This window comes from Miscanthus floridulus, chromosome 2 (genome assembly GCF_019320115.1).
Source record: "Miscanthus floridulus cultivar M001 chromosome 2, ASM1932011v1, whole genome shotgun sequence".
Lineage (NCBI taxonomy): Eukaryota > Viridiplantae > Streptophyta > Magnoliopsida > Poales > Poaceae > Miscanthus > Miscanthus floridulus.
The window spans coordinates 179,334,845-179,477,950 of NC_089581.1; the positions used below are offsets into that span (position 1 = coordinate 179,334,845).

The window sequence follows — 143,106 nt, forward strand, 5'->3', positions numbered from 1 at the left end:
TAGGCGCTGAGGTCGTGGCTGTTGCTCCACGCCAGGCGCTCATCGATGCTGCCGACGCTGGACACTGCTGACTCCGGACGCTGTTGACGCTGGACGCCGCATGCCTTCTCCAACGCCAAGTCCATTGAGGTGTGTTGCTTGTGCTCCTAACCTGATCACCAAAATGTTTCCTCCAGCGTCACCTTGGTAGGATGCAAGTATTATGCCCACTAACTTCGATCCCTTTCAAAGATTATCATGCGTACATGTGCACTCCCATGACCTTTACTGGATCTATGCCTGCAGTTCTGTTTGCTTTGCACTCAAAGTTTCCCAATCAACAAAATTTGCTTACATCCTGATGTTGAAATTGAAGTTACCTTACCATGTGACAGTAGCCAGAAGCAGCATCCAAATAGGATAGGAATGATTTCCTTATTCTAATATTTAATTGGTTGTCAGTTGTCACTATCATGCATACTCAAAAAGTTATGGGACACAACTACAAAAGTGGTCTGAAATTGCAAAATGTCTTACGAAGGCGGTTTTTCTTACCTGATTACCATTTTCTACAAGATGGTGTTTGTGTATCTTGGTGCTCTTGAGAATATTGCAAATTGACCTATACTTTTCAGGATATGGCCGCACATTCTGCCTATGACTTTAGAGGCGGCAGAGCTGAACACCTAGCTCTCGCTAAGTACAGGAAAGTTATATATATGGACAGGGAGGGTATTAAACTCATAGCTAACTAATGAGGAGCTTCGGAACACAGGACGTTGTGCGTTCACCCTAGAAGAGATTGGGTTGTTTCTGGTAGCCCTTGGCTTTGACAGCAGAACTCAACTCTGTCTTGCTCTCACAAGGTTTGACTCTTCTGTGCACTAACTTAATCTTGCTAGGTAAATCAGAAAGTTTTAACATGCCTCACATATTCAGGTATGTGGTGGAGAAGCCAGGATCTCTAGCTTGCGCAAAATATTTCCATTAATGGAGGACGAAAGGAGCCTTGCATCCAAAGAGGAACTTGCTAATGTTGAAGGGAAGGCTTCAGTTCTAGCAGCTCTTGACTATTATATCAGCATGCATAGCAATATTTCATCGTTGCATCTCCTGGAAAAATACATAATGCTTTGGTAAGTTCCCATATCCTTTGTATTTTTAGTTTATTCTTTTAATTTACAGTCATTGCTAGAACAATTTTTTTATCTCAGTTTGCCCATCGGACCTGTGGGAACCTCAAGACCATAAGGCCAAACATGGCATTACTTGGCTACATGTTTGTGAACAAGAGCATGGAGTGGCCAGTGCCAAGCAGGATCTATCACCTATTCAGGTAACTTGCTTGCTCACCTCCTTTTTTATGAACACCTCATGTTTGATAATATACCAATGTGTGTCCTGTGCTTGTGTTTTAGGCAAAGGTAGACATTAGGTTGCTTTGGAAAAAATAGTTCAATTAGTTTATCAAGAATGATAGCACTGCAACTAGATAGACCCGTTGGAACGGGTAGAACATAGTGGTATAGTACTAGACTTAGCCTCAAATGCATAAAAGCTATGTCTATTTGTTTGTCGGGCTCATGGACAAGATCCCCACCTTCGTCGTCAACCTGTTCGCTGGCAAGGATCACGTAAACAACAACACCTCTTTCTATATCCTGTTTGTTTGTTTTTTCATCAATGTGGGATAATAAGGGGCTACAGAAGACATATGCATAAGAAATGGTACAATCTGTTTATTTGAGTTTAAGGGCAAACCATGCTGCAGAATCCCCTTCATGTGAAATACAATTATGGCATTCAACTACTTCATTAGTCGAAATGCACACAAAAGGAATCTCTGACTGAAATTGAACAAGTATTTGCAGTGCATATGAATTGAAGGAGATAGACACATAAGTACATGCATGATGCAGGGTTGTAGATGTTGAGCTGAGCCAGAGTGCCAGCTTCTGGTGGTGATTCAGAGGCCGCAAGTCCACAATCCACATGTTGTAGTGCTCAGCTTGGTTAGCAGGGTCGAGGCCGAGAAGCCTATGAGGCTGTGAGGTCGAAGGAGCTAGAGGTGAACCTGACGAGGTTCTTGTAAGGGCCGATGTCTCTGACACTGGCGTCCTGGCCGTAGTGTTCCTGCTACCCCCTCTCCTCCTTGGCCGCTACCACTTGGTTAGGCCGGTGTCGATCCTGTAGCTGAAGCTCCCGGCCCCTTCGCCAGGTTGCCATACTTCTCCAGCTCAGTCACCCATCCACGATGACCTAGGTAGCCTGATGAAGATGCAGACGAAATTTCATTATCCTTTGACAGCTTGTTGGGCGGCAAGACCCTATGGTTGTCCCTCTTTGTAGCGATGACTGTGGGGCTCTTGGTAATGGGCTGGAGGATCATGATCTTGAAACACTGTTTATCAGTTTGAATTATGTGTTTTGGTATTTGATTATTTGTGATGCCATGAGAATAAACTGAATATCAAGAGGGGTACATGATGTCTGGCATCCCAGCAAACAACAGGGGGAGGAACAGCATTGGATGCCTGTTGTGGCTTTTGTCTAGGATAGTTCTGCAACAGATGAGGGGCACTATCCTCCCTGGGCACAAGTGGGAAATCATGGTATGCTAGCTAATGATGCTGTTCAAAATGACATTGGAGATGTAACGAGTCTAGATTTTTTGGTAACCTTTGCATTCTTATATGAGAATGTTGTTTGTAGGTTGATCTGTTCTTCTATATAGACCTAGAGGAAGCAAAGGTGTAGGAGGAGGAAGCTGTCGTGGCCCCTGAGTTTGCTGTAATCACTTATTATACCGTACTATGACTTCTTAGTTTTTCGGATTGTATACATGCTCAAAGATATTGTATAAAAGTTGAACTATGAAAAAAAACATTGGTTGTTTTCATATGCGTCTCCAAAATAAATCCGTTGCGTTAGCACGGGCATTATACTCGTATATATATATATAGAGAGAGAGAGCGCGCGCATATGTACCAAATCAGCAAGTCAGGGAGGCCGATGGACGGGGGCTTGAGCTTGACGCGGAGCATGGATTGCTTGCATCGCAGAAGAGACGACGATTCGTCTGAAGGCAAGTCCACTATCCTCGGTTGAATCGTCGTCCCAAATCTGGGGACGGACAATGGGCTCCGGTGGGAGGGTCGGCGTTCCTCGGCTCCCCCTACCATGGCCTGCGAGGGGGACGCCGACGCATGGCTTGCGAGGGGGACGCCGATGCATGGACGGCGATGGGGACGCCATGGCCGAGCTCCGCAAATGACGGAGGCAGAGCACGATGTGCTGAGGAAGGATCGTACAAGCACGACGCAAGGATGTGAAATGGCTGATTAAAGAAAGTTTTATTTGTTTCATCAATTTTTGAATTTTGAAAAAGCACTATACTATTCGCTTATTTTAAAGTATACCATTATAATTCTTTGTTTCCACAAAAATATCATAAAATACGTATGAAGATAATTTAGACCCAACCGTAGACGTATAGTACGATGACGTGTATACTCACATGAACTTAAATGCCCTCGGCTTCCTATCCAAGGTAGCCCCTCTCCCTCTCACTGACACGTGGGCCCTACCTGTCATCTCCTTCGTCCTCCTTTTCTTTTCTTCCATAGCTGAGCAGCAGCCACCGCCGTCGAGCAGCCCTGGCCACGCAGGCGCACGAACGAGCTGGCGAGATGCCACAGCCGCGGCCATGCGGGCTTGCGGACGAGCGGGCGAGCCTCTGCCGCGACCACGAGCGTCACGTGTGAGCAACCGCTGTCGCTGCAGTTGCCGGCGATAGGAGCGCCGCGGTGTCCGCGCCCACGCCCTTCAAGTCCGCGCTCGCGTCGGCCTAAGGCTGAGGGATAGGTGCGCTGTTGCCGTCTGGGTTGGCCTGCGACTTAAGGATGTGGAGCTGGAGCACGCCGCCGCCGGAGAAGAGCTCGCAGGCGGTGAGCAGCTCGTCGCCGCCCGCCAATCCCGTCGCCCACAACCCTGTGAGCGCGAACACCCACTGCTAGACTCTCGCGCAGACGCCCGCCGTAGGACTCGGGCTTGTGCCTTCGACCATGCCGACGGTGGTTGCTCGCCTACGGCGCGCGTGGTAGCGGCGGCGACTCGCCCGAGCGCATGCATGGACACGGCGGTGGTAGCTCGCCAACTCGCCCGCGTGACCAGGGCTGCTCGACGGCGGTGGCTGTACGACGGCTGCTCGCCCACGGCGCGCGTGGTCACGGCGGCGGCTAGCCAGCTCGCCTGCGAGCCTGCTTGGCCGCGGCCGCGTCAACTCGCCAGCTCGTCCGTGCGCATGCGTGCCCAGAGCTGCTCGATGGCAGTGGCTGCTGCTCAGCAAGGGAGGAGAAGAGGGAAGAGGAGGAAGAAGAAGATGATAAGTAGGGCTCACGCGTCAGTGATAGGGAGAGAGACGGCTGTGGATAAGGAGCCGAGGGCATTTAAAGTCCACACGAGAATACACGTCGTGGTATACGTGTGCAACTGGACCAAGTCCTCTTCATACATATTGTGTGGTATTTTTTTTTGGAGAGATATGCTCCGGTATTCCCCCCTTTAAAAGTTGCACGGATCTCAAAGCAAACCAATTGTAGTTATTTTCTTAATTATTTTCTGTTTGGGTCACGCTTGGACCCAGCCCATCCAATCCAGACCTGAGTTCAGCCCATCCAATCCAGACCTGAGTTCAGCCCACCTATATTCCGTTCTGCCCCTTTCGTGCTGGTCCGTCGTTTATTCCTCGACGAAGGAGACGGCGCGGCCACGGCGACCATTCCGGGGCAACGGCGATCGACCGGCAGACCGAGCAATGGCGGCATGCCAGCACCTCCACTCCTCTCCTCCCCTGATCGCGTTTCGTCGTCTGCTGGCAGCTGGCAATGAAGTCCGGCACCGTCGACGTCCTGTACCGTTCTCGACGGACGGCGCGTGAGGACGACGACGACGACGACTACTCCATGCATGATTAAAGCTATTCGGCAGGTGCCATAGCAAACTGATGGGTGCGTACATGCAACACTGATCATCCGTGTACCCGCCATCATCCTCAAGCGCCGCCCATCGAGAACGGCACCCCCGTCGTCCGTCGAGGACGTGGATGGAGGCGGACCTCCTCACGCCAAATCGAACGGCGCCGCCAGACTTCCTTGCCTGCTACCAGCACACGGTGAAACGAGATCCTTGGAGGAGGGGAGTGGAGGTACCGGCATGCCGCTGTTCGCTTAGTCCGCCCGTTGCCGCTGCTCCAAAATGGTCGCTGCAGCGGTGTATCTCCTTCGTCGAACAGAACAGGATAGTCAGTACATGACTTCACTTTTGGAGGTGGGCTGGACTGGACGGGTTGGGTCAGAGCGTGACCTAGAGACAAAAAAAAAAAAATAGTTTAATTGTTTTGTTTGGAGATGCGTGTATCTTTTATAAGGAGTAGCGGAGGAGAAGCCTTCTGCGGAAAACAAAGAACTGTAATAATATGTTTTAAAATATATGAATAATAATGATATTTTTTTCGAAGTTCGAAAATTATAATGGTACGACGCCGGCGACGGAAACGAGGGCGGCCCCCGCTGATACCGACGGCACCGAGGCGGGCGCAGGAGCCGAGCGGAGCACCTGCAGAACGGCGGCGGCACTTCTGAGAAAGGCGACGGACCCGAGGGCGGCGTCCACTGAGCCCGACGGCACCGCCGAGGAGGCGGGCGAAGGAGCTGAGAGCAGTACCGTGCGACTGCTGGCGGCAGCGCCTAGAAAACGCCGCGGCAGCCTAATAAGCAGGTCGCACTGCCGGGGGCTCCACACTGAGCGGACGAACAGGGCAACGACAGCTGTCCATTTTATTGGCGTTTGAGAGAGTATATATCTATTCGCAGTCCGCGACGAGCAGATGCAGCTCAACGCCACCTCCGCGCGCGAAGCTCCTCACGAACCCGTATCGTTGCCATGGCATCCGCCGCGCCTGCAAGGTGAGCACTGAGCAGAACCAAGCGGCAGAACGCCAGAACGGGATCCAGTCTCTGTCGGCTGTTGCCGTTCAGATTCCTGATCTAATTTCCCCCGTATAGAAATGATTCTCTCTTGAACTTTCTATGAAAGGAGATTCTTTATTGAGTTTTTTCATGGAACAATGATTCCTCCCCGTGCAGCTCCGTGGAGGAAGTGCTGCCGTCTCCCCTGACCTCCGCCTCCGAGCCCCCTCCCATCTTCGATGGCACCACCAGGTAGATTTTAGACCTATCAATTGTAAATTTCACCTTTACAGATCAGGCGCTAGAAGTTAACCCCTCTTTTTTTGAGTCTCGTGAAGGTTGTACATTGAATATAATTGCCCGTTCGCGCAGCGCACTTGGATTGCCAGGAACTACAAGGTGGCACCATCACCATCACCACTGTTTGATTTGTTGAAGCGGTTCTCTTTTGTGGTGTCTTCCTGGAAAGGAAAACTGAAACCTTTTCTGTTCCTCGTCATTTGTCCAGGGTTTGCAGGACAAGATTAAGATAGTCGCCATCAATCTTACTGACAGGCCAGCATGGTACAAGGAGAAGGTTTATCCAGGAAACAAGGTGTGTTTGGTTAATCTGCTACCCCCTTAGGACCTTTCATGTTCAAATTTTCCCAGGTCCATGGAGACTTCGTTTTACATTTTCCTTTCATGTATGATTGACCCTTTTTTTCCCGGCAGGTGCCTTCTCTGGAGCACAACAACCAGGTGAAAGGAGAGAGCTTGGATTTGGTTAAGTACATTGACAGCAACTTCGAAGGCCCATCGTTGCTCCCTGAGGCAAGAATACATCAGATAGCCATCAATGTAGCGCTTGCAAAAAAAAATGGTGTTTTTTCAGGCTTGTTAACGTCTGGACTCTGAATTCTTCACAGGATCCTGCAAAGCAGCAGTTTGCTGAGGAGCTGCTAGCATATAGTGATGCATTTAACAAAGCATTATTCTCATTTATAGTCTCCAAGGAAGATGTGTCTGAGGAAGCTGGTAACATAACTAATTCACATGTTTGATTTGTTTGATTTGAAAAGGCTTTTTCTAATATGCTAATTGTCTCATGTCTTTACATCAGTTGCTCCTTTGGATAAAATAGAAGACGCCCTGGGGAAATTCAAGGACGGACCATTCTTCCTTGGTCAGTTCAGTCTGGTATGTCACTGAACACTAGGAATCATTATCCCTGCAGCATGGTTCAAAATCAAATCTCTATGAGAAAGAGTTCATATTGTGAATGTGGGCTTCGGTTGGCATGTGGTTTTGTCGTGATGTGTATTTTCATTACAGGTGGACACTGCATATGTGCCATTCATCGAGAGGTTTCAGATACTCTTTCCCAACACAAACAACTACGATATCACAAAGGGCAGACCCAACCTTCAGAAGTTCATCGAGGTAATTCAGACTGATGGACATTGAATAGGCTAAAGCTTTATGTATTCACTCACATGGTTTGAAATGATCATTTTATCCTAATGACCAGGCTGCATGGTCCGTCCAATGCAAACCAGTTTTCGTGATAATGCTTTCTTGAGGAGAAACTTTAACTCATGGATTGGTATATTTCAGGAAGTGAACAAGATCGATGCATATACACAGACTAAACAGGACGCACAGTTTATACTTGAGCTTACAAAGAAGCAGCTTGGGGTATGATATTTCTTAATTTTTCCTGCCTTGATTGATCTATTTGTTCAGCTAATTTCAAAACATTTGACCATCATTTTAACCTCCAGATTGCTTAAAGCTTGTGACCAAGGATTAAACTCTTGCCAGAAGTACCAGCATAGTAGATCGAGAATCGTTTAGTTGTTTGTGCGCTTGAATATTACATAAATGGTTTTCAATATACTGGTTGTGCTTCTGAAAATAAACTAGTTAGCTGTAATAATGTATTGATATCACTGTATATGAGGGGGTGGGGGGGAGAGAGAATGATCGCATCAGTGTGTTCTGTCAAATGTTGCCAAAAAATTCGACAAATACTGATCCATTGCACTCAGCAACATTTGACAGTATTTGTCTCATACCAATATTCTCCTTGTGCTGTTAGTCAGTAAGGAATCACCAAGTGAATAGAAAGAAAAATATATGTAACAATGTCCACAATGGATCATTAGCAGGCTTGGGCCCTGTTTGCATTTGTTTCTCAGGTTTTCATACAGAAAAGGCTGAAGTTGTGCCACGCAACACGAATATGCAATTCAATAGCTTCTCCGATGAACCACTACATTCCATTCGCTAAATGAAAGTACACAGGTAGTTGAATGAGAGAGAGCGAGAGAGAGAGAGAGCGAGCGAGCTTGTGGCCAATCTGCACTCCACCCTTGGCAATACCATCACGTAACATTACTGTTGGGCACTTAATTGACGATCAAAAAGATTCTAGATGACAAGAAGACTCAAGATGATAGGGAAAGAATAATGAAATCCAAGGAAAAGTGTTACTCAATTATGCAAGTGTTAAGGTACTAACAAAATGATTGAGGTTCTGCTAAGGATCAGCCGCCAGAAATTTTTAAACTTTCTGGTCAATTTTCTCATTGTGCTATGCACATATTTCACTATGAGAAGAAAAGAGGCACGGTATTACAACATTGATGGACAGGTCAACTTAATCCAAACTCCAACAACAGCACAATGAAACCAAAGTATAGTACGAGGTGCAAAATATAACTTATGACAATGATACGAATAATAATCTAAGGCCCCGTTTGGATCCTTGGAATTAAAATCCATTCTAATAATCACAATTTAGGTACACATCAATTAAGTTAACTAGATGATACCCCGCGCATTGCTGCGGTAACTTTATAACGATGTATAGTCAATCCATGAAAGTAAATATATACGGTGTTTTTATTTTAACCTTTGATGAAAAGTCAAATGAATAGTTCGTCTAGTTGTAGATATATTGGTAAATAAATATTGCTTTATAATGCTCTATTATAGCTGAGTCGTGGCATAAACTATAGTAATAACTAATAACTAATAACTACATGATCGAAAAAGAAGTAAAGAATGACGTATGAGTAAGAACAGCAACAGATATTGAACAGTTGGACTAATGAAACATTAATGGTAAATTGGTTACTAATTTTGACTTTAATTTCTTTTCAAGATGCTTCTTCACAAAAGATGGTCTTCTTTGATTTAGCTAAACAGTGAGAACATGATAGTCAATTGGTAGTTCTTTGGCGACGTCTTCACACCAAGACCTTAGTTGAGAGAGTGAGACAATTTTTTTCTTTTGTAGAATCCTTGAGCCTCGTGATTATATTCATGTACTGATGTACATATAACTGCGAAAGTCCTTGTGAGAACCAATAGAGAAATGACGAGCACCATATCAACATTTCTGCGGCGCTCTGAATGGAAAGAAATATCAATGTTGTTTGGGAAAATACACTGTTAAAAAGTATAAAAAGACTAAAATGAGGAAAGAAAATGCATTAATGTCCAGAGAAAAGTAAGTAAAAGTAGGATTAGTGGAGAACCAGCTGATGTGTTCTTGATGGTTGACGATGAGCAGAAAACTACAGTGTGGACTGTGGAGTAAAGGGAAAGTTGTGTACGTACATAGAGTTTTAATGCAGAGATCCAAGGTAATGGTGACTTTGATTTTGATGAAGAATTTAACTAAAATCGATAACACCACCTTGCAGTAGTAAGACTTTATGTGAACTAAACTTTTTTCTTTGCATGGAAAGAGAATATATGTTCGCAAACATAAACTTGGCATTTGATCATTACTTTCTGCAAATCTGCAAATTTGTCCATTTTTCCGTGAATTAAGTCCCTGATCAGGTTCTGTCACGCACTGCATTCTCCAAAATGCTAGGTTAAAAAATTTAACAAACGAAGAGGAATTGCCAGTCTCACAGAGAGGAGGCACTGCCTGTCCGTAGTGGGAAATTGGTGTTGCCCTGAACAAATGAGAAATCTATGGCACCAAAATAGATAAGTAGGAACTGGTTAGAACCATGGATGGTTTCATATTTCATCAGACTGAACCATCGGTAAAGAAAAAAGTAGATCTCCTTGCCCTTATTGATCAATAGAATTTGTACGTACTGTTCTTTTGGTTAATCTGTAGCTAATATATTTGAAGAAATTTGCTGTTGCTCCAATGTAAAAAAATTCAGACATAGGATGGTGAATCGAGCAGCAAGAGTAACAAAAGAAAAGATGCATACACTCATCCAACGTGAGATGCGAATTTGTGTACCTGTGTGAGCCGGAAGAGCCTAATGAAGCACAAACTCCGCGGAGATTCCCTTGTTGGCAAACCGTCGAGACCTTTGGAGCTATAGCACAATCGTGAAATCATGAAATCTGACAACTAATGAAGCACAAACTCTGCAGAGATTCCCTTGTTGGCAAATCGTCGAGCGCCTTTAGAGCTATTGCGCAATCGCGAAATCATGAAACCTGACAATTGCAAATATGAACCTTAGGGATAGGAGAAAGTAGGAGACGCTAAAAATTAGAACGGACACTTGGCCACTTGCCTGAATGGAGGGTGATGGCAGAGATGAGAACGTGAGGATTTTAACGCGAAGGCAGTGGCGGCGGATGAAGCAGTTTCTTCCGCAATTTGCGATTGGATCGGATAAATGCTGGCATCATGCGATTGGATCGGATGAATGCTGCAGTCCGTTGCAGGAGCATTTGTGGGTCAGGTAAGTGTAAGTGGAAGGAATGGTGGGGAGGAGATCAGACGGAAGCAGGAAAGGAGAAGAGGGAGAGGCAGGCGAGTTGGCCGATGGTGTTCGCGAGAGTTTCTGCACCGCCGGGAAGGAGAAAAGGCCGACCCCATGGTGTTGTGTTGGCGTGGACCAATGGTGACGTGGCTTCATAAGAACGCAGCAAATGGGAATCTTCTATTTAGGTACAGAAGATACAGTCATATGTGAAATGTATTTATATGCTGTTGTTGGCCACACGGGGATACTTTATCATGAGAACCTATAAAATCAATTTCTATCTTTCATTCTTTAAATTTAAGACAAGCTTTGGAATGTCAAATTCTAAATCAAATAGTGAGTCCAAACAGACCCTAAGCGTTCTGCATTCATCCATATAGACATTCATGCAATCATGTCCTAATTTTTTTACAATTTTGTCATTTTTTTGAAAAAAATTTACATTTGCCCCCTAGGAGACTTAAACTCATCTTTTAGACCCTAGGGGTCGGCGCCAGGACTCATGGCGCCGAGATAACATGTCTCGGCGCCATAGATCTTAGCGCCGAGGTGCCTGGCCGAGCATAGCAAGCCGTCCTAGGTGGTGTTTACGTGGCCGGTACCTCGGCGCCACAGATCTTGGCGCCGAGCTCGGCGTCATATATTCTGACGTCGAGCATTGATTCAAAACCCGCGGCCGCAGCTCTCTCTCTCTCTCTCGCTCTATCTCTGCCCCTGTCTCTGCCTCTGTCCACGCCACCGTCTATGCCCTGTCCGCGCCGCCGTCGACCGCGCCTCCTGCGCCGGCAGCAGGCCACCGTCGGTCGTCCGGTCCCTGTGCCCCCTCCCTTTCCCGGCTCCTGTGCCCCCGCGCAACCGCCCGCAGCAGACCGCCGCCGTGCCCCCGTCGCCGTGCGAAGCCCGACCGCCCTCGTCGCCCCTTCCCTCCTCCTCATCTCTGTCTGACGGTGAGGGCGGCCCGCCACCTCTCGTCGAAGCTCCCGCCGGCCGGCTGGGCTCCGGGCCCTGCGCCCCCTGCCCCTTAGGGTCCCCCTGCCCCTTCGGGCCGTGCGCGAGCAGCCCATCCAGGTAATTCTTTTAGTTAACTTAAATTAGTTAATGTACTTTAGATAATTTAGTTAGTAATTTTTTTTAGAATATTTAGCAAATTTAGTTACCAAATTTAATTACATAGGTTGAAAGTTAGATGCTTATTTATTTAGTTATATTATATACTTAGGAATATATGTATGTAGCTTATTTAGTTAGATTAGATTGTTAGAGACATAATTAGGGAGTTAGTTACCTATTGATTTAGTTAGCTAGTTAGTAAGTGTAGTTACCAAATCTCTTATTTTGTTATAGAGATAGTTAGACAGTTAGATACTTATTTGTTTAGGTCGATAATTAGGTAATTTAGTTAGCAAATATAATTAGATATTATGGTTAGTTATTTTATAATAATATACCCGTAATAACTTGGTTGATGTGCATACCAACTAGATGGACAACGTAGTCACCCTGTATCATGGAGAAAGTGTGGAGGAAGATGAGTTTGGTAATGTTAGTTTTGTTGGAATGCAAAGGGTGCCAGTGATATTCGATGATCAGCCATTGTTTTACGAGTTATTTGGTAGGGCTCGTGATGAGCTTAAATGCAATTCAAATGAAGATGCCATCTTAGTTGAGGGAGTACTTTACCATGGCAGGTCAAGGACAATTTTGAGGCGGTTGGTCCTAATTGCATCAGAGGCTCAATGGGACAAATATATCAAAACTGTCATGAAGAATGAGTTTCAATGTTTGGATTTGGTTGTGCGGAAGTTGTCCAATGATCCCACCCCTCATGGGTATTCACCCCCTAATGTTCATTCACCCCCTCATGGGTTGTCGCCAGCACCAGAGAATCCGGCACCCTATGAGCCTCTGTTATCCAACCGTGAGGTGGATGTGGAAGATGCGGTTGTGGTGCCCGATGCTCAATCCACCCCCAATGAGGTTGATGTATGTCCTAGTGTCCATACAGAATGTGGGACTGATGATATTATAGGTGCCCCTCAGGAGATCCCTTTGACAAAGAATCATACTAGTAAGTGATTTAGTAACACTTTGGCTTTCCTTATTCTTTGTTCATTCCATTCCTTTGTCTCAGTGATATCCTTGTGCTTTAAATGCAGGAGACAATAGTGATAATGATGGTTGTGCTCCTGTTCCTCCATCAACCAACGTGGACCCAGGGTTTATGGCCTCTAACAATGTAGATATTGATATTGCAGATGATGAGGAGCCTTATGGCACAGCAAGGGCCGTTGATTCTGATGATGACTAGCCAGTTGCAACTTTGAGCGAACAAGAAATGGAGCTCATCAGACGCTTGTGTCCTAATCATGATTCATCGGTTCATGAATTCAACGACCTTAGTCATTCTCAACATGCTTATAGAGAAGGAAGAGATGACAAGCTGCTAGAGGCTCCTGAGGCCGATGGCAGCATGGAAATTCAGTTGGGCATGGTCTTCAAGGACTTGCCCACCTTAAGAAGGTGGCTACAGGAATATTCTGTGAGACGTAAGTAGGGATGAAAACGGTACGGATATTTTCCGACCGTATTTGAAACCGAATTCGTTTAGAGGGGTTGAGATATGTCCGTATCCAAGTCCGAATATCCAACATCCGATACCGTATCCGTATCCGAATACTCAAATCGCATATTTATGATGTCGATATCCAATCGTATCATATCCGACATAGTTGACACTATCCGTATTTGAATCCAAATCCGGACAAAAATATAAAAACTAATGTAATATCGGTGATATCTGTCCGTATTTGATCCGTTTTCATCCCTAGACGTAAGAGACCATTCAAGGTGAGGCACTCCCATGTAGAGCACCATTACATGGTGGTGTGCGAGATGGCAGATTACAATTGGAGGGTCTGTGCTCGCAAACAGAAGGCCACAGAGAAATTCAAGATCACCAAAATTGTAGGTCCATACACTTGTGCCTAGACAGATCTAAAACAGAAGCATAGACAATTGACCTCTACCCTCATTGTCAGAAAGTTATACACAACTTTGAAGGGTCAGCCCAACTTGAAGGTCAGGACAATTATGGAGATGTGTAAGGAGATATTTAAGTATTAAAGGGACCGTGATGCCTAAGAGGGGGGTGAATTAGGCAACTTAAAAAAATCTAACACTAAACTATGGCCTCTTTTTCTAACCTTAGCAAAACATATGCAATAGATAAACTATCTAGATGTGCAACTATAGTTTTGCTAGTGTGTTGCTACCTCTACCGCAAATGTAGTAAAGTAATCAATGTAAATGCGAAAGCTAAAGAGTAAGGTTGAGATATGCAAGCTCCCATCGACGACTTCGGTATTTTTACCGAGGTATCGAGAAGCGTGCAAGCTTCCCCCTAGTCCTCGTTGGAGCCCCTCGCAAGGAATCCCTCGCAAGGGACAAGCTCCCGGTCGGGTAACTCCGTGGATAGCCTCGGGCCTTCCCCATGCGCAAGTGGGTCTCCGATGTGCCTCTCAGCAAGCCTCTCCCGGATGCTCCACGCCGTCTTCACTATCAAGCTTTCGGTTGAAACACCGCGGGTCTTGTTTCCTCTGGTACACGGTGGCGGATACACCACAAACACGGTTGGTGTGATCTCGTAAGACTTCAAGCCCCTCTGATGTACAACAATGGTGCTCGCAAGCACCGAGTGGTAAGAGATATGCAAACCTCACTAAACACTAGGCCTAAACCTAGAGCAAGCGCATAAGCGGTAGTCTAATCAACCTAAGCACTTCGCAAAGCACCTACGCTAATCACCTGATGAATCACTAAGCACTATGCAAGTAGAGATCATTAAAATAGTGTATCAACACCCTTGGTATGTTTCCTCAGCTCCACACCACTCAAATGTCCGGTTGGGGGTTGTATTTATAAGCCCCACTGAGAAAGTAGCTGTTGGGGTCGAATTCCCGCAAAACTGCTACTAACCGGACGCTGAATCATCCTGACCGGACACGTTCGGTCGTCCCGACCGTTGAGCCGGCAATATACTGATTGGACGCTGGCCAGCGTCTGGTCATAGATTTGCCACTCTAAAACCTTATTGTACTCGATAGGACGCTGCTTCCCTACGTCCGGTCGGTTTCACCGCCCACGTCCGGTTGTCCTGACTACAGAGCCACCGGTCCAGCGTCTGGTTGTCCCGACTGTCGAGCCACCGGTCCAGCGTCCGGTCGTCCCGACTGCTGAGCCACCAGCGTCCGGTCGCCTCTACAAGCTCGTTTCTTTGCGATCTTGCATACGGCTTGGTTCCAATCTTCATGCTTGGACTTTGCTTGATCTCTTGGGTCTTCTCTTGTACTCCTAAGGTCTTGCTTGAGGTGTTGATCATCGGATCATCACGTCGCCTTCGTCCAAGTTATATCTTGCACCCTATTGAACTATAAAACAAACACTTGCAAATTCATTAGTCCAATTTGGTTGTGTTGGTCATCAAACACCAAAATCCAAACTAAATGGGCCAAGGGTCCATTTTCCTTACAATCTCCCCCTTTTTGGTGATTGATGCCAACACGACCAAAGCAAGCAAATAATAAGAATTTGGAAGTTAAAAACTACCTACTTGCTAGGATGCAATGCAAAGGGCAAGGTTATATGATACTAATTGACAGATACTAATTAAAACTTTACTTAAAAACTTGTCTTGCCCTTGCAAAAGTCCCCATGTGACATTATGGATTAAAGCCTAGCTTTCAAAAAAAAATCTCCCATTACTTAGACTAACCCATAATTCACTTTCTAATTCACTTTCCTCTCTTTCTTGGACCATTACTACTTGTAACTAAATGCTTGTCTTTGGTCCTTCAAATTCTCCCTCTTTGGCATCAAACACCCAAAAGGAATATGTTAGTAGCACAAGGGAGGGTCAAACTTTATGAACCAAATGAAGGATTTGAATAGCATGGAATAGGTCACAAAACTTGACTATCACATTATATAGACTAAGCTCCCCCTAAATTTATGCATACATATGATAAAAAGCAAAGCATATGCATAATTAGCAATTTATTGTACAAGAGAGTTTAATCTATATAATGCATAGAGAAAGCATATAAATATGAAATGAAATCAACATGATGATGCCAATTGAAGAATGATGCTTAACTTCGGGGACTCCAATTTTCTTACAATGAGACTACTACACTTGTGATAAGTTTGAAAAATTGATACCATTTGAAAAAGTGTTAGCCTCAAAGCATCCAAGTTGTAGAATTACCCCCCCTAAATATGTGCACACAAATGTGGAACACTTTGTAGGAATCATGCACATTGATTTTAGAATCAAAATACCACTTGAAAGATGACTTCTCATGAATGTGAGAAACATTTTAAAAAATGATATTCGGGAGAGATTATCTACAATTTAGACTTTGGCACATATTAGATAAACAAAAGTAGGACAAGCTATGTGCCGTACTCCTAAACAATTTTAAACCATGTAGGTTTGCTCCAAGGGTTGATAATGAAACCAAGCAAGCCTACCATATGATATACCTATTGAATGCATGATAAAAGATTTAAGCATGTAAATGCAAACATATGCATGAAAGATAACTAGATGCTTTAAGAGTATATCAATCGAAAAACAATACCAATTAAAATGAATACTAATTGAAAGTAATTACATCTAGTTACCTAATATGGGAAGGGGAATTTTGGTCCATTATATTCACTAACCTACTTGGCAATGACTTTGTCCATCATGATGCACCCCATGAAATACACCCATACTTTGCCAAGTCTCCAAATTCTTCGAAGTCCGACGGACTTCTCACTTCCCTTTCAGAATCCAAACCTTCTTGGTGCTCTTCATGTTGGAAATGATTTCCTTTGGCACCCAAAAGTGTTTGACCCTATTGTTGGCTTGCTTGTTCACCTTGATGGCCACCACCTTGTCATTTTTCTTCTTCTTCAAGAGATAAGGTGTGGAGGCCTTCTTGTCCACCTTGTTGGTGTAGGTGTTGGAGAGCTTGCTTGTTTGCTTTTTCTCCTTCTTCTTTGCTCCTCCCCCATTCTTCACCTTGCACTCATAGGACTTGTGACCTTCCTTGTGGCACACATAACAAACCACGATTTGTCCTTCATCAAGCTTCTTCACTCCCTTGACGGTGTTATCTTGATAAAGTTGGGTTTGCTTTGCCTTGCCTTTCACTTGAGTCAAGTCCTTGGTGAGGCGAGCTACTTCTTGCTTGAGTTGCTCATTCTCCTTTGCAACCTCTTGTGTGCATGTATCTACAACAACTTTCTCAATACAAACTTGGTTGCACAAAAGTGAGTCTAAACATAAATCATTACAAGAGTAGATGCATCCTTTTTAGGCATGTTAAAGATAGAACTTTTCTTTTTAGATGCCTTGGTGGGGGTTGTGCTAACGGCTTTAAGATTAGCAACTTTATTAGTTAGCTCATCACAATGTTTGCACATGGTTTTCATTTTAGCAAGCAAACTATTATATGCTTCTTGTGAGCTAGCTAACTTTTCTTTTAATTTTTCATTTTTCTTTAAGAGTTGCTCATCATTGATTGTGCATGCATTTGTTGTTGCACTAGTCTCAAGTTTCTCAATTTTAGTAGATAGTTCAACATTAAGATTAGCAAAATTCTTATATTGTTCAAGCAAGGTTTTGTATGTTTTTTGTGAACTATCTAGCTTTTTTTAAACTTTTGAGCTTCTTTTATTGACTAGTGTAAGCTTTAGCATAATTAAGATTATCTTGCGCAAGTTCATGATAAGAAGGCATATTATCATCACTATCACTCTCACTAGAGGAAGAGCTTTCATTACCTCGTGCCATAAGGCACACACGAGAAGAGCTTGATGATGAGTGCTTGTGGCCTCGCCTCTTGTGATGGGTTCTTCTTCACTTGAAGAATTATCCCATGATCTTATTGATGTGAGGGCTTGGTTCTTATATGCCTTCTTCTTTGTCTTGGGTGTGGGCTTATTTGGACAAACTTCCACAAAGTGCCCCAACTCGCCGTATCCATAGCATCCTCTCTTTCTTTGCTCATTTCTTTGATTGGTGAAAATGAAATCTTGAATTTGGATGGGCACACCCTTGACATTGAGCCTTTGGATCATCTTCTCCACCTTGTTGATCACTTTGATTGATTCTTCATCAAGATCAGAGGTGGAGGAGGAAGATTGATCATCACTTGAATCTTCATCATCATCATCATCATCGTCCTCATCTTCTTTTTTATCTTCACTTGAGGAACTTGAGCTTGAGCTTGTCTCAACTTGCTTGCCCTTCATCTTCTTTTTCTTGCTACAAGCGAGAGCTTTGCCTTTGCTTGATGAAGAAGCTTCTTCTTGACCCATCTTATGTGACATTTCAAATGCCACTAACTTGCCAATAGCTATGCCTGGGGTCATGTTGCTCAAGTCCTCCATGTTGTGAAGGATGGTGATAATGCTTGCATATTTCTTTTATGGTAGCACGGAGATGATCTTCCTCACGATGTCCGCATCATCTAGCTTTAATAATCCTATAGAATGGAGCTTATTGATAATTAGATTCAAACGAGAATACATATCATGAACAAGCTTATCATCATTCATAGTAAAGGAATCATAGTTTTGCTTTGCTAGACAATGTTTTTGCTCACGGACATTGCTTGTGCCGTCATAGAGCTCTTGGAGTTTTAACCAAATTTTATGAGCTGTATTTAAAGTGAATACTTGGTTAAAAACATCCATACTAAGTGATTCAAACAAGCAATTTTTAGCTCTAGCATTGAAGTGCATTTCTTTTTCATCACTCTTTGTGGGTTTTTCGAGATTCTTGATGGGTTTCATCCCATCACGAGTGACTCTCCATACACCCAAATTAACTGCCTCAAGGTGGCAAGCCATTCTAGCTTTATAGTACGGGAAGTTAGTGCCGTCAAAATGCGGAGGCCTGGCAGTATCCATCCCAACCACTCTAAATAGCATCAGCTCAACGGCGGTTAAGCCAAAAGTCCTAAATTGAGCCAACCTGGCTCTGATACCAATTGAAGGGACCATGACGCCTAAGAGGGGGGTGAATTAGACAACTTAAAAAATCTAACACTAAACTATGGCCTCTTTTTCTAACCCTAGCAAAACCTATGCAATAGATAAACTATCTAGATGTGTAACTATGGTTTTGCTAATGTGTTGATATCTATATCATAAACGTAGTAAAGTAATCAATGTAAATACGGAAGCTAAAGAGCAAGGTAGAGATATGCAAACTCCCGTCAATGACTCTGGTATTTTTACTAAGGTATCGAGAAGCGCACAAGCTTCCCCCTAGTCCTCATTGGAGCCCCTCGTAAGGAATCCCTCACAAGGGCTAAGCTCCCGGTTGGGTAACTCTATGGATAGCCTCGGGCCTTCCCCATGCGCAAGTGGGTCTCCGACGTGCCTCTCGGCAAGCCTCTCCCGGATGCTCCCCGCTGTCTTTACTATCAAGCTTCCGGCCGAAACGCTGTGGGCCTTGTTCCCTTCGGTACACGGTGGCGGCCACACCACAAATATGGTTGGTGTGATCTCGTAAGACTTCAAGCCCCTCTGATGTACAACAATGGTGCTCGCAAGCACTGAGTGGAAAGAGGTATGCAAACCTCACTAAACACTAGGCCTAAACCTAGAGCAAGCGCATAAGTGGTGGTCTAATCAACTTAAGCACTTCGCAAAGCACCTACGCTAATCACCTGATGAATCACTAAGCACTATGTAAGTGGAGATCACTAAAATGGTGTATCAACACTCTTGGTATGTTTCCTCAGCTCCACACCACTCAAATGGCCGGTTGAGGGTTGTATTTATAAGCCCCACTGAGAAAGTAGCTGTTGGGGTCGAATTCCCGCGAAACTGCTACTGATCAAACGCTGAATCGTCCTGACCGGACATGTCCGGTCGTCCCGACCATTGAGCTGGCAATATACTAATCGGACGCTGGCCAGCATCCGGTCACCTACCACCAGACGTGTCCGGTCGCAGATTTGCCGCTCTAGAACCTTACTGTACTCGATCAGACGCTGCTTCTCTATGTTCGGTCGGTTTTGCCGCCCACGTCCGGTCGTCCCGACTACAGAGCCACCGGTCCAGTGTCCGGTTGTCCCAACTGCCGAGCCACCGGTCCAGCGTTTGATCGTCCTAACTACCAAGCCACCGGTCCAGCGTCCGGTCGTCCCGACTACCGAGCCACCAGCATCTGGTCCAGCGTCCGGTTGCCTCTACGAGCTCATTTCTTCGTGATCTTGCATACGACTTGGTTCCAATTTTCATGCTTGGACTCTGCTTGATCTCTTGGGTCTTCTCTTGTGCTCCTAAGGTCTTGCTTGAGGTGTTGATCATCAGATCATCACGTCGCCTTCATCTAAGTTACGTCTTGCACCCTATTGAACTACAAAACAAACACTTACAAATTCATTAGTCCAATTTGGTTGTGTTGGTCATCAAACACCAAATTTCAAAGTAAATGGGCCAATGGTCCATTTTCCTTACAAGTATGACATAAAGTATGGGAAAGCATGGAGGGCAAAGCAATGGGCCTAGAAGATGATATATGGGGACTAGGAGGAGGGGTACGAGCAGTTGCTTGCAATGTTCAATGCAATGAAAGCAGCAAATCCAGTCATGCATTACGAGTATATCCCAAAGCCGAATGTATGGAAGGACAGGAGGCAAATATTCTTTCATGCATTCTGGTGCTTTCCCAGTGCGTCGAGGCCTTCAGGCACTGTCGTCTAGTGTTATCCATTGATGGTACTTTTCTGCTTGGCAAGTTCATGGGCACACTTTTGGTAGCCATTTCCTGTGACGTAGACAATGCATTGGTTCCTTTGGCTTTCGCTTTGGTGGAGAGGGAGAACAAAGATAGCTAGGGATGGTTCTTGTGGCTTGTTAGGATCCATGTCGTTGGCCCTTATAGGGAGGTAGGTGCCATATCTGATAGACACCAAGGCATACTCAGTGTCGTATAGGAGCAGATTCCGGGGTATGCACCTTTACACCACCTTGGTGCACTCGACACCTTGCCGAGAATTTACTTCGGAAGGATGGTACGAAGGACAACTTTCCTCTATTTGAGGAGGTTGCTCGCATGCTTGAGGTGCCGTTCTTCGAGGAGAAGTTGGAGCAGCTAAAAACGACAACAAACGCAGAAGGTAGGCAGTGGCTGAGAGGATTGATGAGAGAACCTAAGAAATGGACAAGAGCCTACAACGATGGTGGATGGAGGTACGAGTTTCAGACTAGCAACATGGCGGAGTCATTTAATAGTGTACTCGAGGATTATATAATGATGTCTCTGCTTGTAACCGTGGATGCTCCTGAAACAAGGGAAATTTTTGTGAATTTTTTCCGTGAATCATTAATTATACTATACTGCTACAAAGGCATAAATGTAGTACACAGATTAAATGTAAATTCATTAGAACGTGTATAGTCCAATCGTATCGTACATACACTTTGACAGATGAATATAGGCTTTTCAGTAATAGTGAACTGAATCTAGGCTTTTCAGACAATAGTACACCTATAGGTATGAAGGCATGCAAGGAAGCACAACTTCACTCCATCTCCACCATCCATCTTATCACTGTTTGATCCAAGGGATGAGACGAAGAGGACACACGGATCGTGGACATGGAACATTGAGAGGCCTCCATTCCTCCTCTCAACCTATAAATAACCCCTCACTCCCTCTCATTCAAATACACAACAAGGAGGAAGAGCACTCCTCAACATTATCTTTTGTTGCAGTACCAATGTCTAGGAGGGTCATTCCAGAGGGAGAGAAAAGGGGAAAGGGAACTATCATTAGGTGAGAGGGTCCTCTTGGTCCCAATTTCTTTGAGGAAGCTCTTTATGAGAGGTTCCCAATTGAGAGCAAAAGTGATTTCACCAAAGAGGCACCACTGAGAGGATACGATGAACGAAAAGAAGAGTGGCCAAAATACATGCATGGTGAGGACTGTCTAGTGCAGATGTTCACCGAGGGAATAGATGGGGGCCGATGTTTCTTCAAATGCCCACGAGCATGGGTAATTGCTATTACTATTTGTTTCTTCAATATGTTCCTCTTCTATACAACTTACATGTCATACTTATTGCAGTCTTCCTTATCTGAAGAAAACTATGGGTTCACTAGGTGGGTCGATCCTCGACCTATTTATCCGCATGCGGAGTACATCTACTACCTGCAGGACCGTATCTTTGATCTAGAAAGAGAAGTTAGCAGTGGTTACAAGGACGACGAACGGAAAGACGACAACAATGGTGCCAGTTCACAGGAGGCACTCTACATGATCCATATTGCGTCTGCCCTAATCATAGGAACAAGGGTTCTTCGCCGTCACCCCCGCCGTGATCACCACCAACAATAGGAGGATACTTTGGAGAAGGTGCAACATAATTTGCTATGTGGCCACACTACTAGGACAAATCAATCTTTTTAATAGGCGACATCCATGTTTTTTTTTTGCTTTAATCATCTAAGGCATGTTAGGGTTAGTCGAAGGAAATATGTACCCTTGTTTGGCACATGTTCTCACATGCAATTTTATGTGCTTGTTGTTTGTTTCAATTACCTAAGGCATGTTAGGTTTAGTCCATGACCTCTGTACCCTAGTTTGATACATGTTATCACATGCCATTTCATGTGTTGTATGTGTTGAATTAGGTAATCCACTACTTCGTTATGTTTTATTTGCACTACGTGAGCTCGTTTCACTACCTATGCAATATTAAACTCAATATTATGACAACAAATAATGAAACCAATGACACTATGAAAGGTCTAATAATAGAGCATATTAATCAACATAACAACATTTGAAGTACATGACGACAAACTAAAAGTGCATTACATGACAACACAATCCAAAGTCCAAGATTAGACAACATTGTTCGTGAATATACTATAGAAATAGCAAGTTATGAAGACTACTAAGTGCAACGAGGCCACTTTCCCTTTCCTCTGGGTATCGGGATTCTCCTCCATCGCTGCTTTCGCTCGCTGCGCACGCTCAAGCTTTCTCTCCCTCTCCTCCCTGTACGAAGTAACACGCCTCCTTTCCTCATCTTCCTTGTGCTCCTTTTCTAGAGCATTCTCTCCGTGTCTCTTCTTCATCATCTCCTTGTCCCCTGCCTCCCACCATAACAGTTCTGCATCCACTTCTTGTCTTCCGACTTGATCTCAGTGTCGATCCACTGCTCAAAATCACAGAGTGGTGGAGGGGTCTGCAACAAATGCAATTGTTATAAAACAAATAAATCATGCAAGACTTCATTTGACACAAAATAAATATTAAACAACATCAATTTCTCACCATCTTATTAATGCGGCGCTGATGAAGTGTATGCTCAAACGCAAAATTAGCACACATCCAATACCTCTGCCTATACGTGTCCTCTTCATCGGACTTGGCTAACTTGCAAGGATCGCCGTAAAAGCACATGGGCACTGGAACACCACTAGGCAGAGGCAACGGGTCGAAGGCATTTCTGATCATTCGGCCATAACTACAATTGAACATAAATACAAAAAATAAAACATAATACAAAAAATAAAAACATAATATAACACGATGATAAGGGATTACCTTGGCTTACTAGCTTTATCACGCCTTGGCATCCTACCGTCACATAATACAAAAAATAAAAAAATCACTTCAAACATTAGGTACTAACGTATCTAGGGTTGCAAAATAGACGTAATATATACCAAATCAATGCGTAAAATTTGATAAGGGGAGAGAGGATACCTTGCTCGCGAAGATGTATGGATCAAATCCAAGTATCCAAGGTCAAATCCGTCGATTCAAGAGATTGTGCGGGGTAGGGAGAGGAAGAAACCGAGAGGGGATGAAGAAATGAGAGCACCGTCAGCAAGGAAAACTTGGTTTCGGATTTTGAATCAATGCTCGGCGCCAGAATACATGACGTCGAGCTCGGCGCCAAGATCTGTGGCGCCGAGGTGCCGGCCATGTAAACGCCACCTAGGACGGCTTGCTGTGCTCGGCCAGGCACCTCGGCGTCAAGATCTGTGGCATCGAGACATGTTACCTCGGCGCCATGAGTCCTGGTGCCGATCCCCAGGGTCCAAAGATGAGTTTAAATCTCCCAGAGGGTCAAACATAAATTTTCTTTAAAAAAGATCCAAATTGTAAAAAAAATTAGGCAATCATGTTCAACTGGGCCTTACTCAAGCTTCCTAGTGTAGGGAAGCCCTCAAATCCTCTTCTACCGTGGTCAGGATGCAACCGTTCACAATGAAGAACTACTAGAAATTAATGCTAGGTATGCTCAAAGGCGGGCCCATTTTGCTAGAAATCAATAATCTCCTAGTGGGAACTTTTTTTTCACACCTATAGTAGGAACTATTGAAGAACTGTTGGGTGTTTGAATAATAACCTCCAACTTCCGACGCATGTATTGCTCATATTGTGACACGGCGCATGAAAGACGTGGCTTCAGCCATTACCACTCAGGCACTCACTCATTTTTTTGGCTACTCGTCACTGCTGACGCTCGAACTGAATTAATTTTTCTTCGGCATCGCTTTCAGCTCAGACTGCTGCCATCTTGCATGCTCTCATTTAACAGCGCCAGAATTTCATTTGCTAAAGGAATCCTTTTTCCTGTGCGTATCACTGCTGGAGGCAATTGTAGCATCACCGGCTAACAGGTTTTTTACAGTTATGGCATAGTCGGGCATGAGACAGAGTACCATATCATCGCTAATTTTTCTCTGTGAGTGTAGCTTTGAGCCTTTGATATGGAAGCTCTTCCTGCTACCTTGACATCTGCTTCGGAGCAGCCACCTCTCTATGATGGCACAACCAGGTCGATCATTTGCTTTGCTCTCTGAAGTTGGGTTTGGATATGACCAAATATAATAGACCACAGACTGCATATGCAATTAAGCACTGTTCAGTGTTATTGCTATTTTCTCGGGCCAAAAAAAAATCATACTATTTTAATGCGTCTCTGACTGTACTCTACCAACTGGGCATTTGCGTATCTGAAACTCTAACAGCAGATTGTATATGTCGTACGTTTGCCCGTATGCGCAACGGGCATGGATCACAAGGAATTACAAGGTATTCAACTCGACCTAGTTTGAATCCCTCAGTACATGCTTTTAAATTTTCATTATTGCTTTGTCCGGAACCAGGGTTTGCAGGAGAAGATCAAGCTAGTCCCCTTTTACATGACAGATAAGCCTGGATGGTATAAGGAGGTTTACCCCAAGAACCAGGTGTGGCTAGTTTTGCACGGTAAAAAAAAAAATCGAGATCATATCCTACCACTTGATGAGTTTGCGATTCTTGCGGACAGGTGCCTTCCTTAGAGCACAACAACAATATCATGGGAGAGAGCTTGGATCTGATAAAGTATATAGATAGCAACTTCGACGGACCCAAACTTGTCACCAACGTGAGTTCATCATAAGTTCATAACTGTACTTCACCGCATGATGGCCCTTCTTAGGTTGCTAATCCAATTGGTCGTCTCAGGATCCTGAAAAGCAAAGGTTTGCAGAAGAACTGCTGGGATATTCAGATGCTTTCAATAGGGCATTGCTCGACGCACTTAGATCTAAGGGGCCCATGACCGCTGAAGCTGGCAAGAACTGAAAATTTTCATTTATTTTTATTAGAGCTATGATTGTGCACATACTGATTCTTGACTCTTGATTGTCAGTTGCTGCTCTGGACAAAATAAATAGCTCCCTGTTAAAATTCGATGATGGCCCTTTCTTCCTTGGCCAACTTAGTCTGGTAAATTTGCATAAATGTTCTTAATGCCTTATGCTAGTTACTCCCTCCCTTATCTAAAAAAATATATATATGGTGCTCAGGCGAGCTAAGTAGTTTACTTTGAACCAGTTAGCTTGTCATAAACGTTGTACATTTAACAACGTAGGGGGCTCTAGTAATTCACAAGTACTAATGTTGTTTAATCTTGGGATAGGTGGACATTGCATATGCACCGTTCATCGAAGGGTTTCAGATATTTTTTGCTGGCATAAAGAGTTGTGACATCACCGAAGGGAGAGTTCATATACATAAATTCATCGAGGTAGTTTTCACTGCATGTTCATGTCTTTAATCTAATGATTTATATCATGACGCCAGAACAATGTATGATAGGAAATGAACAAGATTGAAGCGTACATGCAGACTAAGCAGGACCCTCAAGTGCTGCTTGCTCTCACAAAGAAGAAGTTTGAGGTAGGTAATTCCTGCCATGTATTAATACTTCTTATGTCGCTGAAAGAGTAATGGTGCCTTGCCTACAGATTTAAGGATACATGAAGCACTTAATCTGCTTGATCTGAGCTCTACAAATGGCTATTCATTAGATAAAATGAAGGAGAGCCCGTCACACAAGGTTTTAGCAGGTTGGAATTAAGAAGGCTATGTATCTCTTTTGACAGACTTCGCACAGGAATAATCAGGATGAGATCAACAGCTTGACTGTTGAATCCTGTTGTTTTGTTCTCCAGCATGAAAAGCTGCAAATACTTCGCTATTTTATTTAGATGTGTTACCTCCACCAAAATGTAGTGCTACAACATCTTTGAACATTCCACTCGACCCGCGGGGGTGTATGACGCCCCTCTAGGCATTCTTGCTTAAGATAGAAGGTAACCATCTCAAACATATGTTGAGGAGTTCTCTAGACGTAACTAGCCATCAGCTCTTGTGATCCCTCTTCCTGATTGCGCTTGAACTAGCGCAACCAAAATGTAGTGCTACAACATCTTTGAACATTCCACTCGACCCGCGGGGGTGTAATGGTGTATGATGCCCCCCTGGGCATTCTTGCTTAAGATAGAAGGTAACCATCTCAAACATATGTTGAGGAGTTCTCTAGACGTAACTAGCCATCAGCTCTTGTGATCCCTCTTCCTGATTGCGCTTGAACTAGCGCAAGCTACCAAATTTTTGGCATTTTCGACGATTCAGCCTGAGTAACTGAGTAGAAGAAAGAACCATCTTCAGTCGTCTGCTATGTATGCACCGACTGCATGGTGTATTCTGCTACGAGCTTTGAGAACAGAGACGACTTATCCTCCAGCAATTTCGTCGGCCTGTCGTGCTCAACGGCCACGCCCGCAAAATAACAGCACCAGCGTCATCACAACAGAAGCGCCAAAGGCATCACATTCAGTAGTAACTGCTGTTTGTGGCACTAACCGTTGTCAAGAAGCAGCACCATGTCGCTGTCAAGAACTGAAGTGATCCTGTGCGCTATCGTGATGACTGTCGTCTCTGAAAACTGCTGCCTCAGTGTTTTCTGGATCAAGTTGTCAGTTGCAGTATCCACTGAAGCAGTGGCTTCGTCCAGAACAAGGATCTTACTCCGTTTCAGAATTACCCTACCAAGACACACAAGCTGACGCTGGCCCACACTCCAGTTCTCACCATTCTCTATCACTGCAATCCAAGTCAAGAACATTTCACAAGAATATTCAGTACCATGTGCCTCCATTCTTTCATTTTGGCAAAACTAGTATAAAAGGCGTATCCAGTGCAAAGAGCTCTCGCTCTGTGCGGGGTTTGGGGAAGGGTGTTATTGGCAAGCCTTACCATCGCCTGTGCAATGCGAGGTGACCGCGACTCGAACCCGGTACTACAAAAAAAGATACAAAGGTGAGGGGAAAAAAAGTAGTAGTAACTCTGAACTGCATGACTAGTATAAGGATACCAGACCTGGTGAGTCAAGCTTCAGCTCCTTCTTCCTAACTTCGTCCCCTAACTGACAACAATCCAAAGCCTGAAATCAGGAGTAACAGATTGATATTTTCAACTATTTTATTTCCTTTTGAGAGAAAAAATGGGAATGACATAGCAACTTAGGTAAACCGATGCATGTGAAAGGTGAAACTACCTCCCAGATTTGATCATCAGAGTACTCCCCAAGAGGATCGAGGTTACTTCTAACAGTTCCTTCGAACATTGTTGGCTCTTGCGGAATGATGCTCAGTCTGGATCTCAGATCATGCAGTCCAATTGTGCAAATGTCGACGTCATCTATTAGTATCTGACCAATAGTAGGGTCCACAATACGGAAAAGGGCTTGAATGAGGGTTGATTTGCCACTTCCTGTTCTTCCAACAATACCGGTCTTCATGCCCCCCGGAAAAGTGACTGTAAGACCCTTCAGAACAAATGGCAATTGCGGTACATATTTCACCTGCATCAAACTAAAAAAAATAAGAAGGCCTTCCTCCTGACATTATTCTTTTGCTCTCCTCTTGTGCACATATGTCCATCTGACTTCTTCAGATTTATTGATCAAAGCATAATCTGGATCCCGGAAAGACAAATAGGCACTGGTTTGAACAAAGCACACAATTTAACTATTCCTTTGCATCGCACTAATTATTCAGGACACTATTCTAGTACAGGAAAAAAAAAGAATACAACACAACGGCAAAAGGATGAGGGATTTACATGGAGATTATGGAGCTGAATTTCTCCATTAGATGGCCAGTTATGAGCCAACTTATCTTGTGACATAACAAGTGGGGGTTCTGCAGGAATGCTAATGTACTGTAGAATTCTCTCTACTGATATTATCTTGTTCTCCAAAGTGCACATACCCCTGACAACCCATGCTTGAAGCATGTTCAGATTAAGCCCATATGTGATAGCAAGACCAGCAATACCTGAAGGTTCGTCATGATGTTAGTTACGTATCCATATCAAATCCTATCTAATTTACTGTCATCCATCCAGCAGAACTATAAATATTGTTCAGAATTAACATGATATATACCTGGATCAATGAGACCGGTTGGTAGATTGATCAAAAATATCAAAGAGAAGGCAAAAATAAGAGATGACAACACATCCAGACGAAAGCAAAGCCACTGCATTGCTCCAGTGTTGTAGAATCTCGGTCGAGAGTAGGCATCTGTTAGATGGCTATTAGTTGACACGAACTGATTTTCCTTGCCGAAACTTCTAATGGTAGTTGACCCCGTTATTGATTCTGCAAAATGTTGTATGGTAGGAGCTTTGCAAACTCCTACTAGCCTTTGCAGCTCCCTAGCTGTGTCAATGTAGTATCGCTGCAACAAGGCAAGTAAAATGAGATATGGGTGATCCTGCAGTTTAACATGGAGGATGATAGGATTGGTAAAAAGTACCTGATACAAGACACAGGTAGCAAATACAGGGATGAAAACAACGAAGACCTGGGACTGGGTTTGGCTCCGCATCCTGCATCGTCCTACACAGACTTTGCTGCCGGGGCGTCGCGGCAAGCTCAGTCCACGGTTCGCCGGGCCGTACCAGATCGTCGAACGCATCGGAGAGGTAGCCTACCGATTGTTGCTGCCAGCTGGAGCCAGGATTCACGATGTATTCCATGTCGGGGTGTTGAAGCCATTCCGCGGTCCTCCTCCATCTACAACGCCGGCACTGCCTCCACTTCACCAGGGACGTCGACTGCTCCAGCCAGAGCAGGTCTTGCGTGCACAGCTGCGTCGCGGGGTCTGGCATGTGCTCATCAAGTGGGCAGGTCTTACGCAAGCTGAAGCAACATGGGAACCGCTCGAGGATTTCCGCGCCGAATTCCCCACCTTTCAGCTTGAGGACAAGCTGTTCGCCGAGGGGGGGAGTGATGTTATGTGCGGCAAAGTATATAGACGCCGTAGTGGCTAGACTCAACCGTGTGCTGAGCTGGGGGGGATCACCAAGAGGCGCACAGGGTTGGGTTAGTTGGGATTCATAGTCATTAGGGGTTGGTTAGTTGAGATTAAAGAGTCCTAAAAGATAGGGATAGTTGGTTAGGTTGAGTCCTATATGTATCAAACTCTATAGATCAATAAAGAGCAGCCTAGGGTTGAGTTTATCTCACCTTGGTTCCTGGGCGTTACTGTTCACGGTCCACCTCTTGCCGCAAGTCTTCAGCCAGGCGCCGAGCACGGCGCCGCCAGTTCATTGTCGAGGCTTCAAGCCGAGGCCCCGCACCTTCCACTCCTACAGTCTTCGGTCCCTAAGCCACAACAACACCTGCCATGCAACTTGGGACATCACCAAAATAATTCCAATAAGTTCAATGATGGAAAATGCAACAGAGCCCATCTGGTCAGCAATGTTAGTGTCCACTTCACTTTGATCAGTTGAAGCCTGCAAATTTTGAATACATGAATTAGCAAAGTACAAGTAAATGAATTGAACTAACAACATTTGATCCGACGAAGATGACTTGCCCTATTCAAGATGCGCCCGCTCGGAGTGGAATCGAAGAAAGACATAGCAGCTCTGAATATGGACAAATGCATCTTGTTGAATAACAACGTCGCTGTTTTGTATGCAGCTGTTGCAAGGAACAGTGATCTTACAAGGATGCACAGTGAGCTTCCAAGAGCCAGGGTGACATAGACATAGATCAGTGTCGACATGCTCACCGGAGGCTCAAGATCCTTTGACACGGGAGCAGCCCAAGCCATCCAATAATTACTCGCAATTTGAAGTATTTGGAAAAGTATCTGTGCTAGCAACACAAGCGGTACAAGAGCTCCCTTATAAGCTAGTGTGAGGTACTTCCAATAGACCCAGAACCCCACCCTACCTTTCTCCCTTTCTTCTTCCTGCACCAGCTGCCCACTCTGAGCATTCTGCTCATCATTGTTGGCTTTATCTTTCTTCTCAACTGATGACAGTGATCTGGACAGCTTCGGCTTTGCTTTGCCACTTGAAGGAGAGGGCACATTGCCTCCATTCATGGAATCAATCGCATCCAATGTTGTCAGAGCATCCTTGTGAGCACCAACTAGCTCCATGAACTCTTTCCCTGGATCTAGTATTTCGTCGTATTTTCCTGCTTGTGCTATTCTCCCATCTTTCATGACCTACATCACGAGTTTTATAAGAAGAGTCATACAAACTTATGGTAACAATAATACAATAAAACTTTACCAAGAATTTCTCACAAGAATGAGATCAGCAGTAGGTAGGAATTCAATCTGATGAGTGACATAAACCACTGTTTTTGAAGCCAAATCCCCAAGCAAGCATTCCTGCAAAATAAATTTTGTAAGCGATGAAGCTTATAGTTAGAATAAATCAATAAATCATGTACCTTAAAAAGGTGGGATCCTGTATGGGCATCAACTGCACTGAATGGATCATCGAACAAATAGATGTCGGAATCCTGATACAGAGCGCGGGCTATCTGAATCCTTTGCTTCTGCCCGCCACTAAGGTTGATGCCTCGCTCGCCAATGACTGTCTGATCACCAAATGGCAAGATCTCCAAGTCTTTCTTCAGCGAGCAAGACTCAAGTACTCTGTCATACTTCTCTGCGTCCATCTCTTTGCCAAACAGTATATTCTCCTGAATTTTGCCGCTCTGTATCCATGCTGACTGACTGACATATGCTGTTGTTCCACAAGTCTGGACCTCTCCTGATAACTTCGGAATCTCACCAAGAATGCAAGATAGCAGGCTCGATTTGCCGGAGCCAACTGTCCCACAAACAGCAACACGCATGCCTGGCCTAGCTTGGAAGCTCAGGTCCTTCAGTGTTGGGACTTCAGGTGAGGCTTCCCAGGAGAAGCACCCATTGTTGACATTGATTGCAAAGTCAGAGCTACCACTTGGAAGCCTCTGCACAGCATCGCTAGGCAGCTCGTCAAGGCATAGGAATGATGCTATCCTGTCAAGAGACACCTTGGTCTGAATCACCATTGAGATAGAATCAGGAAGGACATATATCGGTTCCTGCAGCACGCCGAACGTGGTCAATGCTGACAGCACCTTCCCTGACTCCAACGGGATCCCCATGAGAATGCAAGCTCCAAAGGTGACCACAGCAACGAAGGTCGGGGTGCCCCAGAAGACGAAGGTCACCGTGGCCGATGTGTAGAGGTATTTCTTTAGCCAATTCGTCTCTGTCTTCCTCAGCTCAATGATCTTGGACAAGAATTTCATCTCCCACCCCTGCAGCTTCAGAATCCTCATGTTGCGAAGGATCTCGGTCGTCGCCTTCATCCTGACGTCCTTGCTGTCCATGAGCTTGTCCTCGAACTTCTCCTGCATTTTTCCGGGAGGAACGTTGGCGAGCATGATGACCACGGTGGCACCGAGCGCGGCAAGCGAGGCGAGCCCGAGCGTGGAGTAGAGGATGAACATTGCCATGCCTACTTGTAACGGCACCAGCCAGAGGTCGTGCATGTACCATGCGAAGATGCCGACGCGGTCGGCGTTGACGCTGATGATGTTAATCATCTCTCCGCTTGTGCGGCTCCGCCTCGACTGGCTGGAAAGTGCGAGGCTCTTCTGGTACACGACGGCGACGAGCGCCGACCGCGCGCGTATCCCCGCTTGCTGCAAGCGGAAGAACCAGTGCCGCTGCGACAGGCACTCGAACGCCTTGGCCACGATGAAGGCGAGGACAAGGAGCGGCCCCTTGCTCGCGTACCTCTCGTCGCCGTTGAGGTACTGCACCACGGAGTCTATGAGGTACGGGCCGACGTAGGTGGCGACGTTGTAGACCAGCGCGTAGAACGCGGTCACCGCGACGTGCCACCAGACGGTGCGCAGCAGGGCCTTGGTGAGCTTGAATGCCGTGACGACCTTCCGGCTGGAGCTGGAGCTGTCGCCGTCGCGGCTGAGCGCCTCAAGGTTGGCCTTGAACGACGGGAGCAGGCCAGCAACGCTGTCGCCGGGCTCGAAGCCCGGACACGTCCTCCAGGACGAGGGTCTTCCTGTGGCCCACGCTGAGCAGAGGGGCCATCCACGAGAAGGTGAGCACGCTAAGAAAGCCGGCGCCAGTGAGCAAGGATGCGCCGGCGGCGCCGGCGATGCTGCTGTTCTCATCGGCCGCCTCGTGCGCGCCGTTCAGCAGAGGCTCCTCGGAAGCATGGCCTTGGCCCCGTCCCGCCCTCCTTGGCTCCTTCCGAGGAACCCAGCTGAGAGTAGAACCACTGCTGCGACAACAGAGACGCCGTCGAGCGCCCACGACCGACCGGGCACGAGGAACCCGTCGAGACTCGTCGCCGTGTGAGCGCCGACGGTGGCGAGGGACAGCAGCATGTAGAGCGCCCACCAAAGCCTGAGCTGCGCAGGGAACCGCTCCTGCTGCCGCCGCCGCCCGAAATCGAACTGCAGGTACGCGGCGAGCAGCAACCACGGCACCGCGCGCGCGGCCGCGTCCACCTGTTCCGCGACCGCGTCGCGTGACCACCCGGCTCCACCGTCCGCGTACCAGGAGTACGCGGCGACGAGGACCTCGAACGCTGCCAGGGTCCACGTGGTGCAGGCAGTGACCCCGTAGCCGTAGCACCGGAACCGGCCAACGCCGCCGCGGCTGGCATCTCCCTCCACCTCCTCGTCCTTGGTTCGGGCCGTTCGGCCGGCGGAGAGGCGGCAAAGGAGCAAGCGCCCCGCGACGGCGAGCGCGAGGGTGAGGTGGGCCGCGGCGCTCACGCCGTGGAGGAAGAGCGGTTGCAGGAAGAAAATGAGGGATCCCTCCCCCGCCGGCGTTGGCGCCATCGCTGCCGCGGCGGTCGAGGGCATGGACGTCAGTGGACGGGTGTTCCAGTGAGGCGCATGCGCGGGGTGAGTGAGGAGATCAAAGGGGTCGGTCGTCGTGACGGCTACAAAGCCGTTGGCGCCGTGGCGTCAGACGTCGTGGCGGCGACGCGGCCATAGGGATCAAAGGGGTCACGGGTGCTCGGCTCCTTGACGCAGGAGCTACCATACCAAAGCTTACCGCACGCCATGCTGAAATGCTTTGCTGAGTGGCTTCGCTTGGCACCATGCATCCATCATTTTCTCCGCTGACGATTAATCCATTTGCGATCGTTTGATTATTCGGCCACAGTGCTAGAGTGACTCCCATTTCCACCTATCCGACAACGACTGAGGATTAGGGACGGAACAAAAAAAAAAAAAAAAAAAAAAAATTGGCACGCTAAGGAAATATTTCGTCGATGACCTTTAAGTCCGCTTCGACTTTTCCCATGAATGCAACAAAAAGGATTAAATAAATGTCCCGCTTTAGGACTAATCATTACATATCTGCACGGTGCACATATCTTCGAATCTTGGACTCGTACACTTCAGAAACATTCTACCAAAATAACAAAAAGTTTTGCCTATCCACGGCTCCCCGACTATCCGCAGCTTCCATTGCCACCATAATTTTTTATTTATTAGTGCACTTTTTAATCTCTTTTGGTCTTCGCTACTCCACACTGATAGTTTCTGCAGCTGATAAACCGGCTTTAGCTGATTTGTTGTGAAAGAAAAACACTATAACATAGCTAATAAGTTCAAGCGAACAAGGCTGAACACAGTAGCAATCCAGCACGCGAACCCTAGCGTTTGTACTGTTAATTATTTTATTCTAAAGGGTACAGTGTACAATTTCCAGAGGAGACATGAAATATTTGCCATACAGTACAATTGAAACCACAAACTAATAGGAAATTAAAACATAAAGCAGGCTACCAGTTGAATGTAACCTACAGAACCACACAATGCGGCAACATTTGTGGATAGACTTCAGATAAAGGTTTTGTTTGACAGAGTTGGCGCAAATATCACGAGATTTGATTGGCTACTCAGTTACTGAAGGACACGCATGCTAACTTGATTGTTCAGACAGAAACCCCTGTTTTTGGTAATGAAGGCATTCATCGCATCAGTCTTTGTGCGGAATTTAACCAGCACCATTCTTATGGGCTCTGGGACACCAGCTCTGTTGCAGCAGTATGTATGGAATTAGACAACTACGACTAGGACTAGCAAACAAGAGTGGGCGTCTAAAGTCCTTACCTTATAAAGCTTTCAAATGGAGGTTCAAAGTTCGTGCCACACAAAAAACGCTCTATGTCCTCTGGGAGAGCATTTCGTGGGACTCCTTGCAATAGTACCTGGAAAGACCAATACAACAAACAACAGAATCAAAACTATATTTGTTCCAGACAAATATATTTGTTCTACTAGAATAAGAGATTGGAGATTTGGGAGGATTGTAGTCCTTGGTATATGCACAATCAATAAGCACTAAGTAGAAGAGAGATAACACTATATTTGTTCTACTTAATCTTCTTGCAAGCATAAACAAAAATTGATTACATACATATACTTAACACAAAACTATCACTTACAGTTTTCCCATCAAAGGGCTTTTTGAGATCCCATACTTCACGACTTATCTGTTTAGAGCAGACAATATATCACTGTTTGGCACTGGACCAACTGAAAAGCTGATAAAAGAAAAAGTCCCGCCTTACCTCATCAATCCTGTACACCCGATTCTGACTTGTTTGCCTATTTGCGGTGGTAAACATTGACTTTGAAGAAAACCTCAACAAACTAATCAAGTAAAGCATTAAAACAAGTTTCAGGTTGATAATCACATCCAGAAGTGGGCAGAAATAAATAATAATACAGATTTTTTAATACCAATATCATGTCAACAGCTATTAAAATATTAATGAAAGCATGACATACGTTTACCATAAATACAGTGTTTGATAGTAGTAAACCAAGTACTTGTGTTTGCACAATCTTCCTTAGCATCATACAGAATAATAACATCAATGAAGAAATAACTATTGTCCCTCGTACAGAACTCATCATGTGCTCAAGGAAAAATATCTTGCACAGATACACAACCTAACTAAATAGGTCATCAGACAGATCAACAAAGGCTAGTGAGGGACAAATTGGACTACTAAGAAAGGGCAATGCTTCATGAACACTATTGAAAATAGGCATGCATCAACCAGACACAAGGTTCATATCTAAGCTACAGTTCTAAAAGGCCAAGGCGTCACTTGTCTTGTGATTGGGTCATGAAGGAATGGAGACGGTTAGGAGCCCAAGTTCAAGTAAACAAAAATAAAAAAAGGTTATATATAAAAAGCATGCAGAGTATGCAGAGCATACAGAGTACGTCCCTTGTTGTAATCAATCTTCACACAAGGCTATGTATACAGAGCATGCAGAGGGAAAAAAAAAGGTTATATATACAGAGCATGTAGAGGAATCATACGCGGCCAATGGATCATATCTGTTGTTGTAATCAATCTTCACATCGTCCAATGACAATCCACATCTGTCAAGGTGATGGATAATGTCAGTTTTCAACATGTTCTTCTCAAGACGATTGCCTCCACCAATGACGCTGTAGAACCTTCCATAAGCCAATCCTGTAGCAGTAGGAAAAAAATTATTGTAATATACTTGATCTATGAGGTGAATAGGTACCTTATCAGCCGAAACAGTTATTACAAGCTATGAGTATCAGCAGAACAAAAGGCTAAGAGGCCACAACAAAATCCTCTTGATCTCAACAATCAAGATACAAGAACACAAGAGTGAGAAGACCCAATTTAAATGTTACAACATATGTCACAAGCTCGGCAACCTACCCAGTTCACACTTCTTTAATTTAAGCATGACCATTGACCAGTGTTCCAAAAAAACAGTATTAAACGTGTGCCTACACACAATTAAGCGCTAATCAGAGCCTCCTGCATCGATTAGGCCCTGCACGGCCAAATAAGCATTGGTTGCACCTAGGTGCTTTGCATACGCAGCGAGCGAACGGGCGGAAAAAAGAGCCTGTGCGGGCACAAGCAAGAGCGCAAAACAGATGGCAGGAGCACGGAACAGAGGGCTGGCGCAGACAGGTAGATAAAGACCTGGTGGGTAGGTTATGGGAGAAACAAAAAGCACCATCGCTCCTTGTCTCATTGCCGGCTGCAGAGTCCTCATCACCACCCCTTGTTCATCCTCGTGTTGCCACCGGCGTAACTTCGTCCCAGCCTCCTCCTCCCTCATCCTGCTAGCTTCCAGCTTCCCATCGGCGGTGTATGGATGCGCATATGAGGTGGGGAGCCTCAGGGAGTGCATCATTAGCTGTTCATGCATGCCCTCATGTGGTAAGTGGTGGATGGAGTGTGACTTTGCAGTGCGGCAGTGCGCGACCTGCAGCACTCAGCTGTCCCTGTGAGATACGTTTCTATTATTTTTTCTAGACTAGAACCTGCTTCTGTTTGAAAAAAAACTCGGTACTTCTGTGTCGGTTGACATAATTTTCTTCTGAAACTATGTTCTCAAATGCTCTGAACCTGATAAATGTCCCTTGTTTGTGCTGCCTTGTGATTTATTAGCCTTGAAAATATCTCTATTAAATACTCTGTTTGGCCTTCATCTGTGCTGGTACCTCCAGATCTTGCTCCCAGCAGCAAAAACAAATTATATATAAAAAAAGCACAAACGCTTAATCATGCTTAATCTATGTGTCGGGGACCTAATACCAGGGTACCCCCGGGGGTGGAACCGATAACCACCAAATGTAAAAAACTCCTGGACGCATAAGGGCGCCATGTCATCCCTTGTTCGAGTGACAGGAGTCCGGTTCCGCCTCGCCCGACACCTTTGGACGGGCTCGGTCTCACCCGAGGGCCGAGGGATAAACTTCGTCTCGCCCGACGCCTTGAGGACGGGCTCGGTCTCGCCCGAGGGCTGAGGGATGAGTTCCGTCTCGCCCGATCCCAGAGGGGTGGGGTCAGCCTCACCCGACGCCTTTGTGGGATAACACTGCCTCGCCCCAAAGGCTCAAGGCTAACCTCCATCTCGCCCGACGCCTATAGGGCGGGCTCGGTCTCGCCCGAAGGCTAAGGGATAGATTCCGCCTCGCCCGATCCCGGAGGGATAGGGTTAGCCTCGCCCAAGAGATAGGGATTGGCCTCCGTCTCATCCGACGGCCCAGAACGAGCCTCGCCCTGATCGATATCTATCCTTGATAACGATGGGTACAGGACGAGACAAGACGTTCGGGTCAACCATGGCTCCAACGACCATACCCTGCGCCCTGACAGGAAAAGAACTGCCAGGGAACGACAGGACTAATGCTTTAGACCTTTCCGGGCGCCGCAGAGCCCAAAAGGTATTACAGGTGCGTGCACCTCACTCTGTAGAGTTGTAGGCGCCGCCTTCAGCTCTGGGACACGGAACCCAACGAAGATATACGACAACCGCTACGCTCCAAGAACGGATTTGCTATCTCCACGAACGACGGATACTCCGTCACCGCGCTGTGGACCCAAGGGAGCAGGGGGCCCCCTTCCCGACCCCTCAGGTCCTCCAGGTCAGAGAGCCTTGGCCACGGCGCTACACCGGACCCCGACCCCGTATTCTCCCAACAAGAATCATGGCCAGAAGGCGTGTGGAGCAAGGCTGGGGGAGGCTCCTAAGTCAAAACCACTGTATTAGAACCCATACCCTGGGGGCAGCATGCTGTGACTAATCGGACATCCTACAGAGATATCGACAATATCGTGAGCACTTATCTTCCTGCGCACTCATCAGAATGGGGGACCTGACCAGGTAGACATGAGCCACAAGGCTAAGTAGAGTCCGCTTTCTGGAGCCCTCACCCTTGTAAAGCCAGCCCCTTCATCTATAAAAGGGGAGGCACATCCTCCATCAAAGGGACGGGGGGGAAAAAATAGGACCGAACAATAGAACGCACTCACACACATTCAAGCAGCTACGAAGCTCTTGACCACCTTTCAATCCTTCGATCAGAGACTTGGGACCAGTCCCTCTCTCGGCAGTTTGTATCCCTTACTACAGATCGTTTACGGTGCTAATAACACAAGCAGCAACAAACTGGACGTAGGGACGTTCCGCCCGAACCAGTATAATTCCTGTGTCCTTTAGCGCACCATCCGAACCTAACGCGCATTACTATAAATTTACTTGCCGGTGCTTGTACGAAACACCGACAGTTGGCGCGCCAGGTAGGGGCTTTGCGCGTTCCAAATCAGGTCTCGGATGGCCACCCACGCAATCACCTGGGCCCCGGGCGCACACGTGCGTTTCGGCGACCTGGATTTCATCATCACGCTAGGAGGAGAGCTGGCGCTGACTCATTCAGCCGCCCCCTCTCCCCCTTCCATCAACCTCAGCCGTCTCAGGCTTGAGGGCCCACCAGACAACTCCCGAGGAGTCCTGTCACCCAAGGGGGCTTCCCACGACGCCACCATGTATCCGGAAAGGTCCGTATGGAGCGCCCCGACAGCGTTTCCATTCGGTCTCCGCAACGCTGCGGCGACCGCCGGCCGCCCTTGGGCGCTACGTGTGGTTCAATCACCCACGGACATCGAGTTCGTGGGGGTGATTGAGCGCGATACGGAGACCCTCTACGAGCTCCTCAACGAGAGGCCTGTATCGCTCTCCAGCTCAGATTCCAGTAGGGGGAGCCACCATCCTTCCCGAGAGTGCTACATGACGCAGACCCCCGAGGGTCACGTCGAAAGCGCCTCCAAGGAAGAGGCCACCCCTACAAACAATCCTGACGGCAGATCCGGGGAAGAGGGGACAGCCCCATCTCACCTGAGGATGGAGCAGCTAAGGGCTCGTCAGCAAGAGATCGATGAGGCCGGGCAAGGGCTCGCACGGGAATACGCGGACATCAATCGCGAGATTGAACGCCGCAAAGACGGGGGGCGCGCGCGCGCCACAGCCCGCACCGTACATCAAAGGATCCTCACCGACGATGGGGCCTTTCCTCACTTTGCCCGAGCCAGCCAGAACATCGCCGCAGCGACCGCTTTGCTGCATGGCCTTCCGGAGGCCGCGACGTCCGAGGATCGACACGCTTATCGGGAGATTCGCACGTTGCTCGAGCGTGCAGCAGCGCAGCAAGCGGAAAGTTCGTTGTCTCGACGACGCGAACCCGACACCAGCAAGCACGCGCCCTCAGTGCGTCCCACCAAGGACGCATCCGTACACCAAACACCGCCAGCCGGCGGGCAGCCCTCCGTCGTCCCTGTACATCAACGCCTCGGCCGTGGCCGCGACGTACGCAGCATCATCGACGCCCGGAGACGTGCCCACGGCGACGAGGGAGAAGCAGCGCGCCGCGGCTATCATCCCCGACGTGGAGGGCGCTACGACAGCAACGAAGACCGAAGCCCGAGCCCCGTTCTGCCCGGCCCTCAGGCCTTTGGCCGGCACATCCTCAACGCCGCGTTCCCCCTAAGGTATCGACCGCCTACGAACATTCCTAAATATTCTGGCGAAACAAATCCCGGGCTTTGGCTCGAAGACTATCGGCTTGCATGTCAGGCCGGTGGTGCGAGTGATGATAATTTTATTATTCGCAATCTCCCGCTATTCTTGGCCGACTCGGCACGAGCATGGCTGGAGCACCTACCGTCCAATGCTATTCAGAGTTGGGCGGATCTAACTGAGATCTTCGTGGGTAATTTCCAGGGCACGTACAAACGCCCTGGAAACCCATGGGACCTCAAGAACTGCCGTCAGAAGGCCGATGAAACCCTCCGCGGGTACATCCGGCGCTTCTCCCGACAGTGCAACGAGCTCCCAAACGTCGCCGACGCCGACGTGATAGGAGCCTTTCTGTCCGGAACGACCTGCGAGTCCCTGGTCCACAAGCTAGGACACAGGGGCCCACGAACTACCAAGGAACTTCTGGACATCGCCACCAGTCACGCCTCTGGAGAGGAGGCGGTCGGAGCCATCTTTGATCGCTCCGACGGAAAGACAAGGCGGGACGAGGGCGCCAGCGAAGGCGCCTCCAACCGTCCCGCCAAAGGGAAAAGTAAGAAGCAACGGCGCGACAACTCGCTCGTGGCCGCAACCGACCGCAAAGGTGGCCGGAAGCCCGCGGAGGGCACTCCGAACCACTTCGAGAAAATGCTCGAGGGGCCATGCCCAAACCACGCCTTCCCGGCCAAGCACCTATACAAGGAATGCGGCCTTATGCGCAAATACTTGGCCGGGGGCCTGAACAAGGAGGAGCAGGGGAAGGAGCCTGTTCCCACCATTGACGACACGGAGGAGAAGGACGACGCCTTTCCAACACCGACCGGTGCCCTCATGATCTTCGGAGGATCAGCGGCCTACGACTCCAGGCGCCGCCAGAAGGTCGCACGTCGAGAGGTCTATACCGCTGGACCGGCTATGCCAGCTTATCTCCGGTGGTCGGAATCCGCCATAACCTTCGACCGGTCCGACCATCCAGATGCCATCCCACACCCGGGGAGGTATCCGCTTGTCGTCGACCCAATCGTCGGTCCAAAGCGGCTCACCAAGGTACTGATGGATGGGGGCAGCGGCCTCAACATCATGTACGCCAAGACGCTCGACGAGATGGGCGTCGACCGAACGAACCTCCGTCCCGTCCGAGCACCTTTCCATGGCGTCGTGCCTGGAAGGCAAGCCGTGCCACTGGGGCAGATTGACCTGCCCGTCACCTTTGGAGATCGATCCAATTACCGAACTGAGACCCTCACCTTCGATGTAGTGGGATTCCCGGGGACTTTCCACGCCATTCTGGGGCGACCATGTTACGCGAAGTTCATGGCCGTACCCAATTACACATACCTGAAGCTGAAGATGCCAGGTCCCCGTGGGATCATCACCATCGGCACCTCCTTCCAGCGCGCTTACGAGTGCGAGGTCGAATGCTGCGGACACGCATCCGCGGTCATCGCGTCCGAAGAGCTCGCCACCCTCAGGGAGGAGGTCATTGAAGGGACACCCGACGCAAAGAAGTCGTCCGGATCGTTCGAATCAGCAGAGGGTTCCAGGGACATCCTCTTGGATCCCAGTAACTCCGAGGGCAAAAAAGTCCGAATCGGGACCGCGCTCTCCTCCGCATAGGAAAGCGCGCTCGTCGACTTCCTCCGCGCCAACAAGGACATCTTTGCGTGGAAACCCTCGGATATGCCGGGCATCCCGAGGGAGGTCGCCGAGCATACCCTCCAGATCCTCCCGGGCTCCAAGCCGGTGAAACAACGCCTGCGCCGCTTCGACGAGGAGAAACGCAGGGCCATCGGCGAGGAGATAGCCAAACTACTGACCGCGGGATTCATTAAGGAAGTATACCACCCAGAGTGGTTAGCAAATCCTGTTCTTGTCCGAAAAAAGAGTGGGAAATGGAGAATGTGTGTTGATTATACTGGTCTCAACAAAGCGTGTCCAAAGGATCCATTTCCTTTGCCCCGAATAGACCAAATAGTCGATTCCACCTCGGGGTGCGAAACCCTCTGTTTCCTTGACGCATACTCAGGCTACCATCAGATCGCGATGAAAGAGTCCGACCAGCTCGCGACATCTTTTATCACGCCCTTCGGATCATTTTGCTACGTTTCAATGCCGTTTGGTTTGAAGAACGCTGGGGCGACGTACCAGCGCTGTATGCTTAGTTGCTTCGGAGACCTCATCGGGCGAACCGTTGAGGCCTATGTCGACGACATCGTAGTCAAATCCAAGCGGGCTGACCACCTTGTCGCCGACCTTGAACGCACCTTTGCGAAACTCCGGGCGAACGGCATCAAGCTCAATCCCGAAAAATGTGTTTTCGGAGTCCCGAGGGGCATGCTGCTCGGCTTCATCGTCTCCGAGCGTGGCATCGAAGCCAACCCAGAGAAGATATCGGCCATCACGAGGATGGGCCCGATCCAAAACATAAAGGGGGTTCAGCGGATCACAGGGTGCCTTGCCGCCCTCAGCCGATTCATTTCACGCCTCGGCGAACGAGGACTCCCCCTTTATCGACTTCTGAAGAAAACTGACCACTTCGAGTGGACAGCCGAGGCTCAGGAGGCACTTGACATGGTTAAACAATTTTTAACTAAGCCGCCGGTCCTAGTTCCTCCACGCGATGGAGAATCTCTCCTACTATATATATCAGCCACCACCCAGGTGGTTAGCTCCGCCTTAATAGTAGAGCGAGAGGAGGAAGGGCACACCTTCAAGGTGCAGCGCCCTGTATATTTCATCAGCGAAGTGCTATCCGACTCCAAAACCCGCTACTTCCCAGATCCAGAAACTCCTCTACACCGTCCTCATCACCAAAAGGAAGCTACGCCACTACTTCGAGTCACACCCCGTGACAGTAGTGACGTCGTTCCCCCTCGGCGAGATCGTTCGTAGCCATGACGCTACGGGAAGAACCGCAAAGTGGGCGCTCGAGCTGATGGATCAGGGCATTTCTTATGTCTCCCGAACGGCGATCAAATCTCAGGCACTGGCTGACTTCATCGCGGAGTGGACCGAGGTCCAGATGCCACCTGCAGCCGTCGATCAAGAGTACTGGATAATGTACTTCGACGGATCGCTGATGAAGAAGGGCGCCGGAGCAGGACTAGTCTTAGTATCCCCCCTCGGGGTCCACATGAGGTACATGGTCCGGCTTCATTTTCCCTCATCAAACAACACTGCAGAATACGAAGCGCTCATCAACGGCCTACGAATCGCCATCGAGCTGGGCATCCGACGCCTTGACGTCAGGGGCGACTCTCAGCTGGTCGTCAACCAGGTCATGAAAGAGTCGGGCTGCCACGATACCAAGATGGAGGCATACTGTCAAGAGGTCCGACGTCTGGAGGACAAGTTCGACGGCCTCGAACTCAATCATATCCCCAGGCGCCTCAACGAAGCGGCCGACACACTCGCAAAAGCGGCATCCAGCCGAGAGCCGGTTCCAACAGGCGTCTTTGCCAGTGATCAACACAAACCCTCGGTACGCTACGCGGGGTCGGAACAGGCCGACGATGGCCCTTCTAATCCGACCCCTAAGGCCGATCCGCCAACTGTTCCTCCCGACCCCGAGGTCATGGAGATTGAAGAAGACCCAGCAATGGAGTCCGATCCTCCCAATGACTGGAGAACGCTTTACATCGACTATCTCCTCCACGATGTACTACCAACCAACGAGACAGAAGCCCGACGGCTCGCGCGACGCGCCAAATCCTTCGTTCTTGTAGAGGGCGAACTCTACAAACGAAGTCACATCGGAATTCTTCAGCTTTGCATTCCTGGCGAACAGGGAAAACTCCTACTGAGCGACATCCACGGTGGGGCATGCGGACACCATGCCGCACCAAGAACCTTGGTTGGGAAGGCATTCCGACAGGGTTTCTATTGGCCCACCGCAGTAGCCGATGCCGAGCAAATTGTACGCACCTGCGAAGGGTGCCAATACTACGCTCGGCAAACACACCTCCCGGCCCAGGCTCTCCAGATGATCCCCATCACGTGGCCCTTCGCGGTCTGGGGGCTTGACCTGGTCGGGCCTCTTAAAAAAGCGCCCGGAGGCTTTACCCACTTGCTTGTCACCATAGACAAGTTCACAAAATGGATTGAAGCTCGGCCAGTATCCACAATCAAATCCGAGCAAGCTGTGCTGTTCTTTCTCGACATCATCCATCGCTTTGGAGTACCGAACTCCATCATCACAGACAACGGCACGCAGTTCACCGGTAGGAAATTTGTTCGTTTCTGTGACGAACAACACATCCGAATCGATTGGGCAGCCGTCGCGCACCCCCGGACGAACGGACAGGTCGAGCGCGCAAACGGCATGCTCCTTCAAGGCCTCAAACCCAGAATTTTCAACCGGTTGAACAAATTCGGCGCGCGTTGGCTCGCTGAGCTCCCGGCTGTGCTCTGGAGCCTAAGGACGACTCCTAGCCGGGCCACCGGCTACACACCCTTTTTCATGATCTACGGCTCCGAGGCCGTTCTCCCGACGGACCTCGACTATGGAGCGCCAAGAATCAGAGCATATGACGCTAAGGGAGCCGGGGCATCTCACCAAGACGCCATGGACCAGCTGGACGAGGCCCGCGACATCGCCCTCCTCCATTCAGCCAAGTACCAGCAAGCGTTGCGGCGGTACCACTGCCGACGGGTGCGGGGTCGAGCCTTCAACGTCGGAGACCTCGTCCTCCGTCTTGTACAGAGCAACAAGGATCGTCACAAACTCTCCCCGCCCTGGGAAGGGCCCTACATCGTCGCGGAAATACTTCGCCCAGGCGCCTACCGGTTGAAAACCATCAAAGGGGAGGTCTTCGCCAACGCCTGGAACATTGAGCAGCTACGTCGTTTCTATCCTTAAAATAAGCTTACACTTTTCTTTATCAGTTTTTGTCTTAATAGAACCCCGATCCATAGTGATTTCCGACCCCTACAAATCGTGAGGGGACAGATCTCACTCAGGGGCTGGCATGTGATCGTAACATATGTTATGTGTAATACAAGTATCGCGCTTGCAAAAAATCCCTGTGTTATACTTACAAACATTCTATAAATTTTCCATTCGCCTCGTAAATGAGTCTCGAGGGCTAAGATCTTGGGAGCTAATTCTGAATACAACTGGTAGGACTGCGAGACACCCACGCCCCAGCGGCTGCAACCTCTTTGCTCACCAGTTCAATCAGAATTAGTTTGCCCACGTTCCTAGCCTCCTATGACTTAGACCATGAGAAGAGTTGGAAAGCGCTAAAATGACTTGCCACAAGCAAAGGATGTAATTTTGTTCATTTTTTGCACGAATTCACCACTTACAAAGCGATGTCATTACAAAAAAGGAACAATATACCCTGAAGATTGCTTACTCGGGGGCTTCCCCACAACGTTATTTCATTACAGTCTCGGCTCAGCTCTACCACAAGTGCTACTACGATCGCCGTACCACGCTCTCCATCGGCGACGTCGAGGGCATGTACACGGGCCAGTTCGTCCACTGCGGCCGCCGTGCCACGCTCTCCATCGGCGACGTCGAGGGCATGTACACGGGCCAGCTCATCTACTGCGGGCGCCGTACCACGCTCTCCATCGGCGACATCTTCGCTGGACCCTCGAAGGCGCCACCATCTATGACGCCTCCGCCGGAGCGTCCGGGGACTACGCCATCGTCGTCAGCCGCAACCCCGGCAGCAACGCCACCGTCATGGCGTCTGGGGACTACGCCATCATCCCCAGCCATAACCCTGACAACGGCGTAGGGGCAGGAAACGCCTCCAGCCAAGGGAGGAGCGCAGCGAACGACGGCGCAGTCAACGACGCACGACACCCACCGACGCCTTTTCTCCTTCAGCAGCAGCGACTCCTCACCAAGGGCCGCGCGTACCATCTCATCTACGTTGGATAACCTCCGGCTCGACATCACGCACCAGATTCACGAGCAAGGTTGTAAGTTCTCTATCTCTCTCGGGCATTACTCTTCCTCACTCAGGAACCACCGCGACGCACGGATGCGTTTGGCGGAAAGGAAGAAGGAGAGATAGCGGCTCGGAGGCAGAAGGAGAGGTGGGATGAGAACTCCTCTCCCCCTCCCTATTTAAAGAGGAGGCGCAGTAACTAAGGAAAGGCGAAAGGGACGCGCCAGAGGTGACGGGACGAACCCCGGTCTACGAAGCGTCCCTCTTTGGTCAAACTGAACACTGCCTGGGACCACGGACGACTCGATGACGGGACCCTTCAGACCTCCTGGGTCGACCGTTCGGCCCAGAAGACACGACGAACGAACGACCAAAGAAAGATAAGCCTCTCAGCTTTCACATTTTGTGCGTTAAAATTTGTTCGCAAGATTCCGACCCCGTCAAAAAGCAGGGGCGCGAACATCACTCGGGGGCTGTCGAGGATGACTACCAATCCAGACATCCTCTTCACCCGACCCCTCCGTACGCTTGAAACTAAGGGCACGATATATAAGCACAGAGCTTTGAGTAAAACTGGACGAACTAGCAAACTCTACGCCTCGGGAGCTACGATGTTTCTGTTCACCAGAAAGATTACGCTCAAACGCCTCTCGCGTCTCTAGTTTCGACGTCCGCCTTTCCCAAAGAAGGGATCGGAGGGATCCGCCTACAGCTGTCAGGTTGCCCAAGTTAATCGAACAGCTCGGATCGTCACCGAGACACAAAAACAAAGAATAGCAATTCTTACGCAGGTTTTTCCAACCTCGTCACAAACGTCAGGGCTCGAACCCATCTGGAAGGAGCTTTTCCGCCACTCATACCACCAAGGTAACGTTACCGCTTTTATTTTCAATTAAATCTTGCATTCGAAACATTTCATATGCAAAAAATTGCATCCCAATGATTCGTGTCGCATCACAAAACGGCTGTCGCCTTATCCGATATAGGCAACCACAGGCTGAGGTTCGAAGGTCGGCCCGCGAAGGGCTCGAGGCCGCCTCACGCCGAACAGGGCCAGGGAGAGATAACCAAGACGAGCCCCAGCGGCTTTGCCCGATCCCGCTCAGAAGCGAACCGGGACGTCTCGACCTTCTCTCGTTCGATTCTAACCTCGAGCCAAACCCACAGAATCTCCATCGAGGAGAGGCCATTGGGCCCCCTGAGCTTATCGAACGACTCAGGCATCTGCCGGGAGGCGGGTTAAGAAGTTGTGGAGTGCCACCAGAGGGCTCTGCCGATCCCATCAGCAAATGATGGACCCGGATTCCACACGAACGTACCCGTTAGCGAGCTCGTTGAGCACGGTACTCAAGCCGTCGAGGCAAGTGTCGTTCACTCAGCCCCTCCGATTGCGAAAACCGAGGACGGGGTAACACGCAAATAACGGCCGACCCCCATCAGACCCTAACAAGGCTCGAGGGCTCGGGCCAAACAATGCAGGAGCAAAGGCCCCACCTTGCCGAGCCCATAGAGTCCCCAGTTGGGATTTCTGTTGGAAGGCAGGGCAGGGATTATTGCGAGGACATCCATTGTCACCAAAACCACGATTCCGGTCTCCAGTAACACCCGACCCCAGGCAGGTGCGGGGGTCGGACCTTACTCGGGGGCTGTTAAGGTACGGCTACCTCCTCAATCTCCTCACATTATAATCAGCGGCATAATTCAGGGGAACATATTGGTAAGACCGTAAAAAAATCAAATCGCAAAAAATCAAACAAAACGAAATTAAGACGCAAAAGCACGAAAGGCGTCCAGACTGAAAAATACCGACACTTGTCCACATATTACATATAAGCTATTCTCAAAATTGTTCGATTAATTACTCCCGCGAAGGGAGAACCATTTCTTTCAGACTGTCTGCCAGGTTCTTCGCAAGAGGAGCGACCATCTTCTCCATTTCCTCCAGCTCTTCATCCTCGTAGGTGGACGGAAAGCCTTCGCTCATCACCCTCAGGTTTATTTCCTTCTCATAATGGGCGTGGGCGACGGTGAAGGCCTGAGTAATCCCGGCGTGAAAGGCACTCTCCTCAAGTTGGCCCACCCGAGCCGTGATACCTCCGACACGAGCCGCGAGCGGGCTAGTCTCCACAGGCTCCGTCACATTCAGGGCGTTAAGGACCACCCCGACCGCAGCTTGTAGAAGATCATGCTCATCGCTCTCCGCCTGAAGGGCCCTGCGCGTATAGGCAGCCTCTTTCTCCAGCTTGACGGCGACGTTCTCGGCACTCAACTTTCCTTTCACCGCGTCATCAAGCTCCGCCCGGAGAGAGCGGACCACCCCGACGTCCTCGTCCACCTTCTGCTGGAGGGCTGTGGCCCTACTCTCGGCCTTCTGCCGGAGGTCCCGCTCCATCTCCAGCTCCTTCAGGATTTCGCTGGCCTTCTCATTAGCCACGGCATTCCTCTGCAGCAGCTCGTCTCGTTCTTTTTGGAGTTTGGCAATCTCCTCTCCATCTAGCTTGGACCTCGCCGACAGGTCCTCGAACATCCCGTGCGCCTCCTCCGCATCCTGACGCGCCTGGGCCTCCCGCTCCTGGACGATGGCAAGCTGGGCGGCCATGTTTGCTCGCAGCCGGGCCTCCTCGGAGAGGCGATCCCGCTCCGCCTTTTGCTCGCGGAGGAATTGAGATTTTTTCCGGCTACGAGCAACAAGAATCTTAAGAAGAAGACTGATATCAGAAACACGAGAACCCACAAACACACGAAGAAAGAAAAAAGAAAGTCCAGAGAATACCTGAGAGGTAGGGATAATGATCTCACGAAGGGCTCCTCTGGCCTGGTCCAGGGCGTTCAGCATGGTCGAAATCCCGATGTCAAGACCCTCTCGCTCCATACTCTCGGAATGATCATCGAGCGAGAAAAGAGCCGACGTCGGGTCCTGAGCAGCCATCCACTGGAGCGGCGGCTCCCCCCGCGCAGGGGAGCGGCTTCCTCCCGACAAAGGGGCCGGTGGCGGCTCCCTCCTGACCCTGTGCGGCACCACCGCAGCACTCAAGGACCCTCCGGCTGGACCCTCCTCCGTCTGGACCGCTTCGGGCGCCACGGGCGGATCCACATGGGCACCTGGCGGCGCGGGTTGCACCACGCCCTCGGGTGCCACCACGACCGCGCCTGGCTGATCTTGGCTCGGCGCAGTCACGATCACCGGCGGCACACGATCCTCGGGCGGCTCTTCCACGCCCGCCACGGAAGAAGCCGCTCGCTCAGTAGCCTCCGCGGGCGTGGGAGCCACCATGGACGCCGTCGGTTCGGCCAACGCGGCCCCAACGTCGGCACCACCCCTGCCCGAAACAGGGGTAACTCCAGGCGACGCCGTCTGTCCCGCTTGAAGGGCGAGACTCTTCTTGGGCGCCAACCCCAGGGGGTGACCCGTCCGCAAGAACCTACACAAAGGTAATAACCGTTAAGTCAAAATAAAAATGAAAAAGAGAAGAAAACAGAGGAGTCAAGAGCTTACGTTGACGTCCTCGGCCGGCGGAAGCGTTTTGGGGACGGATCCCCAGACCCCTGCCCTGACTCGTCCGGGCGGGACCGTTTCATGCCTGCCCCCTGCTCCGGGGCAGGGGGGTTCGTCTCGTCGGGCGCGGCACCGGAGTCACTCCCCCCCATCGTCTTGTCGGGCGCGGCTCCGGAGCCGTCCCCCTCCCTCGTCTCGCGGGGCGCAGCACCGGAGCTGCTCCCCTCCATCACATCACGAGGCGTGGCACCAAAGCCGGGCGCGGCTCCAATACCACCCCCCTCCACGATCGCCTCAGGGTCGGCGACAGCAAGCCCGGTGTCCCCCATCCACCGATCCTCGGCCGGCGCGCCGTGCAAAGCGGCGGACTCGCCGGCCTCCACTGACCTCATTGATTCACTTCCCTCTGCGTGAAAAGCGAAGGGCCCCTGCACGGGTGGGTGGCCACTTGTCAGCGTTTCCTCGTCCGCCAGGACGCCCCAATCCACGTCGACGGCTACCTCGTCGTCGTCGTCGTCATCATCATCATCGTCGTCATCCTCGCTGCTCACGTCCTCTCCCCGGTCCCGTGCCTCCTGCTTCAGCCGTTTCGCCTTCTTCATCTCCTCCTTCGCTTTCTTGTCCCGCTCGGCCGCGAGTCGATTCGCCGCCGCCACAGCCCTGTCCTTCGGCAGTGGAGCCGGACTATCCTTGAAGACTAGCCCCCTCGGCTAGCCCCAACATCACAAAAGCAAGTATTAAAGAAGGGAGATTCAGGAGAAAGAAAGGAGTGCAGGAGAAGAGGGCTTACGAATTCAAAAAACCCAGGCTCCGGCCGCATTGGGGGATGCCCGGGCACCGGATACACGACGTCAAGGACCATGCCGGCAGAATCCTTCGTCGGCTCCGTCGCCTCCTTGACACGCTGCGCCACTTCCGAATAAGGGAGCGCCTCGTCAACGAGCACCGTCCCCTCGAACGATATCCCTGGCATCATCCGATGCAGGGGAAGCACACGCGCCATCAGTGGCGCCACCCTCCTCGCGTGGTAGGCACCGATAATCCCCGACCCCTTTACACCCCGACCCTTCAGGGCATGGAGGGCGGAGAGAAGGTCGGAGATGTGCTTCTTGTCTTTAGCCTGGACGCCCCAGCCCCATGACGCCGGAGCATCCACAATAAGACGTCCGGTGTACTTCGGTAGGGGGGCACTCGCATCATCCCTAACATAAAACCACTGCGAATGCCATCCCTTGTTGGATGTGGCCAGACGCATGTACGGGTAACCCTTCGACCGGGTATGGCGCAGGTGAATGCTGGCACACCCCATCGGCGCATCTACCTCTTTCCCCCCAATCTTCCTCTTCGACAGACTAACGCTAAAGAAATATCGCCACAGATCAAAATGGGGATCGATCCCCAGGAAACCCTCGCACAGGGCAACAAACGCTGCCATATGCTGTATCCCATTGGGAGTTAGATGCTGCAGCTCTACCTCATAATAATCTAATAGCCCCCGAAGAAATCTATGCGCGGGTACCCCGAATCCCCGCTCATGGAAGAGGGCAAAGGAGACGACATACCCTTCGGGCGGCACCGGCTCACCCTCGTCGCCAGGAAGCAACCACTCCTGGACGGCGGATTGTGGGCGGAGAAGGCCACGGCGGACGAGGCCCTCCAAACGCCGGGAAGTGATGCTTGATCTGCCCCACAACTCCATTGAAGCAGTAGGGGGGAAGGGCAGGCGCGAGCTTAACGGCGGCTGGAACACGAACGCAGGCCGGTTGACGGTGGCGATGCGGGCGTGAGAGGTTAGGAAGATTGGCGGCGGATGTCTCAGAACGCAAAGGAAGGGGAGCGAAATACGGAACCCTGGGGGCGAACCCTGCGGTTTTATAGGTGGCGACGGACACGAGAAGGGCAACCGGCCGCCTCGATCTCCGGGCCTGCCACGCGCGCCACCGCGTCACATCGCGGGACACGCGCCCGCAGTCCCTATCCTCTCACCCCAAAAATCTCGGCGGACGGTTCGCCTTCCCCAAACAAATCCGGACTCTCTACCCACCGGGGAAGCGCAGGCCACAAAGGCCTGTTCTTTTCTCTTTGGCCCACCTAGGGCCCAGAAACTCGCCGGCCGGCCCAACTAAGAAGGAATCCGCGAACGATCCGCCATCAAGGGCAGAAGCGCCAGTTGGGACAGCTCCGAATCAGTCTCTAGCGAACGGGACGCCACGACCCACTCAGAAAAACACCCAGTTAATGTAAAATTAAGTCCTTCAGCCTTACCCACGAAGGGGCCGGTACAAACCCCCGGGCGACTCAACTCAAGTCACCCGGGGGCTCGGGGGCTACACCCATCGGGTGCGCTCGCACGCACCCTCCGGCAAATTAGCTTCAACTAAATCAAAAAACACCCTCCAGGCGGTTCTACCCGAATCACCTAGAGTCTCGGGGGCTACTGTCGGGGACCTAATACCAGGGTACCCCCGGGGGTGGAACCGATAACCACCAAATGTAAAAAACTCCTGGACGCATAAGGGCGCCATGTCATCCCTTGTTCGAGTGACAGGAGTCCGGTTCCGCCTCGCCCGACACCTTTGGACGGGCTCGGTCTCACCCGAGGGCCGAGGGATAAACTCCGTCTCGCCCGACGCCTTGAGGACGGGCTCGGTCTCGCCCGAGGGCTGAGGGATGAGTTCCGTCTCGCCCGATCCCAGAGGGGTGGGGTCAGCCTCACCCGACGCCTTTGTGGGATAACACTGCCTCGCCCCAAAGGCTCAAGGCTAACCTCCATCTCGCCCGACGCCTATAGGGCGGGCTCGGTCTCGCCCGAAGGCTAAGGGATAGATTCCGCCTCGCCCGATCCCGGAGGGATAGGGTTAGCCTCGCCCAAGAGATAGGGATTGGCCTCCGTCTCATCCGACGGCCCAGAACGAGCCTCGCCCTGATCGATATCTATCCTTGATAACGATGGGTACAGGACGAGACAAGACGTTCGGGTCAACCATGGCTCCAACGACCATACCATGCGCCCTGACAGGAAAAGAACTGCCAGGGAACGACAGGACTAATGCTTTAGACCTTTCCGGGCGCCGCAGAGCCCAAAAGGTATTACAGGTGCGTGCACCTCACTCTGTAGAGTTGTAGGCGCCGCCTTCAGCTCTGGGACACGGAACCCAACGAAGATATACGACAACCGCTACGCTCCAAGAACGGATTTGCTATCTCCACGAACGACGGATACTCCGTCACCGCGCTGTGGACCCAAGGGAGCAGGGGGCCCCCTTCCCGACCCCTCAGGTCCTCCAGGTCAGAGAGCCTTGGCCACGGCGCTACACCGGACCCCGACCCCGTATTCTCCCAACAAGAATCATGGCCAGAAGGCGTGTGGAGCAAGGCTGGGGGAGGCTCCTAAGTCAAAACCACTGTATTAGAACCCATACCCTGGGGGCAGCATGCTGTGACTAATCGGACATCCTACAGAGATATCGACAATATCGTGAGCACTTATCTTCCTGCGCACTCATCAGAATGGGGGACCTGACCAGGTAGACATGAGCCACAAGGCTAAGTAGAGTCCGCTTTCTGGAGCCCTCACCCTTGTAAAGCCAGCCCCTTCATCTATAAAAGGGGAGGCACATCCTCCATCAAAGGGACGGGGGGGAAAAAATAGGACCGAACAATAGAACGCACTCACACACATTCAAGCAGCTACGAAGCTCTTGACCACCTTTCAATCCTTCGATCAGAGACTTGGGACCAGTCCCTCTCTCGGCAGTTTGTATCCCTTACTACAGATCGTTTACGGTGCTAATAACACAAGCAGCAACAAACTGGACGTAGGGACGTTCCGCCCGAACCAGTATAATTCCTGTGTCCTTTAGCGCACCATCCGAACCTAACGCGCATTACTATAAATTTACTTGCCGGTGCTTGTACGAAACACCGACACTATGTTTAGGCGCTCTAGGCCCTAGGTCACCAGTGGCCTAGTGCGGAACCTTGAGCATGACAATACTCCACAGATATGAAATCAACAGTAATACCTATGAACATTTTCCTTTTCCCTGTACACGCATCCCCAATAAGGAAATGACGTCTTCTAAAATTGATTTTTTTTCTTTTCAGCTTACATGTGATGAAACTTCCAAAGAGGCAATAACAATGACTGACCTTATACTGGTAGCAGTATTGCTTCACAGTGTTCAACAGACAAACTAGAGCAGTATCTCATGCTTCCAAACCTATAATTCACCCTACCAAACGTGGTACTATGTCATGACCTTAGAGATCAAATCCCTCCATCAAATTCACGGATAGCACACCCAACCTACATTTTTTTTTATCAAATTTAGGTATAGCACATCCAACCTACATTTTATTGCGGGCTACTCTATCCCTTTAAGCCTTTAAGTTCCTTACTCGGTATTCTTAAACGGGAAGATAACATCAAAGTATTAAACCCTAAACCCACCCAGAACCAAGCAAATTGACAAACTACAGAAGAATCACGAATAGGTACAGGTAAAGGAAAAGGTAGAAGCACGAGAATGACCGAGTTACCTTCGCGGGATGCCTTGAGGAAAGAGTCGTCCTGCGACTCTGCGGCCGTGGCGGCGGCTTCGCCGGACGCATCCGCGGAGAAGTGCCGAGCGGACACCGGCGGGGTCACGACCAAGAGAGAGGAGGAGGGATCCCTCGATGCGGTGACGCCGCGGCGGAGGGCGGCGGCCGCGAGCCTCGACATATCTCCGGCGGCGCGGCGGAAGAGGGAGGAATCAGGAATGGCGTTGGCTTCGGGACTCGGGGAGCACGAACGGGTCGCAGATGGGTCCCTTCTCTGATTTGTGCAATCATATGGGCTAGCTACTTGTTGGGCCTTATATAAATGGGCTTTGAGGATCATCAGAGCTAATGGGCTTTATGAGTTGGAAGGCGTACGTCGACGAAATCTGCTCCGCAGTCTATCGAAGGGTCTACCATAACAGTAGATGAATCGGTGGAGGTGTACGTAATACGAACCAGATAGTAACAGAGACACAAGACACAAGATTTATACAGGTTAGCCATCAGCTTAAGGTAATACCATATATCTGTGCTCTGTTATTTTATATTAATTGTGTATCAGATTCGATATATCATCTATAAAACTTCTGGTGAGATAAGGTTATCAACAAAATATCTTATTTAAGTATTATAATATTTTTTATACTTTTGCGATGCACATGGATCAGTGCCATACGTCGCATCTTATGAGTTGCACCTTTAGTGGTACCGCCCACGTCTTAACCGGGGGCCATACCCCACAGCGTAGTTCTAGAATGACGGCGTATTCGTAGCGCATCGTTTTCCCCACGAAGTCACGAACTCGCGTAGGCGAAGAGAGAAGAATCAGTTCCATCTCTCCGTCTCTTGTTTGGGAATTGGGAGGGCGACGAGGAAGAGGAGGCGCGTGCCGGCGCCCGACCGTCGACTAGCCCGCTACGACGCGGCACCAGGATAGGTGATCCTGAGCTACGAATCCGCACCCCACGGCCAACCCGCTGCGTGCGCCGCGGCCTTAGCATGAGGTGGCCGCTGGCGATCTCGACTCGCCGCCGCCCCCTCCTTTTCGTCCTTCTCGTCGCCCTCTACACGATTCCTGGTGAGATCTGGCTCGTATCTGTTTGTTTCGGGTGAAGGAATTTAGTTTGAATGTTTTACCGTCATGGAGGGTTGACCAAATTATTTCACCGTGTTTTTTTCGATTGAGAGTGATTAGATGGGAACTAGTCATTTTCCAGACATATTATTATCTTTTTCCTAATGTATGTATTTGTGGCCACTGACCAGCGAAAGAATTAGCCGCTGGGTAAGGTCTGAGGTGCAATTATCATAGGGGAAGGACTGAAGGAGATTTAATGATTTTATAGACTCGTAAAATAGAAACTACATGTAGCAATAAGTGAATTTTGGCCTGCTAGGTGCCTCGATGATTTATTACGATAGGATCATCAGTGTGAAGATTGAAGGGGGCAAATGCGAGCAAAAGCTTAGTGCTCATTATGAAACATTTCAAAGATGGAATAGACAATGGGAAAGGCCACCGATTTTACTTCTTATGGAACAGTTTGGGGGATTCTTTTGGTTGGTGTTGGATCTATCAATCTAGAACAATCCATATTGTGGCCCATTTTTGGGTTCAGCTTCACCCTGAAGGACATAGTTCGCTTGGGGTTCAGAAGTTAGGAAATATACTGTGTTGTTATGTGCACAATTTGTGTTCGTTATGTAACCCAAGAACAATCTTGCTTACACGTCCTGTATTTCTGGAGATTGATTGTTTTAAATTTTTAGAACTCAGGTCCCATGTTGTTGACAATGTCAAGTGTCAACAAAGATTTATCTCTTCCATGTTATGTATTTCAAAAATTTTAATGACTTCTCTATCTTCACTTCATCAGGAAACAAAGATTGGTATTTTTGCATTGAAGTAACACAATTTTAATACCTTTAGTGCCCTACAGACACCAAACTAAGCTAAATGATTCTCATCTGTCTGCATTTTAAGTAGTTTTTTAGCTACTAGATGGTCTAGTTTCATATTGCTTACCATTAGTTTTGCTTGATTGAAGTTGATTGTTTTAGCAAATTTGTGTAACAGAAACTAAGCCAACTGGTTGTAACTTATTTTATCTTCTATTGGTGTATTTTCATCAAAGATGTCAGTGTTTTATTCTAGTTGATATTTTGAATTCTTCTGAGCTATAATTGCTATAATGGAATAGATCAATAGATGTGAGAGATCACATTTCACTAGCTACAGTGCAATAGATATACCATGATGAGGCCACGGTGCTCGTTATCAATGCCTTAGTAAGCAAGTGATTAGTTAAAACATAAGGCATAAAGTATAACAATTGAGACCTGTCACATTGCATCCTAGATCAGTAATTAGATTACTGCGGTGCATGAATTTGTCTATTATTGCACTACTTGAAAAAGGGGAAAGTAGAAACGCGATCAGAAAATACAATTTTGGTTGATAATGAGAAGTTGGCAAGATTTTGTTTAAACCGGCCTGGTCTTTCACTGGCTGCGTGAAAGCAATGACACCATATTTTTATTTTGACCGTTTTTGTGTTCTCATTGGTGATACTTATACTGTTGTACAGGGTTGTAAACTTAACATATTTGTTATGCGATGGTTTAAAAATGATCCCTCATTTCTAATACCAGTTATCTTACCACACCGTTCAACAGCAGTCCTCCCTGGGCCCACTAACTCCAGCTGATTTTTGCATATGTGATGTGCAGTCCTCTGCAGACTTTCGTTTTCAGGTGCGTGCCCGTAGGGATAAACAAGCTAAGATTGAAAGAACAAAGTGGTGAAAACTGAAAGGGGAGACGTCAGAGGTATTCAGGAAAATGGTTATCAAAAAGGGCTCTTGGAAGGAAGAAGAGGACATAAACAACATGTGGGAGAAGATGGCAACCAATATTCGGAAGGTGGCCTCAGAGGTGTGTGGAGTAACCAAAGGAAGTGGAGGCGAGGCTAAAGATACTTGGTGGTGGAACGAGGAAGTCCAAAGGGCTATTAAGGAGAAGAAAGAGTGCTATAGACGCTTGTACCATGACAAGAGTGTGGACAACATAGAGAAGTACAAGGTGGCAAAGAAGACTGCAAAGCGAGCTGTAAGTGTGGCAAAGGGTAGAGCGTACGAGGATCTTTACCAACGTTTGAGTACGAAGGAAGGAGAGAAGGACATTTATATGATGGCTAGGGTTCGTGAGAGAAAGACAAGGGACTTCAACCAAGTTAAATGCATTAAGGATGAAAGGGAGCATCTCTTGGTGAAGGAGGATGAGATCAGACATCGATGGCAAGAGTATTTTGACAAATTGTTCAATGGTGAGAATACGGACACAACCTTTCAGTTGGATGACTCTTTTGATGATACCAATATGCGCTTTGTGCGGAGAATCCAAGAATCTGAGGTCAAAGAGACGTTGAAAAGAATGAAAGGAGGTAAGGCGATAGGAACGGATGGTATCCCAATCGAGGTATGGAGATGCCTCGTGAACATAGCTATAGTATGGCTAACCAAGCTGTTCAACCATATTTTTCGATCGAACAAGATGCCTGATGAGTGGAGGAGAAGTATATTGGTACCGATCTACAAGAATAAAGGAGATATTCAAAGTTGTACTAATTACCGGGGAATTAAGTTGATGAGTCATACTATGAAGCTATGGGAGAGAGTTATCGAGCATCGCTTGAGAGCAATAACGCGGGTCTCTATGAATCAATTTGGTTTCATGCCCGGAAGGTCAACCATGGAAGCCATTTTCTTAATAAGACAAGTTATGGAGCGGTATAAAGAGAAGAAGAAGGATCTACACATGATTTTTATTGGCTTGGAGAAGGCTTATGATAAAATACCAACGAATGTTATGTGGTGGGCTTTGGACAAACATAAAGTCCCAACGAAGTATGTCGGGCTCATTAAGGACATGTACAACAATGTTGTGACTAGAGTTCGAACAAGTGATGGAGACACGGATGACTTTTCGATTAGGATAGGACTACATCAAGGGTCAGCTTTAAGCCCTTATTTGTTTGCCTTAGTGATGGATGAGGTCACAAGGGACATACAAGGGGACATCCCTTGGTGTATGCTTTTCGCGGACGATGTAGTGCTAGTTAATGAAAGCCGAACAGGAGTGAATCAGAAACTGGAGTTATGGCGGGAGACTTTGGAGTCCAAAGGTTTTAGACTCAGTAGAACTAAAACTGAGTATATGAGATGTGACTTTGGCACTACTATTCGGGAGGAGGAAGATATTAGTTTGGAAGGTCAAGTAGTGCCTAGGAAGGATACCTTTCGATATTTAGGATCAATGCTACAGAGAGACGGGGATATTGATGAAGATGTTAGCCATAGAATCAAAGCAGGGTGGATGAAGTGGCGGTAAGCATCTGGTGTCCTATGTGACAAAAGGGTACCACAGAAGCTAAAAGACGAGTTTTATAGGACGGCGATTAGACCTGCTATGTTGTATGGTGCAGAATGTTGGCCTACGAAAAGACGACATGTTCAACAAATAAGTGTCGCGGAAATGCGTATGTTGCGTTGGATTTGCGGCCATACAAGAAGGGATCGAGTTCGGAACGATGATATACGTGATAGATTAGGGGTAGCACCAATTGAAGAAAAGCTTGTCCAACACCGGATGAGATGGTTTGGACATGTCTAACGGAGACCTCTAGAGGCACCGGTGCGTAGTGGAATCCTAAGTCAGGATAGTAATGTGAAGAGAGGCAGAGAAAGACCGAAGTTGACTTGGGTAGAGGCAATAAAAGGAGACTTGAAAGGATGTGATATACCCAAAGACTTAGTCTTAGATAGGAGTGCTTGAAAGATAGCTATTCACGTGCCTGAACCTTGATTGCTTCTGCTGGGTTTCAACTCTAGCCTATCCCAACTTGTTTTGGACTTAAAGGCTTTATTGTTGTTGTTGTTGTTGATGTGCAGTCCTCTCTGACTTGCCCCTTTTCTGATCTCTCTCTGTATCGCCCACTTATTTTCCCCTCATGGTGGAAATCCACAAATCAATCTGTATGCCAGAAGGTCTGAAATTCTGTTTCCCATCAGATCTGTTTGCTTGATTAGTTTAAGCTTGTGCTTCGATAGTTTATTTGTTTACTTGAGAGCACACCAGCTGCAGCTGCTGTTTTCTCAATGCAAACACAGGACAGCGATGTAGCTTGCTGTCGCCCGCGCCTACCTTGTGTTCCCAGAGCTTGCCATGTGTGACTTGCTGGCGACGGCTGATGGATTTGGAAGGCACATATTGCAAATGTGGCACATTGCGACGCGACAGGGATAGACTGGTAGTGTGATTTTGGTACGGCAGTGCCACTGGGGTGCGGATTAGCATTGGAGGTGTGGCAGTGCGATTTCGTGGGTAGTTAGCCGGATTGGAAAGTGCAGGCAGCGTGAATAGTTGCGCTGGTGGGGACTGAGTGCAGCAGGCAGCAAAGGAATGGGGAATGCGAAGCTGATGGTGAGAGAGGAGAGAATAATAGGAAGGCTGAGGTCAGCTGCTAGAAGCCACACCCACATCAGATCCTAGTCCATTGCCATTTGTGCAAAGACAGCTAATATCAAGGGAAAGGTCTTTTGTCGTCTGGTTTTGAGAGGCAGGGACCAAAGATAAACGTGCTATAGATGATGGACCATTTTTAAACCGATCAAAGAGTTGCGGGGACTAAAATTGGACCATTTCCTTTGTTTATTTCCTTCACTAATTATTTGTGCATCACTGATGAGCTTCATTGTATAGGAACATTTTCATCGAGGCAAGTCACACTCGATACTGTTGAGATATTTACTACTCATGAATGGTTTGGCCAGCCAACAGTGGTTTTCCGGTGCAATGGAGAGAACAAAACAGATTTGCCAGATGTGAAGGAGGCGCACACGCTATATACCTTTAAGGGTGAAGAATCATGGCAGGCAAGTCAAACTGTTGGTGTAGTACTTAAAATTGTTCATCAGTTTGTCACTACTTTGTTTTGTTAGCATCATACATTGAATTGTGCAATTTTGGCAGCCCTTGACAGAGCTTCCAGAAAAGAAATGCAAGCGATGTGGTTTGTATGAGGAGGACACATTTAAACCTGATGATGTCTTTGATGAATGGGAGATGTGTTCGAGTGATTTCAAGGATGGAAAATACACCCGGTTTAAGGAAGGCCAGTTCAATGCAACATTCCTATGTCCAAACTGCACTGCCTCAACTGGTACTGCTGATATCCAATACCTATTCCTTTCTGTTTGTTTAGACATTTTTCCTATGAGCTAGCTGGATTTACCGTTGCTTTTTGATAGTCTAAGGTAATTCTTTGCAGCTTGTTTTAATTTGGTTACGAGTAGTCTAGATTCATGGATAACTCCTCTGCAGCATCTTTGATGATGAAATTTCCCTGTTAAATCAATAGTACTTAATAATGCCAAAGAAATGGCTTGTGTCTTTGTTCTACATTGCCTTTGCTCAAGATGTTTCTTTCGTGCCAGGACATGGAAACAGTGAACCTAGCGAAGATTTGGAAACTAAGAAGACATCTGTTGCTGCTATCATAATAGTTAGTGTTCTTGCTTCAGTCCTTGTCATCATTGCCTTGGTCGGGGGCTACAAGTACTGGCAGAAGAAGAAGAGGGAGCGAGACCAGGCACGATTCCTCAAGCTCTTTGAAGAGGGAGATGACCTTGAAGATGAACTGGGCCTTAGCAATGAACTCTGAAATAGTGCGTACAGTCTTACTTCGGATGTTTTCAGATGTAGTTTCCACGATGATGTATAGAATGTGCAATTTTTCACTTAGAAATTTTGTAGTGTATAGCATCCAGTAGTGTATAAAGAAATGATTCCAACAAAACTATGATTCAGTTCAATTTCTGTTTCTAGTGACCTCGTAGCTTTTGGAGAGGGTGTGAATCTTGCAACAGTTTTGCGGTAGCCCTGTTACGTACATGTAGTGCAAAAATGAATGAATTCACGTCTAGTCTTCATCGTATGCTTCGCGTTTCCCTCTCTCTGTCAGTTTGCCATGCTTATCCAGGTAGCCGATGGTGACGAGCTCAGCAACAACATTCTCCAGTGATGGCGCCACTGGTGGGTCCAGAAGCTCGAAGCCCGGCATGCCATCGGCAGAGTGTCTCTTGAGCATCAGCACGAGCTTGTTGAGCGCGCCGCCATCTCGCTTGACGTGCGGAACTGTGTGCTCTTGGAATCCAGCGTACTCGCCCTCCATGTAGAGCCGGTGGCAGTGCCCCGCAAAGGCGGTGCCGGCCACCGCTGCCCGCCTGATTGCCGCCTCCTTGGAGACCATCGCAAGCGGGTCCTCTGACAGCACGCCCGTGTCGACGACGTACGTGATCCCGGGGACCAGAACAGCCGTCTCGGCCACGTCCGTCGCCAGCACGACTTTCCTCGATCCACCTGGCGCAGGGTCCAGTGCGTGGTCCATGAACTCTTTCGGTAGGTTGTCGTGAATGAGGCAGAGGACCAGCCCTGGCATGTCGAGCTGCTCAAGCTTCTCGTAGGCCTCCCGGATGCGGATGATATCCGGCAAGAACACGAGCACGTCGCCGGGCGGCTTCGACCTGTGGACGTCCGTCACCTCCTCGACCACCGCGCTCACCATGTCGAGCATGGGCCCCCGCGAGTAGTGCACCGCGACGGGGTGCACCGCGCGCTGGAACGCGACGATCGGCGCGCCGAAGAAGAAGTCGCTGAGCGAGCTGTCTTCCGGTCCGCCGGCGGTGCAGACGACCACGTTGAGGTGCCCCATTTCCTCCGTCGCCACGGCGGCCTTGACTACCCCGAGGAGGAGGTCGGTGCAGAGCGTGCGGTCGTGTGCCTCATCGACGACGATCGTGCGGAACGCCGCGGCGAAGGCCGGCCTGTCGCAGCACAACATGTCGATGAGCACCCGGGTGGTCGTGAACCAGACGTCGTCGGACTCCCGCTCCTGTCCGGGTTTTGACGAGGCCACGGTCACCGCGAAGAGCCGAGGCTGCGCGCAGATGACCGGGCCGAAGCCATAATTGGCGAGGTATCGGGGGAGCACCGTGGACTTGCCGGAGCCTGGCGCCGCGGAGACAACGACAATCCTATAGTTTTGGAGATAATAGAGGATTGTACCAATGTGGTGAGAGATCGCCGGTGCCTGGGGCTCGGGTTCCTGCGGAACGCCGGTTGCCATGGCCTCAAAGTTGCAGGAGGCGACGGCAGGACGAACGCACGGGCTGTGCACCATCCAACAGTTTTGTAGAGTGGATTGAGAATCGGAACACGACCGAACGAGATGTGGACTTGGAGTCCTAGTCGGTGCCGGGCCGAATCCGACATGTAGTCGGGTCACGAAATCTCCTTTAGGCCCCGTTCGTTTAGGGGTGGTTCTGGACTCTGAACTCTTCCCGTTGACGCTAGCTATATAAATTAAAGAAGGAATTCCGGTTGGAATGATTCCATGGCATGAAAACCTGCTAACCGAACGCAACCTTAGATGAATTTGGCCTGGGCCAGGCGTATACAACACAAGCTGTGGTCTGGCATCTGACCCAATAGTTGGCCCAACAGGCCGACAGCATGGGGAACGAGGAAAAGGCAAAGTAAACATGATTTGAAATTGCTAGTACAATTCTTCGAGTGTCATAAAAAAAGATGATCGAACAAAATATATTATCAAAATGTTTATTGTGGCTTTTATACCAGCTTTTAAGATTTTATTTTCCTGGTGTTACATCTGTGAAGTGGTTGTTAACTCGCTAACATAAAAGTGACACTAGGGGAAGAAAAATTTTAAAGCGAGTATAGAAGGTAGTGGCATCATTGGCAAGATAGTTGCAGAACAAATAAATCATAATGTTTTTATATGTAGTCAGATGAAAACAAATTTATATGAAAATTATAGAGATTAATAGGATCAAAAACTTTGTAGTTGACAACCTTTTCATTTAAGATCGTTTATGAGCCTACATATATACTCCCTCCATCCTGAAATACTACATTATAACTTCTATAGTTTGTACCGAATGTAACACAATCTATGTGGTGCCCATGCTCAGATTTAGCAAAGTTATTAAAAATAAAACCATAATTTAAGGAGAAACTTCTTAATTGGGTTTAATTCATGGGTACATATGTCATTTGAGTGTTTTCTTAAGTTGTCTTGAAATTTTAGGAATGCATTGTATTACAGGATGAAGGGAGCATACTAAGTGAACTTTAAAAATGAAAGTGAAAGAGATGCTCGATAATGGGCTTGAAATTATTTATACCTGGTATGTCAGCTAGTACATCCCTAAACTAACCGTCTAAAGTAGTAAACTTTAAATTTTTTTACAAAAAAAAAGGATTTAGCCTACCAAGGATTTCTAAACCAAAATTATAATGACAATCAACGATAGTACTTTTACGCCCAGTAACCAAACTAGACCAAACTAAAGACTAGCTCAATACATAAGGTTTGCTGACTGCTACTTTTTAGAACATCCTCTTAGCCTTTAGTTGAGCTACCAAACTATTTTAGTTTTGTCTATTAATGCTATTGTGAAGTATTAAATTGTCAAATGAACATGGTATACATATATTTGTCTAAATTAAAGATACTTCAATTTTTAAACAAGGAACAACAGCTGTTATTGGTAGTCAGAGCTTACTCAATACTGACAAGAAATCATCTTGTTATGATTGTCTTTATATGTTTGAGATGTGAAAAATTATGAGAAATATTCACAAAAAATATTCTCTTACATGGGGTATGGTGTTTCATTCAAAAAAAAATTAAACCTAGACACAACTTATTCTAGGAGAAACAGAAAAAAGGACAAACTTTCAGGAGAAACAGAAAAATGACAAACTTTTGTTAGTGGTAAGGTTACCCAATTTATAAGTAACTCAGTGAATTTTGTATGGGGGTTAAGTAGAGAAATTAAACAGTTGGAAGTAGTGACTATTCAAAGGACTAAATGAATATGTGGTCATGCTCTTTTGTAATCGAGCATTCATAGTGCTAAATAGATCAACAACTTAAGTTCACTAATTGAGCTGCATCTCTTTCACTCTTTATCGGTAACGCGAATAATACTTTTTCACAAGAATATGTCCTTCCAGTTTGCAAAACAAGGTTAATGAATTAGTTTTAACCTGTGACACTAGAGTCTTAACAACTTTTACTTGCATGATAATGGATCTTATCTTTAATCAGCATCACTTGATTATGTTTGCAAAGAAACTAAACTTCCTTGGTTCCTTATTCTATCTAGATCAGTAAGGGAAGTATGGTAGGTATGCCCTAACTATTCTACCTTTTCAAAATCCTTGTGAAACCATTAGGAATGGAATAGCAACATAGATCCCATATCCATGGACAAGTAAAATATTTGGTCTCAAACAAGATACCCATTGCCAAGTTACAATTTCCTAAGCCATTGCAAGAAAAATGTTTTCAGCATTCAGCAACATTAAACAAAGTACTACAGAAAACCACTGAACTAATAAAAGAAACATACAAATGATAGGGAAGACATCTAACTAAACAAACAGTTATGAAATAATTGTGCACGTCCAAAGAATATATTGAACTAACATGCTGAAGTACTCTTTGTTGTAGTTGTTTTACTTCAGTAGGAGTGTAGTCCATAGGCTTCCTCCATGTGACAAAGTAGATGTCCCATCAAGATCACTCTCAGAAGCTTCATTGTAGTGGGGCCTCTCACCTTTCTTTGGGAAAACCAAGCAATCAACAAGGTGATGCAGTTCATGCACATCAACTGCTTCAAGAACACGGACATCCCCCTGGATGAAGGCATGGGTTCTTTGCAACCACGACTGTACCTACAATTATCTCTATATTCTTGTTTTGAAAGTGCATTTGCCTCCGTTGTGGGTTTTGGTGTATTGATGACATCCAAATTAGAGACTAATGAAATCTTATTGAGATATATTGCAGCTTTAGTCCCATGAAAAGTTTAAAGAGTTGATTTAAATGAAATGGTGTCCCTCAATTCTTGAAGTTTAAAAGGCGAACGAACTCAAAACGCTCTTCAAAGTTTTTATCTTTTGTTTCACAAACAGGCACATGGACATACAATAGGCAAGAGTTAGCATTTGGGAAAACTTAACTTTGACTAACTAATTAAACCAAAGCTCAAGGCATACATAGATACATATTTTTAAGCAAAAGCATTCAGGGGCTAGTAACCACATACACAGGCATAGGTCTTTTAAGCAAGGGGGGGTCTATTTAGAAGCAACCATAAGATTATCATAACAATAAGGCTCGACAACAACTAATGCACTCACAGAGGACAAGAAGTCATACTATGGTACCACCTAGAGAATAAAGCAACCATACATTTAAGAATTCAGGTGAAGGCCACTTGAGGGGAAGAGCTTGAAATTACATTTAAAAGGATGTATGTGCAAGCTACTAGCAAGATACAACTACAAGCTTTAGTTTCAAAAGATTGAAGTTTTTGTTAACTACTAACTTGTCATCTATTTTCTTTAAAAGCAAATATACAAGACAAAACTAATCACACACTATCTTCAAACATAGCTATTCAAGCAGCATGGAACAAGGCATTTTGCTTAGCTTTACACAAAGAAGATAGCAACATTACACTGATTATTAATTGTAGCAAGTTATTACTAGAACAGAGGAGAGGAAGGCATGTTAATGCACAAGATAACAATCATGATGCATGCTCATCCTATTCGTCCTCACAAAGTTGCCATTCTAATAAGGGCAATCACGTTCTATTTTGGTGGCATAGCACGTACTCTCTCGGTATATATAGCTAGTCGTCAGCTACATTCAATCTATGCATTTATGATCAGTGTACCTACATAAGATTTCATTTCAGCCCAACCCCACGTACATATATATATCAAAAGTAAAGTTATCTATGATCTCTACATCAAGCAAAGGCTAAGTCACTAATTACTAAGTTAGTGAGCTCTCAAAAACTAATTAAAGAGCCTCACTAACCAAACTTCTTGACAGACTAGCTAGCTCTCAAACTAATTACACTAAAGAGCTTAGCTACACTAGAATGTAAATACATAAGATTTTTCCTCCACCATTTGACTACTAGGTAATCCTTAAGTAGGGATTAATGGAGGTTGTCGCTAGCATAGTTTTAAAAACCTGGTTTGAAACAAGTTGCATATAGCTAAGTTTTTTTTGTCAAAATAGGCTTTTCAAAACAAAGACTTTGTTTTCAAATTATGTACAAGATAGTATTACACTTAATCTTGCTCTGATGTCAGCTGTGACAGAAGCATCCAATTTATACAAGATTAAGTATGACTATCTCCATTAAACATGTCGACACGCGCATACCGTCACTTATATAAACCCGGTAGTCCGTCGAGTACCACGAAGGCCTCGATAAATCAACTTCACAACCAATATCGTACTTGATTAAGCAAATACCTATCACATACACAGAGTTTGCAGCATAAATAATATTACAATAGGTGTTGATGATAGTTAACAACCATTATAAACCATCAATATAACATGCATAAGGGCATAAATATAATCATCAATGAAGGTCTAAGAGTTTATTCAGAAAACCATCAAGGTGGACCTACATATCAGATTTAATCACGCTTATCCACAGTGAAACAGACACCAGAAGATTCTAGAAGACTCAAGAGGACTCCGTGCCGAGGCAGAGAGGCAGAGGCTGCCACCTGCAAGCCGCCTGACCTCCTAGGCCCACATGTCAGCCTCTCCTTCAAATATCAGTTCTCCATCGCCTCTTAGGTTGTATCTACGCCGCCCTTTAAGTCGGTTTGATCCAAGGGCTCATGTTAGACACTCTGGGCTTTGGATACAACTATTTTGATATAAAAATTTACTCTAAAACTTAAAACTCGTGGGTAGCATATGCTTGATCTAAGTCTAGGTAATTGACGGATATAATATGAGAAGGTCTAAGCTATTATTTATCTTGTTCTAAGTGACACTAAAGTTTTGGAGATTTAACTTTTGAAAAACATAAAAATCCTATATGATGAGCTCCTGTATGACAAAGCTTGAATTCCTACTGGGGCCATATATGATATTTAGATTAGGAAAACTTCCACATATATGCTACTTGTTTTGCATTGAGTTTAGTCAAGCTTTGTTGACCCTTATGAGAGGTTTGCCATGCTCTTAAAATCAAGATCACGTACACACCACCCAAATATGCACTACTCCTACACTGGGGGTAGGCGCAACAACATGCCATTCCATCTAGATCCACCCAAAAATATTTTACTCCTACACTAGGAGTAAACACCAAAAAAATTCTTGATAGAATATCCACCAAATAAATGCGCTAAGTTCTTATTGCTATCTCTCAAAAGTTTTGTTGCAGAAAATAAGCATGCAGCTATGCAAAAGTTATTCATTAAAAAAAGAGAGAAAAAGAAAAAAAAGAGATGAGAAAAAATGGACAAGTGTCTGAGATATTTAAAACAATGGGTACTTAGATACCCGCCTAAAAAAAGAAGAAAAGATGAATAAGATAGCCCATGTTTTCTTGCAAAGTAGTTTTCAAGTTTCAAGAGAGATGTTTTCAAGGAGCATAGTAGAAATAGGTTAGCCACCATATATATCCATACACATGCACATCTTGATTTGATTATATGACTCAACTCTCTTTGGATCCGAGGTTTGACTTTACAATATATGTATTACAAGTATGCTCTTTCTTGCTTTTTCCACTCCTATAAGCTCCACATAAGCTTTAGTTGTAGAAAGAGGAAGGCATAACATCACTTTTGCCTTGGTAAGGATCCACAAATACCACATATATTGAGAGACTTGAGAGTGTCATACAATGGATGTTTTAAGTTTTATTTTGAAAATCTATAAAAACTCTGAAATAATGGTTAAACAAAGAACTTGAGACATAGAGCTGGACTTAATCATTCTATATTTTAATTGCTCAAGACCCAAGTGAAGGCTGAGAAGCCCCATGGTTGAAGGTAATATGGGTAAGTTTGAAAGTCAGATTGGTTCATTCTAATCTAGACGAGAATTCTTGTTTGAACGCATGTGTACTTTTGAAGAGTTGTGTCGATGTTCTCAAAAATCTTTAAACTCCTGATCTGTTTACTAAGTTTAGCTTTGCTAACGGACTAGCAAAGGTTAAGCTTGGGGGAATTTATTGACGGTAGTTAACAACCATTATAAACCATCAATATAACAAGCATAAGGGCATAAATATAATCACCAACGAAGGTTTAGGGGTTTAAACTAACAAATTCCACGAGTTTTAGTGAATCTGTATTTTTTGTAGGGTTTATTCAGAAAACTATCAAGGTGGACCTATATGTTAGATATAATCGCACTTATCCGCAGTGAAATGAACACCAAAAGACTCTAGAAGACTTGAGGGGACTCCGCGCCGAGGCAGAGAGGCAAAGGCTGCCAGGTGTACAGGCCGCCCAACCTCTTGGGCCCACATGTCAGCCCCTCCTTTGAATGTTGGTTCTCCACCGTCTCCTAGGTTGCATCTACGCTGTTCTTTAAGTCGGTTTGATCCAAGGACTCATGTTGGATGCTCTGGGCTATATATACCAGCCCCTGCCACCCCCAGGAATAATAACTCCAGTCATCAAGTCCTTTGAGAAGACAGAAACCCTAATCATCCTCAGAGCTCCACCATATTCTAGAGTGTAGCTAGTTAGGCTAGGTCTAGAGGGAGGCAAGCAGGCTTCGCTTGGATTCCCGATCATGTCAAGAGCGTGGTTTGGTATAATCTTTGTAGCCCTCTCTTTTATACCTCTATTATTTTTATATGCTAGATACAATTATTATGGCAATATTAGTATTCATTTTATTTATGTTCTTCGTTATAATGTTCATAGTCTACTTTGATTATATGCTTAGTATAGTTAGATTATCACCATGTTCATGCATAAGTTCGTATAGCGCTCACTCTAAGGTACCATGGGTGAGTAGTCAACATTGTGTAAGCATGGTGCTTATACGTTGTTTACCTATGGATACACCCTATATTCTAGGTCATATGGTAGATCGTGGATGTGACACTCTCGTTGAGTCCTTTGTAGTCTACTCCCCAAATATAGGTGCACGTAGGGTCCGGTTACGAAGGAAGAACAAGCTCTGTTCTTAATCTATCTTAGTAATATCCTTTATGTGTAGATATGAAGATGATCTTAGCAATGACTACTAGGTATAATTATACTAATCAATGTATGCTTTGACTTGTAATTAAGAATGACTTAGGAATTATTGCTCTAATATTCTACCTAACCATGCTAATGCCATAGAAAGGAGTACTCTGAGTGATTTATCATTATCATTGATCAATACTTATCATATATTTTATCATATGACTTACCCCTATTATGAATAGAACATTGGTTATGGTTTATTTCTCCATCAATAGTATAAGTTATCAATACATGTCCATGTCAGACCTTCCCTATGGTAAAAATATAAATAATGATACCTGGAGTACTCTCGGGTGAAATGCTACAATGGTATAATTATCTATGCGCTTGCAGATTCCTTTCATATATATATATATATATATATATATATATATATGAAAGGAATCTGCAAGCGCATAGATAATTATACTTTATAGTCACATAAGTTAATAAAGAACTACTTAGTATTATTCTAGTAGTAATGCTATGTAGTACTAACAAGCATCTCTAGCATCATCACTAGGGATGACAACCTAGTAAAGTAATGTTAGGAGATATAGGTTTATAATAGGTGGCTATTAAAACAAGTGACAAGTTAGTAAATACCAACAAGCATTTCTAGCACTGTCGCTGGGGACTAGATTTAAAACTCTGTTCTTAGTAGCAACACTAAGAAATGTCAACAATAGGGTCACAAGTAATTAATACAAGTTCAGTTTCAAATCTAATAGGTTAAAACAACATAACTTTGAAATGAGTACCAAATCATAATTTTGAATCATATTGCTAGCACTGATGACACCCTCCAACAAAAGCATAGATGAGAAGCAAATACAGAATAGCCAAGCCCACCGGCACTTAGTCACCACCTTTAGCACACATAGCACTTCACCTGCAACAGGGTGGGATAAAACCCTGAGTAGTCAATTATACTCAGCAAGACTTACCCAACAAGAGAAAAATAAAGACTCCAAGGATATGCATGGTTTATTTGGTGGAGCTAGTTGGATAGCATAATCTTTTGCAAAAGAGCTTACTGTGTAAGTTCTTACTGTCAATATTCTAGCATTAAATTCAGTGAAGCCAATTATAGCTAAGTTTGCATCTATCCTGTAACAATCATTTGATTAATAAGTATCAAAGTAGTAACCATATTCAATTATCATGATTAATAGAACCATCATGTTTCATCAGGTACTACGACTGCCAGAGCAAGGTATGAGTTTCTCACTATTCGGGAGAGACGGTGATTCGAATCGATTACATCCAGCTGGGCAATCCTAAACACACACCCGTACATGCCCACATTAGCTCGCATGGGTCACCATTCACTCCATTCGGTGGTGAGTCTGGACCGTTTCACAAAACTCATGATCCCACATCCTCACATGAATTGTCCGAAGCCTGAAGCCCATAGCAAACATGGTCTTGGACCAGTCCCCTTCCTTCAGGCTCTCCTCTCAGCAATGCTAATGGTCCAATATATTCAGCCCAAATGAGCTAATCGGCTTCACGATCAACTATAACTCAGGGCCCTGTTATGTGTTTAATACCTTCAATCTCAACCAAGGCCCAACAACGAAGCGGTCCTTAAATGACATAGATGGGACCAAAGAATACATGCATATGAGAAAGAGCAAAACCAAAATATCATGCGATTGCAAACAAGGACAAGTATAAGATCACAACAGAATTGACCTAGGCACATGGATGAATAAAGTGCCAACTAAACATCAAACGAATTTGTCATGCTAAGATAGCAATAAGACAACACCGTAACATTTATCTACCGAGAACTAATTAAGTTTAGTATCAAACAAAAGCACTAGGATTGATGCGGGTAACATCAAACCTAGCCATGTCAATCATGATCAATGTTCTACTACTAAACAATTAAACATACAACATAGAAATGGTAAGATGGTAATCAACTTTCAATTCTTTTTATCGAGTAGGTGCATATCTCTTCTCCGGTAGGGAAGGTAAAGATTCTAATTCACCTAAAGCATACAAATCGTTATCATTTCAAAACAACTCTTATAATTCAATTATAAGGAATAGTAACTCTTTATAATTGAATTATAAAGAACACATGTTCATTATGTAAGTCGTTAATCTAATATGGACCAGCAAGGGTTTAACATTCTCCTTAACTCATTTTTACCTTAGAGAACTTATAAAATCTAAACAACAATTAATTAAGTCATTTTAACATTTATAAAGCATATAAAAGGCATAAACATACTTAAATTAATTAAGCAAGTTAACTTGATCAAAATAGCATGAAACTCTTTGTTGAGGCATAAACTAACATAATTGATACTCACAAAAAATTATTATTTTTGAGGTTATATTTTTTGCTACACTATTTATCCAACAAAAATTATATTAATCATTGCATTTTTGAGCATACAAAAATTACTATTTTATGGCAACAATTATTTTTATCACATAGAGCACATTGTCACAAGTCATCAAAACAAGATTCACAATTTTTGGATAGATGTAGCTCCACTTATTTATTTAACAACTTACATATGCATTTCACTTAAATAAATAATACTGCACATAAAAAGTTGTCAAATGGAAAATTTTATGACTTTAACATGTAGAGCACTGAAAGACAAAGCTAACAAAATTTGTTTCACCATTTTTGGACTTTCCTAACTTAAGATATGGATTTTTGAAGTTTGATTCAAATTCTGAAAAATGAAAAACAAAAAAACAAACAAATCACACCCTAACCAAAGCTAAGTGCACCTGGCTCAGTGCACTAGAGCAGCTGACACGTGGGCCTAGGGTCAATCGACCCCACCAGCCAGACACACAGAGGTAGGGGCGGCGTTTGACTGGCGCTAGCTCTCCGGCGGTGAGACCACCACTAGTGTGCTCACCACTTTCTCCCGCGTTGATCTAGGGTATTTGTTGAACATGTTAGGGTTCCTAGTGAGCTCTGCCATAGCTATGGTGACTCAGTGGTACAAAGCACGATGGTGCAACTGCGGACTCATTGCTCTAGCACTCGGCCAGCCTAATTAGGGTTAGGGTTAGCTCAACGGAGCTCACCGTGACTCAATCGCTCCCACATAGAGACGTCATAGATGCGGCTGTCGACGGTGAAGGCAAAAGCAGTGGCATGAACTGGCGGTGACGGCGCATTCTAGCACGTCCCGTGGATGAATGGTGAAACGAGCGAGCCGATGAGCATCACGGCATCAAGGTGAACCTAACTCAAAAGACGAGAGGGTGAGAGATTCACTGGAGCGAGCTGGCCATGGCGAGGGGGTTGTGGCGGCCATGGTGGACCATGGCGGTTGCAAACTGACGCTCGATTGATCCCAATGGTGAGAGGCAATGTGAGTGGGTGCAAGCAGCGTGCAAGGACAAGGTGGAGCTAGTTACGAGAGGAATTGGGTGGAGGCAGCGTGACGGTGGTGAAATCGGCTGGTGAAACCAATCGGCCGGTGGTGGAGAAGGAGAGAGAAAAAAGAGAGAGAAGGCATCGGCATCGGGGCTTTAAGGGCGATGATGACGACTCAGGCTTTGCCAATGCCTTCATGAACTTGACCATGCGAACGGTCGCGCGTCCAAGCATGAGAAGCGTCATGAAGGACACGGCGGACAGCGCACGACGGTGAGTAGCCTGAGAAGCTACTGCTCGGGTTACTGTTCATGCCTGACTGTCCTTTTTCTCCTTTCTTTTTCTCCCAATCCGGTTAGCCAAAACCTAGACCAATTGCTCCTTGTTGTAGAACTACATGAGTACTACAACTTTGCTTAAAGGAGTTTGGTCAGAAACGAGCTGGTTAGAAAAATATAAAATCCCAAATATGGCTTTATGAAAACTAAAATTGAAAATTTTGGTTTCAACACTTAGCCAAATTTTGGAACTTTAAAACAGTTTTGCGTTCGATCTTAGGGTCTCTATTTTCCTAGGTTAGAGGCCAAATTAGGTCTTGGTCCATAAACAAAAGTTGCTGCGCTCAAGCTAAATTACAACTCCTATTAAGGTTTTGAGAGCAGTTGCTACACAATTTTGCAAACCACAACACTCAAACATGGAATTCTGCGAACTACCAATCAAGGACTTAGACAGATCTTGACAGGCCAAAAACAGTTTTGATCAAGCAACTTTGAGCAATTAATTAGTGGCTAAACATTGATCAAACAATCCAACCACTAGCATAGTATCAGAGTACAAACTTCATACCAAATTATAGAAACAAAGTTGCACAAATTTTATTTATGAAAATTATTTTAATAAATCACCAAAGATTGAACTTAATTACTGTTTTTCAAAACTTAGCCAAAATGCTTAGTAAACCAGTGCTGAATTCACTTTTCAAAAGCAATTTTGAACATGTTTGACTTGAAAACATAACACAACTTTGATTCTATAAGATAGCACACACTTTGTATAGCAAAGTTGATTTTAACAAAATTTTATTTGTTTAAGGAAATTACAATCCATAAAATCACAAAGTATCTTAATCAACATTATTGCTAACATTTCATGGCAACACGTAACTAAGATATGAAAGCTATACTTGAAACATGAAATGCATAAACATGACACAAGCTTGATGATTAACATGATAAAGGTTTTGTTAACTCAAATGCAAGGAACATGATTAACAATATTCAATGCACATTTTGAAAAGATTATAAGTCAACCAAAATAAGTTTTCTTTTGCCTTTCAAAAGAATTTTAAGTTAGATCTCAAATGAAAAAGTTTGACTCCACCTTTGTCATCACTTTGTAGAGTGTTAAACTAAAGCTCATAATCATCCTCTGACTTGTTTGGGTTAGATTTAATCCACTGCTTAACTTTAAGCTGACACCTGGGGTGTCACACCGACTCTGGCTAAGAAAGCCTAGTTGACTATGCTTTTGAATAGTGTTTTCTATAGACGCCAAAACTTCTAGCGATCTGTGTTGGAACTTTCGACGTAGATTTGAATGGTTAGATTTGCCTATGAGTATAAATAGCTCTCTCCTCTCTTCTAACAGTTACCCACTCATTGATTGCAATCTACTCACGGCCAAAACAACTCCCAAGCATTCATTGCTCCCCTCTCCTCTCCCATTTGCTACTAACTTTGACTCTCCTAAGTATTTGAGTGAAAGGAGAGTGGATTAAGTGAGAAAAACACTTTGGCAAGCTTGAGCACTTGATTTCTTCATTAAGCCGGTTGGATTTGCATCTATTACTCTTGGAGCTTTTCTTCTAGCCAGCTAGGCGTCGCCCAAGAGCTTCCATCTTGTGGAAGAGCCTTAGGAGGAGTTTGTATTAACTTTGATTTCTTAGTGGAAAGCTCAGGTGACCTTTGTGGTTGCCTTGAGAGAGGCAAGGAGGTGGAAGAGACTCCGACCTTTGTGGTCACCTCAACAATGAGGACGTAGGAGCTCTTTTGTGGGGTTGCCAAACCTCAGGATAAATCCTTGTCTTTTGTGTGCTTATTGTTGTTGTGATTTGTGCTATCATATTTGTTCATAGTTGTTTTCTCTTCTCCCCAAAGCACCTTTTAGGGTTTGGGCTTGATCTACGGAGTGGAGGCTTTTCGGCATCAAAGGAGCAACCTAAACACTTTATCTTATCACTTAGAAGTGGGGTTATAAAAAATCTCATTCTTAAAGTTCATTTTAGCTCTTGTTGTGTAGTTCACGTAGGAGCCAAAACTCTCGGCTGTTTGGGTTGGAACTTTTGGTTGGCTAAAGTTCTAGCCCAAACTATCAGGACTTCTGACAGTGGCCGACAATTTACTTTGAGTTTGTGTAGAAATTTTTAGATACTTCTATTCACCCCCCTCTAGGCATTGTTTAGATCCTTTCATGTTTGCTAAGGAAAATCTTGAGCCATGCTTCATGAAATGATTATTGATTGATAGAGATAAAGTATTGCCCCTAATCAAGGATGCAAAGTTCATCTCGGCAGCCCATCAACCACCTTCCCTTGGGAGCAAAAAACCTTTGTTTTCTTTAGAAGATCCTTCAGCTGTGAGGACTTTATAGCTAAATGCATTCCCTTCAGGCGTGGCTCAATTGCAGGAGTAAATCCAACACTCGGCGTCAGCTCAAACTCAAAGGATTTCACAACATAATCCAAAATCTATTGTGTGACACTTTCCAACTTATCTTCAATTGGCACTGCTATGAGTTAATTACTTAGAACACCTTGACTGCTCAAGAATAAGGGACTGTTTCTAAAGGTCCTTCTGTGCTTCATCCAATAAGAGTTTGGGGAACCTTGTAATTTTTGTAGGTTACTTCTCTAATTATCACGAAATATATATAGCTTCATCCATAGCAGACCTAGTATATCCAAAAAATTTAGAGCTTCACTTAGACACTTCTCACGAAGGTTGGAGGACAACAAATCCGAGAATGAGTCCTGAATCGATTCTTTGTCAGTATCCACATGTGTTACAGTGCTAGCCTTAACGAAGGATGTGTTCTCCTTGGCCATCCATTTAGTTGATAATGCATCTTGTACTATCTATGAGATTGTCTAAGGTGGAATTGATTTCATTTCCATAGGGTCTAGAAATGAAAGTGGTACAAGCATTGCTGACCAATTTGCTGGTTCTTTACTTAACATTGTTCTATGAGATATAGCCTTCGTAGCTACTAGAGAGTCGTTACCTAGCTAGAGGTTAACCTTCCCACTATGGCAACTAATCAGTTGTCTCTCAACACTAAAAGTTCCAAGCCTTCGTTCTTGGTAGTGATAATCATAGTTGATCCATACAGACAATCACCATTGAAGCTAGCAGGAAAGGGGGTCACACTAGAGAAAAATTGATTTCGACCATATGATCATTATGCACATAAAGATTGAGATCTTGTAGCCACGGTCGGCCATGCATGGCAGCGCGTGCACGTGCGACCAGCGTGGTGACACCGAGGGCCCGACCTTGGTGACCGTGTCCACCCGATGAGCCAGCCCAAGAACATGTCGTGTAGGCATTTTAAAGTGCTTATAACAACTAAACGGTTGCTTCTGGACCTAAACCATCTTTCCCATGCTCAAGAGAGCATATCAGGCTACCAACCCGAGCTAAAACACGACACCATCTCTTAACTCGATTTCACAAAATAAATTATCAAACATGGCATTGTCCTATTGTATATATATATACTTAAATTCTTCTAAGTCCTTGAGCTGAATTTGATTTCAAGTTCTATTTTTAGGCTATTAGAAATGTTAGCTAGCAATGTTATTTTTCCACAACAAGTATTTCATTGTCATCTACAAAGTTTGTACTTTAAACTTTATTTAAGTATCACACACATATTCTATAGTATTTTTGCTCAATAAAAATTAGTTTTTCCACTCTCCTTGACATAACATGAGTTATTGAATAAATTTCCATTTAACATTTTATTGACCATTTTAGGCAACAAGAAATTTATCAACACTTTCTATCACTTGCATTATTACATAAGCATGATGCTCATGACATGATTTAGTAGTTTGTTTAGGGCATAACACCGAGGGTGTTACAGATTGCAACCTACTCACGGCCAAAATAGCTCCCAAGCATTCATTGCTCCCCTCTCTCCCCCTTTGCTCCTAACTTCGATTCTCCTAAGGATTTGAGTGAAAAGAGAGTGGATTAAGTGAGAAAATTACTTTGGCAAGCTTGAGCACTTGATTTCTTTATCAAGCCTGTTGGATTTGCGTCTATTACTCTTGGAGCTTTGCTCCTAGCCGGCTAGGCGTCGCCCAAGAGCTTCCATCTTGTGGAAGAGCCTTGGGAGGAGTTTGTATTATCCTTGATTTCTTAGTGGAAAACTCAAGTGACCTTTGTGGTTGCCTTGAGAGAGGCAAGGAAGTGGAAGAGTCTCCGACCTTTGTGGTCACCTCAACAACGAGGACGTAGGAGCTTCTTTGTGGATTTGCCGAACCTTGGGATAAATCCTTGTCTTCTGTGTGCTTGTTGTTGTGATTTATGCTATCATATTTATTCGTAGTTGTTTTCTCTTTTCCCCAAGGCACCTTTTAGGGTTTGGGCTCGATCTACGGAGTGGAGGCTTTTCTACATCAAAGGAGTAGCCCTAACGCTTCATCTTACCACTTAGAAGTGGGGTTATAAGAAATCTCATTCTTAAAGTTCATTTTAGCTCTTGTTGTGTAGTTCACGTAGGAGCCAGAACTCCTGGCTGTTTGTATTGGAACTTCAGGCTACCTGAAGTTCTAGGCCAAACTATTGGGACTTCCGATAGTGGCTGATAATTTACTTTAAGTTTGTGTAGAAATTTTTAGATACGTCTATTCACCCCCCTCTACCCCCTCTAGGCATTGTTTAGATCCTTTCATGTTTGCTGAGGAAAATCTTGTGCCATGCTTCGTGAAATGATTGTTGATTGATAGAGATAAAGTATTGCCCCTGCTCAAGGATGCCAAGTTCATCCAGACAGCCCATCAACCACCTTCCCTCGGGCGCAAAAAAACTTTGTTTTCTTTAAAAGACCCTTCAACTGTGAGGACTTTATAACCAAATGCATTCCCTTCAGGCGTGGCTCAGTTGCAGGAGTAAATCCAACACTCAGCATCAGCCTTGCGATGGTTCCATGCTTAGGGCAACTGTTTGTTACAATATGGTAAGCAATCTCTCTGTCTAACAAAATTCTATTGTGATTATTAAGCATTTCTTCCTGCATTTCCCAAAATATAGCTTCTAGGACACCTAAGGAGATCGGCAATATTATAATCTGACGGTTCAAGAATGTGGGTTGAAACTTTATATAGGACACTACTTCTATCACGGAGTGGGTAGACTCAAATTTCCTCATGCTTGACCTAAGGGAAAGTCGTATCCCATCATTTTGTCCTTGCCAGGCAGCCATAACACCCTTGAATCCTACATATCTAATCTGGTACACAGATGGAGGGTACCTATCTATTAGCGGCAACCTCGCTGCAATTTCCATTACAAGGTCCGGTGTGATCTTGTCAATTCCATGAGAGAAAATGTATCCATTACACTCGACATCCTTAAGAAACTCATTAACCTCATTCGATCGTGTCACAATCGTTGCATACGAAGATGTGAAGCACAGCCCCATTCGAGCGGCATGCTTTGTGACATTCCTACTTGGGGACTGTCCCATCCACTCCCTAATGGTTGCAGCAATTGTTGTTCTGTTCTCCACAAAGATCCAAGCTGGCAAGTCCTTCATCTGGTTCAATGAGAATGCAAGGAAAGAGTACTTCCACTAGTGGAGAAACGGGCTGTACTCCCGGTTCTCAACCGCCTTTAGTCCCGGTTTTAGAACTGAGAGTACGAAATCGGGACTAAAGGTCCCCTCCTTTAGTCCCGGTTTCATGTCCGAGACCACCTTTAGTCCCAGTTGGTAAGACCAACCAAGACTAAAGGGCCTCCCGGCCTAGCCACGTGGGGCGACCCTTTAGTCCCGGTTGGTATTACCAACCGGGACTAAAGGTTTCCTTTTTTTCTTTTTTTTTCTATTTTCAATTGACGATTCGTTTTGGTTTTTGAATAGGTTTTCGAATATGCATTCTACGCTGCTAATAATATACGTATTCTACACGTTTATAATGTTCGAACATTTTGTACAAACTAAAATATGAAACTAACGTATATATTACATGCATATACATATATTGTACATTATTTTATGTACATATAATATGTATGTATGTGTGTATATATATATATATATATTACAAATAAAGGTTGCATTGTATATTCTATCATATCCTTGGGATAACAAAATCACTCCATCTAGTTTGGCTTCCATGTTTCGTTGATGTCATTGTAGAACTCGTCGGCAGGGTTGAGGACCTGGTCATTAAGAAATCCTGCTATGGTCTCTTGAATTGCTTTCAGTTGGTCACGTCGTATGACTTTTTCCTTCAACCATAGAGTCTTCAATAAAAGTTAAAGGAAAAGTATTAATATATATGTGTGTGTTGGTCACTTGATTACTTATATATATGAGCAACAAAAGAAATTGTGAATATATGAATATATTTATATAACATACTTTGAGGATCTATTCAGGAGTTCTTTTTGTGTACGCCCCAATAAACTCGCAAACATAGTATCCACAGTAGTTGTTCCCCTGTTCTTGCCTCAGAACCCACTTTTACGAGAAAAAAGATCCGGTGAATTGAAAGCATGCATGGTGTTAATTGAATTATATATATAAATATAGATAGTACTTACTTTGTGTGTGATTACATCCAGTGGCGCTTTGTAATGTTTCATGTGGTGATTCTCAATGAAACTTTTCCAAACACTGCGCCCAATAAAATAAAACATTAATTTGGTCTTTAATAATTGTTACAGTTAAGAGATCAGGGTATATATATGAAAGTGCATTTGCCCCCTATGTGGGTTTTGGTGTATTGATGACATCCAAATTAGGGACTAATGTGATCTTAATGAGATATGTTGCAGCTATTAGTCCCATGAAAGATTCAAAGAGTTGATAAAGATGAAATGGTATCCCTCAATTCTTGAAGTTGTAAAGGCGGACGAATTCAAAACGATCTCCAAAGGTTTTAATTTTGTTTTTGAGTTTAGGATCCGCCGCACTATAAAGAGGGATGCAAGTTTAGTTGGTCTGAGGAAGATAGGGTGCTCAAGCATTTAAATAAAATCAAAAGAGAGTCACTTTAGCACTTCACGAGCACATAGAATAATTTTCTGTGACTTTCGGTGTCGGAAGTCCCGACGTAAGTCGGAACTCCCGACAGTCGGAAGTCCCGACCTAAGCCAGGAGTCCCGGCACCTGTGCTTCTGACTGCTCGCTGTCTGTGCTCGTCGGAAGTCCCGACGCTCGTCGGGAGTTCCGACCGTCGGAAGTCCCGACGTTCGCCGGGAGTTCCGACACTGACCTGACCCAAGCCGGGAGTCCCGGCCTCAGCAGTGCTGGCTGTTTTGATTAACTGTGCACGTCGGAAGTCCCGACGATCGTCGGGAGTTCCGACCGTCGGAAGTCCCGACATTTGCCGGGAGTTCCGACACTGACTTTCACCCGTGGACTTCTGACCCTTTTGGAACAGTATTTTATGCTTACGTCGGAAGTCCCGGGATCTGCGTCGGGACTCCCGACGTAGATCTGAACGGTTGGATTTTCACTTGGAGTATAAATACTCCTCTCTTCACTTCTAACCGTTACGGACTCATTTCACAGTTGACTCACTTCGTGCTGAACAGCTCCCAAGCAACCAAAGCACCCCTCTCCTCCCCCCTTTGCTCCAATCTTCGATTCCCTTAGTTTTTGAGTAAAAGGAGAGTGGATTAAGTGAGAGCATCACTTTGGAAAGCTTGAGCACTTGATTTCTTCGTCAAGCCGGTTGATTTTGCGTCTATTACTCTTGGGGCCTTGCCCCTAGCCGGCTAGGCGTTGCCCTAGAGCTTCCATCTTGTGGAAGAGCCTTGGGAAGTTTGTGTCACCCTTCGATTTCTTAGTGGAAAGCTCAAGTGTCCTTTGTGGTCGCTTTGAGAGAGGCAAGGAGGTGGAAAAGACTCCGACCTTAGTGGTCACCTCAACAACGAGGACGTAGGAGCTCCTTTGTGGGGTTGCCGAACCTCGGGATAAATTCTTGTGTCCCGCGTGCTTGTTGTTGTTGTGATTGCTTGAGATTACTTGTATGTGTTTGCCTCCTTGTCTCCAAAATCTCCATTTTAGGGTTTGGACTCGATCTACGGTTTGGAGGCTTTACGGCGTCAAGGGAGTGACCCAACATCTTCACCAAACCACTAGGAAGTGAGGTTGTAAGTTTATTTATCCGCAAAGTTAAATTTGGCACTGCTTTTGTAGTTCACGTAGGCGTCGGAACTGCTGACGTTTGCGCCGGAACTTCTGACAACGTCGGGAGTTCCGACCCAAACGTCGGGACTTCCGACAGTGGCTGACAGATTTGAACTTAGCATTTGCAGTAAATTTTTAGATACGCCTATTCACCCCCCCTCTAGGCATTGTTAGATCCTTTCAATTGGTATCAGAGCGAGGTCTTCTCTTTGCGTTTCACCACGTGAGAAGAAACAATGTCGGAGACCGACAAGATGCAAGCCGTTGCCGTCGAAATGGCCAAGAAAATAGCTGAAGAGTTGATGAGTACTCAAGTCAAGCTCTTTCAAGATGAAATGAAAAAGATGCAAGATGAGATGAGCAAGTTGAAGGAAGAATTAAGCAAGAAGGTTGATGATGCAATAAGTGGCAAGAATGATGTTAGTGACAAGAATGAAGCAAACAAAGATGCCGCTAGTGATGTTGGAGCCGGTGAGCATGCTCATGGAAAAGGAATATATTCACACATGAGTTTTGACTATGGACAAATCATGAAAGGTTCAACACTACATACTCCGTCTGTCAATATTGGCAAGCCACCTCACTTTGATGGAACAAGATACACCGATTGGTCTTACAAGATGAAGATGCATCTAATAGCCGCAAGACTTTGGGAAGTTGTGGATGTTGGTGTGATGATTCCTACCGATGAAGATAGAGAGATAACTCCGGAAGAAGTGCACAACCTCCATCAAAATGCACAAGCCGTAGCATTGCTTGTGTCAAGCCTAGCTCCGGATGAGTTTAGAAAAGTAAATGGAATGGAAAGTGCAAAGCAAATTTGGGATACTTTGAAAGTATCATTTGAAGGAGATAAAAGTGTGAGAAAAGGCAACATAGAGTTACTTCATGGTGAATTGGAAAGATTTGTATTCTTGCAAAATGAAACAACACAATCCATGTTTGATAGGCTCATGGCATTGGTCAACCGCATAAGAGCTCTTGGTAGCAACGAATGGGATGACAACAAAGTTGCTAGAAAGATGTTGAGAACCTATAGAGCCAAGAACAACATGCTAGCATCCGTGATCATGGAAAGGCCCGGTTATGATGAGATGACACCTCAAGAAGTTCTTTCAAAGCTCAAGCATCATGAGTGTCTAGATGAAGATGCAATCAATGCTCACAATCAAAATCCTAATGCAATGGGATTCAACAAAAGTGCCGCCCTTAAAGCAACTCAACAACATGAAGGTCAAGTTTCAAGTCAAGAAAAGAAGAAGAAAGTGAAGGATGATTCCTCAAGTGGAGAAGAAGATTCCGATGCGGAGGTTGCATTTGTGATTAGAAATCTTAGAAAGTTTATGAAGAAGAAAAGCAATCGCAAGACCTATGGTGATGGTAAGAGAAGGTTCAAAAAGAGATTTTGCTATGGATGTGGTCAAGTTGGTCACTTCATAGCCGATTGTCCTAATGAGAAAAAGAAGCACAAGCATGACAAGGATGAAGATAAGAAGAACAAAAGCAAGAAGAGAGGTGAAGCTCACATTGGGGAAGAATGGGAGTCAAGTGATAGTAACTCAAGTGATGGTGAGAAGAAGAAGAAGGGAGCCGCAAACATCGCCATCCACCACTCTTCTTCACCGACCATGATCCTCCCCTACTCAACTTCACCACCAAAGCTCTTCGCCAACCTATCTTCATCACCGAGGCTCTTCTCCAACCTCATCGACAACGACTACTACACTCCAACTTGTCTCATGGCAAAAGGGGAGAAGGTACATACTACACCCGTTTCCTCTAGTGATGAGTATGATAGTTGTGATGATAACATAGAAGAAATTGAAGCAACCATGATAAAGAAATTTGGTAAAAAGGCATTCACTAAAATAAAAATGCTAATGAAGAAATTAGAGAAGAGGGATAGATGCTTAGAGTTGCAAGGAGATATAATTACTCAAGAGAGAGAGAAAAACCTTGCACTTGAAGCATCTATCGCCGAGGAAAAGATGAAGGTTGAGAAGTTAACCGTTGAATTGTCTTTAGCCAATGACTCAATTGGGAAATTGACTAAGGAACATTCCTCGGTCAATGATCAAATAGCTAGCCTTAAGAATGAAAAGAGTATAGCTCAAGAAAGCCTCACAAGCTTGAAAGAAAAATATCAAAATCTTGAGCTAAACTATAGTACTCTTTGGGCTAGCACTTCAACTTCTCCTAAGGCAACCGAAGTCTCTAATGTCTCCACTAGTGATGGTTGTAGAAGATGCTATAAAATTAATGTAAGTGCATATGCAACTAACCTTGTTGAGTTAGAGAAGAAAAACAAGGAGATTCATAGGTTGGAGATGATATTGAAAAATGGGTGTAAGTGTCAAGTGCAATCAAACAAGACTATATACAAGTCATCAAGGCACCCATCAATCAAGGAAGGCATTGGCTACAATAGGTATGATGGAAAGGCCAATGGAAGGAATATGATAAATGGTGTGCCTTGTGTGAAGTTCAACAAGGGTGTTGCTCTTGATGAGCTTATATGCAAGGCCAACAACAAGGTATACATTCCAAAGATTCAACCTACAAATACCAAGACAATCAAGACAAAGCAATCCGATGTCCTCAAGCCACAAGCACCACTTCCACGGTGCTATGCTAGTGACTATATGTGTTGTTGGGGCAAGGATGGCAAGATTATGGTTAAGTATGTTGGTGCCCAAAAGAGAAAGGAAATTATGAGGAGTGTTTGGGTGCCCAAGTTTTATGTGACTAACCCCTTAGGACCCAAATCTTTTTGGGTACCTAAAACAAAAGCATAATTTGTTTTTGTAGGAATATTCCTCCGGTGGAACAAGTTGGGTGTTGGATAGTGGATGCACCAATCATATGACCGGAGAGAAGGACATGTTTACATCATTTCAACCGAGTCATGATCAAAGTGGAAATATTGTGTTTGGTGACAATGGAAAAGGTGAAGTACTCGGTTTGGGTAAAATTGCAATATCAAATGATAATTCCATTTCCAATGTCTTACTTGTGAATTCGTTGAGATACAATTTGTTGTCCGTTTCACAACTTTGTGAGATGGGTTACAATTGTCTCTTTACGGATAAGGGTGTGGAAGTTTATAGAAGGGAGGATTCCTCTATTGCATTTACGGGTCATTTAAAGGGGAAACTCTATCTAGTTGATTTCACATCAAATAGAGTAAATCCCGAGACTTGTTTAATGGCAAAATCTAGCATGGGTTGGTTATGGCATCGCCGACTTGCCCATGTTGGGATGAGGAACTTGGCCAAACTTCAAAAAGGCGAACACATCCTTGGACTAACAAATGTTTCTTTTGAGAAAGATAGGATTTGTAGCGCATGCCAAGCGGGAAAACAAGTTGGAGCTAAACATCCCGCCAAGAATGTTGTGACAACCGAAAGGCCATTGGAATTGCTTCACATGGACATATTTGGACCCGTCGCTTATATAAGCATTGGTGGTAACAAATATGGTTTTGTAATTGTTGATGATTATTCTCGTTTCACTTGGGTATTCTTTTTGCGTGAAAAGAGTGAAGTTCAAGGAATCTTCAAGAAGTTCGCTAAAAGAGCCCAAAATGAGTTTGATGTCAAAATCAAGAGAGTTAGAAGTGACAACGGGACGGAGTTCAAGAACACCAACATTGAAGAGTTTCTTGATGTAGAAGGAGTCAAGCATGAGTTTTCGGTTCCATACACTCCACAACAAAATGGTGTTGTGGAGAGGAAGAACCGAACGCTCATAGAAGCCGCAAGAGCAATGTTGGATGAGTACAAGACCCCAACTAATTATTGGGCGGAAGCGGTCAACACGGCATGTCATGCCATCAACCGCTTATATCTTCACAAGATAAGAGAAAAGACCGCCTACGAACTTCTAACCGGTAAAAAGCCCAAGGTGCACTACTTTAGAGTTTTTGGATCCAAGTGTTTCATACTTAACAAGAAATCCAAAAGTTCTAAGTTTGCACCAAAGGTTGATGAAGGTTTCATGCTTGGTTATGGTACTAACGAACATGGATATCGTGTTTTCAATAAAACCACCGGTTTGATTGAAATAGCGGTAGACGTGACTTTTGATGAAACCGACGGCTCTCAAAAAGAGCAAGTCAATGTTGAGAATGTAGGTAATGAGGAAGCCCCACATGAAGCAATCAAGAAGCTTGCTATTGGTGAAGTAAAGCCCGTTGAAGACGAAGATGAAGACCATGTTGTGCATGATGATCTTGATCCAACCATTCATCATGTTTCATCAAATGAACATGGTGAAGCTTCCGCAACAAGAGATAGTCAAGATGGGAGATCAAAAGAAGCACAAGGTCATTCTCATGAAGATGGTGTCAACAATGAAGAAAGTAGTGAGGTCAACCCTCCACAAGCTCATGATTGTGATCTTCCAATCGATCATGACCATGATGATGATGATGATGATGGCCCTATCCAAAGATCAACTCAAGTGCCGCATCCTAGAGTGCATCAATCCATTCAACGGGATCATCCCGTTGATAACATATTGGGGAGCATTCGACGAGGGGTAACTACACGTTCCCGTTTAGCAAGTTTTTGTGAATATTACTCGTTTGTTTCTCCTTTGGAACCTCGTAGGGTGGAAGAGGCACTTGATGATCCGGATTGGATGATAGCCATGCAAGAAGAGTTGAATAACTTCACTCGGAATGAAGTCTGGTCCTTGGTGGAAAGACCCAAGCAAAATGTGATTGGAACCAAGTGGGTTTTCCGCAACAAACAAGATGAGCATGGCGTGGTAACAAGGAACAAGGCAAGGTTGGTGGCTCAAGGATTCACTCAAATTGAAGGCTTGGATTTTGGGGAGACCTATGCACCGGTGGCTAGGCTAGAATCAATTCGTATTCTACTTGCCTATGCCGCCCATCACGATTTCAAGCTATATCAAATGGACGTGAAGAGTGCATTTCTCAATGGCCCCCTATCCGAGTTGGTGTATGTAGAGCAACCACCGGGCTTTGAAGACCCCAAGTATCCAAACCACGTCTACAAGCTCGACAAGGCGCTCTATGGGCTCAAACAAGCCCCTAGAGCTTGGTATGATTGTTTAAAGGATTTCCTACTCAAACAAGGTTTTGAGATAGGAAAGGCCGATGCTACTTTGTTTACTCGCAAAGTCAATAATGATATCTTTGTTTGCCAAATATATGTCGATGACATAATATTTGGTAGTACTAATGTGGCTTTTTGTGAGGAATTTAGTAGGATTATGACAAATAGGTTCGAGATGTCCATGATGGGAGAGTTGAAGTTCTTTCTTGGATTTCAAATCAAGCAACTCAAAGATGGCACGTTCATAAGTCAAACCAAGTACACAAATGACATGTTGAACAAGTTTAACTTGGACAAGGCCAAGCCCATCAAGACACCCATGCCAACCAATGGACATCTTGATCTTGATCAAGGAGGAAAGGACGTCGATCAAAAGGTATATCGCTCCATGATTGGATCACTCCTTTACCTTTGTGCATCTAGGCCCGATATTATGCTTAGCGTGTGCATGTGTGCAAGATTTCAAGCTAATCCGAAAGAATGTCATTTGATGGCCGTTAAGAGAATTTTTCGGTATTTAGTGCACACTCCTAATCTTGGCTTGTGGTATCCTAAGGGCTCCACTTTTGAGTTACTTGGCTATTCCGATTCGGATTATGCCGGTTGCAAAGTAACCCGAAAGAGTACTACCGGAACTTGCCAATTTATTGGTCGTTCCTTGGTGTCTTGGAGCTCTAAGAAGCAAAATTCCGTTGCTTTGTCCACCGCCGAAGCCGAGTATGTGGCGGCCGGCGCTTGCTGTGCCCAACTACTTTGGATGAAGCAAACACTAAAGGACTTTGGATGTGAGTTAACCAAGATTCCACTTTTGTGTGACAATGAGAGTGCCATTAAGTTGGCAAACAACCCTGTAAACCACTCTCGAACAAAGCACATAGACATCCGTCATCATTTTTTGAGAGACCACGAAGCCAAAGGAGATATCGCCATTCATCATGTGAGCACCGAAAAACAATTAGCCGATATCTTCACCAAGCCTCTAGATGAGTCAAGATTTTGTGCTTTGAGGAGTGAACTAAATATCATTGATTCTCGTAACGTGGCTTGATTCCTTGCACACACATTTTGTTTCATCTAATTAGGCGAAAAGACTTAGAAAAACATTGTGTGTCATTTTCAAAATCTATTTTTGTAATTTTCATAAGTGACTATTGCTTTGTGATAGTTGAATGAAATCTAGTCCCTTATGAAAATGTGTGTGTCCATCATATTTTTGCCCCACATAGCAGTATGAGTGCTGGCTGAGGGTTTTTCTGTTTCTCCTGCGTCGGAAGTCCCGACATACGCCGGAAGTCCCGACGGCCGGAAGTCCCGGCTAACGCCGGAAGTCCCGACCTCCGGAAGTCCCGACGTAAGCCGGGAGTTCCGACGCCGAGCAGATCTGCGTTTTTGACCACGCCTGTTGGTTGCCCGTTTCCTTTTTACTCGGCCCGGTCACTTATCCTCTCATTCACCCCGTCGCCCTCTTTCACCGCCGCCATCACTCCTCGCTCCGCCGCCATCGCGCCATCGCCCTCGCTTCTCCCCGCTCTGCCCTGCCGGTCCTCCTGCCGGTAGTCCCGTCCGCCTCCTGTCCCGCTCCGCTCTCCACCCGCCCCGTCCGACCCGCTCTCCACCCGCCCCTACCCCTCTCCACCGCCCTGTGCCCTTGTGTTTCCTCGGATCGGCTGTGGACTTGAAGTTGGTGTGGAGAAGATTCCCTTGGTGGAGGTGTTTGCGCTTGTGGATTGGTTCCTCGCCTGCGATTTCGTTCTTTTGCGTCTCCTCCGTTCTCGATCAAAGGTACTACCGTGGCGTCGAACCCTAACTCCAATGTACCTCTTGTTTTGCCTCTATTCTTTCTTCCTCTCTACTCCTCTATCTCCCTTGTTTGGATGTGTGTTGTGCTTTGAAGCCTCATGAATGGGATGGTCATTTTGGGCGTCGGAGGTCCCGGTGGCCGTCGGCGGTTCTGACCGTCGGTACTCCCGACGTCAGGCCGGGACTTCCGACTGTCGGAAGTCCCGACCTTAGCCGGAACTCCCGACCCTAGCATGACCTCTCCATTCATGTTTCTTCACTTCTCAATGCTCGTTCGCGTCTCCGTGTATTATTTCTTAGTTCCCCTTCGTATTCTTCGCAGCCATGGAGGGTGGTGGCAGTCCCTCGCGCCATCGGGAAAAGCGTTCCAAGAAGAATCAAGATCGTGCTGCTGTTCCCAGGCCGCCTGGCCGCACCAAGGCGTCTTACTCGCGTGGTGGTGCTGGTGGTTCCCGTGGCCGTGGCCGTGGCGACCAGGGGTCTTCTGCTGCTGCCCCTCCTCCTGCTCCTGCCCCTGTTGGGGCTGAGCCCGTGGTTGATGAAGAAGAGGAAGCGCTGGACCGTGCCGGACGCACCCTTGCTGTTCCACCGCATCGCACCCCGACTCGAGGTCCGCTAGGGACAATTCAGCTTGTTCCATTCACCGGTGTGTCGCCAATCATGAGGGAGCCCGCCATGGCTCCAAATCCGGCTGATGGATGGACTCCTCCCCTTCCTGTGGATTATCGTCACCGGGTCAAGGACATCCGGTACCACAGGGGAAGGAACTTGTATGCTGAGGATGAGAAGGATCTCCGCCTTGAGTATCGTTTCTGGCACCCCTTCCATTATGATTTCTATGATTCCATTCTGTATCGGAAGTTTTTGAAGAAAAAGGAGCCACCGGTCCTTCAGGTGAAATGCATTGATGCATATTCTCTTGGCAAGTACAAAGAACCCGAGCTGCAGCAGATGATTAGGGATATACAATCAATGGGGCTGTCCTACCTGCTAGAGTTTCGGAAGAATTGGAACAACGAGCTGATTTGTCAGTTTTATGCTTCTTATCATCATGAGCGAGACCAGACCGGTGCTGTGGACATTATTCATTGGACCACTGAAGGCAAGCACTATAAGGTAGACTTCGTCAATTTCTCTCGTCTTCTAGGTTTGGGTCACAGCGACCGGACTGCCACTGAGTTGACTGAGTATGAGGATCTTGCTTTAGAGGAATATCAACACATGTATCTTGAGGGCCACAGAGCTGATGGACAGACCACATTTCTGAAGCCATATTATTATGTTCTGAACAACATCCTGAGACAGATATTGTATCCGAAGGTAGGTGACTCCACCTTCCTTCGTGATGATTCACAGAAGGTGCTTCAGAGATTTGGAGATGAGTTTGAGAAATTTTCCATCAGCAGATACATTTGGAACAAGATTCATGATGCTACCGAGGATCCGGTAAAGCATCTTCCCTATGCTCCGTACATCATGCATATCATTGAGCATGTATCCGGCATCCGGTTTCCCTCTGACTCTGAGCATAAGCTACTCAAGATATCCAACAAGACCTCCATCGTTGCTGCTAGAGAACTAAAAGATAAAGCTGAGGCAGTCAAAGGTAAAGGGAAAGGTCCTTCGGGTTCTCGCTCTCGCCGTGGTGCTGCCACTGCTGCTGCTGCTGCTGCTGCTGCTGCTCGGTCATCCAGTGACGAGCCCCTCTCTTCGTCCTCCTCCGGCAAGAAGCCCAGCAAGTTCAAGTTTCTAATGACCTACATGTTTGGACAGTGTTGTGCTAGTGCTCAGCGTGAGCACGACATGCAAGAGAGGCTATATCGATTGGAACAGCATGCAGGAATTGTATCTTCTCCTCCGCCGCCATTTGTGCCTCCTCGTGATCCGTTGGCTTTATATGATGAGGCTTGTGCGGCGTACGCCGATGATGCTTCTTCTCGCCCACATGGCAAAGGGAAAGCAACTGAAGACGATGAGGAATATCAAGAGGAAGAAGATGATGAAGAAGACGACGATGGTGAGGAAAGTGACCAAGGCGATGATGATGTCTCCGATGATGACTAGTTGGTTTCTCATGCGGCCTACCCCTTTTGGCACTTGTTGACAAAGGGGGAGTGTTAGGCTTTGATTTATTGTAATAAGTTAGTTGGTCTTTATGTTTTGGAACTTTAAAACCTTTAGCGTGTATGAACTTTGTCGTGTGGTGGCAACCGTGTGATGGACAACTATCTATTTATATGTGTGTGATGGATGATTGTAGGATAAGTAATGTTTTAATCTATCTTATTTGCTTGTGCTTATCTCTACTTGTCATGATGGATGTTTTTGTATGGCCATGTATTGCTTCAAGTTTCTACTTTGAAATCTTGGCCATCATATTTACTTGTTGTGTGAAATAACATGTCATATTGCATCTCTTTTCACGTCTATATACTTGTTCACACACACTTGTTGCACCCCACGGATTACAAAATTTAGGGGGAGCTTTTGTCTTGGTGTATGCAAAGCATGTATACATGATTCCAATCGAAATTCAAATTCATGCATACATCAAGGGGGAGCTCTCCATAAATTTTGGGGTTCAAAAAGCTTTAAATTCTTTCATTCCTATAAAAGCCTAAGTTGGTTGTCATCAATTACCAAAAAGGGGGAGATTGAAAGTGCATTTGCCCCCTATGTGGGTTTTGGTGTATTGATGACATCCAAATTAGGGACTAATGTGATCTTAATGAGATATGTTGCAGCTATTAGTCCCATGAAAGATTCAAAGAGTTGATAAAGATGAAATGGTATCCCTCAATTCTTGAAGTTGTAAAGGCGGACGAATTCAAAACGATCTCCAAAGGTTTTAATTTTGTTTTTGAGTTTAGGATCCGCCGCACTATAAAGAGGGATGCAAGTTTAGTTGGTCTGAGGAAGATAGGGTGCTCAAGCATTTAAATAAAATCAAAAGAGAGTCACTTTAGCACTTCACGAGCACATAGAATAATTTTCTGTGACTTTCGGTGTCGGAAGTCCCGACGTAAGTCGGAACTCCCGACAGTCGGAAGTCCCGACCTAAGCCAGGAGTCCCGGCACCTGTGCTTCTGACTGCTCGCTGTCTGTGCTCGTCGGAAGTCCCGACGCTCGTCGGGAGTTCCGACCGTCGGAAGTCCCGACGTTCGCCGGGAGTTCCGACACTGACCTGACCCAAGCCGGGAGTCCCGGCCTCAGCAGTGCTGGCTGTTTTGATTAACTGTGCACGTCGGAAGTCCCGACGATCGTCGGGAGTTCCGACCGTCGGAAGTCCCGACATTTGCCGGGAGTTCCGACACTGACTTTCACCCGTGGACTTCTGACCCTTTTGGAACAGTATTTTATGCTTACGTCGGAAGTCCCGGGATCTGCGTCGGGACTCCCGACGTAGATCTGAACGGTTGGATTTTCACTTGGAGTATAAATACTCCTCTCTTCACTTCTAACCGTTACGGACTCATTTCACAGTTGACTCACTTCGTGCTGAACAGCTCCCAAGCAACCAAAGCACCCCTCTCCTCCCCCCTTTGCTCCAATCTTCGATTCCCTTAGTTTTTGAGTAAAAGGAGAGTGGATTAAGTGAGAGCATCACTTTGGAAAGCTTGAGCACTTGATTTCTTCGTCAAGCCGGTTGATTTTGCGTCTATTACTCTTGGGGCCTTGCCCCTAGCCGGCTAGGCGTTGCCCTAGAGCTTCCATCTTGTGGAAGAGCCTTGGGAAGTTTGTGTCACCCTTCGATTTCTTAGTGGAAAGCTCAAGTGTCCTTTGTGGTCGCTTTGAGAGAGGCAAGGAGGTGGAAAAGACTCCGACCTTAGTGGTCACCTCAACAACGAGGACGTAGGAGCTCCTTTGTGGGGTTGCCGAACCTCGGGATAAATTCTTGTGTCCCGCGTGCTTGTTGTTGTTGTGATTGCTTGAGATTACTTGTATGTGTTTGCCTCCTTGTCTCCAAAATCTCCATTTTAGGGTTTGGACTCGATCTACGGTTTGGAGGCTTTACGGCGTCAAGGGAGTGACCCAACATCTTCACCAAACCACTAGGAAGTGAGGTTGTAAGTTTATTTATCCGCAAAGTTAAATTTGGCACTGCTTTTGTAGTTCACGTAGGCGTCGGAACTGCTGACGTTTGCGCCGGAACTTCTGACAACGTCGGGAGTTCCGACCCAAACGTCGGGACTTCCGACAGTGGCTGACAGATTTGAACTTAGCATTTGCAGTAAATTTTTAGATACGCCTATTCACCCCCCCTCTAGGCATTGTTAGATCCTTTCAATATAGTTGCTAGAGAGACCATATTACCCTTGGATAATATCTATCATACCTTGATACTCTGTTTGCTCTTTTCTTAACGAGTCTAAGATTCTCAACCGACTATTGGCCATATCGATGACCATCAATATCCAGTGATTGCTGCATATGTTTTTATACACAAATATGATCGACATTAACTAGAATCAACATATATGTATATATATGGGAGATAGCTTAGCTAGTAAGCAAATAATTGAACAAATGTCCATATGATCGACATTAATTATTTAACACTCACTTGAAGTTGTAGGGGAAGAGTATGTCCTTGTTTTGTTGGTTCACTAAGAACCTCATGAGATTTTTCTCGAGTTTAGTTTTCCATTGAGGTGGGGGATTAGGGTGTTTGAATACGACATTTGGATCAACGAAACCAACATCATTATCCTTTCTCTTTCTGAGTTCTGTCATCTCATATCTGCATATATAAAAATATAGTATGAGGATATATAATGTATATATATACATGTAGCTTTATATACACACACTTTAATAGTAGAAAATAATCACATTTACAGACAATAGCAGCTAATGAGACTTTTGTTGAGAGAGTCCAGGTGGCATAGTTGGTGTAATTCTTCAAACTCGACATATATAACGTCATCGCCACGGAAGTAATATTGGTTTCTAACTCTAACAGTAACAAAGGCCTCTCCCCATTCACACGTCGCCATGTACCACTTGTTTAGCAGGTACATTTGCGTACCCAATTCACCTAAGGCCTCAGGGTTGATAGACTCTTTCCATATTCAAATTTCTTCCAAGCATCCATTTTCAGAGTAGATGGTCCTTCAGCGAGCACTTGGGCAAGGTCCAAACTTGTTTCCTTGTAAAATCGAGCCAGCTCCTCAAAATCAACGTCTAAGTCTAAGTTCGAACTATATTCATTACGAACGATAAGAGGGGGGACTGATTGTTGCGATTGTTGTCCAAGTTGTGCAACACCTTTCTCTGGTCTAGTCTTTTTCTGCGCTGTCTCAAATGACTTGGTGAGAGAGTGGTCGTAGTCTGATTTTGGCCGGGTCTTTTGAGATTCTCGCTTTTTCTGGTCCACCTTCTTTCTTAGAAGATCTGGAGGTAGGTAGAAGTATGATTTCTCCGGGTTCTCCCTCTCTTCTCGTTGCTTTTTTACTTTTTCAAAGAAACTGTCCACATCTTTTTTATTGCAGCTTTTAATTCCTTTTCACTTTTCTCGAAAGACAGTTTTTGGGGAATAACTGGATTAGATGAGGTTTTCTTCTTTGCCGGCTGGTGGGACAATGACTTTGTTTGTAGGGCGAACCTCTTAGGAGCTGGCTTCCTCTTAGTCATCAAGGGAGGCGGGGCAGCCATTGGAGGCGTTGGGGACCTCCTTGGAGGCGTTGGAGACCTCCTTAGAGGTGGCGGCGGTGGCGGCGTTGTCACCTGATTGCCTGGAGCACTATGATGATCTGGAGATTGAATAATTGGACTTAGGTTGGCGGAGACCCTGCTGTGTGATTATAAAAAAGAATAATTAGGTATAAGAAATTGCTATTATTAATCATGCATGTCAATAGAAAGTTTTTGAAAAAATTGTTTCGTTCACTTTTGTCCGCACCTATTGTCTGGCAGTTGAGGAAGCGGCGGTGGACTAGAGACCCCAGGAATAATGATGTAGCGCTTGTGCCATAGTATGAATGTTTTCTCTGCTTCTCCTAGAGTCTTCTCCTCATCACCTCCTGGAATGTCAAGAGGCAGGTCACTAAAACCTTTGTTAACTCTATCCACTGAGACGCTAACATATCCAGGTGGTATTATTGCCTCATGGATTCTTGGTGTCTTGGTAAGATCTAGAGGAGAAAAAACACCGTGAGCCACCACCATTGTGGCATTCTCTTTTGGAATATGTAGCTCACATGATGTAAACGATGCAGTGATGTCATCCACGGGGAAACATAGCATTGCGTCATCTTGATTTGGCAACTCCGTGGAAGCGCAGCTGCTTTTCAACTGATCAGGGGGGCTAACATTAATGTTCATTCCTGGATTTCCTAGATCTGATGCCTTCCTCTAGGCACTCATTGCTATTTGCACTTGCTTTATGATTTCGTCCTGCATTCTAGCTTGCATATCTTTTTCACGCTCCTGTGCTTGAAGCAACGCCTCCTGTGACTCACGAACCAATTCCTCCAACCTACTAATCCGCGCTGCATCCTCATCCTTCCTTCTTTGCCGACTTCTGTAGGTATCTCTGTCATTAAGGAAACCATGCTCCTAAGAAATATTCTGTCCTAAACCTCTCGTTCAGCCACTGTGTTTAGCGGTCCCGAGGACATACGTCAGTTCATCCTTCTCTCTATTGGGCCTAAACGCACCAATAGTTTTAGCTTGTAGAGCATAAGATAATCTTTGTGTTGCTCTTTCATGTTTTGAGCCATGAACTAGCTTCCCGATCTCTAGGTCCAGTCTTCCCCCATGAGCAAAAAACTAATTCTTCGCGCGTTTGGGCCAATTGAGTGATTCTGGTATGATACCCTTGGCAAGAATGTACACTTCCAATTTTTCCCACTTGGGAATGGCAGTCGCGTAGCCACCAGATCCTATGCCATGGTGGTATACCTTCTGTCGGGCATTCTCTTGGTTCCTTCTCACCCGTTCCTCATCCTCTTTCGATGTCTTGTACTGTACAAAATCATTCCAGTAGGGCCTCAACTTCGTGAGCGGGCCACTAGTATTGAAATTGGGCGTTACGTTCTTCTTGACGTATTTCGTGTATAGGGATTTCTTCCAAGTCTGAAATTGTGTGGCCATCTTCTTAATAGCCCACTTTTGAACTAGTTCCTTCAATTCATCATCGTTGATAGCATCATAATCATCCGCTTGCAATGTGAAATATTGAAGAATATCATCCCAAATTAAATTCTTATCAAGATCAGAGACAAAACTAACATGAGGCTCATTGATCTTTTGCTTCCATTCATGGGCACTGATCGAAAGTCTGTCCCTTACAAGGCACTCACAGTGTTGCACAAATTTCCTTGCGTGTGGACCAAGTGGTTCGCCTGTCTCGATATTGAATTCCGATATTATGTAGCGCCCCTCCAATGGCTTTTTCGGGCCTCGAATTTTTTTGCTTTTCGCCGTTGTTGTCGTCGATCCAGAGGGCTACGTATAATAGATGATAGATATTCAAATATATATATAAATATATATATCTTGCCTGTATTTTCTTGCATAATATTTTCTTGGTTATCTTCAAGAGTCAGGTATTGACTCCCGTCATCTACATCCTGCTGGTCACCATCGGCAAATTGAGTGCCGGTGTTGATAATATTCATCATTTCTTCATCCATGTTGTCTCTCGGGGCAGCCATCTAGCTTTTACACCACCAGATATATCTATAAAAAATAAAAACTATATCTATAAAATGAACTCCTACAAGACGTGCCACCTCAAGGATAGTAACATTTGTAAAAATCATTTTTGTATCTATACTAGTGATAGAATCTAGCATAAGAATGGGAGTGTACTGCGGCAGGTAAGTAATTCACATGATATTTCTGCAAATTAACAGAAGAATGGGAGTGTACACACATAACAATTGATTATCGTTTATATTTATATATATACTATGTTTGGGTACGGTGATTGACAGACTACTACGACGATATTGGGACTTGTGAATAAATAACCATCCATACTAGTTGACCTTGCTTACGTGATCATCTTGGTGAGCATTTCTCCACCGGACGGCACCGTACTTGACCACGGAAGAGCTCCGATTCTACGAGGAAGGGAACACGGTCTTCCACGACCGTTGTCGCTCTCCCTCGTAGAATCAAAGCTCCTCCTTGATGTCCGTTACCACTCGATAGAGAACATGCTCGCCGAGATGAACATGGTTCGTAAGTTTAGCTAGTACGAATTTTCTACAATTTTCTAACTAGTTGTCATAAGCTACCGCACAAAAAGGAGGAAACGATGAGACACTGAGCGCGCCCATGCTCCACTGAGCTCGATGGCTCAACGCAAAATCACATTACAAGATTGCCAGCACGAGGGCTCGGCACATGCATTCATCTGATTACAAAAGGTTGGAGCAATTAATCCATCGTAAACGGATTATATATGGTGGCGGCGGTGGCTCACATCCAAGGTGTCAAACGCGAGGTCCAGCTCCTACAGCCAAAAAAACATGTTAGAGACTTAGACTTTACTAAAAACATGTTACAGAAGTATGCACCAAATTGATGAGCCAAATTGATACTAATGGAAATCAGCGGACTATTGTTTATAACAGCAAAATGTACAAAACAAATGCCAAAGCAAGCATCTCACTATATCTTCAAAAATGCTTCCATTGTCAATGCTGCTCTCATCAGCATAGAGATTTTGTCGCAAAAAGTTTCTACCAATCAGGTTCCAATCCAAACTTCAAAGATCATGCACAGATTCTAGATTCATACAGAAGCATCTTTTTTTATGACTTGTAGAAATTGCAAAAGCTCATGATATCAGCCATAACTCCTACCAGATCAAAGTTAGCTCCTGCCCAGATTCTAGATTCATACAAAAGCTCATTTGCAACAAGTATGTACAAATGTATAAAATCATAATTCTAATAAACATGATCATCTAGTAGAGCTTTTAATTAAAGGATTTGTCATGCCGGAGCTCCATGGCCACGGCGGCGGCCTCCTTCTTCCCTTTCCGCTCCTGCCACTGCTAAGGCCATGGCGCCCCGCCCCAACCTAGCCTGGCAATCTCCATTGTCATTGGAACTCTAACAATGGCATCATCAAGGGAAGTGTAGAGGAAGAGGGAGACCAGGCCAAACCTGGAGAAGACGTGCCATAGCTGTGGCCGGCTGTGGATCTTGGAGAAGACTGCTTGGGGGCGAGGTGGGCTAGGGACGAGGACAATGCGAGTCATGCACTGGCCAGCCGGTGACAGCGTGCGCGCGTGAGGCGATGCTAGGGTGGCCTAGAGGTGGCGGCGCTGCTAGATCGATCTGGTGGAGAAGATGAGGCTTGATGGAGATGATCTGGTGGCCTTTAGTCCTGGGGGATGATTAGAACTAGGACTAAAGGTCTGATCTTTAGTCCCGGGTGTAGCCATGGCCCAGGAGTAAAGGTCATTTTGGTGGGCTGCGAAAACGCAGCCCACCTTTAGTCCTGGGTGTAGCCATGGCCCGAGAGTAAAGGGCATTTTAGGCCCGGGAGTAAAGGTGGTCTGCAGTTGGCTTTCTTCGGTTTCCATAAGTTTTTTCCTTTTTTATATATTTCTTTTATATAAAAATGCATAGAGTTATTATTTGCCTAATAAATAAAATATTACGAAAAAAATTATAAAAAATCCTAGACTTGGTTTTGCATTATTATACACAACAAAAAATTGTAACCTAAACTCTTTTGTTTTACTGTATGAATATTTGACATAGTATAAATAATAATTACAATTTGCACCATGCAAAAATATACTACTTAATTAAAATCATTAAAACTATTGCTTTTCGATAGGAAATTAGTTTTCACATCTTATTAACGTTGATCATTTGGTTTTTCATCACACATTCTCCACGGGAAATCCACCATCTAGCAGAAAATTCATTTAAACCGTAGAAAATATGAAAACATGATAAAAAAATCTGAAGTCACAATTATTATATAATAGGTCTAATACATCACTAAATATATCAAGCGGGCATAGTAGTGAACTTCTTGTTAACGTATATCCCTTGGTTATGATCGCATCGTAACCATGGAGTGTCCTCATCATTTAGTTGGATGCTTAGGTCTTTGTTCACTGTGAAGGGTGGAATTCGGTCATCCTTTTTATAATCTTCTGATATGTCTGACTTGTCTTCAATTCCGACGATGTTTCTTTTCTCTGAAAGAACTATGTGGCGCTTTGGCTCATAGATTGGGTCGTTGTTGTTTTTCCCTCTCTTCGGTTTTGTAGACATATCCTTGACATAAAATACTTGATTCATATCCTTGGCAAGGACGAACGGTTCATCTTTGTACCCAATATTGTTGAGGTCCACGGTTGTCATTCCATACTGGTTGTCGACTGCTACCCCGCCTCTAGTCGCCTTTACCCATTGGCACTTGAACAAAGGTACCTTAAAAGTAGGTGCATAGTTTAGTTCCCATATCTCCTCTATGCGGCCATAATATGTTTGCTTATTTTCATTAGGGTCGGTGGCATCTATGCGGACACCACTGTTTTGGTTGGTGCTCCTTTTATCTTGGGCTACTGTGTAAAATATATTCCCATTTATCTCATACCCTTTGTATGTGAGGATATGCCACGATGACTGCCTAGCCAACAAATACAGTTGCTCATCAATACTCTCATCACCCTGACATTTTTTCGCAACTAGTAGCTGAAAGTTTCCATGTGCTGACACGTAATCCAAGCTTCAGACTTCCCTAGAAACTTGGATTGAAGCAACTCTTTATGTGTCTCGATATACGAATCCACCAAGGAGGAGTTTTGCATAACTGTGTAGTGTGCTTTATTAAAATAATTGTCATGCGTACCAATATATGTTTTCTTCCCTAGTGTCCCCTTTCCACTTAGTCTCTCCTCGTGTCATGATTTAGGAACACCAACCGGGTCAAGGTCGGGAATAAAGTCAACACAAACCTCAATGACCTCCTCTATTCCATAGGCCATGGCGATGCTTCCTTTTGGCCGAGCACGGTTGTGAACATATTTCTTTAGGACTCCCATGAACCTCTCAAAGGGAAACATATTGTGCAGGAACACAGGATCGAGAATGTTAATCTCCTTGACCAGGTGAACTAGGAGGCATGTCATGATATTAAAGAAGGAAGGAGGGAACACCAACTCAAAGCTGACAAGACATTGAACCACATCATTCTATAGTTTAGCTAGATCCATTGGATCGATTGCCTTCTGAGAAATTGCATCGAGGAATGCACATAGCTTCATGGTGGCTAGACGTATATTTGGAGGTAGAATTCCTCTTAATGCAACTAGAAGCAATTGCATCATGAGCACATGGCAGTCATGGCACTTTAAGTTTAGGAATTTCTTCTATAGCATATTTATTATACATTTTATATTCGAGGAGAATCCAGATGGTACCTTGATGTTTGCTAGGCATTCAAACATGCTTTTCTTCTCTTCTTTGCTAAGAGTGTAGCTGGCAGGACTTAAGTAATAGCGTCCATCATCTGTCTTCTCTGGATGTAGGTTGTCTCGTTCTTTCAAACATCGCAGGTCCTATCGTGCTTCAAGTGTGTCCTTAGGCTTCCCATACACACCCATGAAGCCTAGCAGGTTCACATAAAGATTCTTCGTCAGGTGCATCACGTCGATCGCGCTACAATTCTCTAGGACTTGCCAATAGGGTAGCTCCCAAAATATGGACTTCTTCTTCTATATAGGTGCGTGATCGTCAGCGTCGTTTGGAACAGGTTCGTTGCCATGTGCCTTTCCAAATACTACTTTCACATCCTTGACTATATTGAGTACATCCTCACCAGTTTGGTTGCCCGGCTTGGACTGGTGGTCTGCCTTACCTTTAAAATACTCGTCTTTCTTTCTTAGGGGGTGATTCATAGGAAGAAATCGACGATGGCCAAGGTACACTACCTTTTGACATTTTTTCAAGAATATACCTTTAATGTCATCGAAACAGTGCGTGCATGCATTATATCCCTTGTTTGATTGTCCTGAAAGATTACTTAGAGTAGGTCAATCATTGATTGTTATGAACAACAATGCTCGTAGATCAAAGTGCACCTATTTGTGCTCATCCTACACACGTACACTTGGTCTGTTCCACAAAAGTAGAAGTTCTTCAACTAGTGGCCTCAGGTACACATCGATGTTGTTGCCAGGTTGCCTTGGACCTTAGATGAGCACTGGCATCATAATAAACTTACGCTTCATGCATAACCAGGGAGGTAGGTTGTAGATACATAGAGTAACAGGCCAAGTGCTATGACTACTGCTCTGCTCCCCGAAAGGATTCATACCATCCGTACTTAAAGCAAACCTTAAGTTTCTTGCGTCATTTGCAAACTCCGAGAATTCTCTATCGATTGCTCTCCACTGGGACCCATCAGCCGGATGTCTCAACATATTGTCTACCTTACGGTCTTCTTTGTGCCATCATAATAACTTTGCATGGTCTTTATTTCTGAACAGACATTTCAAGCATGGTATTATAGGAGCATACCACATAATCTTGGCAGGGATTTTCTTCGTGGGACGTTCGCCCTCAATATCACTAGGGTCATCTCGTCTGATCTTATACCGCGATGCATGACATACTAGGCATGCATCTAACTTCTCGTACTCCTCGCCATGGTAGAGGATGCAGTCATTAGGACATGCGTGTATCTTCTAGATTTCTAATCTCAAAGGGCAGACTACCTGTTTTGCTTCGTACGTAGTGACGGGCAATTCATTATCCTTTGGAAGCATCTTCTTTTGGATTTTCAGTAACTCCCCAAATGCCTTGTCAGATACGTCATTCTTTGCCTTCTATTACAGCAATTCCAGTGTGGTACCCAACTTTTTCTGTCCCACATCACAAGTTGGGTATAGCAATTTTTGTGATCCTCTAGCATGCGCTCGAACTTAATCTTCTCCTTTTTCACTTTCGCATTCTCTTTGTGCGTCACGAATAGCCTGACCAAGATCGTCAGCGGGCTCATCTTTGGCCACTACCTCTTCTTCAGCTTCCTCCATTGCAGTATCATTGAAGGCACCATATTCAGTAATAATGTCATCATCGTCCTATTGTTCTTCTTCACCTTCTTCCATTACAACCCTGGTTTCTCTGTGCTTCATCCAACAAATATAGTTTGGCATAAAATCCAACTTCAACAAGTGTGAATGAAGACTCCTTGAGCTAGCATATTCCTTTAAATTCTTACATATGACACATGGGCAGCACATGAAACCATCACGTTTGTTTGCCTCGGCCACACGTAAGAAAGAATGCACGCCCTTAATGAACTCTTGGGAGCGGCGATCAGCATTGTACATCCAACACCGGCTCATCTGCATTATATGACATACATACTATATTAAAACTTAGAACATAATTAGTTAATTATACGACATGCATTCTACCACACAAGGTATTAATTTATGAAAGTCTCGCTACAATATAGACAATCTCAACTATCACTAAAAAATAAAAACTAAAATGCACTTCAGCAGCATAAGGATTTCGCGACTAATCTCAACTGAAACAGACAGATCATGAGTTTGTTCAACATCTATGGGCTTCTTCCGCAGGATCACTGCCTCATCAGCCGCCGTAGCCGCCTGTGCAAGAGAGTTTTGCATGTGTTCAACATACTCTTCCTTCCAGTACCAGCCTGAACATCCAGTGCCATCCCACTAAAATTAAAATAAAAAATAGAACTTTAATTACAATCATCATGAAAATAAGTATAAATTAATCATAATCATCAAATGCAATAAAATAACTCACATTACGATCCGGACACTTGTAGAAGATACGGTCCTTGTTGGAACACTCCTTCCTCACCCGGTACTCCATCACAATTTTCTCCTCACACTTGCCGCATGCAATGAGAGAAAGGTCTGGCCTCAGTCGCTTTGTAACCCGATGAGAGGCCGAGGACCCGGAAACAGTTGCCATCTACTCTCTATACTCATTTTAATATAATATAAATTTCTCATTTTATAAACAAATAAAATTAAAAAAACTCTAAAATTCTCTATATCTCTAAAGCATGAAGTGTGCTATGCATGCTAGAAATGAAAGCTCAATACTAGTTTTGAATAACTACTTTAACCTTCCTTCATCCAAATACATAAACTTTAAAGTGATTTTGAGCTTAAATGACTTACAAATAAAAAAAAACTACCATAAAAAACCCACATATATCTAGTCCATAAAATGAAATAAGCTACAGATGAAACACGAGAGTATAAAGTTGGTAACCTTTAGAACCGATAGAGGAATGGAAGAAATCTTGTGATACACCGGTGATGAGGAAGAAGAGAGGCCGGTGATAGCAAGAGAACACTGAGCTCGAAGTGGCTCGGGCTCGAGCAGGAACAAGGGCTATATAGGAGGGTACCTTTAGTCCCGGTTGGAGACAGAAACTGGGACTAAAGGTCCCTTTCTAGTCCCGGACGAAGTCTCCAGCCGGGAGTAGACTTTTACTTCCGGTTGGAGGCACCAACCGGGAGTAAAAGTTAACATTTAGTCCTGGTTGGTAGCTTCAACCGGGACTAAAGGTCCTCTCCAGCAAAAACCTGGCGCAGTAGCCGTTGGGCAGGAACCTTTAGTCCCAATTGAATCTACAAACCAGGACTAAAGATTTCTCTAGTCCCGGACGTGAAAAATACCAGGACTAAAGCCAAATTTTAAGCTGGATCAAAGTGTTCCTACCACACAAGTGGAAACCCTTTTTCATAAGTGTGTGCACACGCCTGTAAATTATTGTCTTGTGCTAGAACGATTTTGACATAAAGCTCTGGCCAATCGGTGCGACATGGAAGTTGAGTGCATTGATGTTCAGTAGCTAGATACCTTCATCCATAAAAGTTACCCTCAAGAACCGGTCCGCCATATAATGATAGTGCCGAATGACGCAGTTAGAGCGCTCCACTTGTGACGGCATACAATATGCCCTGGTGGGAGTGATCACCAGCCTCCGCACCACAACATTATAATCACCAACAACCTTGCCCCTGCTACGGGGATAAATTAATTTGGGATTTTTGGCAACCCTATCCTGCACACTTTTTAGCCTCCAGCATACATCAAACATTTGAGAAATTTTCTCCTAACATTTCCTTCAGTACAGCCACATTCACATGCTCCTCTTCTTTCTTGAGCAAAGAGAAGAATATGGACATGAGCTACTGCTCTTCACTATTCCCTTATGCACCAGCACATTAGGGCGTGTTTAGTTTCCAAATTTTTTTGCCTTCTATAGTAAAAGAGCATGTTTGGACACATGCATGGAGTACTAAATGTAGACGAAAAAAACTAATTATACAGTTCTCGGCAAAATCGCGAGACAAATCTTTTAAGTCTAATTAGTCCATGAAAAGCCTTAAGTGCTACAATAACCCACATGTGCTAATGACCGATTAATTAGTATCATTAGATTCATCTCGCAGTTTCTTGATGGGTTCTGCAATTTATTTTTTTATTAGTATCCAAAAACCCCTCTCAACATCCTTCCAACACATCCAATCTGACACCAAAAAATTTTAACTCCTCAACTAAACACACCCTAACCAAGAATAAGACCGGAAACTGGCGGTCCTCGAGATGCTGCACGCACAAGAAAAGGTTCCGCATTGGCTTCCCAAACTCCGGCTCGTCATGCACCGTGAACCTTGTCCACCCAATGACGCGGACCACGGCCGGCACCATCTTCTCCTTCATGTACACCGGTAAGCCTGGGCGTTTGGGTTACCCGATTTTTTCGGGTCGGGTAATTCAAAATTCGGGTAATAAAAATTGCTACCCGATATTACCCCCGAAAAAACACTACCCGCAAATTCGGGTACCCGATAATACGGGTTCGGGTTCGGGTATTACCCGATATACCCAAATTTACAGAAAACAACAAACTACACTAAATTTCAGTAGCGATCTATACATAATTTCAGCAGCAATTTGTATAGAATTTCAATAGCAATTTGTAGAGAATAATATATTACAGTCACTCATTCAAATAGAGAGAATTATATTCTAATAAAGTGATAAGTTAAATGGTTCAGCTAACAACACATGATGAATACAAAGACAAAACAAATCTTTGGGTAGTTCGGGTAGTTTGGGTACCGGGGGATATTACCCGAATTACCCAAACTAATTTCGGGTAATCTAAATCACTATCCGAATTTGGGATCGGGTACCTCGGGTTCAGGTAATTCGGGTCCGGGTTCGAGTAATTCGGGTACGGGTAATGGGTATCGGGTATTTTGCCCAGGCTTATACACCGGTGCGACCTTCATCTTTGGCCAGAACCACGTCTTGAACGAGAAACACCCCCCCCCCCGTACATCCGGCATCGGCCAGTGGCCCTGCTGGCGGTGATGTCTGTGTCGTCGTTGAGCAGGTCAAAGCCACCGGCTAGTGGACACCAAATATTAAGTACTCCCTCCATCCCTAAATAACTATCATTGTTGATATGCGTTCCACTCGATTTGTAGAAAATACGTGCAACATTTATATCTATAAATAAATTTATTAAAAAACTAAATTTAAAGATCTTTCTAATAATACTTATTATGTACTATAAATATTAATATTTTTAATATATTTAGTCAAAGTTGTTTCTCGAAAAGCAAAAACGACAAATATTTAGGGACAAAAGAAGTACTCATATTTTGAAATTCATTTTTTATTTTTTAAATGATCTTGGATGGAGACACTAAGTATATCAAAGTTGTAGTGCTCAACGAGATATAAAACTTTATAGTTATTTTTTTTATTTAACAGTGTTTAGAAGCTGAAATATTCAATACAAGATTTGTACATGTATTGTTTGTTTTTTTAGATAATTTTGTGCCGCAGAGTTAACACCCGCTTGACGGAAGTAGCATCATGGGGAGATTGTTTTTTGCGATTACATATGGGGAGAAAAACAATTAGAAGTTGATATAGAAGCCACAATTAACCTTTCAACTGCACATACGGATTGACCATCTTTTTCATGGCGCATAGAAAATTGTCTCTTTGACCATGTTTTGAAAAAAGAAAAGAGGGTTGGGTCCGGGAACAGGCTTGGGTCTCCAGGGTTTAACATGATGGCAATTGGTAGCGTTGATGCTGGTATTGAAAAAAAAAAATCACCCGTTCCAATGCTCAACCCAAGGCTAAGTTTATCACAAATGATTGAGATAATGCTACATCTGTAGTGCTGTGAACTCATCCTGACGATCATCATGATTGCTAATTGCAAGCTAGGTCTAACTGAGTGTTATAGTGAAACATATTTTCGTAACAAATACATTAAGAAATATAGCTGCGGATAATATAGGTTTGGACTGATTGAAAAGTAAGACGAGCAGTTATTTGGCATGGATGGAGTATGATGTGGTCAGGCCTTGTTTACTTACACCCCAACTTCCAAAAAGTTGCTACAGTACCTGTCATATCGAATGTTTGCGGCCCGTGCATGGAGTATTAAATGTAGACAAAAAGAAAAACTAATTGCACAGTTTGGTGGGAAATTACGAGACGAACGTTTTAAGTCTAATTAGTCCATGTTTGAACACTATTTGCCAAATAAAAACGAACGTGCTACAGTAACCCCAAAATCCAAATTCATCCAACTAAACAAGGCCTCAATACATGTTGAGTAGCATCGGTATAAACGAGTCACGTGTTGCTTCTACTTAGGCTCAGCAACGGGTCCACTGTACTACCATATTCGTATGTGTCAATGCACATTATACCACAATCCATCTACGATTAGTGTTAGGATTTGGTTTGATGATTAGTGGGCTCTGTAAAAAGAAGTAGGCGTGAACTAGGCCAATTAAGAGGGCACGAGCCCAATCTATATGTACTAATAAGGGCTTGTTTAGTTCCAAAAAGTTTCTCAAAAAGTGCTACAGTGATCATCACATCGAATCTTACGATATGTGCATGAAGTATTAAATGTAGACGAAAAAAACTAATTGCACAGTTTGGTTGAAAATTGCGAGACGAACGTTTTGAGCCTAATTAGTCCATGATTGAACACTAATTACCAAATAAAAACGAAAGTGCTACAGTAGCTGTCGGGGACCTAATACCGGGGTACCCCAGAAGGTGGAACCAATAACCACCGAACGTTAAAAACTTCTGGACGCATGAGAGCGTTGTTTCACCTCTTATTCGAATGACAGGAGCTTGGTTCCACCTCGCCCGACGCCTTTGGGATGGGCTCGGTCTCGTCCGAGGACCGAGGGATAGACTCCGCCTCGCCTGACGCCTTTTGGGATAGCTCTGCCTCGTCCGAGGGCTCAGGGTTAGTCTCCGTCTCGCCCGACGCCTTTGGGGCGGGCTCGGTCTCGCCCGAGGGCCGAGGGATAGAGTCCGGCTCGCCCGACGCCTTTGAGGTGGCTTTGCCTCACCCGAGGGCTCAGGGCTAGTCTTCGTCTCACCAGACGCCTTTAGGGCGGGCTCGGTCTCGCCCGAGGGCTGAGGGATAGATTTCGCCTCGCCCGACCTCGGAGGGGAAGGGTCGGTCTCGCCTAGGAGATAGGGATTGGTCTCCGTTTCGCCCGACGGCAAGGAACGAGCCTCACCCTGCTCCATATCTAAAGATTGGATTCACCTTACCTGACAACTTCTCCCCGCTCCCTCAAGATGATAGGGACAGGGCAAGATAAGACGTTCGGGTCAACCATAGCTTCAAGAACCATACCCCGTGCCCTGGTAGGAAAAGTACTGCCAGGGGATGACGGGACAGGTGCTTTAGACCCTTCCGGACGTCGTAGAGCCCGAAAGGTTGTACAGGTGCATGCTCCTCGCTCTGTAGAGTTGTAGGCGCCGCCTTCAGCTCTGGGACACGGAACCCGATGAAGATATACGACAACCGCTACGCTCCATAAAAGGATTTGCTATCTCCACGAACGGCGGATATTTCGTCACCACGCTATGGACCCAAGGGAGCGGCACCCGCTTCCTGACCCCTCAGGTCTGCCAAGTTAGAAGGCCTTGACCACGGCGTTACTCCGGACCCTGACCCCTTGTCCCTCCGATGAAGACTCACAGAAACTAGAAGACGTGCGGAGCAAGGCTGGGAGAGGCTAATAAGTCAAAACCACTGTACTACAGCCCATACCCTGCACAGGGCAGCATTCTATAATCAACCTGACATTCCACAGAGACATCGGCAGTGTTGTAGGCACTTATCTTCCTTCGCACTCATCAGAATAAAGGACCAAGCCGGGTAGACATGAGCCACAAGATTAGATAAAGCCCTCATCCTTATAAAGCCAGCCCCTTCATCTATAAAAGGGGATGTGCTTCTCCCATAAAGGGGGGACTTTGGACCGAGTAACACAACACACACATACACACACAGTCAAGCTGCTACGAAGCTCTTGACCTCCTTTCCACCCTTCCGTCAGAGACTTGGGACCCATCCCTCTCTCAATCGTTTGTACCCCCTACTACAAATCGTTCTTGGTGCTGATAACACAAGCAGCAACAAACTAGACGTAGGGACATTCGGCTAGAACCAATATAAATCTTATGCCCTTTAGTGCACCATCCGAGCCTAGCGCGCATTACTATAAATTTACTTGTTGATGCTTGTACGAAACACTGACAGTTGGCGCGCCAGGTAGGGGACTTTGCGCATTCCAGAAAAGGCCTCGGATGGCCACCCACGCAATCAGCTAGGCCCTAGGCACACACGTGCATTTCGACGACCTAGATTTCATCATCACACTAGAAGGAGAGCTGGCGCTCACTCACACAGCCGCTCCGTCTCTCCCTTCCATCAACCTCAGCCGTCTTAGGCTTGAGGGCCCGCCGGCAACTCCCTTGGACCCTAGTCATTAAGGGAGGCCTCTCACAATGCCACCCTATGTCCGGAAGGGCCCGTATAGAGCACCCCGATAGTGTTTCCGTTCGGTCTTCACAACGCTGCGGCGACCGCTGGCCACCTTCTGGCGCTACGTATGGTTCAGTCACCCACGGACATCGAGTTTGTGGGGGCAATTGAGCATGATACGGAGACCCACTACGAGCTCCTCAACGAGGAGCCAGGATCATTCTCCAGCTCAAATTCTAGTAGGGGGAGCCACCACCCTTCTCAGGAATGCTTCATGACGCAGACCCTCAAGGGTCACGTCGAAAGTGTCTCTAGGGAAGAGGTCACCCCTACAAACAACCCTAACGGCGGATTCGAGGAAGAGACGGTAGCCCCATCTCGCCTAAGGATGGAGCAGCTAAGGGCCCATCAGCAAGAGATCGATGAGGCCGGGCAAGGGCTCGTCCAGGAGTATGCGGACATCAATCGCGAGATTGAGCACCACAAAGATGGGGGGCGTGCGCGCCATGGCCCGCACTGTACACCAAAGGATCCTCACCGATGATGGGACCCTTCCTCACTTTTCTCGAGCCAGCCAGAACATCGCCGCAGCAACTGTCTTGCTGTATGGCCTTTCGGAGGCCGCGACGTCTGAGGATCGCCGTGCTTGCCAAGAAATTCGCACGTTGCTTGAGCGTGCGGCGGTGCAGCAGGCGGAAAGTTTGTTGTCTTGACGACGCGAACCTGACACCAGCCAGCGCACGCCCTTAGTGCGTCCCACTAGGGATGCATCCATTCACCAAACACCGCCAGCCGGCAGGCAGTCCTCCACCGTCCTAGTACATCAACGCCTTGGCCATGGCCACGACGTACGCAACATCATCGATGCTCGGAAGCACGCCCATGGCGACAATGGAGAAGCAGCATGCCGTGGCTATCATCCCCGACATGGTGGACGCTACGACAGCAATGAAGACCGAAGCCCGAGCCCCGGCCTGCCAGGTCCACAGGCCTTCGGTCGGCACATCCTCAATGCCGCATTCCCCTTAAGGTATCGACCGCCTACCAACATCCCTAAATATTCTAGCGAAACAAATCCCGGGCTTTGGCTCGAAGACTATCGGCTTGCATGTCAGGCCGGTGGTGCGAGTGGTGACAATTTCATTATTCACAATCTCCCGCTGTTCTTGGCCGATTCTGCGCGAGCATGGCTGGAGCACCTACCGTTCAATGCTATTCAGAGTTGGGCGGATCTGACGGAGATCTTCATGGGCAACTTCTAGGGCACGTACAAATGCCCTAGAAACCCATGGGACCTCAAGAACTACCGCTAGAAGGCTGATGAAACCCTTCGTGAGTACATTCGACGCTTCTCTCGGCAGTGCAACGAGCTCCCTAACATCGCTAACGCTGACGTGATATGAGCCTTTCTATCCGAAACAACTTGCGAATCCCTGGTCCATAAGCTAGGATGCAGGGGCCCATAGACTACCAAGAAACTCCTGGACATTGCCACCAATCATGCCTCTGGAGAGGAGGTGGTCGGAGCCATCTTTGATCGCTCCGATGGAAAGATAAGGTGGGACGAGGACGCCGGCGAAGGTGCCTCCAACCGTCCCGTCAAAAGGAAAAATAAGAAGCAATGGCGCGACAACTCGCTCGTGGCCGCTACCGACCGCAAAGGTGGCTGGAAGCCCGCGGAGGGCACTCCGAACCACTTCGAGAAAATGCTCAAGGGGCCATGCCCAAACCACGCCTTCCCGACCAAGCATATATACAAGGATTGCGGCCTCATGCGCAAATACTTGGCCAGGGGTCTTAACAAAGGGGAGCAGGGGAAGGAGCCTGTACCCACCACAGACGATGCAGAGGAGAAGGACGACGCCTTCCCAATGCCGACCGGCACCCTCATGATCTTTGGAGGATCGATGGTCTACGACTCCAAGCATCGCCAGAAACTCGCGTGCCACGAAGTCTATATAGCCAGACCGGCCACGCCAGCCTTCCTCCGGTGGTTGGAATCCGCCATAACCTTCGACCGGACCGACCATCTGGATGCCGTCCCACATCCGGGAAGGTACCCGCTTGTCGTCGATCCGATTGTCAGACCAAAGCGGCTCACAAAGGTACTGATGGATGGAGGCAGCGGCCTCAACATCATGTACGTCAAGACTCTTGACGAGATGGGCATCGATCAAATGAACCTCTGCCCCATCCGAGCGTCTTTCCATGGTGTCGTGCCTGGTAGGCAAGTCGTACCACTGGGGCAGATCGACCTGCCCGTCACTTTTGGGGATCGGTCCAATTACCGGACTGAGACCCTCACCTTCGACGTAGTGGGGTTCCCAGGGACTTTCCACGCCATTCTAGGACGACCATGCTACGTGAAGTTCATGGCCATCCCCAATTATACGTACCTTAAGCTAAAGATGCCGGGCCCCTGTGGGGTCATCACCATAGGCACCTCCTTCCAGCGCGCTTATGAGTGCGAGGTCGAATGCTGCGGACACGCATCCGTAGTCATCGCCTCCGAAGAACTCACCACCCTCAGGGAAGAGGTCGTTGAAGAGGCACTCGACGCGAAGAAATCAACCGGGTTGTTCGAATCAGCAGAAGGCTCCAGGGAGGTCCTCTTGGACCCCAGCAGCTCCGAGGGCAAAAAAGTCCGTATCAGGACCGCGCTCTCCTCCGAATAGGAAACCACGCTCGTCGACTTCCTCCGCGACAATAAAGACATCTTTGCGTCGAAACCCTCGGATATACTGGGCATCCCGAGGGAGGTCGCCGAGCATACTCTCCAGATCCTCCTAGGCTCTAAGCCGGTAAAGCAACGCCTATGCCGCTTTGACGAGGAAAAACGCAGGGCCATCGGCGAGGAGATAGCCAAACTGCTAGCCGTAGGATTCATTAAGGAAGTATACCACTCAGAGTGGTTAGCGAATCCCATTCTTGTGCGAAAAAAGAGCAAGAAATGGAGACTGTGTGTCAATTATACTGGCCTCAACAAAGCGTGTCCAAAGGATCCGTTTCCTTTGCCACGAATAGACCAAATAGTCGATTCCACCTCAGGGTGTGAAACCCTCTGCTTCCTTGACGCATACTTCGGTTACCATCAAATCACAATGAAAGAGTCCAACCAGCTCGCGACATCTTTTATCACCCCCTTTGGATCATTTTGCTACATTTCAATGCCTTTTGGTCTAAAGAATGCTGGGGCAACGTACCAGCGCTGTATGCTCAGTTGCTTCAGAGACCTCATCGGGCGAACTGTTGAGGCCTATGTCGATGACATCGTAGTCAAATCCAAACAAGCTGACCACCTTGTCGCCGACCTTGAGCAAACCTTTGCGAAACTCCGGGCAAACGACATCAAACTCAATCCTAAAAAATGTGTTTTTGGGGTTTCGAGGGGCATGTTGCTCGGCTTCATTGTCTCTGAGCATGGCATCGAAGCTAACCCAGAGAAAATATTAGCCATCACAAGGATGGGCCCGATTCAAAACATAAAGGGGGTTCAGCGGGTCACAGGGTGCCTTGTCGCCCTTAGCCGATTCATTTCACGCCTCGGCGAATGAGGACTCCCCCTTTATCGACTCCTGAAGAAATCTGACCGCTTTGAGTGGATAGTCGAGGCTTGAGAGGCGCTTGACATGGTTAAGCGATTCTTAACTAAACCTCCGGTCTTAGTTCCTCCATGCAACGAAGAATCCCTCCTACTGTATATATCAGCCACCACCCAAGTGGTCAGCTCTGCCTTAGTGGTAGAATGAGAGGAAGAGGGGCACACCTTCAAGGTGCAGTGCCCTGTATATTTCATCAGTGAGGTGTTATCCGACTCCAAAACTCGCAACTCCCAAATCCAGAAACTCCTCTACACCGTCCTCATCACCAAAAGGAAGCTGCACCACTACTTCGAGTCACACCCTGTGACAGTAGTAACGTCGTTCCCCCTCGACGAGGTTGTCCGTAGCCATGATGCTATGGGAAGAACCACAAAGTGGGCACTCGAGCTGATGGATCAGGGCATTTCTTATGCCCCCCGAACAGCTATCAAATCTCAGGTACTGGCTGACTTCATCATGGAGTGGACCGAGGTCTAGATACCACCAGCACCCGTCGATCAAGAGTACTGAACAATGTACTTCGACGGATTGCTAATGAAGAAGGGCGCCGGAGCAGGACTAGTCTTTGTATCTCCCCATAGGGTCCACATGAGGTACATGGTTTGGCTCCATTTCCCCTCATCAAACAATACTGTAGAATATGAAGCGCTCGTCAACGGCCTATGAATCGCCATCGAGCTGGGCATCTGATGCCTCGACGTCAGGGGCGACTCCCAGCTGGTCATCAACTAGGTCATGAAGGAGTCATGCTACCACGACGCCAAGATAGAGGCATACTGTCAAGAAGTCTGACGGTTGGAGGACAAATTCGATGGCCTCGAACTCAATCACATCCCAAGGCGCCTCAATGAAGCAGCCGACATGCTCGCAAAAGCAGCATCCAGCCAAGAACCAGTCCCGATAGGCGTCTTTGCCAGTGATCAACACAAACCCTTGGTACGCTACATGGGGTCAGAACAAGCCAACGATGGCCCATCTAGTCCGACCCTTGGGGCCGATCCTCCAACTGCTCTGCCCGACCCCAAGGTCATGGAGCTTGAAGAGGACCCAGCAGTGGAGTCTGACCCTCCTGATGACTGGAGAACGCCTTACCTCGACTACCTCCTCCACAACATACTACCGGCAGACAAGACGGAAGCCCGATGGCTAGCACGACGCGCCAAGTCCTTCATTCTTGTAGAGGGCGAACTCTACAAATGGAGTCACATTGGGATTCTGCAACTCTGTATCCCTGACGAACAGGGAAAACTCCTACTGGGCGACATCCACGGTGGAGTCTGCGGTCATCATGCCGCACCAAGAACTTTGGTTGGAAATGCATTCCGACAAGGTTTCTACTAGCCCACCACAGTAGCCGATGCCGAGCAAATTGTACGCACCTACGAAGGGTGCCAGTACTATGCTCAGCAAACACACCTCTCGACCCAGGCTCTCTAGATGATCCCCATCACGTGGCCCTTCGTGGTTTGGGGGCTCGACCTGGTTGGGCCACTCAAAAAGGCACCTAGGGGCTTCACCCACCTGCTTGTCACCATAGACAAGTTTACAAAATGGATTAAAGCTCGACCAATATCCATGATCAAATCCGAGCAAGCGGTGCTGTTCTTCCTCGACATCACCCATTGCTTTGGAGTACCGAACTCCATCATCACAGACAATGGCACGCAGTTCACCGGTAGGAAATTTGTTCGATTCTGTGACAAACAACACATCCGAATTGACTGGGCAGCCGTCACACACCCCCAGACGAACAGGCAGGTCGAGCGCGCAAATGGCATGCTTCTTCAAGGCCTCAAACCTAGAATTTTCAACCGGTTGAACAAGTTCGACGCACGCTGGCTCGCTGAGCTCCCGGCTGTGCTCTGGAGCCTAAGGACAACTCCTAGTCGGGCCACCAGCTACACACCCTTCTTCATGGTCTACGGTTCCGAGGACATTCTCCCAACGGACCTTGACTATGGAGCGCCAAGAATCAGAGCATATGACAAACAGGGAGCCGAGGCATCCCACCAAGATGCCATGGACCAGCTAGAAGAAGCCCGTGATGTCGCCCTCCTCTGTTCGGCCAAGTACCAGCAGGCGTTGCAACGGTACCATAGCTGATGGGTGCGGGATCGAGCCTTCAACGTCAGAGACCTCGTCCTCCGTCTTGTGTAGAGCAACAAGAACCGCCACAAACTCTCCCCACCCTAGGAAGGGCCCTACGTCGTTGTGGAAGTACTTCGCCCAGGCGCCTACCGGTTGAAAACCATCAACGGCGAGGTCTTCACCAATGCCTGGAACATTAAGCAGCTACGTCATTTCTATCCTTAAAATAAGCGTACACTTTTCCTTATCAGATTTTGTTATAACCAAACTCCGATCCTTAGTGACTTCCGACCCCTGCAATTCGCGAGGGGTCAGACCTCACTCGGGGGCTGGCATGTGATCATAACATGTGACATATGTAATACAAGTATTGCGCTTGTAAAAACCTCCTATGTTATATTTATAAACATTCTCTAAGTTTTCCATTCCTCTCATAAACGAGTCCTAAGGGCTAAGATTTTGGGAACCAATTCTGAATACGACTGGTAGGACTGCGGGACACCCATGCCCCAGCGGCTACAACCTCTTTGCTCACCAGCTCAATCAGGATTAGTTTGCCCACGTTCCTAGTTTATTATGACTTAGACCATGAGAGGGGTCGAAAAGCACTAAAATCTTTTCTACAAAAGGAGAAAGATAAAAAATTGCTTGCAAAAAGCAAAAGATGTAAATTTGTTCATTTTTGCACAAATTCATCACTTATAAAGCGATTTCATTACAAAAAGGAACAATATACTTGTAAATTGAGAGGACTGTTTACTCGGGGACTTCCCCACAAAATTATTCAATTATAGTCTCTGTTTAACTCTACTACAAGTACTACTGCGGTCGTCGTGCCACGCTCTCCATCGGCGACGCTCGGAGCATGTGCACGGGCCAGCTCATCTACTGCAGTCGCTGCGCCATGCTTTCCATCAGCGACGCCCGAAGCATGTACATGGGCCAGCTCGTCTACTACGGTCGCCGCGCCATGCTCCCCATCGGCGACATCCCGATATCCCATCGCTTCGCAGGATCCTTGAAGGCGCCGCCATCTGCAATGCCTCCGCCGAGACATCCGGGGACTACGCCATTGTCGTCAGCGGCAACCCCGACAGCGACGCCTCTACCGGGGCATCTAGGGACTACGCCATCGTCATCAGCCGCAACCCTGACAGCGACGCCTCCGCCAGGGCGTCCGGGGACTACCCATCATCACCAGCCACAACCCTGACAACGGCGTAAGGGTAGGAAACGCCTCCCGCCAAAGGAGGAGCACAACGGACGACGGTGCAGTCGACGACGTATGACGCCCACCGGCGCATCTTCTCCTTCGGCAGCAGCGACTCCTCAGCAAGGGCGGCACGCACCATCTCATCTATGCTGGATAACCTCCGGCTCGACATTACGCTCCAGATTCATGAGCAAATCTGTGAGTTCTCTCTCTCTCTGGCATTACTCTTCCTCACTCAGGAACCACCACGACGCACGGACACATTCAGCGGAAAGGAAGGAGAAGGAGAAATAGCGGCTCAGAGGCAGAAGAGGAGGTGGGATGAGAACTCCCCTCCTCGTCCCTATTTAAAGAGGAGGCGCTGTAGCTAAGGAAAGGCGAAAGGTTGGACGAAAAACCCTCTCCCTTCCCCTCTTTAAATACAAAATCAATGCTGATTGATACCTAAGGGGATGCATCAAAACTGATGGGATGCGCCCCGGTCGACGAGGCATCCCCCCGTGGTCAAACTGAACACTGCCTGGGTATGGCCCGCCACTGACCCACTCCGGATGTGGCAATTAAGGCGCCCACATAGGCAGACAACCCTTCGCCTCCCCATGTAGGACCGTGGGATGATCTGACGATAGGACCTTTTGGATCTCCTGGGCTAGCCATTCGGCCCAGAAGAGACGACGAACGAACGTCCATAGAAAGATAAGCATCTCAGCCTTCTTACTTTATGCGTTAAAATTCATTCTCGAGCTTCTGACCCGTCAAACAGTGGGAACACGAACATCACTCGGGGGCTACCGAGGATGTCTACCAATCTAGACATCCTCCTCACCCGACCCCCTCCATACGCTTGAAACTAAGGACGTGAAATATGGGCATAAAATTTTGAGTAAAACTGGAAAAACTAGCAGACCCTACGCCTCGGTAGCTACGGTGTTTCTGTTCGCCAGAAAAATCATGCTCAATGCCCCTCACATCTCCAGCTTCGATGTCTGCCTTCTCAAGAAGGGTTCAGAGGGGTCCACCTACAGAATCTCCCCCAAAGGAGAAGCTGTCAGGTTGCCCAAGTTAATTAAACGGCTCAGACCGCAACCGAGATACGAAAAACAAAGAATAGCGATTCTTATGCAGGTTACTCCAACCTCATCGCAAACATCAGGGACCGAACCATGCATGGACACATCTGGTAGGAGCTTTTCATCACTCACACCACCAAGGTAATGTTACCGACCCCATCTTCATTTCAATTATATTATACATATGCAAAACATCCCAATGCTTCATGTTGCATCATGAAACGGTCGTCGCCTCATTCGATATAGGCGACCACAGGCCGAGGTTTGAAGGTCGACCCATGAAGGGCTCGAGGCCGCCTCATGCCAAATAGAGCCAGGGAGAAATAACCGAGACAAGCCCCAACGGCCCTACCCGACCCCGCTCAGAAGCGAACAGGGACGTCTCAACCTTTTCTTGTTCGATTCTAACCTCGAGCCAAACCCACAGAATCTCCATCGAGGAGAGGCCATCGGGTCGCCTGAGCCTATCGAACAGCTCGGGCATCTGCTGGGAGGCGGGTTAAGAAGTTGTAGAGTGCCACCAGAGGGCTCTGCCGACCCCATCAGCAAATGATGGACCTAGATTCTACACGAACGTACCCGTTAGTGAGCTCATTGAATGCGACACTCGAGTCATCGAGACAAGTGTCATTTACTCAGCCCCTCCAATTGCGAAAATTGATGACGGGGTAACACGCAAATTACAGCCGATCCCTATCAGACCCTAATAAGGCTCGGGGGCTTGAGCCAATCAATACAGGGACATAGGTTCAAAGGCCCCACCTTGCCGAGCCCATAGAATCCCCAGTTGGGGATTTCTGTAGGAAGACAGGGCGGGGAATATTGCAATGTCATCTAAGGACTTCGTCGACCCTGTCACCAAAACCACAGTTCCGATCTCCAGTAACCCCTAACCCCAGCAAATGCAGTGGGTCGGACCTTACTCGGGGGCTGGTTAAGGTACGACTACCTCCTTTCTTTCTTTTGAAACAATCTCCTCGCATCAAAACCAGTGGCATAATTCGAGGGAACGGATTGGTAAGATCGCAAAAAATCAAACAAAATGAAATTACGACGCAAAATCATGAAACCGCGTCTAGACTCAAAAAGTACCGACACTTGTCCACATATTACATATAAGTTGTTCTCAAAATTGTTCGACTAACTACTCCCATGAAGGGAGAACCATCTCTTTCAGATTATCCACCAGGTTTTTCGTAAGGGGAGCAACCATCTTCTCCATTTCCTCCAACTCATCATCCTCGTAGGTGGATGGGAAGCCTTCGCTCATCACCTTCAGGTTGATTTCCTTCTCATAATGAGCATGGGCGACGGTGAAGGCCTGGGTGATCCCAGTGTGAAAGGCACTCTCCTCAAGCTAGCCCACCCGAGCCATGATACCTGCGGCACAAGCCGTGAGCAGGCTGGTCTCCACCGGCTCTGTCACCTTCAGGGCATTAAGGACCACCCCAACCGCAGCTTGCAGAAGATTGTGCTCATCTCTCTCAACCTGAAGGGCCCTTTGTGCATAGGCAGCCTCTTTTTCCAGCTTGACGGAGACGTTTTTGGCGCTCAACCTTTGGCTCACCGCGTCACTGAGCTCTACCCGGAGAGAGCAGACCACCTCGACGTCCTCATCCACCTTCTGCTGAAGGGCGATGGCCCTACTCTTGGCCTTCCGCTGGAGGTCCTGCTCCATCTTTAGCTCCTTCAGGACTTCGTCGGCCTTCTCATTAGCCGCGGCATTCCTCTATAGCAGCTCATCTCACTCCTTTTGGAGCCTGGCGATCTCCTCCCCATCTAGCTTGGACCTCGCCGACAAATCCTCGAACATCCCGTGGGCCTCCTCTGCATCTTGATGCACCTAGGCCTCCCGCTCTTGGGCAGTAGCAAGCTATGCGGCCATGTTTGCTCGTAGCCAGGCCTCCTCGGAGAGGCAATCCCACTCTACCTTCTGCTCATGGAGGAATCAGGATTTATTCTGGCTATGAGCAACAAGAACCTAAAGAAGCCTGGAATCAGAAATGCGAAAACACAAAAACATGCAGAGAAAGAAGAACATCAAGTGAATACCTGGGTAGTAGGAATGACAATTTTACGCAGGGCTCCTCTGGCCTGGTCCAGGGCCTCCAGCATGGTTGAAATTCCGATGTCAAGACCCTCCCGCTCCATGCTCTTAGAATGATCATCGAGCGAGAAAAGAGCCGACGTCGGGTCCTAAGCGGCCATCCACTGAAGTGGCGGCTCCCCCCGCACAGGAGAGCGGCTTCCTCCCAACAAAGGGGCCAGGGGCAGCTCCCTCCTGACCCTATGTGGCACCACCGCTGCACTCGAGGACCCTCCAACTAGATCCTCCTCCATCTGGGCCGCTTCGAGCGCCACGGGCGGATCCACCTGGGTCCCCAGTGGCACGGATTGCACTACGCCCTCGAGCGCCACCACGACCGCACCCGGCTGATCCTGGCTTGGCGCGGTCACGACCACCTCCACCGGCGGTATGCAGCCCTCGGCCGGCTGTACCATGTCTGTCATGGAGGAGGCCACCTACTCAGTAACCTCCGTGGGCATGGGTGCCACCACAGACGCCGCCGGGTTGGCCAGCGCAGATCCAACGTCGGCATCACTCCTGCTCGAAACAAGGGTGATGCCAGGCGGCGCCATCTGTCCCACTTGAATGGCGAGACTCTTCTTGGGCGCCAGCCCCAGGGGATGACCCATCCGCAAGAACCTACACAAAGGTATTAATCATTAGATCAAAATAGAAATGGAAAAAGGATGAAAACAGGGGAATCAACAGCTCACGTTGACGTCCTCGGCCGACGGAAGCGTTTTGGGGACAGATCCCTAGATCCCTGCCCCGACTCATCCGGGCAGGACCATTTCGAGCCTACCCCCTGCTCTGGGGCAGGGGGGCTTACCTCATGGGGCACGGCACCAGAGCCGCTCCCCTCCATCATCTCATGGGGCGCGGCACCAGAGCTGCTCCCCTCCATCGTTTCACGGGGCGCGGCACCAGAGCCACTCCCCTCCCCTATCGCTTCAGGGTCAGCAGCAGCAGGCGCACTTTCCTCCATCCACCGGTCCTCGGCTGGCACGCCGTGCGAAGCGGCGGACTCATCGGCCTCCACCGACCTCATCGATTCACTTCCCTCCACGTGGAAAGGGAAGGGTCCCTGCACGGATGGGTGGCCACTCGTCAGTGTGTCCTCGTCCTCCAGGACGTCCCAATCCACACCGACGGCTACCTCGTCATCATCATCATCGTCGTCGTCTTCATCCTCACTGCTCACATCCTCTCCCCGATCCCGTGCCTCCTGCTTCAGTCGCTTCGCCTTCTTCATCTGCTCTCTTGCTTTCTTGTCCTGCTCAGCCGCGAGTCGATTCGCCGCCGCCATAGCATTGTCCTTAGGCAGCAGAACTGGACTATCCTTGAAGACTAGCCCCCTTGGCTAGTTCTAACACCACGAAGACAAGTATCAAAAAATAGAGATTCAGAAAAAAGAAAAAAGAGAACGATACAAGAAGGCTTACGAATTCAAAGAACCCAGGCTTCGGCTGCATTGGGGGTGTCCAGGCACCGGATACACAATGTCGAGGGCCCTGCCTGTGGAATCCTTCATCGGCTCCGTCGCCTCCTTAATGCACTGCGCCACTTCCGAGTAAGGGAGCACCTCGTCAACGAGCACCGTCCCCTCAAACGACATCCCGAGCATCATCCGATGCAGGGGAAGCATGCGCGCCATCAGTGGCGCCACCCTCCTCGCATGATAGGCGCCGATAATCCCCGTCCCCTTTACACCTTGATCCTTCAGGGCTTGGAGGGCAGAGAGAAGGTCGGAGAGGTGTTTCTTGTCTTTAGACTGGATGCCCTAGCTCCACGACTCTGGAGCATCTACAATAAGGCGTCCAGTGTACCTCGGGAGGGTGGCACTCACATCATCCCTAACATAGAACCACTGCGAGTGCCATCCCTTGTTGGATGTCGCCAGACACATATATGGGTAACCCCTCGACCGGGTATGGCGTAGATGAATGCTGGCACATCCCATCGGCGCGTTCACATCTTTCCCCCCAATCTTCCTCTTCGACAAACTAATGTTAAAGAAATATCACCACAGATCAAAATAGGGGTCGATTCCCAGGAAACCCTCGCACAGGGCAACAAACGCTGCCATGTGTTGAATCCCATTGGGAGTTAGATGCTACAGCTCCACCTCGTAATAATCCAGCAGCCCTCAAAGGAATCTATGCGTGGGTATCGTGAATCCCCACTCATGAAAGATGGTGAAAGAGACAACATACCCTTCGGGCGGCACTGGCTCACCCTCGTCACCAGGTAGAAGCCACTCCTGGACGGTGGACAGAGGGCAGAGAAGGCCACGGCGGACAAGGCCCTCCAAACGTCGTGAGGTGATGCTAGATCTGCCCCACAACTCCATTAAAGCAATGGGGGAGGAGGGCAGGCGCGAGCTTGACGGCGGCTGCAACACGAGCGCAAGCTGGTCGATGGTGGCGATACGGGCACAGGAGGCTGGGGCGATTGGCGGTAGATGTTTTAGAATGCAAAGGCAGGGGAGCGAAATACGGAACCTTGGGGGCGAACCCCGTGGTTTTATAAGGGGCGACGGACATGAGAAGGGCAACCGTCTGCCTCGATCTCTGGGCCTACCACGCGCGCCACTATGTCACGTCGCGGGACACGCACCCGCAGTCCCTATCCTCTCACCCCAAAAATCACGGTGGACAGTTCACCTTCCCCAGGCAAATCTGGACTCTCTACCCACCTGGGAAACGCAAGCCACAAAGGCCCTTTTTCTCTTTGGCCCACCTAGGGCCCAGAAGCTCGGCGGCCGGCCCAACTAAGGAAGGGTCTACGAATGATCTAAAATCAAGGGCACAAGCACCAGTTAGGTCAGCCCTGAATAAGTTCCCCATGAATGGGATGCCACGACCCTCTCAGAAAAACATCCAGTCGACAAAAAACTAAGTCCTTCAGCCTTACCCGCGAAGGGACCGATACAACCCCCCGGGCGACTCTACTCGAATCACCCGAGGGCTCGGGGGCTACACCCATTAGGTGCGCTCGCGCGCACCCGATGGCAAAGTAACTTCGACGAAGTCAAAAAACACCCTCCAGGCGGTTCTACTCGAATCACCTAGAGGCTCGGGGGCTACTGTTGGAGACCTAATACCGGGGTACCCTAGAAGGTGGAACCAATAACCACCGAACGTTAAAAACTTCTAGATGCATGAGAGCGCTGTTTCACCCCTTGTTCGAATGACAGGAGCTTTGTTCCACCTCGTCCGACGCCTTTGGGACGGGCTCGGTTTCGCCCGAGGGCCAAGGGATAGACTCCGCCTCGCCCGACACCTTTTGGGATAGCTCTGCCACGCCCGAGGGCTCAAGGTTAGTCTCCGTCTCGCCCGGCGCCTTTGGGGCGGGCTCGGTCTTGCCCGAGGGCCGAGGGATAGACTTCGGCTCGCCCGACGCCTTTGAGGTGGCTCTGCCTCACCTGAGGGCTCAGGGCTAGTCTCCGTCTCACCCGACGCCTTTAGGGTGGGCTCGGTCTCGCCCGAGGGCTCAGGGATAGATTCCGCCTCGCCCGACCTCAGAGGGGAAGGGTCGGTCTCGCCCAGGAGATAGGGATTGGTCTTCGTTTCGCCTGACAGCAAGGAACAAGCCTCACCCTGCTCCATATCTAAAGATTGGATTTACCTTACCTGACAACTTCTCCCCGCTCCCTCAAGATGATAGGGACAGGGCAAGACAAGATGTTCAGGTCAACCATGGCTCCAAGAACCATACCCTGCGCCCTGGCAGGAAAAGTACTGCTAGGGGATGACGGGACAGGTGCTTTTGACCCTTTCGAGCGCCGCAGAGCCTGAAAGGTTGTACAGGTGCGTGCTCCACGCCCTGTAGAGTTGTAGGCGCCGCCTTTAGCCCTGAGACACGGAACCCAACGAAGATATACGACAACCGCTACACTCCATAAAAGGATTTGCTATCTCCACGAATGGCGGATATTTCGTCGCCACGCTATGGACCCGAGGGAGCGGCACCCGCTTCCCGACCCCTCAGGTCCGCCAAGTCAGAAGGCCTTGACCATGGCGTTACTCCGGACCCTAACCCCTCGTCCCTCCGACGAAGACTCACAGGAACCAGAAGACGTGCGGAGCAAGGCTGGGAGAGGCTAATAAGTCAAAACCACTGTACTACAGCCCATACCCTACGCAGGGCAGCATTCTGTAATCAACCTGACATTCCACAGAGACATCGACAATGTTGTAGGCACTTATCTTCCTTCACACTCATCAGAATGAAGGACCAAGCCGGGTAGACGTGAGCCACAAGATTAGATAAAGCCCTCATTCTTGTAAAGCCAGCCCCTTCATCTATAAAAGGGGATGTGCTTCTCCCATAAAGGGGGGACTTTGGACAGAGTAACACAACACACACACACACACACACACACATACACACACAGTCAAGTTGCTACGAAGCTCTTGACCTCCTTTCCACCCTTCCGTCAGAGACTTGGGACCCGTCCCTCTCTCGATCGTTTGTACCCCCCTACTACAAATCGTTCTCGGTGCTGATAACACGAGCAGCAACAAACTGGACGTAGGGACATTCGGCCCGAACCAATATAAATCTTGTGTCCTTTAGCGCACCATCCGAGCCTAACGCGCATTACTATAAATTTACTTGTCGGTGCTTGTACGAAACACCGACAGTAGCCAAATTCTCAAATTTCACGAACTAAACATAGCCTAAATGGGTGGACCTAAATATCGACCAACCATCTATTGATACGGCAAAATAAAAAAATCAATCGATGGCGGGTTGGTAAAACCAACCTACATTCCACTACAAATCTTTATGAATTATCGGTGCCCGATGCTATTCTCGGATTGTGGTATAGTAGTATAGCCCCCGTTCGGCTTGCTGAATTTCGACCGAAACTAGCTGAAAAATACTGTTCTAGCTGAATTGTTGTGAGAGAAAAATACTATTCTGACTGAAAAAACAAGTTGAATATGGAGTAAGCTGAACGGGGCCTAGATATGTTTTGTAATTTGCCTAGCATATATAGGCCCGTTGGGTCCACTCAACTAAGAGCTTGTTTTATCCTACGTAGCTAACAATTAGCTGCTAAAAAGAAGCCAATCTCTTGGTCGGATTATTAATTGAGTGGATCTAAATGGGGCCTAACAATTATTTGTGTTAGCTGGAAAAACTAACTAATAGCTAATTGTTAGCTAGTTGGTAGGTATAATACACCAGCTAACTTATTAGCTAAGGATCTAAATAGAACCTCAGCTATGTTTTAGCAACTAATTATTAGGTGCATATGATCAGCTCTACAATTTTCTTGATACAATCTGGCATAACGGATAGGTTCGTCTCATATGTAAATCCAAAAAACGCGTAGGTTCTGCTTCCTCTAAACTCCTCTACTATTGTTCACCAATCTGAAGATGACACATTAATATTTTTCACCAATCTGAAGATGACATAAACCATATGTGAACTGCTTTGTGTGTAACTACACGAGTACAATCACAATCATGCATCAAAACCATTTTGATAATGGACAAATCGTTGGATAGATCTTGAGTTCGCCATAACAACTGTTCACCAATTTGAAGACGACATGTTAATATTGACATAAGCCATGTGTGAACCGCTTTGCGTGCAACTACATGATTACAACTCGATCACAATCATGTATGAAACCATTTGGTAATGGACAAATAAATTGGATAGATCTTGAGTTCGCTGTACTTTAATGGTGCCAAAAATGACAGTGCTCAAACCATTCTTTTTGGTCGGCTGCATCTTGCTGGTGTGTATTATACCAGCTGTACAGCACAATGAATATCATTAGCTGTATCACTATTCTCGTCTGAGTAGATGACCCATTAAGGAACGCGGCAACGCGCATGCTTCTTGTATGATCTTTTTTCTGAGACCAGAGCATGCGTACAAATTAATGGTCCGATCTATCGGCCTATTTAACATGTTTAGTTTTGCAACTGATTGTGTTATTGTCTATATCCGGCCTGTTCGCTGGTTGGTTTCTGAGCTGATGAGTCCGACTGATGCTGGTTTATTGTGAGAGGAAAACACTATTTGTTGACTGATAAGCTCTGCCTGAAACCAACAAGCGAACAGGCCGATCATGTCTTCCATTGTGTCACAGCAAAATCTCCCTGTCCCACTATATTCAGCTTGGGCCTGTTCGCTTGAACTTATCAACCGGTTTATCAACTAGAATTGACAGTATTTTTGTCTCACAACAAAACAGTTTTAGCCGGCTTATCAGCCGGCTTTAATACCAGCCAAACAGATGTACATAGGTTGTGACAACATGTTGCTTAGGGGGTGTTAGGTTACCCCTCCTAAATTTTAGTCGTTGTCCCATCGGATGTTTGGACACATGCAAGGAGTGTTAAATATAGACTAATTATGAAACTAATTGCATAGTTTGCGACTAATTTACGATACGAATCTTTTAAGCCTAATTAGTCCATGATTTGACAATGTTTTGCTACAATAAATATGTGCTAATGATGAATTAATTATGCTTAAAAAATTAGTCTTGTGAAGTACTGACGGATTATGGAATTTGTTTTTTTTATTAGTATCCGAACACCTCATGAAACATTCCCCAACACACCTCTTAAATTTTAGTAGCTGGATCCAAACGTCCCCTTAATTTGATTTGATACCAAGTTTATGTCTTGTTCGTTTGGCAACTATAGTATAATATTTTTCTCTTATAATAAAATAGTATCAGCCGCAAAAACCACCGACAACTCTTCGTGCAAGCAATGCAAAAGCACATACTTACAGTATGACCACCAGCTTGTATTCGCACACGCTAAGAATGACGACGAACAAAGCAGACGTGGCACGAGATGTTGATGAGGGTCGCAAACCCTATTGGACTAGCTAGCTGAAATGCTGATGAAGATCAACGTGTTAATGTTTTCTTTAGGAGGAGTAGACGAGCCATCCAGCTCTGACTAGTTGCTGACCTTCTCGACCCGTTATGAAAGGTTTATGTTTCAAACAACTCTTCACTTCTAAAAGGTTTATCTTGTAAAACAAACTAGGCAATTCCAAAGATGCAAAGAAAGTGCACGTCGAGTATCACAGAACGCTACATCATATCATAAAAACAAAAAAATCAAAGTCGATTGGCATATGACAACTTTTCGTCTAGCCTTGAATTGAAGTACACAGACCACTAAAGTTTCATAGTCGTAGAAAAATGCATGCAAGGGCGTGGGAGTCACAATCCGCCTCTTTCTAGTTTTTGGCAGTCCACGATTTACTGGTTTACTTTTGACCGTCTTAGGCTCTTAGCTTATCCCAACTGTGTTAAAGTCCCTGTTTTGCAAGGATTCGATAGCGTTTTGTTTGGGAGAAGTTGATTCTGATTCTTTTGAGAAACATGTTTTGGTAGATATTCTTCTGTTTCTCGGTTTATTTGATATAATCGAATAAAGATTATTCTCCGGAGAAACAGTGAGAATATACTCTTATCAAAGCTGTTTTCTTTGGCCATCAACCAGACGGTCCACGATAGCAAACAAAATTTACAGCGTTGATTTCTCGATCTGTGGTTCACCTTTACCCCACCATCGTTTATTGTAGTATACCGCGTGTCCACGTGTGGTTGGTTGGAGGAAAAATATCTCCCTCACTTGCCTCCCCCTCCATTTCTCTCCCATTTCTCTCTCTCTCCTTCCCTCCCGAGGCAGCGACGGGCACAAGGCGACGGCGCCTATGCGGGCGGCGCGCCGGTGCGGGTGGCCCTCCTCCCCCCACCCCCCACACGAGCTAGGCCCCGCGTCGCGGGTGGCGTCGGCACAATGCGGCGGCGCGCCGCGGCCGAGTAGCGCTGGAGGCCGCAGCCAATGGACCCCTCCGCGCGAACTCTTGCAGACGGTCGACGCGGCTCTGCTTTCCCTCGATCCGTCCGCTCGCTGGTTTACTCTCCCCTCTCTATCCTTACTCTATTTGATTTTTTCCTATATCTATTGTTCTAAGATCGATTCCCCCCTAGGTCTACTATTCTCCCCCTTTACTCTTACCGATCTAGCTGCGATTATTTTGGGTTTTATAGCCTGCGACCTACGGGGTTTCACTGTATTTTGAGAGCAGGCAGGTATTATGCAATAGACCTGAGCACATGACCATGTCTGCGATATTTGCTTGATTTCTTAGTGTAGGATAAAGATTGAGACCATGTACCGATGGTTTTTGATTTATTGTTTCCATTTTTTTCATGTACAGTGATCAACACGGTTTCCTATTCCTGTTATGTTTTGCTTTGAGACAAATTGCTAGTGATGTGATGATTGCAGCATAAATTATGTTTGATGTTTCATGCAATTATCATGGTCTACCTTTCCACGTTAAATCTCTTTCTTTTTTAATGATTGAGGCAATGCTCACAACTGAATCAACCATCATGTCCAAACTTGACACTATCTTTGTACCTGTTCACTAATAGTTAAAGCAATGCTCAATGGTTGCATCTGTTTTCATGCATTTCTTCCTACCTCTTCTGCTTTGTGTAGTTTCCAGGCACCAAAGAGAGGTACTGTTTATTGTCTGGGATGATTTCTTCCTTTGTCTAATTTGATCGTTGCCAAGTTCAAGATGTAACAATTAATTTCGCACTTTCACCCTATTTGGTGGGGATGATCCATCAGAGAGAAAAAGGTAGATGGACAGCAACATCAACCATCTAAAAATTGATGAGCAAGCAGTTGGCTGCATGATCATCTCATGGATGATAACACATAATAATGCGGTATCTATTTTTTTGAGCCTTTCTGTTTGATTAATGATTTCAGGAAATGCTTAGGAATTGATAGAAGCATATTTTGGACAATTAAGCATCTTGTGGCACTTAGGGTGCCGAGGGAAAGATGGATATATGGAATTCCTTTTTAGGGTTGTAAAATCATTTATAGGTTCTGTTTTGTCTACACCATCTTAGTATTATTTTTTTGAATTTTTTGTGGCATCCTTTTTCTACCGTGGCACTGCGCTTTAACCTTGAAACCATAGTATCTCCTCCTTTGACAGAGGTACTACAAGTACAAAAGATGGTAATCTGACTCAGCGTTATAATAAAATTATATCCATATACATGGAAATATGCCTCTAGATTTTTGTCTATGGTAGCTCTTGTGTTTTTGCATTCTTCTGTGCTATTGTTGACGCCAGTGTGGATATTGATTTTCCATATATCAATTTAGTAAAGTCTATATTCGTTGGACCCTTTCAATGTTTCAGTACGATAGCAACAATGAGACACCAATGAGAATGCACAGCCATGTTGGTTTAAATTATGAATCTATATAAAAATTCTCTCTCCATCAGTTTTATTGTCCATAGACACCACATAATAGTAATTGTCGTCATTGTTTAACATCAAAAGATCGGATTGCTTTGATTTTTTTTAAAAAAAGGTCTTGTTTTGTGCTACCATTTGCCTGCATACATCCCATGTGTATCATCTTTATGATATCAGTTAACAAAAATGTACGGCCTCCTATTATATTATCTATATAATACATGCCTACTTGACATTCCTTCATACTGACAGGTTCTCTTCTAATCTCTATTTTACACCTCAACATAGTGCCTAGAATTATGTAGCAACAATTATCTATACCTAAACTTTTATGAGCTCTAGATCACTGCAGACTAATATGATAGTTACCTCAATGCTCATAAACATTTCTACTCCTATTTTGCACAAAAACCAAAAGAAGCTATATGTGAATCTTAGAAAAGGTCTATGTAGCCCTGCATCTGCAGGTTTAGCAAGGGCGGTGCTACTTTGCTGCAAAAAAATGGCAGAGGCTACATATTCCAAACCATACAGGGTGCAGTACCAGGATGACAAGGAAAGCAACATCCCCAATTCTCCAGGATCTGCACAAAAGCAGCCTCTCAATTAGGTACTTATGTGCATTTTTTAGCCACCTCTCTCTATGAACATGAATTCATAGTCTTCTAACATAATGCAGACATCCACATTAATATAATACAGGTCGGGGATTCTCTCCCCCCCTCCCCCCATCGACTTATCAAAAAAATCCAGACATAATAGATAAGCATCACTATGGCCATCACTTTATATTCCACGAATGTCAGATTCTATTTTGGGTGAATACATACAAATGGAAAATAGCCTTGCAACTACTTATATTCTTTTGCTATTTAAAAAGTAAACTACATATGTGAAAATGCTTTTCAGGTGATGTGACCTTTGCTGCCTAGGCAGTGCACATTTGGGATTTATTAAATGTTAAATTCGTCATATACCTCTGTTATTTGCTATAGACAAGGGGAACAGATAGAGTAAATATATGTTTGCTCAATCATAGTTACAAAAAACCTTGCTTAGCAACCTTACTACCAGGCTCTGTTTTCTTGGCTATTAACAAACAAACAGTTATAGCTATTTCAGTTATCATACATGGAACATGAGTATCCCAACTATTGAAGGTACCAGATTCCATAACCAAGTATCGTCTGCTTCTGAATTATTAGCTATATGTGGTGTGGTCTGCTCCACCTAATTGATCTCTTTGCGTTGGTGTTCATGCTTTTCATTACTTCACATGCTTAGTTTATGTCCTTTTCGTGAGGCGCTTGTGGTTCAGACAATCTCCCGGTTACAGCAAGCCCTGTTCCTGTCTGTTCCCTTGATTTATTATTATTTCTGTATTTTAACATCTATTTTCCATATTTCCTTTTTTCTGCTTTGCCCTTCAGTACTTTGTTGATTGATTAAAGAAAAAAAAAATCCCACATAGGTTGGGTAACCTATTGTGAGTGTTGCTAGTAGAAATAGTCTAAACCCATCCTGTGTCTTTTGGGTGAGTTCTGTAGGGAACTTTTATAATTTTTTTCATTCTTTGTTCCTTGTTTATCATATCACTGTCTTCCCTTGAGTCACATTATTTCTAAGGGTTGCCCCGCTGTTGGTGTTCAACACAAAATCATGGATATCACAGGATAGGAACCTGGTAAATTTTCTATGTAGCTCTTCTTGTTTTTTTTTGTTCACATGTGTTCTATTAACAAGAACCTTCATGGACTCTTACCTTGTATGATTGTTTCTGAAAGTATGGTTCATAATTATGGAATAGTTGTTACCACCTTAGCTTACTGATTATACCCATAGCATTGCAGCATGTTCCAATTATTACTTGGTCACCTATATCTCTACAAAACCTATTTGTCAGGCTTAAACTATCTGCCTAATAGTCCACATACACAGGCCAGTGTGAGAAAATGCATAGCCCATGCCAGTTTTATGCCTAGCCCATTATCAAGCTTGTGCACATGCTCAAGAAGTGCATCGCTGATTGTCTTCGCCCTCTTCTAATCACGAGGTAAGGCTGGTCCTAAGCCTTATCTTGAGGGATAAATTTATTTAATATGGATTTATTAGTTCAGTGAGAGGAAATACCATTTATGTGCTATATAATGAGAATTAGTAGAGTGATAGTTGATATTTTCATATATAGTTAACCCATTACTTCAGTGATAGGTAGCGGTGGTGACAATTAGTTTAGTGAAAATGAAAGGTCTGACATAGCAGATTTTAGTGTAGCAAACATGAGTCATTTGAAGAATCCTCTGCCACTGGCCTAGGGCTGGCTCCTTAGGCCCTTCCTTTATAGAATTGGCATATACAGAAAATGTGCAGTCCGCGATAGTTGTCCATTTCTAAAATAAAAATTGTAGTATTGTTCTGTGCTTTTGTTCTGATTCTTAAATACATGTTTACTGAGAGAGGGTTTCATATATAGGCCTTTTCTTTTATCAACTACATTGTCATTGCCATATACAGGAGATGTCCAGCAGGGGACAACTGTGCTTAGTTTCTATCCACATTAGAATTTGTAAAACGAAAGAAATATTTATTACCTGTATAATAATGACTTGTTGTTCGCTTCACAGATTTAATTTGACTAACTTTTTGATTTTTAGTTCTCGATAAGCATGACACTGATAGAGTTCCATGAATACCCCAATCTTTTATCAATATATTACCATATCCTAGAGATGTGCATGACCATGGAATAACTATATAACACCTTTGGCTTTGCACAGATATTGTTATCATTTTTATGTTCTTTACCGCACATACATAATTCTATAATCTAAAATAGAGTAAGTTGACTGCATTTTTTTGCAGCAACAGCAAGACCTGGCCATGGCGGTGAGGAGGTTGTTGGTGGTGGCGCATGCCGTGGTGTCAAAGATGCAATAACAGCATTCTTATATGTCAATGTTCTCTGTGTCTACATCTACTGTCCACATGTATTGAATCCTACATGGTCGACTTCGTCAACCTTCTGTGTGGCCTACATTGACTACAAAGGTACATGTCCTGGCAGCATGTTCATAGGATATATGCATGAATGCTCCTAACAACTAAAAGTAGTGGGATTAATTTTTAGATTTAGACCCTCATGAGATTAAATGTAACAGATCCATAATAAAATCCTTAATATACGAAAGTGTCTTAGGGGTGTTTGGATCCAGGAACTAAAGTTTAGTCCATGTCACATCGGATGTTCAGATGCTAATTAGGAGGACTAAACATGAGTTAATTAAAAAACTAATTACACAGATGGAGACTAATTTACGAGACGAATCTATTAAGCCTAATTAACCCGTCATTAGCACATATTTACTGTAGCACCACATTGTCAAATTATGGACTAATTAGGATTAAAAAATTCGTCTCGCAAATTAGTCGCAATCTGTGTAATTAGTTATTTTTTTTGTCTATATTTAATACTCTATGCATACGTCCAAACATTCAATGAGACAAGGACTAAAATCCGATCTAAAGAACCAAACACCCCTTAGCCAAGTAATACCTCGACACGCGCGAGGGCGCGCATGATGGGTATCAAACGGGCCCTAGAGTTGGCACATGCGGACATGCTATTCTGTCCACTTGTGATGAATGATGAAAAAGGCCGCCAGGCCGGCACGAGGCCACCAGTACCTGCCATCTGGTGGTGGTCCGGGTGGTCAGCGTCTCAGTGAGTAGTAATGGCTTCGCTTTCAAGGAACTTGTGGGCCTCCTCGTGATGGCGACGGGGGGTTAGATGAGCATGAGATGCTGCCGCCCGGCGGGATTCGGTGGAGCGTGACCGCAACGGCGCACCATCCATCGTCCATATTCAACCCGTTTGGCAGAGACGTGATTATCTGCTCAGTTGTTTACTGCTTTCCACGACGATATTCATATCATATCATAAACGCTCAGTCCTCCACAAGCCACAACCAGAGCCACCCAAAAGTGGTGGCGTGCACCCTGGTGCACAATACCTTTTCCAACGCGATCTTCTACGCCGTGCTCCGGTGCAGTCACGTGTGCTGGAGAGTATTGTCCGTTAGAATTTGGGATTACTGTAGCACTTCTGTTTTTATTTGACAAATAGTGTTTAAACATGGACTAATTAGGTTTAAAACGTTCGTCTCGCAATTTCCTATCAAACTGTGCAATTAGTTTTTTTCGTCTATATTTAATACTCTATGCACGGACATTCGATGTAACGGTAGCATTTTTTTTTTTAAGTCTGGGGTGAACTAAACACGCCGCATATCTTAACATGTACTGGGTGGTGCTGCTCTGCCATTGCTGCTTCCTGTCGCACAAGCAAGCAAGGAAGCATCCTGAGGATGAAGACGAAGGCTGGGAGCCAGCGGCGGCTGGAGCTGGAGGGTTCGACAGATCTCTCAAGGAGCAGCGATCCAAGGTGTACATCGCTATGAGATGCTTCGTGATGCTTCTCAGGTGGCCGTCGGACGAGCAATACGCGCCCGCACATCGTGGTCAGCCTGGAGCAGCGTGACCGGCGTCCGGCACCAGCGTCGACCTCCGCGCGCCTCCCCTGCGACTCAAACACGACGCCGCCGCCGTATCCGTAACAGGACCCTAGCACCGCTCGACCGGTTCCGCCCCCGTCCAGCAGCTCGCCCCTGCCCCGCGGCTTCGGCGTGGCTTGGGCGGCGGCTCTGCCCTGCCGCGGCTTGGTCGTCATCGGACTCCGCGGCACCTCCACCTCCGGCACCGAGGGACGCTCGGGCTCGAGCTTCGAAGCCGGCGAGGAGGCGCTTGTGCAGGCCGCGAGGGAGCAGGGCCATGGTGCGCAGGTGTAGGGGCGGGGAGGACGGCGGCCGCCATGGCACGCAGGAGCAGGGGCGCGAGATCCGACCGTGGCACGCGCGAAGGCGGAGTACGGCGGCGGCCATAGCGCGCTGTTCCGGGAGGTGAGGGGCGTCCTGGAGGTGAGGGGAACGAGCAGGGGGCTGGCTCGGGCCTGGCTTCATCCATCCTGGCCAGGCTAAAGAGGTACCGATGGTCAGGTTCTAACCCACTTTCAAGTACAGACTAAAAGTTGGTCACCCAACCAAACACCCATGTGTCTCGTGGCATCGATGAAGCAAGGCACCAAACCAACGTTGCCCGCGCGCGCCGCATGCCCTCCAACCAAAACGAGCCTGCCGGGCGGGGCGGGGCGGGGCGGGGCGGCTCGCGCGCGTTGGCGTGGCGTCCGTCCCGCGTCCCCAATCCGAAAGCTTCGCGGGCGCGCAGCGCGCAACGCCGCAACCACTCGGCAGTCCCCACGCGGTCGCGCCCACTGCTGACGGCCCCGCTCACCTAGCCCACGGACTGCGGGCCCCACCGGCAGATAAATTATTTGGGCGCCCTACCAAAGCAACGCGGACGGCCAAACCGGCCGCACCACGTGCCGCGCACCGGACCACCCGATCTGGCTGGGCCCCACAGTGGCGTGGGGTGGGACTAGACTCGAGCAACTTCTGGGAAGGCACGCACGCACCGCATCTCGAGACGGCTACAAAGGAAAAAAAAAACGGGGCGGAAAAAAATATTCTTGGGTTGGGAGGAGAGGGAGGGAGGGAAGGAATCAGATTGGCGCAGATGAGATTGGAGAGAGAAGGGAGGTCAGATCAGGCGACGACGCAAGCGGCAGGAGGAGGAGCAGGCGGATTAGGGAGTGGTTGGCCCGTCGCCGTCGCAAGCCAGTGAGCTGCCAAGGAGCACTCCTTTTTAATCGCTGCGGCCCCGCGCCTGCGTCGGCGCCCGCGTTTGCTCCTGTCGGCCGCACTCAGCGTGAACGAGCTCTGGGCCAGACTGGAGCGCTCCTCAGGTACTAGTTCATTGTATTTTCGTGATTCATTTCTCTTTTCTTTTTCGCCCGTCTGTGTGAGACGATGTTGTTTGTGAGGTCCCGGGGAGTGGAGCGGTAGGAGAGGGATACGAGATTTGTGTTGTCTTTTTTTTCCCCAAAGTTTTCTCGATCCATCTCGCTGATATTTGGCGATCTTCCTGCCTGACTGAGCCGCGGGTAGATATCCTGGTCGTCTTGTTCAGATTGCTGATTTCCTCTCGAGGTATATTGGGATGCTTCTATTCCACGCAAGCGTGTGATCTTGTTGCTCATGCCTCTGGGGCCGTGGATTCCGCTTCTGCGTTTGAGGAAAGTTTTTTGGCTGCTCACTTTGCACTGCACTGCAGCTGTGTGAGGGACTTGTTCTTCAGCCACTGCTGCGCTTTGATTTGCATGGGGTTACTAGCAATTTAGTGGGGTTACTAGCAATTTAGTTCTGATTATGATGTCGATAATCTCACCTCGTCATCAGTGAATGAGTCGGGCTGCGGCATCTGGGAAGAATTGAATTTGTTTGATGGCCCAATGATGCTCTATATTTGCTACTGTAGTGTTTGCACTAATTGAATCTTTCTGTTTGTGTACAATCCATTCATCATTAACGCAGTAGATTTGTTTCTATCTACCTTCTGCCAGTCTACTTCTTTGATAGTTTGATTATTTTCTATGGAAAACTTGTACTGCCTTTAATTTAACATGGCAATAAATAATTTCTTCTTCTATATTAAGAATATTATTTTTTTACCTCACTGTTCTTCTAGTAGTATCTTTGATCTACCCTATCATCTGCTTGTTCATTGTCGGTTGGTATGCGATGTACTGTGCCTTCAGTTCTGCTTAATCTGGGGAAACTGACAACGATTTGTACCAGAGGACACAGATTATCAGCTGATTGTCCGTGACACGGCAAGATGTCGCTAGCCAAGAAGGAAGAGGTACTCAGAAACTTCTTCCTCGGAGATCAATTCTGGTTGTTTGAACGTCTCTTTCACATTTGCGTAAAAATCCTGGGTGTTTTATGAGCAGGTTTGCAGTCACCGACTTGTACCGCGGTTGGATGAGCCTGGGGTTGGTGTGCCTATTAAGAAGAGGCCAGTTCTCTTGTCCGACAGATCGGTTGCATCTGCCATACCACTCTCGATAAAGCCCCCATCTCCAACGAAGACGATGCCTGTTACTGCTACAGGGACTGGCCGCTGCGAGGAACCATTCTTCAACATTGGTAACTCAGACACAAATGTCATCACCAAAGGTAAGGGAATCCCTGACACCCAGATCCAAGACCATGCCAACACGTCGCGTACTGCGCTATCCATGGCCAATGGCACAGGAGTGCTATTTACTGGATCAGTTGAGATCTCTTCTATTGCAGATAGTGCTACAAGGACTTCTGCACCAGTTGCTGAATTGCAACGTCCAAATTTTTTGGCTCTGGATTTACAGTTACCATCTCGTCAAAGTGGCAAAAATAATAACTATGGCTCACTTGTGAAGGAAGAGAAACTGGACCAGAGTCTTTCTAAACACCACAATAACGTTCCTATTGCAAATGAAATCAATGCTTCTGGGAATAGTATTGTTGGGAGACTACCTAACTTGGATCTGAATATACTGCCAGACCCAGCTGATTCGCTTGAAGGTTTGTCTAAAATGCATGAAAGTGGGAGTGGGTTGTATCATCATAGAACAATTCAACATCAGAAAGCTCAGGTGACCCCAGCGGCAGCTATTTCTACAATAAGCAGTGGAATAGGTCGAAATATTGGCAGTACTCTGAACATGTCTAATTCATATGGGCTTTCTCATATGTCTGGACCAGCTGATGTTACCTTAGATTTGCAACTTAAACCACCAACTAGACCTGAGCTAGGGATAAACTGGAAAGGACTTGCTCCTGCTCCAGAACTGAGTCTCTCTCTATTTGGTAAGCCTATGGATGATCCCAAGTCTCTTAGCACCCCTAATGCTTTATTTGATTCTGGGACTGCTGGAAGTTCCAAAAAGGTCAATGAGGAGGCTCCTGCTACACTTGTGTCAGATAAGGCACCAGTTGAGAAGATTGTAACACCCGTGCCCTGCAATGTAAATCCTCAGAATACTACATCAGCAACTGTTTCTGGAATTGATGAGCTGCCATCTAATAATTTGGTGAAGAAAGAACCTGAAGAAATATCCCAGCAGCATATTCTTGACGGTGCTGAAAAGGCAAATCTATCAGAACGACAAAGTGTTGGACTAGTTATCAGTGCTGAATCTGAAAAGACTGACAGTGCAGCCCAAGGTCCCCGTAAAACTGGGTTTGATTTGAATTCTGACATCTCTACAAATAATATTATCCATAATGGGCCTGATGTAGCAGCGGTTAGTGTCCCAGTACCAGCTGAAAGTTTACCTGATACTTCCCACACCAAGACCATGCCTGCTGTTCCTGAAGTTGACAAATGTGTGAAGCATGAAGAATCCACAAGTGCTACCCCTAGTCTCCATGTTGTAGTAACAGGAAGTGGTCATACTACACTGTTGATGGAAGCAAAATCACTGCCTTCGCAAAGTAATGTTGCCAGCCCTTCTGTTGGGTTATGTGAATCATCCAGCCAGCCCACTGTTTCTACTGTTTGCAAACCACCAGCCAGCCAGCCCACTGCTCATGAGGATACGAGACAGAGGCCTTGTGATGCTAATGAATCTAGTGGTGCATTACAAAGTTCCTCCAGTCCTACAGTTGAACCTTTGCCTTTTAATTCTCTGGAGAATGCTATTGTTGATGGTATGTCACAAGGGAGTGCTGAAATGGACTGTTCAGATGATGATGGTAATACTGTTTCACGAATTCCAACTACAAATAAGCCTCATGGTGAGCCATTGGGGAATGGCCCCCCAATCAGCAAGGATGGTATCAATACTGATAACTTAAGCAAAGAGCTAAAGAAAGAACACGATAGTGATATGCATCAAGATTGTTCATCTATGACAAATAAGGTTAATATTGATCCTATTGAAGGTGGCAGGTGTATTAAAACAAAAGTTGGTGTTGTCAGACATGCAGGTCAGCAGGGGCTCCGAAATGAGGTTATTGTTAGTGAAAACTCTAAAGGCAAGCAATCTTTGAATTCTGATAAGAATATCCCAGTAAATAATACTGACAATAGCATACATGATGCTAAGACTGCCACAGGTTCCAGTACCACACATCTCCAAAAGTCATCAGCTTTGCCAAAATCTGATTCCCCTAAACTGCAACCTACCAAGCATTCTCCTAAGACTTTAGATAGCTGCCTAGAGAAGACTAGAAGCCCAGATATAAAGTCTCCAAATGGTATGCAAGCTGGAAGTTGTAGTGAGAACCATGCAAAAATTGCTGCTTTGAAGACAGAGCATCAGACTAAAAGTGAAGAGGTCGGTAAACACTCTGATTTGCGCCCTAGAGACTCTGTCCTGGGTGAAGACTCAGAACTTGATGGCTCTTCAAGCAGTCAACAGCATAGTGAATATGGCAAGAAGTCAGCGTCTGAAAAGTCAGAACATGACAAATCCAAACCTGACTCTTGTAACACATCTCCACAGAATGAAAAAGATGGACAACTTGTTGGGGCAAATTGGACACTGGGGCATGTTTATGTGAATAGGTATGTTTCGTGTCATCTGTTTCCATTGTGGGATACTACAGTAATCATGACTCAAGGTCCTCTTGCGTATGGTGCCTAGGTGTGCATGGTTTTATCACTTTATGTTTGGCTTGAATTATAAAAGTTTTCCCTCCTTTTGTCCATGTGCCATTTTTACAGGAACGAAAGGTGGGAGAGATTCATGGAGTCCGAGCGAGAAAAGAACAATGGAGAATGCCATGGTGGCAGACATGCATCTGACGTTATGAACAAACGAATGACAAACCACCGTGGTGGTTGGCGGGGTGCTGGATCCCGTGGCCATCTGAGGAACTTCCGAGGTCCAAGAATGAGCAATGAGTTTGTTGATGAATCTATTGGTGGCAGGAGGGGTTCATTTGAAGATGAACCTGGGCACATCCGAGGTCCACATAGGAGGCGTCATTCACCACATGGCTGCATCATGAGAGAGATGGACATTGACGATTTCTATGGAAGAGAGATTCCAGACTCTAGGCTGCTGGCCCGTGGGCAAATAGAAGATCTCCCAGATGACATGATGGATGATAGGTTTTTTATGCCACATTCCCGTAGACACCGTGGTCAAGGTGATCATGGATTCATCCACAGAGACAGGAGCCATTCGCCTGCACACAGAAGGGGTGGCCATGTGCATTTCCATCGGGGACGATCACCTGAAGCGATGCACAGATCACCGCCACTAATGCGAACTGACAGACCATACTTGCCTCACCGCCGTCACAACGGAAGCCATGATGAGAGAGAAGTCATGCAGAGAAATGTGAGGAGGTGCGCCATGGAAAGTGATGCCTTTGAGCCACCGCTACATGCTGCTCACCTAGCTGGACTCCATACAGAAGAGGAACTTGTGGGTAGAAGGAAGCATAGGGAGCGGAGAGCATATCTTCATTCTCCGGTCAGTGATGAAGACGAGATGCTCTCCTACCAGACAGAGGATGACATGGAATTTGCTGAAGGAGGTGTTGGTCCACGGGAGCACGATGGCCGCTTCAGGAACAGGATGGGGCACAGCAGGGCAAGAGGAGAACAAGAGGATGGGTACAGGCACCGTGGTGGTCATCAAGGGTGGCGAGACAGTGACTCGAATGACAGACCGAAAAGGAGAAGGTACTGAACCTACTCACAGCATGACCGGCTAATGAAGACGACGTTGGCCTTTGGTTGGACTGACTGAGGGCATCTGCCACACATCTCAGTCTCGGCCAAACCCAACACCTTTTTGCCAGCGTCTTCCATTCCATATATTGGTTTGTTTGTTGCATTATTTTCTCAGGAGAACATGGTGCTGCAGTGTGATGCTCCCAGACACCTGCAGCGTCTAAAGCATAGTCCTCTCTAAAGTAGCCCTGGATCCTGCTCCTTTTACAAGCTGAGCTGCTAGTACATGTGGATGATGAAGGTGGAGACACTGAAATTTGAGGCCAAGCTCAGTGAAATAAGACTCCTCCGGCATGTGCTATTTTTGCCTGGCTGCAACTGAGCAAGGAGGCGAACCTGTTTGGGCAAAAAGCTACACAATACTTTTACATGCATGCATGGGTGCTGGTGGGACCTTGTATTAAGGACCAACTTGTCTCTATAATTTGGTTTTGAGTTGATGGGAGTACAGCTGCTGTGGGACCGTACCCTTGTGGTCTGGTCTACGTCGTTGGCGTTGCTGTCTGGTTGGATTGACTGGCCCGACACTCCATGGGTGTACAGCTAGCGGGCTAATATGCACCGAATAAAGATGTGTGTTGACTGTTGGGTGTTGTTTTGGCACACCGTCCCTTTGGGGACCTAGTCGTGGTGTGGAAAAGGTGCCAAGGTGCGCCGGGCGTGAAGGCGACAACGCCACTTCGGTGAAATTTCACATGATCTATGGGACTGGAAGGAGCTGCGAAGCAGCTGCTGCGTGCTCCAGGGAATCGGTGTGTTTGGTGCTTGGCTCGTAGATGAGCTGTGGTTGGTCGACTGCCGTCTAGTCGTGCTTGACAGCTCGAGTGATTTGGCATCTTCATAATTCTCTTTTTGTGGTCCAGCCGTCCAGGCGCTGTCGTGCTACTGTCGACCATCGGGGTTGGGATTGACGCGACCCGAATGCGAATGCGCGTGCGCGATGAGAATCGATCAGTTTGTCGCTTGGCAAATCGGCGCTTGACCGGCGTTGCGCTTAGACGGGCAAGTCGTCGCCTGCGCCTAGCAAATCCACACGCGTTTGCTTGCTTTCTCGAGCTAGCAAGTCATGGCCGATTTGGTGCGCGAAATGGCGTCGAGAGCGGCGGCGACTGCAGGTCTAGTCTGTGGTCCGACTGTGATGCGTCAGACTATTCTTCGTGAAGGAGCCATTCAGCAACGCAGCAATTCATGCCAACAGACTTGCTGCGGACAGCTCTCAACAACAACAGCATCGCAAAGCTATAGTAAACTCACGCCTTTCAAGATTAATTTCTCAGTTCTCTCGACAAAAGCATCACAAAGCATTGTGCACGATGTGACCGATGAAATGAAATTAGAGGTGTTAAAACTACTGTTAAAGATCAAGCTCTTCTTTCCTCAAATGTCCGACATTTCCCAGTTCTCACAACACACATATTCCTGCAAGAGTAAAATGCACCACATGTACTCAAACTATTGTGTGGTTCCCAAATAGGTACTCGAACTGAAAAACCTACCAACTAGGTACTGGATCTATATTTTTTGTCACCAACAGCACAAGATTAGGCCACGCAGGCAACAACAGCTTAGGTGGACAAGCCACGTAGGCACCAGCATCGCAATCGTCATGGGATTTTTGCTGAAACCCCCCCCGCCGAACGTGGCCGGTCACTTCTTGGTCCCTAGGTGCAGTACGGCTGAAACCCCTCCCGTCCCTGAAGTCTCCCGTGCCGGTCTTCTCTCTCTCGTATTCTCTCGATACACCGCCGCCGCCCGTGAAATCGCCGCCGCCCGGCCCTCCCAGTCTTGCCGCCGCCGGCCCCTCCATTCTCGCCGCCCCCCCTCCCCCACAATCTCATCGCCACCCGCCTCCCTCCAGTCTCGCCGCTGCCCGCCTCCCCATCTCGCCGCGTGCTCGTGAGGGGTGTGCTCGGCGGGGGTCAGATGGGGGCGAGAGCGGCCTCGTGAGGGGCGCGGTCGCCACGCTCCGCGAGCGGGTGCCGCAAGCAGGCCGAGGCCAAGGACGTCGTCGTGGGAGGTGTGGCGCGGCGCGGCACGGCACCATGGCTGGTCGCCGGCGATTGGAAGGGGAACCAGCACCTGTTTATGGTAAGTGCCGCAAACTTGGTGTGGTAGTACATGGATTTGATGCATAGATTGGGTTGTCAGGGCAAAGCACTGAACTTTAGGTTTATCTGAATGTTTAGGGCCTGATGATGACGAGTTCTCTGTGGAAATACATCATGGGGGATTTTTCTGTGGGTCTGGTAAAGATCAGATTTATCTTGATGGCAAGGTTGATTGGTTTGACCATATCAAAGAGAAGTATTGGCGTTTTTTCGCAGTTGATGAGATTAGTGTGATGTTAGGTTATGGACTTGACAATGTGGAGGTGTACTGGTTGTTGCCTGAGATGGTTGTGCCTACTGGTTTGAGAATTGTAGACTCAGATGCAGATACACAAATCATGAACCAATTTGCATATAAGATCAAAAACTTTGTGATGTACTTTGATATCTATAATTCATTTGACAAAGACATTGTGTTGAATCCAATTGGTACACTACCCAAAATGTTAAGTCCTAGGAAGGTGCCACCTGAAAGAGATGATGTGGGCAACAACAACAACAGTGACAATGATGGCAGTATAGATGGGTACTTCTTAGACAGTGACTATGAAGTTGATGATGATGATGATGACCTATTCTATGACAATGTTGATGATGGGGTGGTTGATGAGGGTGCAGCCAAGGGCATTGTAGTCAGCAAAGGGAAGAAGAGAAATGCTCCATATGGCAAAGAGAAGATGGCAACGGTTAGGGAATGGGATGAGCTGTCGTCTGATGAGGATGAGTTGGAGTTACCAGCTGAGGAAGAGGGCCAAGTTGGGATGAATTTGAAGACCTTCAGGCCAGAGGACCTGCAGAACCCTATTTTCAAAATTGGAATGAAGTTTGCATCAGTACAACTGCTAAGAAAGGCTATTACAGAATACAGTATCAAACATAGGGTGGAGATAAAGATGCCATGGAATGACAAGACCAGAATCAAAGCTCATTGTGATGTTGGTTGTCCATGGTACTTGTATGCTTCATTTGATTCTAGGATGGAATGTTTCTTGATCAAATCTTATGTTGGTGATCACCATTGTCAGAAGAAATGGGTGCTTAAGAGGTGCACTGCAAAATGGCTAGCTAACAAGTACTTGGACAAGTTTAGGGCTGATGAGAAGATGAGCCTGACCAATTTTGGAAGGACAGTTCAGTTGGAGTTGAACTTGACCCCTCTAGGATGAAGCTGAGTAGGGCAAGAAGGATGGCATGGAACATCATTTATGGAGATGAAGTGCAGCAATTCAATCTTCTTTGGAATTATGGTCATGAACTCAGGAAGTCAAATCCAGGTAGTAGCTTCTTTCTGAACTTGCTTGATGGCTACTTCAGTTCACTTTATGTGTCTTTCGATGCTTGTAAGAGGGGTTTCCTCAGTGGATGCAGGCCAGTGATATGTCTAGATGGCTGCCACATCAAGACTAAATTTGGGGGACAGCTACTCACTGCTGTAGGCATAGACCCAAATGATTGTATCTTTCCTGTAGCCATGGCAGTGGTAGAGGTAGAGTGTCTAGCATCATGGAAGTGGTTCCTAGAGACACTAAAACAGGATCTTGGCATAGACAACACCACTCCTTGGACCATAATGACAGATAAACAAAAAGGACTAATCCCTGCTGTCCAGCAAGTTTTCCCTGACTCTGAGCATAGGTTCTGTGTTAGGCATCTATACTCAAACTTCCAAGGCCACTTCAAAGGGGAAAACTTGAAGAATGAACTGTGGGCATGTGCTAGAGCAAGTACAGTAACAAGGTGGAACCAGGAAATGGAGAAAATGAAAGTGCTCAACAAGGATGCCTATGCATGGTTAGAGAAGATGCCACCAAACACTTGGGTTAGAGCCTTTTTCAGTGAGTACCCGAAATGTGATATCCTGTTAAACAACACTTGTGAAGTTTTCAACAATTACATCTTGGAAGCTAGAGAACTGCCTATCTTGACCATGATACAGAAGATCAAGTCCCAACTAATGGTCAGGCATTACAATAAACAGAAAGAAGTGACTGAGAAATGGGTAGGAATGGCCATATGCCCAAAGATCAGGAAAAGGTTAGCTAGGCATGCTGATTTCTCCAACACATGCTATCCTATACCAAGTGGGAATGGTATCTTTGAAGTTCATGACCGAGAGTGGCAGTATGTGGTTGATCTTATGGGCAAAAATTGTGAATGCAGAAGGTGGCAGTTGACAGGCATACCATGCAGCCATGCCATTTCTTGCCTGAAGCATGAAAGAATCCTAGAAGATTCAGTGCTCCCAAATTGTTACTCCATTGATGCATTCAAAAATGCATATGGCTGCAACATATATCCATGTTCTGAAAAATCTTCCTGGGAGAATGTTGGAGGTCCAGAAGTGCAGCCACCTAAGTATGAGAAGAGGGTAGGCAGACCACCTAAGGCAAGAAAAAGGGCAGCACATGAAGTTCAAGGTCCTAATGGACCAAGGCTGTCCAAACATGGAGTAATCATGCACTGCAGCCATTGTGGACAAACTGGTCATAACTCAGCTAGGTGTGAAGCAAAGAAGGCAGGCCTACCAGCTATTAAGAAAACAAAAAAACCAACTAGAACTGCTACTACAACTACAACTGAGCCAGAGCAACAACCAAGTTATGAGGTGAGTCATTCCCAGGTATGTGCACAGCCACAACCATACATTTTACATGTGCAAATGTAACTATCTAACTTTATTATTGGTTTAGGAGGTGACTAACCTAGTTGAGGTACCAGTAATGTCCCAAGTAGATAACCCCATGCTGTCACAACTACTAGATGAGGTACCAGTAATGTTCATTTCAGTTTCAGTCACAACCATTTATTACTGGCATATCACAAAACTGATGTAACCTATTGTATTCAGGCTTCACAGAACATGAGGCACATTCCATCTACTTCACCATTGCCAGACTCTACCTACATCATTTCCAACCTCCCACCAGCAAGGCATACTCCACTTACAACAGCAACAAAGACTGGAAGGACCTCAAGGACCAAGATAGTGAAGAACAACGGTGCTGCCCCTAGTAAGAAGACAGGTAAGACCAAGAGAGGTCAATCTGGACAGTAGGATAGCCCAGACAACACTTTAGGTAGTCTTTTGTGCAGGAAATATAGTTGCCTTTTGTCCAGCAACTATACGTTGCCTTTTGTCCAGCAACTATAGTTGCCTTTTGTGTAGTGATCTCATATAGGTATAGATCATTTGCAGCAACTTGCTGTTTTCTTAGCATATGTAATGGAAGCAACAAAACTAATTCCTAGTTTGCTGATGACATCTTGGCTGTAATGACCACAACTATGGAAATAAATGGTTTCTCAGTCAATATATGTCACTATGAATGGATGGATGGTTCGGATGGTGTGTTCTCTTAGCATATAAAATGGGACCTGTGAATGTGAATGGATGGTTAGGCTGGGTGGTTTTCTTAGCATATGTAATGAACTGTGAATGTGAATGGATGGTTTGGCTAGGGGTTTTTTTTAGCAAAATAGGGCGTCCAGGGTGGCTTGGACATGAGCTGATGTTGCCTACGTGGCCAAGTTAGTACTGCTGGTGACCAAAAAATATAGATCCAGTACCTAGTTGGTAGGTTTTTCAGTTTATAGTACCTATTTGGGAACCACACAATAGT

The 143,106-nt window shown here is 46.4% G+C and overlaps 7 protein-coding genes, 1 long non-coding RNA gene and 3 pseudogenes across 14 annotated transcripts in view; 5 read left to right on the top strand and 6 right to left on the bottom strand.

The window, feature by feature from the left end:
• Positions 1-5,868: 5,868 nt before the first annotated feature.
• On the top strand, positions 5,869-7,631 carry LOC136540857 (protein IN2-1 homolog B-like). The gene is made up of 9 exons (XM_066532887.1): positions 5,869-5,945; positions 6,126-6,200; positions 6,287-6,347; positions 6,457-6,543; positions 6,663-6,761; positions 6,857-6,965; positions 7,051-7,127; positions 7,263-7,370; positions 7,545-7,631. Exons 1-9 carry the CDS (start codon positions 5,923-5,925, stop codon positions 7,629-7,631), a joined length of 726 nt encoding a protein of 241 aa, XP_066388984.1. The 5' UTR covers positions 5,869-5,922.
• Positions 7,632-8,140: 509 nt separating this feature from the next.
• LOC136540858 (uncharacterized) lies at positions 8,141-10,774 on the bottom strand. Its single transcript, XR_010780030.1, has 3 exons — positions 10,487-10,774; positions 10,204-10,406; positions 8,141-9,343 (listed from the first exon to the last, which is right to left on the bottom strand). It is a non-coding gene; the product is annotated as an uncharacterized lncRNA (long non-coding RNA).
• A 13,496-nt stretch (positions 10,775-24,270) lies between these two features.
• Positions 24,271-26,389, top strand: LOC136535901 (protein IN2-1 homolog B-like). Of its 3 annotated transcripts, none has more exons than XM_066528336.1 (10): positions 24,271-24,389; positions 24,465-24,547; positions 24,741-24,804; positions 24,879-24,962; positions 25,043-25,141; positions 25,222-25,330; positions 25,409-25,485; positions 25,679-25,786; positions 25,858-25,938; positions 26,007-26,389. In XM_066528336.1, exons 2-10 carry the CDS (start codon positions 24,480-24,482, stop codon positions 26,010-26,012), a joined length of 696 nt encoding a protein of 231 aa, XP_066384433.1. In that variant the 5' UTR covers positions 24,271-24,389; positions 24,465-24,479; the 3' UTR covers positions 26,013-26,389. The 3 variants fall into 3 exon arrangements, with proteins under 3 accessions (XP_066384433.1, XP_066384434.1, XP_066384432.1); XM_066528337.1 differs by having other exon boundaries at positions 24,744-24,804; XM_066528335.1 differs by having other exon boundaries at positions 24,326-24,547.
• A 145-nt stretch (positions 26,390-26,534) lies between these two features.
• LOC136535902 (ABC transporter C family member 3-like) lies at positions 26,535-33,612 on the bottom strand (annotated as a pseudogene).
• Positions 33,613-34,135: 523 nt separating this feature from the next.
• On the bottom strand, positions 34,136-53,995 carry LOC136535903 (uncharacterized). Its single transcript, XM_066528339.1, has 6 exons — positions 53,705-53,995; positions 35,733-35,889; positions 34,969-35,050; positions 34,843-34,890; positions 34,508-34,605; positions 34,136-34,430 (listed from the first exon to the last, which is right to left on the bottom strand). Exons 1-6 carry the CDS (start codon positions 53,886-53,888, stop codon positions 34,298-34,300), a joined length of 702 nt encoding a protein of 233 aa, XP_066384436.1. The 5' UTR covers positions 53,889-53,995; the 3' UTR covers positions 34,136-34,297.
• LOC136513690 (uncharacterized) lies at positions 48,363-49,764 on the bottom strand. The gene is made up of 3 exons (XM_066507651.1): positions 49,163-49,764; positions 48,440-49,088; positions 48,363-48,374 (listed from the first exon to the last, which is right to left on the bottom strand). The coding sequence occupies exons 1-3, from the start codon at positions 49,762-49,764 to the stop codon at positions 48,363-48,365; spliced, it is 1,263 nt and encodes a 420-aa protein (XP_066363748.1).
• Positions 53,996-54,430: 435 nt separating the features above from the next.
• Positions 54,431-60,653, top strand: LOC136535904 (uncharacterized). Of its 2 annotated transcripts, XM_066528340.1 has the most exons (5): positions 54,431-54,785; positions 56,438-56,461; positions 59,468-59,640; positions 59,738-59,927; positions 60,202-60,653. In XM_066528340.1, the coding sequence occupies exons 1-5, from the start codon at positions 54,707-54,709 to the stop codon at positions 60,426-60,428; spliced, it is 693 nt and encodes a 230-aa protein (XP_066384437.1). In that variant the 5' UTR covers positions 54,431-54,706; the 3' UTR covers positions 60,429-60,653. The 2 variants fall into 2 exon arrangements, with proteins under 2 accessions (XP_066384437.1, XP_066384438.1); XM_066528341.1 differs by lacking the exon at positions 56,438-56,461 and having other exon boundaries at positions 54,436-54,785; positions 60,202-60,644.
• Positions 60,654-64,003: 3,350 nt separating this feature from the next.
• Positions 64,004-103,251, bottom strand: LOC136537528 (probable RNA-dependent RNA polymerase SHL2; annotated as a pseudogene).
• Positions 103,252-132,279: 29,028 nt separating this feature from the next.
• On the top strand, positions 132,280-137,964 carry LOC136535905 (uncharacterized). 4 transcript variants are annotated; one of them, XM_066528345.1, is made up of 5 exons: positions 132,280-132,552; positions 133,445-133,508; positions 133,600-133,825; positions 133,946-136,199; positions 136,359-137,964. In XM_066528345.1, exons 2-5 carry the CDS (start codon positions 133,485-133,487, stop codon positions 137,332-137,334), a joined length of 3,480 nt encoding a protein of 1,159 aa, XP_066384442.1. In that variant the 5' UTR covers positions 132,280-132,552; positions 133,445-133,484; the 3' UTR covers positions 137,335-137,964. The 4 variants fall into 4 exon arrangements, with proteins under 4 accessions (XP_066384442.1, XP_066384440.1, XP_066384439.1 ...); XM_066528343.1 differs by having other exon boundaries at positions 133,405-133,508; positions 133,600-136,199; XM_066528342.1 differs by having other exon boundaries at positions 133,600-136,199.
• Positions 137,965-138,701: 737 nt separating this feature from the next.
• Positions 138,702-143,106, bottom strand: part of LOC136535907 (uncharacterized) — a 5,990-nt gene continuing 1,585 nt past the window's right edge. Inside the window, exon 2 of the mRNA XM_066528347.1 lies at positions 138,702-138,796. The gene's annotated coding sequence lies outside the window, so the exon portion shown is untranslated. The remainder of the gene's footprint in view (positions 138,797-143,106) is intronic.
• LOC136535906 (uncharacterized) overlaps positions 138,790-143,106 on the top strand; it is a 4,604-nt pseudogene continuing 287 nt past the window's right edge.

Excerpts from the sequence above, each read along its gene's own strand:
- LOC136535901 (XM_066528336.1), top strand. The coding sequence starts at position 24,480 with ATGGAAGCTCTTCCTGCTACCTTGACATCTGCTTCGGAGCAGCCACCT. Across the intron at positions 24,548-24,740 it reads CTCTATGATGGCACAACCAG|CAGATTGTATATGTCGTACG; the intron begins GTCGATCATTTG and ends AAACTCTAACAG. Across the intron at positions 25,787-25,857 it reads ATATACATAAATTCATCGAG|GAAATGAACAAGATTGAAGC; the intron begins GTAGTTTTCACT and ends AATGTATGATAG.
- LOC136535904 (XM_066528340.1), top strand. The coding sequence starts at position 54,707 with ATGAGGTGGCCGCTGGCGATCTCGACTCGCCGCCGCCCCCTCCTTTTC. Across the intron at positions 59,641-59,737 it reads AGGGTGAAGAATCATGGCAG|CCCTTGACAGAGCTTCCAGA; the intron begins GCAAGTCAAACT and ends CAATTTTGGCAG. Across the intron at positions 59,928-60,201 it reads AAACTGCACTGCCTCAACTG|GACATGGAAACAGTGAACCT; the intron begins GTACTGCTGATA and ends CTTTCGTGCCAG.
- LOC136535905 (XM_066528343.1), top strand. The coding sequence starts at position 133,485 with ATGTCGCTAGCCAAGAAGGAAGAG. Across the intron at positions 133,509-133,599 it reads CGCTAGCCAAGAAGGAAGAG|GTTTGCAGTCACCGACTTGT; the intron begins GTACTCAGAAAC and ends TTTTATGAGCAG. Across the intron at positions 136,200-136,358 it reads GGGCATGTTTATGTGAATAG|GAACGAAAGGTGGGAGAGAT; the intron begins GTATGTTTCGTG and ends CCATTTTTACAG.
- LOC136535903 (XM_066528339.1), bottom strand. The coding sequence starts at position 53,888 with ATGTCGAGGCTCGCGGCCGCCGCCCTCCGCCGCGGCGTCACCGCATCG. Across the intron at positions 34,891-34,968 it reads GGGTGTACAGGATTGATGAG|ATAAGTCGTGAAGTATGGGA; the intron begins GTAAGGCGGGAC and ends TGCTCTAAACAG. Across the intron at positions 34,606-34,842 it reads AGCCCTTTGATGGGAAAACT|GTACTATTGCAAGGAGTCCC; the intron begins GTAAGTGATAGT and ends TGGTCTTTCCAG.
- LOC136540857 (XM_066532887.1), top strand. The coding sequence starts at position 5,923 with ATGGCATCCGCCGCGCCTGCAAG. Across the intron at positions 6,762-6,856 it reads GCCCATCGTTGCTCCCTGAG|GATCCTGCAAAGCAGCAGTT; the intron begins GCAAGAATACAT and ends AATTCTTCACAG. Across the intron at positions 6,966-7,050 it reads AGATGTGTCTGAGGAAGCTG|TTGCTCCTTTGGATAAAATA; the intron begins GTAACATAACTA and ends TCTTTACATCAG.
- LOC136513690 (XM_066507651.1), bottom strand. The coding sequence starts at position 49,764 with ATGAAGAAGGCGAAACGGCTGAAGCAGGAGGCACGGGACCGGGGAGAG. Across the intron at positions 49,089-49,162 it reads CGCCGGCCGAGGACGTCAAC|GTTCTTGCGGACGGGTCACC; the intron begins GTAAGCTCTTGA and ends ACCTTTGTGTAG.